The sequence below is a fragment of the Barbatula barbatula genome (assembly GCF_947034865.1).
Source record: "Barbatula barbatula genome assembly, chromosome: 20".
NCBI classification, from domain to species: Eukaryota; Metazoa; Chordata; class Actinopteri; order Cypriniformes; family Nemacheilidae; genus Barbatula; species Barbatula barbatula.
The window spans coordinates 19,739,797-19,882,264 of NC_136783.1; the positions used below are offsets into that span (position 1 = coordinate 19,739,797).

Consider the following 142,468-nt stretch of genomic DNA (forward strand, 5'->3'; position numbering starts at 1 on the left):
GTGCACATTTGACAGTCAATTTACATCTGAGAAAATCTCGCCGAGTTCTGGCTTGCCTGCCACGGCTTCCCGACTCTTTGTAACGGTTACGTGAAACGTATATTTAAATCTGAACTGATAATCAGCACTACAAACGTTCTTCAAAGAGCCAAGATGCTTTCAGGTGACTGCACGGCGGAACGTCTTATTGGAAATGGATACGATTTCTCCTTTTTCAAGGGAGATTATTTTAGAGATTAGGATTTAAGGATCAGTGAATGAGTGAGCGGATCCGCGGGGGTCAACATTTTAACCCGTTTGTTGTTTTTGTATCTGTGTTGTAAAGGCTAGTGCCAAATATTCAGGCCATCGAACTCATCTTCAACCATTTGAAGAATTGAAGGCCTTCCCAACCCCTGTAATTCTCACCATGCGATTGCAAGATATTGAAAGAAAATGAGAAACCCTACCAATCTTAAAACAGAGATGGAGATATAGAGAACCTGTGTAAGAGCACGAAGCATGGAGATCACCTCATTTACACGGTGATTGGACTTGATGAAGTGCTCCCCACTTTCAGGAGTCCCAGAGTAGTTAACTCTCTCTCTCTCGCTCAATCACCACAGACCCGGAGCTCTCAACCCGTAATAACCCGCTTTAATCGTTACTGCAGTACTATCTGATGACCTCAGATGCGAGGAAAGAGGCCGAACGCCTCTGTTTGGTCATCAACTTCTCAGCGAAGGCCATCAAGGTTGAGCCATCCACCTGAACGGCCATAAACGCAGTTGGAATAGTATGGGGTGGGAACGTTTATGAAAGAAGGTCTCATAAATTGAGAAAAGTCCTGTGAGCTTTAGCGTAATAAGGTATTTTAGTAGCGTCTGGTGGCCACTATAGAGGGGTAACTAACTGAATGTAGACTCACACATTTCTCATTGTGTGGAAGCCCAGCAGATTTCTTAAAGACATACCTCATCTAATATGAAATGTCTTCATTTACTCACTCTCCTAAATACATTTCTTTGTTCTGATGAATGCAAAGATATTTTGAAAAATGTGAGCAAATGAAAAAACTAATAGGGTTTACTTCATTTATTGTTTTTTTTCTTTTAGATTTGTGCAAACACTTAACACAAAAAAAGTAACATTTACTTTAGAGAACTGTGTGCAAAAACTTGATTTGCACACAAAAATATTGAATAATTACTTTTTTCAGTTTGTAGTAGATTTTTTTTTTCTGTTCAACACAAAATAAGATATTTTCAAGAATTTAGGAAAGCAAACTGTTCTGGGGCACCTTTGACTACCATTCAAATCTTTACTATTATTGTAGTCAATGATGTCCCAGAAATATCAGTTGCTCTCATTTGTCCAAATATCCTCCTTTGTGTTCATTGGAACAAATAAATGTTTACAGGTTTAGAACAGGGAAGGGGGGTCCATTTAAAAGTATAAAATCTCGTTTTCTTACATTTAACAGTGTAGCACATCCAAACATTGCATTGACAAGTTCAACATTGTCAGAATATATTTTTTCAATGTTTCCGTTCATTCATGTTTTTTTTAATGCTGCAATCAATGACTTTTGCCTCTATGTCTGTGTCTATGGTAAAGACATGAAATGGCAGGTTACTTTACTTATCTTTTCGTGAGTTGAAGTCAAATTATATCAGATTCCGTTCCTGTGAAATTGTACCAGACAGGTCAATTTATAATTCAATATAAGCTCTTGACGTTGTGAATTGGGTGATGGTGATGAGACCGTTTTCCAACAGTGACTTGTTAAGTACTTGCTAGATCATTTTTGTGCATTTTAAACAAAAAGTTAGAGACACCTGTAGACACCTTTACTTTTTTAATGTACATTATATGTCATTTTTGATACCATCACCTCAATCAACATCTACTTGACCTAACACAACATCTATTTCAATAATAGCCTCTATCAGTTCAATGCAGGATACAACGATGTTCGTTGGTTGTGAAAATATTTTTGAAGCTGGCTCAAAGTGAAGGTGAAAGCAAGGGGATTGTTTGCTTTAGGAAAACAGAATCCGAGAGAGATAGAGGAAGGTGAAGACCATGGTTGCCTGGTTACTGATGGATGCTAAGCCGTGGTACAACAGCCCACTTCAAGCTCATTGTGTACACAAGCGAGAGGAGAACAGTTGTGTGAAATTGGTAGCGTGATGATGCTATTCTGGGCTGTCTTCCATATCTGTGCCTCCACTTTGATGAAAATAGAATTGTAAAAAAGTGCTTGCATAACTTAAGCCATGAACTGGACAGCCCTAAATAGGACAAAATGTGCTTTTCTGCATGTGTGCTGCTTATTTGAATAGAGTGAGATTTTGAGGTTACTAGTTGTGTTAATTATTATTTGTCTAATTATGATGTATATGTCCAGAATCCCCGGCTAAGAAAAGCAATAACAGTCTATAAGATGATAAATGGAATCAGTGTGGTAAAATAGCCCAAAAATAAAGCCAGATATATTACATTTTCTACAGCAACATTTATTACGTAACATTGCATGCATAATCTCAGCAGATGCATTTTTACAAAAAAGCATTGACAATATAGTTCCCAAATATAATGTAAAAGAGACCCAAATATATAATTTATTTACCCTTTTTGTCATGTAAAACCTTTGTGACTTTCTTTTTTTCTGCAAAACTCAAAAGAAGAAATTTGGAAGAATGTTGGTAACCGAACAACGGTGGTACCCGTTCACTTCAATTGTACGGACACAAAGAACCCAGCAGTCTTTAAATGATCTTCTTTTGTGTTCTGCAGAGGAAAGTTATACATGATGGCTTTTCTTGCAAAAAACTATATATAACATATATTAACTGTTAAAATATTAGATCGCTGAATTTATATTTGAAAATATACAGAATAATACATTCATATATTAAAACAGTACACTGTAAAACTTTGCTGTAATTTTGCAGTAGGTTTGCAAGTAACTTACTGTAGATTTATTGTAAAAATTTGTTTTAAGCATAAACTTGCCTAGTTTATATATATTTGTTTCGTAAAACAAGACTTCATATATTGAGTCCCTTTTCTTGTTATGTAAATGTGTCTTAATTTAGGATGTTTTAAATTTTCTACAGAAAACAAGAGGAAAAAGGCTTCAGAGTAATGTCAGTTTTTTGCAGCGTTGCTGTGTTGATGCCTGTCTCTTCTTGCTCATTTTCAATCTCAAAAGTCAAAGTGTTTTAATTTTGATTAAAGTTATTGAAAACGGTACTAATTGGAAAATATATTATGTAGTAATTAAATCTACAGTAAGTTACTGGCAAACCTGCTACAAAAACTACAGCAACGTTTTACAATGTATGTATTAAACATTCAATAAAAATTTAAACTTTTCAATATTGCATTATATTTTCTAGTATATTTTCATATATATTTTTGTATCGTAAGGGTTCAGTGTTTCTATACACTTTCCTATATTATAAATTCAGATTTGAGTCAGGCATCACATACTTGTCCGTCAGGGAACGGTGATGACAGTATGAGAATATATAGACTCTTTATTTCAGTATGCATTGCGCAACCATGCAAATGTTGTTATCGCTGTACACATTGTAGTAATTGCTGTATGAACTGCCTCAGTGGATAAGGGAGTGCAGTGAATACTATTAATACGATTATGGATGCGGGCTGTATTTAAAAGGTCGGCCATGTAAACAAATTACCCTGATGTCTTACAGGTCCCAACTCCAAAAGCTGGGGTGGACGAATTTCGTGTTGACGACTTATTAAGGGTGCGGTATCATCGAGAACCAGAACTGGACGGTCAGGGGCGATGACGGTGCCCTCGGCCCATGAGTTCCACTGGCAGAGCCTGGCTTCTCTCTCCAGTGCCCGCGTGTATCACTCATTGGCTGACGTCGGGGGGCAGCTGTATATGGTAGGGGGTTGCGATGCATCGGGTCAACCCACCAGTGCGCTTGAACGCTACTCTCCGGAGGTAGACCGTTGGGTAAGTCTTTCTTCAATGCCCACGCCGAGAGCAGGGGCAGCGGTGGCTGTCCTGGGTAAGCAGCTCCTGGTGGTGGGTGGAATGGGAAAGGACCAGCGCCCCCTTAAGGCGGTGGAGGTGTACAACACGGATGAAGGCAAATGGAGGAAGAGGTGCTCACTCAGAGAAGCAGCCATGGGGCTTGCGGTCACTGTTAAAGGTAGAGAAAAAACAAGAATACGAGTTTTACATTTAAAATGAACATGAAGTGATGTTCGCAGCCCATTATGCTTCTTTAATTGATCAAATTTCCAAGAAAAACACGATATTATAAACAAAAGTGAAAGAAATCTGAAAAATTGGTTTATATTTTATATATATTAGTTTCATTTTTATTATTTTAAAATTTTATGTTGTTATGTATCGTTTAATTAATTGATTTATATTTTTTCATAATTAGAACTTTTAATTTATGTCTGATTTGTTTTACTATATTTCATTTTAGGATTAGAGTCAAACAGGAACATTAAGAAAGAAAATTGGGTCATACTGTATTAACAGCATGTCACTGTATTAAATAATTCAGATGTGTCAGAACGTGATATTTCATTTATTTATTTATTTTGTATTTGACATTGTAAGGGGAAAGAGAGCTTTTGTTCTGGAGTAAAGACCTTCATTTCTCTCACTTCAGACGGCCGAGCTCTTGCTGTTGGGGGAATGGGAGCCGACCTCCTGCCCAGAAGTATTCTCCAGCAGTACGACCTTCGCAAGGACGTGTGGGCGCTCCTCCCGCACATGCCCACCCCTCGCTACGACACCAGCGTCTGCCTACTGGGCTCCAAGATTTACGTGGCAGGTTTGCTGACAGCATCCTTGTGTATCTGTAATCTGTCCTTGTGGATAATAGAGCATTGTACTGTGAACAATGCATGTGTTTTTCTACCGTAGCTTTACATTTCAGGGACAAAACTGCTGAGAAATGTCCCCCCTAGTTTTTGAAGATGCCCTCTGAATTATAAAAATCTTGTCCTCTGGAAGGGGAACATTTATTCATTCATTCTAAAAAGTCATAGCCTATTTTAGCTGTAAAGATGGGGAGTTAGGAGATATGAAACATCTCAGTTAATGGAAAGCCAGACTCCTTACAAAAAATGTAATAATACTTCATATTTATACTTAAATTTCATTTTCAAATGTATACTTAAAGGATACTTTATTTAGTAAGTATACTAATATCAATATACTACTTTTGTACTTTTAAGGGTACTACTTCAATACTTAGGACTAAATTGGGCAACTTTTTAGTTTTATGTAGGTGTACTTTTAAGTAGTTTTTCATTTGTATTGCAACTATTCTACATGTGTGTATTGAACATAGAAGTATACTCAGAGTTTACTAGTTTGCACATATTTTCGTTCATAGAAGTACACTTTTGTAGTTTTATACTGCAACTATACTTGTACGTTAAATTAACTTGTATCATACTATGTTATTTATATTACATTGCTATATATAAACTTGAACATGTAAGTTTATCAGTATGAGAAAAAAGGAAACACAACCACAAGTCAAATACTGTATACTTAGACTACTTAGAATTATACTTTCACGTACGTCTTCTTTTAAAGATTGAGCAGCTAATCCAAATATAAAACATTTCTGTCAATAAATCATCATGTAGATTCATTACATTTCTGAGATGTACATAAAAAGTTGCTTGAAAGTGTACTTTCTACATTTTTTGTTTAAAAGAAGGCACACTTGAATCAACATATTCATCTGCATGACAGAAGAACAAACGTTTATTTGTTTATTTGGTTCATTGATTGATTGATTTTATCATAAAGCTTTACTCAAAGTTTCTGTATCTTCAGGTGGACGTCAGTGTAAGCGTTTGGTGAAAGCTTTTGAAGTCTTTGACATGGAAACCCGGAGCTGGTCTTCACTACCCAGCCTGCCTTGCAAAAGATCTTATTCTGGGGTGTTGTGGGACAGCGCAGGACGTCTCTGCTGGTTAGGAGGCCTCAGACAAGGAGGATTACACCAAAGTTCCAAGTTTACCAAGAACGTAAACATCTTTGACACCAACCAAGGTACAACTGATGTAAATTAGCGCGGCATTATATCACGGTCTCGTTTTTAGTTTTAAAGTTTACAGTCGACAAAAAGCGTGTTTCGACTCACATATATATTACTAATCACCGATAACTGTTCTTTTTTATTTGATTTTTTTCGGATTAACTCAAATAATGGGGGAGAAAGACACAAAGTCTGACAAAATGTAAGACCTGCTGAAATGAGTTATTGATTTCTCTCCAGGATTTCTCGCGTTTTCTTCCCTTCCATCGTTTCCGCTCAAATCTGATAATTTCTAATCACATTCAGCAGATGGGAAAATTGCACTGGCTTTTGTTCAGCCCCAAGGGCGTTAAAAAGTTTCTATCGTCCGTGGGCAGGGAGGAGGTCATCTCCAAAAAAATGAACATTGGACAGTACTGTATGAATCATTTCTCGATTTTTAATTATTCCATTACTAGGGCATGTGTAAGTCAACAGGTGCACAAGCCGGCATACAGAGCGCAGTGTGAGGGATTAAACCCCGCTATCTAATTTCCTTCTACCCGAATCTGCCACGGGCAATAAAAGGCCTTGGTACATGGCTCCCAGTCTAATAGGAGTATGGGATCAGATCTTTAGATGAGGAAGGGGGCGTTAAATGATGTTATCCAGGAAGATATTGTCACCCCTTATCCGTAGCTCATCCTGATAGATAGCGAAGCCCATCTGTTCTTCTGTCTTAAAGCAGGCTGTTGCGGGAGGGGTATATCCTGGTACAAGCGCAAGATGGATGTGCTTTTTATTCAAAGACCTACTTTGACATGATATACTTGCTAATAAATTAGAGGTAAACCCAAGCAGCATGTATTTCTAACGTCATGCCAAATGAACTGATGCTGGAAAGAAACACCACCACCTGTTTTAAGGGAATTTGAGTCACATCCGAATACAGTGTTTCCTGCGCTGCTAAATGCATAAAAATATGATTGGGTACCTTACAATAAAATGTTGACAATAAATAATTGTCTCATTTTCTGTTATGTACTGTATATCACTGTCCTTCTGAAAGCTCATATCTTAATGTTTCGTGATTTGACTTTTTGCCATAAATCATTATTATTATTCACCCTTTATGTTTGTCACTGGGTTTTGCGAATCTCTTACCAAAAAAAAGTAATAAAAGTGCCTGTCAACTTTGACAACACAGTATTAAATCATTTCAAACGTCCAGGGTTTTTTTCCATTTCCTGAAAAAACAGCTTATTCAAACATCAAAGGTTTCACAAGGACAGCAACGAAATATATAAAGAGATGTCGGCAATGGTCGCAAGATGTAAACACTTTCAGTTAAATTTTTTGTATAAATATTTTTTAAATATTACATATGTTATAAAATCTTAAAGATATTTGTTTAGCATTTTGATTTTGTTAAAAATGTTTTGTTGGTTGTATTTTGTTCAAACATTTGTGTAGTGTTAAAAACAAACGCATTGTTTGCGTCTTCCAAGGTGGTCTATATTTATGTTAGATATATATTGTAAAATGATTCACTGCTAAAATGTAAAAAAGTATTGGGTACCTTTAAATAATATGACAAAAATGAGAATGAAATTATATAATAATAATATATAAAATATATAATAATAAAATAAGCTCACATATTTTTTGTATCGCCATCTCTAACTTCGTTTTAAACACAAAATTACAAGATCAACTTTACATATTCCACAAAATTATACACAACAGATTAAAATATACATTTCTATTATTAACATACAACTCTGAAGAGTTAAGATAACCACTTCATTTTAATGTACTTGTTCCATAACTGATTTTTGTTTATTTTTACCAGCTGTAAAATAACAATTTATAAGGTTAGTACATTTTGACAACATTATTATCGAAATCAACAGAAGGGAGGAAGCATTGACAGAGCAAGTATTGAACGCCATGGGCTGAAATCAATATCCCCCCATAGCTGACAGACCCTTTATTGCTCATTCGGATCAGACATTCTGATCCTGATCCAAATGGCCACATTCACAGCTAAACATCAATAAATGATGTAGTTTAGGAAAACCTGAGATCTGTTCAACAGTGAGCTGTGAACTGATGGAGAACCTCATCAGTACCTGATCTACATTTCCAACTAACAATGATCTTTAAGTGCATCAAATGACCGTTATGACTGTCCTTTTCCTTCATATAAATATAATCAACATTTCTCTTGACTCATCGACCACCTGATGCATTTTCACATCTTTAGCAACATCCCCTAAACTGCTCCCTAAGCTACATGCAAAAGCTCATTATGTCGTGTTTTATACACAACAGTTCAGAATGTAAATACATTAGCATTTCTCAAACAACCTTGAGTATTCTACAGCTGTTCCTGCGTCTTTGCCTGTGATTGTGTTTTTTGGCAAATTAGGTTGACTGAGAAGTGTAAATAATATGCCAAATTAATGTTCTACATCTGTGAAACACAAAATCTCAGGCGCTCCAACTTACTTTTCAAAGCAATTAAAGTCTTCGGCTTCAGTAACTATTTGAAGAAATGGTCCGTGCATTTATTACGGCAAGCTATTGGCTCGGTTATTAGGCAGATATTATATCCTGCAAATGGAAAACAGCCTGTCAGCTTTAATGGACAAGTATGCCGCGTCTAATCTGCAGGAAAGTTCCCCGTTTGTTTATCCTCTCGAGACGTTTGTATACACGGCTTATCAAGGGTTGTCATTCCGAATGGTTTAAATCATATGTAAACCTATTAATTTTCTGTCAGTCCTTGTGTAAATCTGATTTATTGTGTCACACATAAAGATCAATTGTGTGATTTTATTTGATGTTAGAATCTATTTCTTATCCCAGTTTAATGTGCAGGGACAAAAAAGTAATTTATTCACGAATTCACTTTCTAAAAAGCGTAAACATGTATGATTTCTTTTCTTCAGAAGATATTTTGAAGAATGTTGGTAACCAAACAACATTGGCCCCCATTGACATCCATTGTATGGACACAAACCCACTTCTCAATATATATTTTTTTGCACTTTAAGTTTTTATTTTGGGGTAAAGTAACCCTTTAACATTCATTGTATTGTTTTCCTTGACATGTTGTTCTAGGATTGTGGTTGAAATCAGAGGACACCGTACCCTTGAAAACCAAGCGAGCAGACTTTGCAGCTGCGATTGTGCGAGGTAGAATGATTGTTGCAGGGGGTCTAGGTATGTGATCTCTACCCTAATTTATTTTTGGACTGTACACTTGCCCTCACTGTTTGTGCATCCAAACATCTGCTGTCTCCATACAGGTCACCAGCCATCAGTGCTGGACACTGTGGAAGCGTTCCACCCCGACAAGAGAAAATGGGAGAGGCTGTCGCCCATGGCAACGCCTCGTTGCTCTGCTTCCAGCATCGTGATCCGGGATCGCCTACTGGTAGTGGGAGGTGTCAATCAAGTCCCGAGCTCCGCCCATGAGATTCTATATGTAAAAGAGGAGGAGATTCTTTAATCACCAGATGTTTAAAGTTACGGTAAAAAGTTGCCTTCGAGAATCAAAAAGCGCAAATTATTACACAGAGTCCAGAGACATACTCAAGGATGCAAGCACAGACGCAAATGCATGACCAACATATCGCAAGCCTGTTGTCTTGTGTGTTTTTGCGTTAAAGTACCCAAAATACCAAAGGGGGCGCTAGAGTTACCTTCTTTTTATAATTCAGGTACATAGAGGAGTAGCTATAAATATGTTGACAATTGAACTTGCTCAGCAAGATACATGACAGCAGTTAAACGAAAAGAGAAAACCGACGAGTGTAGTTAGCAGCTTTAATGTTCACATTGTGTTAAAAACGCAAATATAATTGGAACTTCATGTGAAATCGATTTTGCGCACCTAAGAACCTTTGCATTCACGTACTTGCATGGAGTATGTTTCAGGCCTTATGTCTGTACAACAACATTTTCTCGTGACAGACTGTTTAAACGGATAAGCTACACTACCGTTACACACATAAGCACACAGTTGGAAACAACACAGATGTATTTTAGTTCCAGAAGCATATGTTTATGCCATTTTTACAAGATGCACAGCGACAATCTGCTTCATAAAGTCCAACAATCCACACAAGCCAAGAACATATGCACAAATATAGCCAGACACACTTCGGAAAGAGATTAAACGTGTTTTAAAATAAACTGATTCAGTTTGCTCTCTATAGCGGTCTCTGTTGAGATAACTTCGAGTGTTTGCAGAGTTCGTAGTGTTATTGTTTAGTATTGCAGCAGTCCTATTAATAAAGTGAAGTTTTAACTTTATATTCATTGTGCACATCTCCCGGGGTTTAGAATCGTTTGGAATGTGAACATTGGAGTTTGGTGGTTTGTATGGTGAATATTCTTGGTTATGTTTCACTAGGTTTTGTTAGTTTAATCTAAACTTGGCACTGCTGTAGCACACACATGCAATTTTTCTAAAAATGTTTACAGGGATTTTAGCTATTTATGGTAGCATATACTGTACGTTGTGTCTTTAAAACCTTACGGAATCAATACAGGACTCTTTGTGTGGTCCATGCCTGTTGTGTAGTCACGCGTTTTACAATTTACAATCGCTCAAAACATATCAGATATTGATAAACAATTTGCAAAAGGATATGGTGTAAATTCATTTGAACACTATTGCGATTGTTTTATGTCCGTGGTTTAAGAAGTCATGGATTTTCCAGACAACTGGCTTTGACTATCTAAAATGTCGCACCCAAAGAAAACTTGTCAAACACGTCAAAGGGTTCCATGAGGTCTTTAATGCTACAAATAATGCTAATAAATATTGTCAGGAAAGAGTTCAGATATGCAGTATTTTGACACACAGGCTGTCAAAGTCAATTTAAAGTTTAGAAAGTCTTTAGAAAAGTATGGATAGCTATGGCCAAGATATATATATTGACTATTGTTATATAAATTATGTTTATTGCTTCTTACTGTATGATATTATAATGTTTACACTTGTCTTTATTGGACAGCAGTTCTTATTCATTAGACGAATGTGTCTTGGGAAGCCCATAGCAATAAGCAGAGCACTGTAATACATTTTCTAAAATGAAATGTCTGTATGTTTGTGGTTTTGCCATTAAATGAGCTTTGTCTGAAATTGTCCTCTCAGTTTATTCTTATCTAGACAGTCTGTCTGAAAAAAGCAAACAACAAAAAAAGGAAAAGGATGATTTTCTCTTTTTATTTAATAATGTCAAGTAGATAACTCACTTAGCTCAGTCTCGAACAGATAGTGCTTGACGTTGAATGAGGACAGACTCTGGCATGAGGTTTATTTTGTCTGAATTGATTTCTCTCACCTCTGCAGAGGTGAAGTGTGTCTTGCGGTCCTGTCGGCCACGCACAGATCTGGCTGTAACACACTGCAGAGACGCCGTTAAAAAGTGCTGCAGTAGTTCCACACAGTTTATCTGCAAAATGAGACTGGTGCTGATGTGTTATTGTGTCCTGAATTACTTTAAGGTCTCTTGGCCTGGAAGTATAGCCTATGTGGGGGACCTTACTCTGTTTAAACCGGCACATTGTCAACAAATGCTGTAAGAAGAAATAATTATATGTGGATGAGAAAATTAATTGGCCAATAGATCATTGGTAGTGTCAGATCTGATCACTTGGATGCATCAGAAGCGTAGGCCTACGTTTTATCGGTTAAGCAAAACAGTAATGTGCTTAATTCATATTACATTTCATTGTGGTGCCTCTAGAGAACTATGAAGTGAATGTTTTGATATGTCTGATTTGTTAAACAGATTTTCTTTTTTTATCCGAGCCGTTTGTACATTTTGTAAATGAAGAACCATATTGTGATGAGCCGTGGGCTGTGACAGCGTAAAACGGGACGCATATCACGTTAAATCTGTGCTTCGTGTGACATAATAAAGAATATAGTGGTACATACAGGCAGTATTTAACCACACAGAAACTAATTGTGCGCGTGTAATTATGGGAAAGCTTGACGCTGGTTCAGAGGAAGACAGGTGTCGTGACAAATGGAGTCCCCTCTCGAAACCGGTCGCCTTTAGGACCCCGCGGCAATGAGGTGTTTACGTATAACTACGAGCGTTTACGCTTACAGGTATCGCGAAATAATCGCGTTAAAACGAGTCACCTGGCTACAAAACTTTATGTCACTGCTAGTTTTTATACCCCAGTCAATACCCCAGGTTATTGATAAAAGCAGCCTATAACCAGATATTTACGTTTTATTTCAGTTTTAAACGTGGCGCGTGTTCACGTGGCGATGACGTCAGGTGCAGATTTGCTCAAATGAGCTCCATGTTCATGGCTGTCCCATACTGCTGTCTTTATAGTTTTTTGCCACTTGGTGACGCTGTTAGTCTGTTTTAGTGTCCACACAGACATCAACAGACAACATTATAAAGTCTTTCTTTACAACCGGATGCTTCACTGTTTTCTTTTGTTGTGTTCTCTGTGTGCAGAAAGCTTTTGTCAAATTCCTTGTGTACAGTGAATCCTGATTCTTGTTTTAAATTTGATATCAAACATATTTATTAAGATTTAAATCTGCAAGTCAGCTGGAATTTTGTATTATTTAAGCAAACTTGTATTATTCCAGGCACACAACTTTTTCTTGCTGAAAAATCATTACTCTCCAATTTGTCAATCACTTCCCATTCTAGACATGAATGTTCCCTAAATGTTGAATGTTCCAGTGTAAAGTAGCTTTTTTAAGATGTTATACATGCAAACAAGCTACACGGCCCTCCTGTGCGAGATGCGTTCTAGCTCCATCCACCTGCACTGTATTCTGATCATGTGACCTCACTGAGCTGAGGACCACTAGGTGACCACCAATGCAAAGTAGCAGACCCCAGGCTGCAATCGGGGGGGGGAGAGCTGGCTTTTGCACTTTGTGCCTGGCCTCAGTGGAAACTTTTCCACATTAGTTGTGTTAAGCTATATGCGGCACTGTGGTGAATGTATTAAAGAAGGAGTTTAATGTCGTCTCAGTGTAAGAACAATGAGGTAAATTAAAGCAGGAGTCCATCTGAGGTGGAAAATGCTTACCCTCGGCACCAAACTAGCACATGCGGCTCAGAATCGGGAACGAATTACACAATTTAATGGGTGTTTCGGAAAACAATGCGACAAGCAGGTGTAAAATAATGTTCTGTTATATTTAATAATAATCTAATGGTGTGACATAACAAAATTTTCGTCCCTCATATTAAGACAAATAAAACGCTCACTGCTACACGCTGTGGTTGTGTAAAGTTAGCTAATGTGATTTGTGAGCCTGGATTAGATACGTAACGCTGGCTGTGTGCGGAGATGAAAGAACGCAGGAGATACAATTAAAGTAAACAAAATTCATCTTTATTTATTGAAGGGGTTTTTGTCATGAACATGATTAAGTGCTAAATTTGTGTATGTTAACAACCTGGAATGAGCTTTTAATCTTCGCATTAATGTGCTGATGCTGAACATTGCTCATGTCTTTGCTCTCTGTTTTGCTCATGGTGTCTAAAATGTATTTTTAACAAAGAGATATGGGATTGGGTTCTAGGCAAGCAAGAACATCCTTGCTGCCTCCTAGCAACTACCCAGAATTCCCTAGCAACCGTCTTTCGACGCAGTGGTTATTTGCCCAGACAAACAGAACTATTTTTTTCTTTTTTTAGTAAATGTCATTACTGTTTTGGCATTTAAATGGCTTTTTAGAATGTGCTGCTGAACAAAAAAAGCAAATTGTATTCATTTTAGTTGGCTGTATATTAATACTTATATAACATATATAATATATTTGTATGATTATGAAGATACAGAATATGGGTACTTGACAAATATACCATACATGTGTGTGTCCTATGCTGTGACGTGGCAAAAAAAACTGTTAATATATGATATTGATAATATGATTGGTATTTATAATATAAAGCATGAGATCTATCCTCGCTGTTAAGTTTTTTCTTAATGTTTGCTGTGACACCACAGGACACATTTGCAGTTTGTTTGTCGACTACCTATATACTGAATGTATATATCACTGAAGCACAGTGTAATGTTGGTAAGACTTTAAATAAGGTTGTTTTTCTTAAAAAAGCTGAAAAGATGAACAAAAAAAGAAAAGTTCTTCTACAGTACGTTTTAATCTTTTTCAGGATTTACATTGTATTGGTATTAACTACGTTAACAAGGATATGCAAATATTAAAACATTTCTGATTACCAGTAAACATGTAAACTAATGCATTTACAAATGTTACCAAATACAACCTTATTTAAAATATTAGCAACAACTTTAATTGCTGACCTGCTTTAGATATTTGAGGATAAGAGCTCGTAGGTTGAAGGGCATTTCTGTTTGCTCATCCTACACATTGTGGTTTTAATCGGGTAATGATCAAGGGTCCTGTTAATGCTGATCTAAAACTGAACTTGGTGACCAAAGGTGAGCATGTGCTTCCGTCCCTGAGTTGTTGAACTAAAAGGCACTGTCCCGCATTTCTTCAAACCGCGGCGAACTGCAGAAAAAAAGGTTTATTCATCAATTACAAAAGGAACATTTCAAATTACCTTAATGTCACATTACAAGAGCATTTTTTATAAATATGGTTAACCATAAACAAATGAGTTTATGGGGATGATTTAATGTGTTTCTGAGTGTGCTCTTCACACATAAACAAGGTCAGAACATTCACACAAACCTGTGCTGATTGCTGTCGTATGGCTTGTAATGATGAGATAATGAAGGGCCGTGACTCGTTTTATTGTTTGTTAAACACATTGTTATTGCTTCCACCTGAATCAAAAGCAAGGCATGTCAAAAAAGTCAATTTCTAACCATCAAAGACTACAATTTTTTGAGAGTGATCATGTTGCATAGGGTTGAATAAAATATGAAATAACTGCTGGACATATTTAGAAAGACATTATCATCCCCAATATACGCTAAATGGCGAAATGTAAAGTTGTATGTGTTTGATCTTTCTTTTTTTAATTGTATTTATGTACATGTATAGTATAATGCAAGTAAGTCACTTTGGATAAAAGCGTCTGCCAAATCCATAAATGTAATTGTGGTTGAAATGAGAATATACAGTTTGTGTTTCGTTTGTATTTTTTGTGTGAAATGCCATCCAGAATAAACAGATATGCCGTAATCTGTAAAATCAATGTTTTTTGTGCTTTTGCTTCAAACGAGGATTGTGCAGTTGTGCAATTTGTGGCATTGGACCTTGCGCCAAGTGTCATGTCAAATGCGAGGAGCATAGACTCTGTTGCAATATTTTGGCACGCGTTCAAATGTATCCATTTGTCAGACGGTTTTCCAGTATATTCCAGGTATGCATTTTCTGATTTCCCATCAGTACATGCATTTGCTGGAATCGAACCCCATGACATTGCTGTTGCTATAGCGCTGCAGTTGACTTTCGGGAACTCCTTAGATAGAAGATAGATAGAAGTGTGTTAGGTGTTCTAGGACTGTCTGTTACACACTTTGGTAGCTGACTGTCCTAATTCATTTTGAATTCCTTAGAGAAAGACACAAGGAACAGCGCATGGATCTGGCAGAAATATCCAGAGAGTTGCCAGGAGAGAGTGGTTGTCATGATGCTGACAACCATTGCTATGGAGAGATTTGTTTTGTCGGCTCATCTCTACCTCAGCCAGGATTAAAAGCACTGCAGGAAATTGTTGTTGTGATGAACCAGTTTGCAAACAGCGTGTTGTTTTATATTTTGGAAACAGCACAGGGTTTCTCATCTTCCTGGGTCAGATACTAATGCTACATAGTACAATAAGACTTGATAATATAAGTATACTTTAAATTAATTGTAATAAGTAGACTTAGTTAGAGTTCAAGTATAGCCTACTTGAAAGTGTTTTATGTAATAAGTGAACCAATATCAACGTACTAATATTATTATAGTAGCACTTGGGACTAAATTGGCCTACTTTAAAGTTAAAACGTAGTTAACTTTGATTACACAACTAGTTTAACTTGTATGTTTTTTGTGTATACTGCATCTATTCTACAGGGGGAAATAGATATTATAATAGTTTACCTGTATTTCAATACTTGAAAGTACACTTTAAAGTACTCACTCAGTAGTTTTTACACGGCAAGTACTTTTAGGTTTTCTTCAAGTGAATTTAGCATCATACTGTGCTTATAGTTAGAATTAGTTTGCTGTTGTTAGAATGCTCGATCTCGATACAAGGAGGCCAAATAAGGGTGGTTGACAAATGAATGTGTACATTTGTGTAAATAAATCTGTCTTAAGCAATTTTATATTATATATATTAAAAATATAAAATAAAATATTGTTCAGGTTATTTTCTAAATGTTTGCTATATCACACCATAGGACACATGTATGGTTGTCAACTACACATTTCTGTCAGTATACTAAAGTGTACAGAAGTTAATTAAAAGTAGACTTTTATTTTGTTTAAGGATAGGTAATGGGTGATTATGGTTCGATAATTTGGAAGTGACACAAATTCTATTCTGTATGAGAGATAGAAGAGCAGCACTGTTTGACTTAACATTTTCTAAAGTAACTTTGTCAGAAGTGCAAGTCACTGTTTTTCTTGAAGTGAGTCTTATTGTAATTAGTCCATGACCTTAAAGCAGTCCTCAGCCCAGTTCAATCACTCCTCTCCCTGTCTATCAGCTGACGTGGACTGAAACCAGACCTTGTTTTTCAGAAGGATTTACTTGTTTAGCCGCATGGCTTAGTTGTGTCTCATAAGAAAGGCATGCATGTGTAGATTTGATCAACACTATTCTGTTGATTTCATAATGCTCTTTGACAATCTGATATAGCAGCAAGAATCTCATTAAAAGACAATATTACTGCATTTGATGAAAATTTTGTGTATTATGCATTACAATTTTGAGTCACATGACCACATATACAAAATCACTTACATCAGTGATATGTAGCATGCCCGGGGCGGCCCTGGATTATTCAGCCAACATCAACCCTCCACCAACGTGGGTGGGGTGGAGAAAGTGTGTTTGATGGGGTGGGGGTGGCGAAGGTGTGTTCCGACTCGCTAATTCCTTTGCGTTGAGTACATTCGCATTTATAATACGTCCGCCAGTCAGCCCCTGGTCACGTTGATAGGAAGTCCATTCTGGACTTTGACGGAATGTCCTACTGGTAAGTCCCCCCCCTGTACGTCCGCCAGTCAGCCCCTGGCCACGGCCGTTGGTGGGTCGACCGTTCTGGACTTTGACAGAATATCCTACCGGTCAGTCCGCCCCTGAGCATACCACACATTTTGTATTTCAGCAGATAAAGCAATCTGACTCATGAACCATAAAAAGATCATGTGTGATCACACGGAAGTCCTTTTAAGCGTGTTGAAAACAAAATATGCTTTAAAATACACCTGTAAAAAACACCTTGTCAATAAAACAACAAGGCCAAGTGCAATAGCACGGGACAACAAGCACGCTTTCATAAAGTGTCTGTTTCTTATCAATCAATGGATAAGGAGACAAAAGTTTTCATTTCAAAAGTCCCATATTTGATTCCCAACAAACTCATTTATAATAAGACCCAGTCCTTAAGTTACCTATCAGCCTTTCAAAAAAAGTTTTTGGAGTTTCTTAAGAAAAATAAACTTAAGATAGACATTCTTAGACCTTGTTGGCAAGCACACCATCAGAACTTAATTCAAAGAATCTATTTCTGCTGTGTCCCAAAGCCCCCTGCAAAAACACTACTGAGCACTGGGTGCCAAGGGATCTTGTTAAGGGTCAGTTTAGATTGTGTTGATGCCTTGGGGTGTGAACATGTCGGTCCCATTGGACAACTGAGAGCAGCTTCCCATCAGCCTGATAACTCTCGAACAAAGCCATACCTTGTGACTTCTCACTACTTAAGCTTTAAAATCCAAGTGCTGGAAAAATCTCCATGGATTTTGAATCCACTAATGTTGTTTCCAGACAGCAGGCTTGCTGTTATTAAAAACTGACATTTTCTTTCAGGGGTACAAAATAAATGCTTATAATAAATATCAGGTTTTAGTTTCCATTGTAATGTGAAATTGAAACACTTAAAACCCTTGAAAAAAACATTTAAGACATTTTAAATTATACACAGTTATTCGAAACAAAAGAAATGTTGTAATACCAAATGCCGTATACTTTCCATACTGTCTATTATATATATATATTTAAATGCTAATAAAGAAATAAACACTGAAACTTGCCACTGAAAACGCACACAATATAAAGCTATTCAAATGTATTTTGTTTGCTGCATAACTCTGTTTATGTCTGGTCATTTCATCTTGAAAACCGTATTTTCCACTTTTTTTGGAATAACAAAAAACGATTTCAGAAGGACAAAATGAAACCATTTAAAACCACATAAAGCGCACGAAGTCCCTACTATCATGAAGGAGTTTAAATATCAATTACGTAGCGCGACGCTCGGGTCTCCGATTGGCTGTCAAGGAGACGTCGAGCAAGTGCATGCCAGTCCGATTGCGAAGGAACGAATCGTGATAGGATGACGCCGCCGGACTCATGAATATTAATGATCATATTGTAACATGCCGGAAAGATTCCGAAATGTTACCAGGCAACGTCAACGTGATGTAATTACATATTCATTAACCGAACCGAAGTCATAGTAGATTTGGGAAGTGCGCGCTCGGTGCGTCAGAGTTACCCGCCTAGCGACTTCCTCCTATCATATAGATGCGCAGGATTGCGCGTGTGTGTCAAATGGAACAATGTAACGGATTGGAGTTGACAGCCTCAGCCGAGGGGGTTACTGATTAAACTGGGTTCGAGTCTATAATAACCCTAGATAAGGGCACGCGAACGAGCATATCAGCATCGGGTTCAGCGCGTACATGAGCCGCGCGTGAGCCGGAGAGAATAACAGCCGAGCGAGCGGCTTTGAATATTCCCGTTTCTTCTTTTCAAGGTAGGCGCCGAAAATCATTGCTTTACCTCTGTCATATATCACAGGCATGATATTTGTATGTCTGATGTGAAAAATTGCGTCATTTGTTGGTTTAATGTGTTACTTAGTTTAATATGTGACTTCTTCGGAAGTGCTTTACGCACGTTCGTGTAATAAATCCACAAGCGCCACGTGAAGTCAATATCGGTGTCTGTTAAATGTTTAGAACTAATAAAGTTATTTTAACTTATTTTAAAATAAAGTTTATAGTCGGAACCAAAAGGATTTTCGAATCCACGATAGAACGATAGAAAAAGTTTCCAAAAACTTTATTCCTCTGATTTGAGAAAAACATAAATGTGTGCTTTAAAACACATAAGCCACTTAATTAAGGAACTTAATCAACTTTTTTATTTTTAAAAAACATCCATAATAGTCAACTCATCATATCAGATACAACGAATAATGGCTTTGAATAAACAAGGGTTCGTTTAACACGTTGTTCTCATAGCCATTTAAAGTACCTTTATCTTTTAAATAACTTTAAATGATTTGGATAAACACACTTTTTTACCCTGATGTTACAACTAGTAAGTGTTGCATTTGTTTTCAACTTTGCAACAAATGCAAAATGCGCCTAATAAAGTTTTCTGAAGGATATAGGCGAAAGGTGTTCATGCGAAGCGTTTTAATTTACGTCGTCCCATGCTGGGCTGGGTTTGATCGGACTACTAAGTAGGGATTTTGTTTCAGTGCGGAGGTAATGAGCAAATTGTTGTTGGCTGGTAAACTCTTTTCCTTTTGCCATTCTGAAAGACGTGTCTTGATGTTGGTTTTCTCAGAATAATCGCAAAGACAAACTTTTGCACGTTTAAAAGTATTACGTCATAGCATTTTCTTTATGTTTGACGTCATCCGGCAGTTGTTCAAACGTCAGAACTTTGCCAGGCATCGTAACGCGCAGAACCGGTTTTTAAACCGTGCGCAATATAATTGTCTGTTTGAAAGCCTATCTATGTGTGTCTCTATCTATGTATATGTTAAAAAAACTATTATAGGCTATATAACTATATAACATACTATATATCTATGTATATGTATAAAACTATTTATAGCTATGTATATAAACCTATTTATATTGATTTTTCCTTTGACAGGTAATAAGTGGCAACTCAACCCTATCAAACTCGTGCATTTCTGTTGCAACATTACACTGGCTCCAGAGACCTTTAAATACATTCCAAAAACCAATTTGCCACGTGGTGTAAAGTGAGACGCCTCCAGTCCCCCAACTGCCCAGAGCTGGTCGGAAAGTTTAGCCAAGTGCCTTTCACACGCAAGAGCTGGACATTTTGTCAAGACCTTCAAAGCCATTTTGTAATTGTTTTATTCCTTTTGAGAATTCGTTTGTTGAGACTCTTCGCATCAGCCCTGCCGTGAAGAACAATCCGTCTGGATCTTTTCCCCGCACAGACTAACATGTTACTTTCGGTTGTTATGACCTAAAAGAAAAACATTGCTTTGAATGGAGAACATAATTTGCATGCTACCCAAGTTCAGGCAGGATCTCACTCAAGCCTGGAAACGGGGTGTGCACCTGCCTCTTTTGCTTAACCTGTAGAGGCACGGATTCATTTAGTGCCACCTGCCTTCTTTAATGGGATAAATTATCTCCAGAGATCAGGTGAATCGCTGATCTAAACTGAACGAAAACCTCAGAGCCAATAGATTTTTTCTTAATTGACACCTCACGTGCTAAGGCCTCCGCATGGTACTCTGGTCGAAAGATCAAGACAAACTGTCCGACATGTCCACCGGGACGGAAAGGATAGAGATGAAGAAGGAAGGGGCGCCGCCAGCATACCATCACTCCAATGGGTCGGTCCATCCAGTTATCCTGCCCGACAACAATGAGGAGGTACCCCAAAACGGAGAGTACGAACTCACGGAGATGACCTCCCTACCAGACCACGATGGCCAGAATAATGAGCGGCCGGACACGGTGGTCCTCGACTGTCGGGCCAACGCCAAGGGCCAGAGAGAAGAAGACGCGCTCCTGGAGAATGCCAGCCAAAGCAATGAGAGCGATGACACCAGCACGGACCAAAGCCCGGTGCCACCGGTTCCACTAAAGGAAACATCCTTCACTATTGGACTCCAGGTTTTGGTCCCTTTCCTGCTGGCAGGGTTTGGGACAGTTGCCGCCGGCATGGTTCTGGACATGGTACAGGTGAGGAAAAACTTCCACCTGCTGTTTCAATGATAGAGTTAAAAATTTGAAACTTTACAGATAACAAGTTATAAGACTTTAAGCAAGACTCTAAGTTCTGATAAAAATCTGGGAAATATTTCAGTGTTGGGATGTATAAATAATGAATACATTTTTGTAAAATTATTAGGTCACAAATGTGGTCGCTTATTTAAACTTTGTTTTGCTTACTCTTTTTACCTTCAGTATGATGATTCACCTCTTACAACATTGAAAAATTAAATAGTTACTATAGTTAAACCAGATAACCGTGATTTTGCTATAGTAACCATAGGTTAACAATGGTATTTGTAGTAAAACTGTACAAATACAAATGCTAATAAATGACCATAATAAAATCAAGATTCATCTTCCTTATGGCAAAAACTGACATTTTCACTTAATGCACATGCATTAAAAATAGGCTTAAAATAAAAAATGTATTTTTTTCATACTGACAAGATGCAAATATGTACCCAAAACACACAATCTCGTGTCAAATTGTTTTAGTGAAAGTTGCCGTGACCCTTTCTGAGACTGTTGCGTGTTTGTGATGCCATTGGTTATTCAGATGTTTGTGCATTGAGAACATCGGTGTTTTCATGCTGTGTGCACTTTCAAGGGTTGCCCTCAACAGCCGCTGTGGTTGTCATTGATAGGATGTAATTGATTCAAACTCTACAGAATTGAGAACGAATGGCATCTCTTACCTCTCGTTGACAAAATACTGCTGAAAGACGACAGAAAGAGCCAGATCGAAAGATAGCTGATGTGTGTGGTTTTGTTGACGGTCTGTTTAGAAATGACAACTACTAGTTGCATATTTCAGAAAGGTCATTTGGATAAAGTCTGCGTGCCCCGAATACGACATTGGTAGTTTGTAAGTCAGAAAGCATTTTGGGGGAAGATTTCGGGTCTTGTTGTTCTTGCTATGATGCTCATTAACAAAATGCTTTGTTGGTCAATGACATTTTCTTCCCAGATGCATAATCCGCCTCACGGTAAGCAATGGGTCTTGTGTCCATCTTATTACTTATAAAATACATTTAGCTTGATCTTTTTAAGAATTTTTGAACTGAAATTCTGTAGTGCTGCTATACCGGTTAGAAACTCCACTGTATGGTGTACATTTCAGAATATATTCAGTGTTTTTCAGGACATTTTGGTTATGTTTGGCTCTCAGGGTCAGCCAATTCAAGGTAAATAGTTTGTCTTGGTTTAAGTACAATATACACAAATGCTGTGGACGGGCGAAAAAGCATCACCAGTTTTGTAAAAGAGTATTCTTGAAATATTGCATTGTATGATCAGCCATACGCCATTCTCCACGTTATAGACACTCCCTTTAGTCTTACCCAGTATGGAAACTTGTTTTTCAAGAGGCTTGATGATTTCGGCTCTGCTGATGTGGATTCCATTGTGTTAGAAGAGCTCTCGTCAGACCAGATCTGAATGAAAGCTAAACTATTTTTGCCTCCAGGAAGACAGGCTGAACATTACGACCAGTCGGGCAGCCACAAAAGGTCTACCACAACCCGAATGTCATCACGTTCACGCAGGAATCCGTTGAGACTGACCAGAAGAACCTGTCCTCTGTAAACTTCCATCAGGTTCCTATAGTAAAACGATGTGCATGTGTAAAGTTGGTCAACTTCAGTCATGTCGGGTTCTTTCCTCACTCAGTCGCGCGTTTTCGTTTTAAGTCACGTGTGCAGATAACACATTTGCTAAAGACTTCCTGTGGAAAGCCTGTGGTCTTTTGTGAGTAGTGAAAATAACTGACGCGTGTAAAACAAAGCAGTTTCGAATTGAGATGGCAAGCAGTAGGCAATCGTGGTGATCACCACCGCAGGTGTTAAAGCGCAACCAGGTCGGTAACACGTCTCAGAATTCCTTTGTGACCTTATATGCCGAGCCTGGGAGACCAAGGTGTTGGAACTGTGTGTTGCCAACCAACATTACACAATCCTGCAATATGAGCCCCCCCTCCGGTCGCATGCCTGCACTGCTGTGCGTCGAGTTCGCAGAACCCTGGGGGGCACACGGAGGCACTGTTCCCTGAAGACAAGATCGACTTGGGCAGGGAGAGAGAGAGAGAGAGAGAGACTAGGGGAGGTTCGGTCAAAGGAGACCGAAGACAAAGTGGCAAAGCGCCAGCGCTCAATTGATGTTCCTCCTTTTTTTAAAAGTGGCCCCTGAGCTGCCAGAAACTCAAGGGAAAAGAAACGGCCATTAAACGCGCCGGCTGAATGCTGCATGGCTCACTCTCTAACCAGTGCTTTTGCTGCCATTTGTGTTTTATGTTTACAGTTTTTCTCTATTTAAAGATATTGTTAGTCTTTTCTGTGCTTTGTCAAATCTTATAGTAAATGTTTTCGGGGTCGGACGAATATCGCTTGAGCTCAAATATACGATGTCATATTTTCAACTTTCAAATGTCTCACAGTTTTCTCTCTATCTAGAATCTAAACATTGAAAAATGACCCATTATCGCTCCATTTACCCCTTTCTCCATGTGCTGACGGGTCTTAGAATTGATTTAGCCCGTCTGCGTCAGGCCTGTGTTTGCTGTGCAGCAGTGAGAATGCATCTAAAGATAAGCACTCCTTTTTCGTATTGATCTACGCTGCCTGTTGCTGCATTGCATCTTAGGCACTGCAGCCTAATGGGAAAAAAACACAGGCTGCCAGTTACTAGAGTCATCAACTTTCACAAGACGTCTCAAAATTGTTCAAATGTATGCAGGTGTCAGTACGTTGCTTGCTTTTTCTCACGAGATAAATCTGAGAACATGGAGACTCAAAGGGATAGTTCAGCCAAAAATCAAGAAATGCTACTCGCATGGCATTTACTCATCGTCATTTCCACGTCTTTCATTTACCTGCACTGTTTGAAAACTGTATGACTTCCTTTCTTCAGAAGTATAAAAAGATATTTCCAAGAAAGCTGGTAACATTGGCCTCCGTTGTTTGGGCACAAAACCACTTAGGCATTCTCAGATCTTCTTTTGGTTCCGAAGAAAGAGTCAGATAAAGGTTTTAAAACATAAGGATAAGTAAAGGACGATCGAGATAAGATTTCAGCTTTCAGACTTCAGCTCATGAACAAAAGAAAGCGATGCCGATAGGGTCACATTGAAGATCCATCATATCAGCCTGATTAAAACATGGCTTACAGGCGACATCTAACTTAACTTTGCCTGATGTTTAGTGTAATCTGAACTATTATCTCTCTATCCGCAGCATTGGACTGTGTTCACAGAGGTTACCGAGGTCTTCATCCTGGTTCCTGCTCTTCTGGGGCTGAAAGGGAACTTGGAGATGACACTTGCGTCCAGACTGTCTACCGCGGTAAGTTTTATAGAAAAGCACAAAACCACAGCTTTCCAAGTAAATGTACGGCGGATAAAATGACTCGATGATTTCTGGTCAAACCACCCGTCTTTAAAACACTCACACGAGGTTCATAACACCAATCAGATGAATGAAAAGTTTCAACCCTGCATCTACCGCAGAGCTCAACCACTGACTGTTTTTTTTTTAGAGGCCAGCAGATTGAAAACTGTCCCTTTCTAATGGTCTTACGTGTAAAAGAGGAAAGAATTTGTTTCTCGCCGTGAATCCACATGATATTATCTGTGCACATGAAGTTTGTGACTGTGGATTGTCTGTTTTATCTTGGGTCAGTGGCTTTATGGAGAGATTATAAACCTGACCTAATCTTACAATGTAAAACCCCATGAAATGATTTATCAACTGTTCCTTTAGCACAATTTATAGAGCATTGTGTTAACAGCGCAAAGGGTTCGAACTCCAGGGCAGAGGGAACCCATACTAATAACAAAACAAAGCTTAAAGTGCACTGTGAGTCATTTACTATAGTTTCAGTGTTTCATTTACTATTTGAAATTGTTTTTTTTACTTATTCCTATATTTTAGGAATTTAAAGAAGTAATGTTTCATTATTCTGATTCACAGAAATATGCTTATATTATGCTCATTTATAAATTGAACTGTAGGGTGTGATTTTGCTGCGAATGTCAGTTTGACATCATTTGACCGCAAAAACAATTTCAGAGACAATTCTTCTGATTGTAAAATGTATTATGTATTGGTACAGTATGTGTTTAGGTAAAATGATAATTTCTTTTTGTGCACTACTTTCAATAATTCTCCCAAATCTCTAACAAAGACGGCCACTTCTGTTTCCTGTTAGTCTAATACCGTGTCTACACCGGACGTGACATGACAACCTGCTTGTTCTTAATGGGTTTGTCGTGCCGCATCGCGTCCGGTGTAGACATGGTGTCAGTGTGTGCATGTTGTTTTTCTACACACTAAAATGTATATACTTTTCCAAAACGAAAACAGTGCATAGTATAAGTTGGCGAATTGGAACGCAGCAAAGCTCAAAATCACACAGATCATCATAAAAGCATGTAAATAAAGTAAGCCACTAATTTTCATAGTCATCTAATTGCTTTGATATCAGGATAAAGCAAGAAAAAGCTAAACACTTACCAGAAGTTGCAAAAACACCTAATCCGGTAATATTATATCGAAAAGTATATTTTTATGTGAAAGACACAACACTGTTTGTTATAATGCGTGTAGGGAAGGGGCTTTTTTGCACTTGTGGGTCACGGAAGCCACGGCTCGGCACCGCAAACGCAGTGTATGTGAAAGCACATCTAGCTTTCGCACCGCATATGTACTGCAATATATGCACTGCAAACGGAGCATGTGTGAAACAGGCCTAACAGAAAAGATGCACTGTTTTTTTTCAGACCCCAAATACTGCAAAGAATACAGTAGGCAACACAACAGTAATATTTGTGTATTTAGGAAAAGATTTCAACTATTTGATAACCTTTTTTTATGCAAAAGTTCTGGATTGCAGGATATCACTTTGTTGAAAAATGTCAATATTTGTTATGAACAAGTTGATAACAAATTGAAGTTGTTATTTGTCTAAAGATCCTTTGTGGTGTTTCACAATTGCTGGAAAGTGACTCATACAGTAGACTCCATTAATATACATCTTTTGTGACTCATTGTGTTAGTTCTTTTTCCTATTTAATATACATCCCCTAAACCCCTCATCTACTCATGACAACTTGTTTGTCAAAGTTTTACCAGTAATGTGAGCTTGGCTCTTGTTTCTCCAGTACAATGCATTGCACTTAATCCGTGGCAGTATTATCTAAACCCCAAAAACCAGATAAGATGCTACGTGTCTCCCCCTTCTCCCTGTGTGTCTGCTTCAGAACGGGGGGCTTTATCGCCTTGCAAATGTGTCGTGTGCGTCATCTGTCTTGTTTCACGTAGAATGACCTGCCCTGGGCTTATCGCCGTGGCCTGGACCAACACTTATCAGCGAGCGGAAGGTTCAACAACAGAGATTGCTCCCATTCTGAGCCGGCTCCGTTTTTCCCCTCACGCTGCGTGTGTGATCGCTACGCACGGCAGGACGCGCTTCGGAAGAATTGTCATGACCGGTGGATAGGGGTCACCTTAGTGAGCAGCGGGCAGTTGGCACGGCCTCAAAAGCTCCTTCCTTTGGCCTCATGGAGCCCTTGTGCGCGCACACACATTTGATTATTTCCTGCCTTCTCCTTTATCCTGTTGGGCAGGATATTTCTAATATGGTTGTGTTCATCTGTTGTCATTGTAGTTGGAGCCAAAACAGAAATCAGATGGCTGGAAAAAGAATGAAATTGTAAACAGAAAAGACAATCATTGTTTGTATGCATACAAAAGCACCTATTGGGATTTTAAGTGAACATTTCTTGGAAAGGATAGTGGACACTTTTTCTATGAATCTTACTAGACTGGGTTTTTGTATTAGAGCAAACCTCTAACTCTAGACATTAAAGTTATATTTTTACATAGACTTACATTGAACTCTTATCTAGAAACTAACTGTCAGATGCAAAAAGTTAATGCTGAAATCTGGAACCGGTAGTATTTTGCCCAAAAGGTTATTTTAATGGATTTAAGCCCATGTAAAGATAAGTATGTACAGATTCAATTTATGCTGTTCAACGATTAATCGCATCCCCAAAAACGTTTGTGTTTACAAAATATATGTCTGTGCACTGTGCATATTTATGTTGTATTTTAAACACGTATGCATATTAAGGAAATATTTGCATAATATACATAATAATGATATATATATACTGTATATATAATATAAAAATGTATACACACAGTATATCAACATGTATTCCTTTTTATATTTTTTTTAAATATATACATATTTTGTGTTTGTGTTTACAAATGCAAAATAAATATGCACAGTACGCAGACATTTTTATTCTGGACTCGTTTAATTGTGATTATTTGTTGACTAATCCTAAATGCAATTCAATAAAACGTATTTCGAGAATGTCATTTAAATACTTTAAACTTGAACTTTTTTAGGTTTAAACAGAGATAGCAATAGAGAGGCAAAATGAATGCATTGAATTTAAGATATTTTTGTCGCTTTTATAAACATGCCTTAGCAGAATACATAACTGGTGTGCATCTCAAGACAAATCAATAGCACTTACATGTTTTAAGATAATTCTGGGCAAGTTAAGCTCAGTTTAGACAGGGCAAGACATTCATTTTGGGTTTGGGACTAGCCTTAAGCCTTGTCTGTGAAACCGGGCCAAAGGGTTTGTTGCGGGTGTTCAAAAAATATCTTTCAGATTTGAGGCTGGAATCTTGTGACTTTGTCCAGTAAGCAACCACCCCTAAACCCTCAGCAGCTCCAGAAAACACTCTATACGACTCTGACCACCTTAGCAACCATATAGCAACACCCACGAAGCATGGCATTGAGTCTTGCATGGGAAAGTAGACCTCACATTTCTTTCCAGAAAGTAAAAATCTAGTTCAGTCATGCAGAGACGTGTAATTCAGTTTTTTTAAGGAGAAGTTAAGCGGCAGAGTTCACAGGAAGCTCAGAAGTACTACAACTCTTTTGAAACATAATGAAAGACTGCAGCGAGGTGGACTGAATTTCTAAGCGGGACCGCTGGGCCCGTCAGCCTCCGTGAGATGCATTCTGCCCACGCACTCCGGCTATTCTACTTCCTGTCTCATTCAGGAAAAGCCCTGGTTCCTTTACACGGCAATCTTACAAAGATTGTGTCGTTTAAAGGCAGGTAATGTCGACCCGGCCGAGCGGGTCCAGGTCAGGCAGGGCCGCGAACATGACACAGAGCCTCTCTGTAGAGCCGGAACCACTCAACGTAAGACTGTGTGCTGAGAGAGATGAGATAAGTAGCCAGAACAAGATGAGATGCATCTGTCCAGCTCATCAAACGCTCTTTTGTCTTGTGAACTGACCACGGTTTGTTCTGCTGGAAGCTCGGCCCGCAGGCACCTCTCGAACACTACCAGCTATATACATAGATATGTTTCATTGTTTTATTCTCAGGATAAAATGACGGCGCCACGGTTGTCTTGGATCAAGCGTATGATTTTCATCTGTGAAACACAAAAGAAGATATTTTGAGAAATGTCGCAGTGGTTTTGTGTCAATGTACAATGGAAGCCAACGGTTGCCAGTGTTGTTTGTTTACATTATTTTAAATCACTTATTTTGTGTCATACATGTATTAGTTTTGTCTGTATTAGCATCATACATGACTTAGTTTTGAATCTCCAAAGCCACAGCAGTGATGTGAATTGTGTGTAAAGTGAGATAATGGTGCAATAGTTGTTAATGGATTTCCTGTGTTCTCCCCACCAGGCTAATATCGGACACATGGATTCGACAAAGGACATGTGGAAAATGATCATGGGAAACCTCGCACTTATTCAGGTTGGACACCTTCTAAAAATGTCAATCCTGTTATTGAAGCATCCCAGTCTTTTGTGGCGTTGTATCGTGTGAGCTTTGTCTTTTCCACGTTGCATGATAGAGCGAATGATTATGTAAGAATTAGACGGACGTTTTCTTGGACATTACCCCAAAACCTAGTAATGTCATGTGTACACTGATGATAAAAGAGAACAAAGTAAACGTGACATGAACAGGATGGAAGACTTTGAACTGGCTTTTGGATGATGGTTATAGAGACGGGGGTGTGTGAGGTTCATGGTGACCCTCTCTGCCCTCAGGTTCAGGCCACTGTGGTGGGCTTCCTGGCATCCATCGCCGCTGTCATTTTTGGCTGGATTCCAGAGGGCAACTTTAAGATGGGGCACGCCGTCCTGCTCTGCGCCAGCAGCGTGGCCACAGCGTTCATCGCTTCTCTTCTGCTAGGTGAGAGGGGCTCAAACGACACCATATGTGGACTTAAGTGTTTTATGAAAACACTTGTTTAAAAAATTATAATAATATATATTTTAAAAAAATAAAGCTCTTATATTTTTGGGGAAATGGCAACACATTGCAACATGATCTGCTTAACATATCATATGTATTTTTTACCTATAGGTATTTACCTATTTTGCAAGTACTCATAAAAACCGTCTCCTTGCTTGATAATAATGATTTATAAATTGAACTATGATTCATGAAAAATGTCAGTGTGATGTTATCTGAACCCATAAGGTAACCTGCAATTTAATATTTCAGACAGAGGTGGCGATAGAGAGGCGAACGCCACAACAAAACCCCAGATTTGTTTTATCAATAACTCTATCAATAACAAATAAACCTTATGTATTTGTCTTATTTAGTATTCTTAAGTCACGATACATTTACTTAAGAAGCAAAATTACTTTGAAAAAAAGTTGTCAAAAGTTTATAAGTTAAGTTTATATTTGCCCAATGGGGTTTAAAAAATTTGATTTGATTGAGATTTCAATTTATTTCAGAAAATAAGTAATTTTGCTTCTCAAGTATATGTATCTTGATTTAAGATTTTTTTTATATAACAATTTTTACAGGCATGGTTCATCAGCGAATGAGGATCCTGTTATTGTTTGCTTTTTCTTCAGTTCCGGCTTTACAAAAACCTTTACAAAAACGTATAAATAACACAGCAAAAATGATCTCAACTTAAATTTCTGTCTTGTTTTTCAGTACAAATATAAAACAAATCTTATTTAAGATGACTACAGATATAAAGTCTTGTTTTCAAAATGAAGTGAGTTTATATCTGCTTGATATAACCTCCAAACAGGAGTTAGCAAAGGCTCTTTATTGTTTGTGACCGATGCAAGATCCTGTGTTAATTCTGCCATTTCAACACTAATACGACAAATCTTTCCTCTGATGTTCCATCCAGGTCTTATCATGATCGGGGTCATCATCGCGTCTAGGAAGGTGGGCATCAATCCAGACAACGTGGCCACCCCCATTGCTGCCAGTTTGGGTGATCTGATCACGCTTACACTGTTGGCTGGCATTAGCACAGGACTCTATAAAGAAATGGGTAAGTGAAGACCCCAGATATGTGCTGCATTTCCAGTTCGGTATTTACTGTTACACAGTGTGACAGTGGGTAATGGATAAACCACCACTGTTTACTATATTGTATTATATGACTACTGTGAGTTCCGCTTAGATACAGGTTACAGCCTTAAACTCATAAAGATAACCATTAACTAACACAATGTATGTAAACATACAAACCTTCTATAACATCTTTGATCTCGCAGAACTGTTTAAGTCGTATCACTTTTTAAACACACCTTTACTTGGAAGATAGGTTTAAATGCTTCAATTGCAGCACATGAAGTCTGTATATACAGTATACTGTACACCTGTTGTCAGAGACAACTGTTTTAAAACACTGTGTTTATGTTTCTTCTTCTGTTGAGGAAGAAAGAGAACGTTCGAATCTTAGTCACTGCTGAGTCACTTATCCGAGTGCACGTTGAGGCTTTTGTGTACCACTTGCTTCCTGCGCTTCTTTGCTGAACTCACTGTGTTTTCTATCTGAAGGTGCTCGTTACTTATTGGGTGTCCATTAGGGTACGTTTTCACGATGAAAAACTGAAAAGTTTCCTTTACGGTTCACGTACACAAGACAGCGTTATCAAAACGATCTGCATTTACATTGACTTGCGAAAACGAATCAAAGTGCTGTATTATGCATGCCAGGCCAGCGGATGGTGATGTTGCGCTATTAAGAAACCCTGCGCACATACGCATACCGTTTTTAATGCTAAAAACGCCTTTAATACACTTTGTTGGCGTGTATGTGTGTTTATAGTTTTTGCTGGAGAAATAATAACAATTGTGTGACGCAGCACAAACATGCAGCATGGATGTTTTTGGGAATACTCGCGCATGCCTACAGACTGAACACATGAAACACATGCGCATGACGTCATAGATGTTTTGGAAAACGCCACCTCAGAGTATACGCTGTCGTTTTCAATAACATGCACTGTGAGACCCGTTTTCAAAAGTTTGTGTTGTCAGTCCCCAAATCGCCATGTAAACAAACGTTTCATACACTCCAAAACCGCCCCTTTAAGTCTTTTGTCACATAGTGTACTAAGCCCTTGCAGTCCCTCCCTAAGTACACACTTTGTTGACCTTCATTTCCAAAATGGCAGAAATGTCTTGACCGTTCCATTTGTCAATATATTCTTAAATGTGAGATGTTACCTGTAATGAGAACACGAATATGAGAAGCCATCGATGTTGATGTGCTTAAAATACCACACAGGACCTGTTGAGAACTGCTGTGTTTTCTTAACTAACATAACCATCTGAAGTCTCTCTTTCCTGACAGAATTCAATGACTATGCCAACCCGGTGGTTTGTGCCTTCTTCGTTGCCCTGACGCCCATTTGGGTCCTCATCGCCCGGCGAATACCTTCCACGCGGGAAGTGCTGTACTCGGGATGGGAGCCTGTCATTATTGCCATGGCGATCAGCAGGTAACCGAACACTGATTATGATAAAGATGCTCCGTTTTGTTATTTCTTCATGACAGATGGATTGCTAAACGTGACCCGTCGATCACACTGTATGTACTCCAAAACTTAGGGAACTGCCTCGCCGCCTATAGCCTACAAAGGCAGCTGTCTAATAAGTCATCACGGAATGGATAGGCAACAACTTCCCAGCATTCCACATTTAAGAGTTAGCTACATTCATATCTTTGTTGGTTTTGAAACAGTGTTGGCGGCCTCATTCTGGATAAGACCGTGTCCAACCCGAACTTCGCCGGTATGGCGGTTTTCACTCCTGTAATCAATGGTGAGTCTCTCGGCAGTGTTTTTGTATACTGCCCTCAGCAGTCCACACTAGAATGCACCAAAAAACAGGTTTGCACCATATAAACTTGTTTGTTTTGCTTCAGGTGTGGGTGGAAATCTAGTGGCGGTACAAGCCAGTCGAATCTCGACCTACTTGCACATGAACGCCCTGCCCATAGCGGAGCCTGACCCTACTCCACAAAAATGTCCGACGCCATGGAGCTCATTCTTCGGGTCAGGTAAATGAAAACAAACAGATCTCTGGTTAAATATGCTTTGAACACACCCATCAGCTCTATTATTAGCAAAGATGTCGGTTTTGTTGGGAAGCGTATTTGCCTGTATTGTGTGAGTCATGATTCTAAGACTATACTTACTCTGACACACCTGGATGTTGTGGGTGTTTTATATCAGGTGTCAATTCGCGATCCGCCAGAGTGCTTTTCCTATTGGTCGCTCCCGGTCACCTGGTCTTCCTGTACACCATCAACTCTATGCAGGGGGGACACACCACTCTCACCTACGTCTTCATCGCATTTTACCTGGCTGCAGCTCTGCTTCAGGTAAAGATGAGCATCTCTGTCTTTTGTTAGGTTAGGACTGTCATGATATCAGATTTTCACGGCACGATTACAAAAAGGGAATTCACAATATTCAAGATTTGTCATGAGATTCATTGGATGTTTTTTCACATAAATAATGCCATCAGTTAAATGATCATCTTTAATTCTATGTTCTTTCTTTGGTCAATAAATGACCGAATCTGCCTGTAGGAGGCAGAGGCCATTGTGTATTTGAATGCATCATTTTAAATAGTTGCTGGATTGTTTATGATATTATCACATGGGTAATATTAACATGATATCATTCATTGATAGTTATTTGCCACTGCTGGTATATTATATAGCGTTAGGTATTCATCTTTTTTGCATCTCGTCGTAAAATAAAGGCACATTCCCATAAGAAAGACAAATCACACTTGAGATCTACAGTATGTAATATCTCCATTGTTTCTCGTAGACATTAATGAAATTAAATAGAGAGCAAATGGAGACTTTTGCTTGAGCCTTGTGTCTCCGATATATCTACAGAGGCAAAAATCTTAAAAATGTCTCCATTTGAGTTTCAGAAGAGAATGTCACAAACCGAGCTCAGATTTGCCATAAGTCGATATTAACTAAAGATCTCGATATGAACATTTCTCAGGTCCAGTTAATTTACCTCTAAATCCACATTCATTTTACACCTATCTATACTTTTCACGTATTTCCTATTAAAGAGCAATCTGATAAAATCGTCCTCCATGTTGAATCCTCTTTCTCTCTGTCTAGGTGATAATTCTGCTCTACCTGGCAGACTGGATGGTGAACTGGATGTGGCGTCGAGGGATGGATCCAGACAACTTCTCCATTCCCTACTTGACCGCTCTGGGAGACCTGCTGGGTACAGGCTTCCTTGCCCTGTGCTTCCACATCCTGTGGCTAATTGGAGATCGGGACGCAGATGTGGGGGATTAATCCACGCTGCTTCCCTTTGACTCTGTGCGAGCGACACACGCGTCTTTATTTATAATGCCACGTAGAGAAATAATATCTATATTGTTATGGCTACAATGGCTACCATGATTATATCGATGCTTTAGAATTGAGCGGTAAATATGTCGTTTTTTTAGCCACCGGGAGAACACGGATCCTCATTATTTTTCAATGGGGATGTTCGGCCCGATTTATAGCCAGTCGCGTTGACTGCATGTAAGACAGACCTAGACTTGAAATGTGTCACGAGAGGCAAAAAAACAAACACAGAATGCTTGATCACCAAGTGCTCTAAAATTATTTAGTAATATAAAATGAAAAGTATTGAATGCGTTTTGATGAAGTCTTTGTTAACTAAAGACAAAAACACTGGACCATCACAGAGTGACCTAAATATATTTTTCATGCTCGAGGTTTGTTTTCCTTCTCTAAATCCTCCAGACGTCCCGTGGCGGTTCATGTCCACGATGGGGCGAATTGAAAAACATCGCTTTCTACGGCTTAAGACGCAAGCTTGAACGGGGACCTTTTTCGATGTACAATAGTGTACTGTATTATGAAGTAGTGATCACCCTGTATGTTTAACACATAATGCTGCTTTTGCAGGATCTAAATTTACTTCCGTTTGAGACACGTCATCAAAAGAGAACTTCATTATTTTCCCTTAAATCCTCAACTTGTGCTTAACGCGTTGAGAAGGTATCGGCTTGTTTACTCTCACCGACTGAAGGATAAAGTATCAGACTTTGTTTCCGTTGCGTAGGTACAGTACGTTTACGACATTTACACAACAGTTTCGCCCAATCAAGAGCCTTCTGGGTCAGAAAGATTGTTTTAAGCTTCACAAGTCCACATTTAAGCTTCGATATCTCTTCCGTGGGTTTGAGGGACAAGAAACGTTGATGTATTTGAGATGGCTTTTGTATACAAATGATAGTTTATAAATGCTGGGCCAGTTTAAACGGATATCCAAATGAATGAACACTGTTTTAAAGTCAATACGAAATCGACATTTCTTCCATACATCTCACTTTTAAACCTCTCTGGCAAGTCGGTTCAAGTGCTTGCTATAATAAAATCCCAGGCAGCTATTTCTACTGCTGCTTCAACTCAAATCACGAAAGAATTATTATAATGAATATGTTTTAATCCAGATAATAGACATGCTTCTTAGAATAAACAAAAAGACTCCTGTCTGCCTTCAAACACCACACTTTTCATGAATGAATGCATAATGGACAACAACAAGTCCCGTCTTACATTTTTCTCATTGAATATCCTTTGTAATTCATAAGCATGGACAATTATTCAAGTTAAATGGCTTGTGAAAGGCATATAATTTTGTCCGAAGAGTTTCACAAAGTTCAACGTTGAACGCCTTAAAGGGCTTCAATTTGATTTAAGATAAAAAGCGGAAAGGTTCGATTTACCGTAGTAAACCTGTAGTAACACGGTCACGGCACCAAAAGTTTTTCCATGAAAATTGGATAACCCTACAACGCAATGAAGGAAAACACTTTTTTTTTCAAAACAATATGCAAGAACGCTTGTTTTTAAGGGCTTTTTTACCACTGTAAATGTTTTAACCGCATTGTAATGTTTTTAACTCTGAATGTGATTCAAAGCCTCGCTCGATTCTCAAATCCCTTTTGTTGAGACCGGTTGAGAAGGAAGATGGTTTTATTGGGATGCTTCTTATGAGATAAATGCCACTCAGAAACACTTGGAATAGCTAACAGGATGGCTAGAAGCTAATCCGTACTTCGGTACTCAACCTAAACAAAAGAATCTCTAACTAGTAGTTTGCCAGACCATTAACATGTTCATTTCAACGATCGTCTAGAGAGGCAGCTGACCTCCAACAACGTGTAACGTTAGTCTTACGTTATTTAAGGGCTGTACAAAAACGTCGCACCGTTTGTTGGTTTCTCACACGTCATACGTCTTAAAAACAGAGACACTTTGACTGATGTCTACCATGGGGCCGGGCACAAAGCATCATTTATAACCACATCTTTTGCATATTCCCAATGCATGTTTTACTGTTCCTTTTTAGACATTGATTTGTCTGCTCATTAATGTCTGTTTTAGTGTTAAAAGAAGAGATTTAAGGCCACGTCTTGTGTGGTGGCAGATAGTATAGATCACTGTGCACAAGATGTACTGTAATGTCATGAGTTGCCACTAGAGGTCACATGTGCTGTACCGCATACATAGAAACTTTATGCCACATTTATGCATTCAACATCCTAAATCTTAGCGTGCAACTGAACCATGACAGCTCTCTATAGTTGTGAATATTTCTTCTGGGGACGGGAGGCTTTGTTTATTTATTTCTATAGATGTGACAAAGCTATTTGTACATAATATATTTATTCTATAAATGAGTTGTTTATTTTTCATTTTGTTCAGTGTTTCCGTTATGTTTATTTTCTTTGCATTGGACCAGTAGAGGTGTTTACTGTACATTTGTCAGTAATTGTTTTGTTTTTTCTTTGGTAAACGTTAACAATATATCAAAGCTCGGTGCCTAATATCCAGCAAAACCTCACACTCAATTTGGTTCATTGAATTGAGCATAATCTGCCTTAACAAATCACACGCAAGGCTCGACACGTAGATGTTGTAGGATCTCTGATTTGTGTGTGTGGTTTCTTCTTGTTTTGTATTTGGGCTTTTTTAATTCATTGATGTGATTTTCGTTTTGTATTGATGTTGATTGAGTAAATCATCCGTCTGCTGTGTTCCAGCAGGGCAGATATATGTCGGTGGTAGCCTATAGTTATCCAAAGCATGACCACTGAAAATCCCATAAAATCAATTTATACAATAATGAATGTTTGCTTGTGGGTTGTCTAATATGTCATACCTTTACGAAGATAGAACAAATTAATCAGTCATTTTAATTTACTACACGTACACTTACCCTGAAAGTAAAAAGATCTCAGCCCCGATCAGAACAACATCTGAGATGAGTTTGTCTGATTATGTTTTCATTTCTATATCACCATCTTCTGCCCCAGCTGCTTCAATCTGATACTGTCAAGGGGAATTAACCGAGGTACTTGTAAATTGCTGGAAATAAAAATATATGATTTTATTTCGTACCCGCAGTGTGCTTTCCTTCATTGACACTATCATCAAGGACAACAGATAGTTTATACATGAAAACAAACAAGAATCAATCCAGCCGTCCCTCCTAATGGCCTTGCATCTGCTCGATTATCAGACAGAGTCACATGTTTGTCAATCATAACAGAGAAGTGAAGTGAATTAAATCTCCACGCTCACACCTCAGCGGATTTATTTCCAGCATGACCGAGACTCAGCCGGATTGAAAGGAATAATAGGGATTGACATAAATATCAGTGTAGGCCTACGTGAGGAAATGAGGACAGAGTCTGGACGGGGACGGAGGACCTTCTTGAAAGAGCAACAGTGACCTTGGATGGAATCAGGATGGAATTATCGAACGATGACAAACTTTATTAAACGTTTGAGTTTTTCTCAAACTTTCTTTGAAGAACCAAAAACAGACACAAATGAGTGAAATGTTGATATAAAAGTATTGTGCCAGATCGTTCTGATCATTTGATGCCGGTCAAAGATTTGGTCGAGAAATATTTGACTTCATATGTAAATCTGAGCAGTTTTAGCCAGCGTCGAGATCTTTTCTAAAACTACAGACTTAGTTAGTTAGTTGGTGAGTTTATTACAAGAAAACCATTTCATACTCTAATGTAATGTATTTCAAAGATTTTACAACTTTGAGGCCATAGTTTCTAAATACTTGTGGTGGAAAGTGTTGATGATGTCTGCTCTTCTTCTCCCTTTACAATATTCACGAGCCGGAGAATTTACGTTCCTGTATCGCATAGCAATGTGGTGTCCTGAACAGAATGTGCCTTATCTGTGAGACAGAGACTGAGCGTCATTGTCCTCTAACAGATGTTTGGGTTGGACCTTCTCCAAAGCACATAACAAAGCAACCAGCGACTACAAACAGACGAGAGATTCATTCAATAAATGACTGTTGTCATGTTCAGTAGCCTTCAACGTTTTTATTATTCAATATTTTTTAGCAGCAAGGTAGTTTTGCATTGCGGGAATTGAGTCCTATGATTCATTAAGTCAAATCATGTTATTATTGTGTTTTATTATGTTAGTTAGCAGTACTTTCTGAGTTATTATGGCTTAAATAAATAAAAAAACAACTGCGGTTCGATTGATATTATTTAAAGTGCACCATAAAAAAACAAATGTTTTCATATATATATTATACAGATACAGCAATAGTTTGGAACCAACATTATTAAACTAAACAACCTGTACTGGTTTTCTGTTACTGTATTATTAAAAGGTGATCCATTTTGTCTTTGTGATAAATGTATCAATATCAGCTCTCTGTGCTCCTTTCATTTGTCCTGCTCTCATCTTATTGAGACGACACATTGTAACTGTGGATTATGGAAATGACACCATCACATGCAATGACATCATGGATGAGTGACATTCCACAAGATACTGTACACATATATCACTGACATCAGCTGAAACGTGACAAAGAAAATGTCTTGCACAAAATGTTTTATTGTTTTTATGAAATATATCAAGTTTAAGTAATATATTAAAAATATATGATCAATTGATTTTGTAAGAGGTTCATCAAAAATGTAAACATTAGTCAGAGAGATAAAGTGCTCATGCGCAGGTTTTATACCGTGTGTCATTTTTAATATGCTGTTGGAGACTTAGATTGTCTAAAAACTACAAATAATATATAGCAGGTGAACAGGTTTCCCCGGCAGACATTGTACAAAATGATCTAATGCACTTTCCATTAACAGGGTAGGAAATATAAAAAACGTAACAATTAACACGAATTAAGGTGTTTTTGGTCAAACTAAATGTTATATGAGCTATTTATTTTATGTGATGTCTGTCCTGAACAATGTAATAGCACATCTATGTTTATTTAACAGTAATTTCGAAGCAATAAATAAATGAAATAAATACAATTTATAAAATGTAGATATATCCCAGATTACAGATTCAGCCGAGATATCTAACTGATTCGGGATCAAATGTCGGTTTGTAAACCTTGTATTGACCACATTCCATGACATCATTATTTTATGTTAAATTGTAATTTTTTACTTTTAAGAACACACTTTACGTGGGCCTTTGGTGTACAGGTGGGACATCTGTACTTTTCTCAGCAGGGCATCAGAACGGAACTGGACGTCTTTCTGTGACCTGAGGTCAAAGAGGGTTGCGGACCAACACTGACCTCTTCTCCGCCATCCATGAGGTCACTGGAGAGAAGCTGTTGACACAATGTGTCCACTACCTGAAACACTGGAGTACAGTCTGCGGTGAAAACAGAAAGTCATCAACCTGATCCGGCATTTAGGATACAGGTTTAGAATGCACAGCATATTTACCGTGGCTTTTCCTGCTACACAGATCCAGCGTGTCGATCAGAATCTTTCCCAAGGCCCTTCGTGGAATTCTCTATATACAAAAAGAGTCATTTGTTACATGCAGTAAAGAGTTTTGATCACAAGGTGGCGGTGTGGACCTATCAATGCCATCTGCAGATTCTTACATTTATTACCACATCTCAGCTGTTCTATGCTTCTGTGTTAACCATTACAGCATTTGAGAGCTAGTTTATATAATATACTATGAGACTTGTACATGAAATATGGGTTTAAGACTATATCTAAGAAGTTTTTAAAGTATTATAGGCATACTGATGTTTATTTTCAATACTTGTAGCTCATTTTTAGTTTATGTAAGTTCAAGATGTTCAAGTCAGGCATTGCATTGTACGATAGTGTTCAATTTTATTTTGGTTCAGACAAAATCAAAATATTTGACATTAAACTCACTTTATGTTGTAGCCGCAGCAGTGAATAATGCATTCTCTCCGTCTCCGCCATCTGAACATCTTGTCTTAAACCATCCGGCTCTTTCTTCTGTATCTGCGGGGCGTGACAGAGATCGCCAACCGGCGTTAGAGAACCTAGGACTGATGGTACTTGTGCACAAATTACATTATATTGATGGCATGAAATGCATTCAAAGTATTAGCACCTAATGTACTATTGCTCTTTTATGACATATCGCTTATTGCTCTCCGACTCTTAGTCGCTTTGGATAAAAGCGTATGCTAAATGACTAAATGTAAATGTAACTAAAAAATGTTTATCCGTATTCGCAATTCCTAATCCAATCCATGATCTTTGAGCCGCTAGCACAATGCTCTACCAATAACAAGAATATTAGTAGTGTAGATGTTTGTTTAACTCTCACCCTCATTGATTCATTTCTGTCCTCGTCTGCACCAGGATTCCAGAGTCTTCCTCGAATTTCTCTCGATCCAGGTGATCCTCGAAGTTCTCTGCCATGGACTGAACTTTGAGAGACGAGCCAGTGACAGATAGCAGTTTTCTGACACCTGTTGAAGGACACGAGATAACGTGTTGTCACCAAGAGGGACAGAAAAAGAGATTCATTTGTTTGGATGTCACATATTTACCCTTTGGCACAGCTGTGTAATCTGTTGATCAGGCGTTTCACCTCCAGGAAGCAGCACTGACCTTCATCAACGCTCCTTTCCTCCTCTTCCTCATCAGACGCTGCCCGACCCTCAACTGACCTCAGAAGACCCTCTTCTTTACAGAGGAATACATGAACATCACCGTGAGTGTCCAGACACTGTCTAATGTTAAAATACCATCACCTCATATAAAATGATAAGACATTTATTAAATATGTAATGATTTTTATCTGCTTTATTATCCAATGTGATGCATGTGCTTCTTTTGTTTAAGGCACATTACAATTTAACATCACTAAAACAAAAACAAAAGATGTCACCTAAACATCTGAAACAAATCATTTACAATCTTACCTCCTTTACTGAAGACATGAAAATGATTCTCCTCTAGCTTCTCTGTCCTGTTCACATTTTGCTCCCTGCAGGTGCACTGGGTCCTGAGATGCACAACCCAGAGAAAACATGTAAATTCAAGCAAATTTATATACTATTTATGCATGCAAGTGACCTTCGCCCTTAAAAAAGAACCGTTTTTGGCTTAATGGTGTCATTAAGAAACTTTAACTTTTATCTTTTTGTTGCACAAAGTTGCGGTAGTTCTTTGAGGTACCAAAACGTGTTGAACCGTTTGTAGCACCTTTATTATTAAGGGCGTTGAAATCACAACTATGATAATCACATGACTCTCAGAGGATTGTCTGATGTTAATGTAAGAACATGTATGAATGTTGTCCTAGCAGACAGTGTGGATTCTGTGAGTGAGGAAGCTGGCAGGTTTCAACATGTTTGACCAGGTGAGGAATGAGCCTTACATCATCGCGCAAGCAGTCTGTGATAAATGTTAATATTACTATTAAAGATTAACCAGACATTCATCTTCTGTGAGTCTCATAAAAAACAACCATTTACTTGATAGATCGGAAGGTTAATGAGTGCTGAATTTGTATAGCAACGGCATCCGGACGTTTATGCATCCTGAAAGAGGTTTATTAGTTTTAGCACTATTAAAAATGCACTTCTTTAATGCACTTCAGGTCCAGAAAAATGCTATTGTTTCACAGTTTATTCATAATTTCTCACAGTAAATGGTTCTTTGGCAATTCGTTTATTTTAAGTTAAATCATAAATGTATCATATCAGTTTATTGGTTTTTAAATGCCTTTATTCATCCATTGCATGGATGTTTTTATATGAACTAAGATCAACTTTAGTTACAACTTGTATGCATTTAATGCAAATCAGTCGAAGCTTTGAGGCCGGACTACCTGGTGTTCTAGCCAATGGCAGACAGAGAAAATGCTAGTTTCACAGAAATGAAAGACTTTACCTTTAAAGGAATAGTTCACCGGAAAACAACATTTCTTTTCATCATTTGCTCACCCTCCAGTTGTTACAGATTTTTCATTGAACGTAAGACATTTTAGGTCACCATTGACTCCCATAGTAGGACAAAAGACAACGACGGGGGTCAATGGTGACCCAAAACGGGTAGTTACAAACTTTAGTTAAATATCTTCACTTGTGTTCGGCACAACAAAGACATTTATAAAGGTTTGTAACAACTGGAGGATGAGCAGATGATGACAAATTACTCATTTTCGGGTCCACTATTCCTTTCAAATGGCTCTTCTGTAGCTTAAACATTCAGAATACAGAAACCTTATTTTAGAGAGCATGATGCTTACTACGCTACAGAATTAGTACGATTTGCCTTTGGTTTGCATAAATCTCAAGTGTGCGTCTACAAAACATGTTTAAACTTGAGTTTAGACGGACATCCAGCGTACATCTTTCCTGGATATATCAAGACATATATTGGAATGAAATGCAATAATAAATCATGGAATGATTTGCAGTAACACACTTGAAAGCAAACGACTAATACGAGTTTGGAAAGCCTGCAGTGCTGTGTTTTAAAGGCAGGTCATTATCATCTGTCAAGGGAAGATCAAGCGTGTCTACGACATGCCCTACAATGCGGTTAATCTGTTTCATTCTTGAATCATCAACACCACTTGACACAGTGGATGAATCCAGACAAAACTAAACCCTTACATGTTATGCAAGATTTTGCACTGATTATGGGTTTTCATCTGACTGTGTCTTTGTGGTCGACAGCGTGTCTTACAACAGAAAGCAGGTCCAGACCGGCTATTTCAGGTCGACTGTGCCGACTCAATGATTTTAAATGTGTGAAATCCTTATTATTTTTGTATTATTGCCTGCCTGACATAGCCATGTACAAATTTGGAATTGTTCCCACATACACGTTGGAAAAATGAAAGCTCTGCCTGAAAGTCTCCAGCTGCTCCTCCAGACTTTGGACTTGTTCTCGAAGCCGGCCTGTTTGTTGGGCCTGGTATTGTAAGGCCCTGACACTTTCCAACCCCGCGGCCAGGGCCCCTCTCGCCTCCTCAGCCCTTTTTTTGATGCGGCCGTTTTCTCTCCTCTCACTCTCTACCATCTCCTGCATCCTGCCGAGCTCCTCATAAGCTCCCATCAGCTCCTCTTCTAACCTCTGGTTAAACCTCATAGCTTCCTCCAGCTGTCCGTCACGAGAGGCACGGATCAGCTCCAGCTCTCGCAAGAGGTCTTTAGTGGATCTTCTGCTTTCCCGTTCCGTGTGTTTGGATTGTTTTACTTTGGCTCCGACGTTACAGTGTTGTATCTCTGGAGTGCCGGCGGGAGTATGTTGGGGTGGCACTTGTTTTCGGCGGAGCGCCACTTCCAGTGCCATGCACCGTGCATCGCTGCTCTGCAGCGCCGAGCGCAGGTCCTCCACCAGCTCACGCAGACTGGCGCTTTCCAGCTCTAGCTGCTCCTGCCTTCTTATATGAGGATGAATATTCACTGCAGTACAAATAAAGTAAAACTTTAATAATCTATAGTAAAAGAAATCATATAGACATCACACTATAGAATAAAATGTTCCCTGAGGCATTGTGGTTTGGGTGGAGACATGCAGCAGTTGGTGCACCTGCTCTTCGATCACGTGACTTTGGGATGTTCTTACCTGTGGTTTTTCTGCATTCCAAGGCTGAGCTCAGTGTCTGATCGTGATTCTGCCACAGTCCTGAGTCTCTATCCGACCTCCTTCGGTTCTGATGATCTTTGGATAGATCAAAACTCACACACTTTCTCCTCCGGACTCGGGGATGCCGGAGTCTGATCTCCCTCTCGATGTGTTCCGTCTCTTCACTGACCGGGAGGCGAGTCTTCCCTTCCTGCGCTTTAACGGAGAAACATCCACAAAGCCGTGCATGAAACTCTCTGAAGTTAAGCGCCTGAGGAAGTTTGTAACAAACGTCTTCGTGCTCAGATACGCCGTTTTCCGTCTCCGGGTATTTGGAGATTCCCAAAACTAAACACAGAATCCTAAAGTCCTCGTTCGTCACGAGATTATCGACGCTATAAAAGGCCAAGTGATGAAACACTTCCTGGAGATACTGGTCCACACCGGTGGCCAAGACCACGATCTCGTTTTCCACACCGGGATCTGGGTCGAAGTGGTGCGCAAGAGCGCATTGCAGCCACTCGCTTTTACGCGCCGCGCGGACACGTAAACCTTGCATGATATATACGGTGCTTCAACTCCGTTCTTAAGACAACTTACATCTCTCTGATTTGATCGCTTAATAAGTACAATAATAAAAACATAAAAAGCAAAAGTAACGATGTACGATCGGCGATGCAAATACTATGCAACGTAATGAATTATTACAAAGAACACGACATTACGAGTAACTACACCAACAACTCCCATGACACAATGCAAAAGTGATCAAATTATAAATAGCTGTCTCATTAATAGGCTTCTATTGTATCCAAAGAATCGTTGTAGACCAATCCTCTCCGAAGCCTCTCCCTTCAGACTGCACTTTCAAAAGAGCCACTCCACACCCTTTGGGCTGACAGACGAGATGTGTGTGCGCTTTGACATCTGTCCAATCACAGCTCACTTCAGGCTAAGGATTCCTGAACCACGACCAGGAAAGAGAGCTTCTCTAGGTCTTGAAGACACCTAATAGCCTACAGGTCGTGTGGATTCTTTTAAATGGCAGTTTTTTATCTAAGTTCACGAATCACTTTGAGGAAGCTTTTAAGGGTGACTCACCGGTCACAAGAGATGGGAGTTAAACAGGTAACACCCTGCTGAGTTATATAAATGGTATTTTTCTTACCCCAAAAAATATAAGTGTTTCTACATAGGAACATTCAAACATACATCAGCTGGGAAATAAACAGTGTTTTATGGCACGTGTCTGAATAGCTGATAAAGATCAACTATCCAAGCTCCCAAATAGCATCATGTATCTGGATCAGAAATAGAGCATTCAAAATAACTTTAGACAGTCTCTAAAAATACTATTTATATAGGAGTCAGTGGATCTAGTTACCTATCTGTTTATCGGAGACACTGGAAACGTGAAAGAATTTGGCATTACTGTCAGTGACTTTTGTCTTTTTACAAGCTTCCCGTAAATTTTTACAAGACATCTGATACAAAAGTTGTCGGCAAATGTCTCTCAAAGACCACTCCGGAAATAACCGCCCTCGCCTTAATAGCCTGTCATCTTAGTTCTTGACAAATACTGTCATCCCACAGGAAACACTCTCACAATATCACCTGAACGATCCGTCATGTGGCACATCATATTTGCTTCCCAAATAGCTCTGTGACTCAGAAAAAATGTGTTTTTGTTGAAAGGTGAACTCGAGCTCGGAGCTTGCCTGTCTTTGTTTGTTTGTTTTTCTAAAAGGCGAGCCATCTGTGAATCTCTGACCTGTTTGTTGTTATGTCTAAAAGTGCTTGAACTGTGTTATGCCGTATCTCTTCGATGCTAGATGGTCATGCTATCGTGGAATCTGTCTGGTCTTGGTCTGACAAGTCGAAACTTACAGAAAAGCAGGCTTCACCTATAGATCACAAACGTTAGTTATTTTCAAGTTTTATTTTTCAAATAAAACTTAAAAATGTTCAGTTGTGGTCACAAAAATGACATTAATATTTTAGAGAGATATGGTTTCATGAATTACACCAAGTAGGTTTGATGCAGAGATAAATAAGATTCAATTTATTTCTATAAAATGTACTTTTATTTTAGAAATATAAGCGTTTGCCTGTTCAAAACCAGCAGACAGCATGTGAGAACAAATGTTGCTAAGGGGTCTGATGGGTTTTAAAGCATTGCTATTCAGTTGCTTAGGTGGTTGCTATGGTGTTTTTGGAGGTTGCTAGGTGGTTCTAGACCAGTCCAAGTCAAAAAAGTCAAACCTTTAAGTCTGAACAATATTATAGATAATAGTTAGTTTTAATTGACATTCCAGTCACTTTTATTTTAAAGTCAAAATACACATCTTCTGTGGAAAAGTATTAGAAATCGTGAATTTGAAAACGATGCGCCCCATTAAAAATCTAAGCTCAGACCTGATAGTGGTTCATGTAAAAGCTCAGTTACTTTAGAACAGCAAACATATCCGACAAGTTAAAAATGACCCAACCTCTTGGAGAAACGTTTGCATCACAACGTCTCAATGTCTTTTCTCAGGTGTCTGGAAATAAGTTGGCATGAGTGATTTTAAAAGATGTAATAAAATCTATACGCAACACAACAGGTAAGTGAAGAAAAGGCATTAATGGACTTATTCTCTCCATATAAATCCTGTCATCGTGCATCTTTTTCACACATAAAACTGGTGTCATGTATTTTGACGGATCATTCATGGTGCTAATGATTTTAAGACACTTTTTGTGTCTCTAATGCTGAGCATGAAACTCACCCAGATCAATAGAGAGTCACATTGAGCCCTTCAGAGAAACCACATCTGCTGTTTAAAAGTTTGTTTGCTTTACTTGAAAAGAGCTTTTTTTTTAAACTGAAAGGCTTTGCGAGCACCCGGTGGTGGTGTCATAATAAGGGGAGTGGTGTCAGAGGTCAGAGAGCCGTGAAGAAAAGGTATTTTGTCGTCCACTGCGGGGAGGTAATGGCTCTATTGATGGGTTTGGGATGTGTGTTAGTTGAGTCCATATGTGCTACCGTGGGTCAAAATCAGTGCAGGTTAGAGACTTGTGTATGGACGGACATGAATGAACGCACAATGACACATTATGCCTTTATTTAGATTTGGTTTTGGAGAACATAATCCAATTTAGCACAGAGATCTTGTAACTTCTTGTTTTGTTAAATCTATTGATGGACACTTGGATTGGAAACACAAATGACACACGTCGCGGCATGGACTCGAATTGGAATTTGATATAAACTCTAGAAAAAACAAGTCTGTTGGATGTTTCATTTTTCTTTTTATGACGTTTGTTTGTGTGTATTTATGTATTTTAATGTGTTTTTAAGTGTATTGTTGAAAAAGTGTTGTATTGTGGTCATATTTGGGTTCTTCATCGCAGTCTCCACCTTTTGTGATTCACTAAGAATCATTCAGACAGATTTACAAAGATTTGCAGAAAAACACCAGACACACACAAGAATATGTATTCATGAAATCATTGCTTCAAACGTGATGGCTTTATCTGAATCGCCGATTAAAACAATATTGTGATCTCATTGATATTCTTTAGAAAAATACAGTACATAAGAAGTATGATACATCTGAAAGACACAAAAAGTTCAACTGTGACATTTTTTCCAAATCCATCACTGTTGCGGAAAAATGCATAATGATCATTTATATTTTGTATATGTTGTATTGCATTTCATTACAAAATGTAACATAACACAAAATCAGTACAAGATCAAATTACTCAGAAGTGAAACGTTGAAAGGAAATATTCGCTTTGAATTCAACAATAATGAAGCAAACATTCTGTTAAAGCATTATACTTTTGTGCAATAATTTATAGTGTCCGTGTTTCTGTCACTAGTGAATCTGTCTTTTCTTTCTATTATAAATCAAGTATTGTTTCCATTCATACAGCCGAGGGCAGGTCCGTTGGATTTACAAGAGACACAGAGGGTTGTTAAAGTGGGGTGTGTGTGGTCCAGGACTCCAGAGGAGATTGAAATAATAAGTGTTCATCCATGTTGAATGGAGGGCGAGACACATAAAGGGAGACATAAAAACTTTTAGAGCCCAAGAAAGTGCAGATGGCCGCTGGGACTTTGGGTCTGCAGTCCACAGATGGAATTGGACTTTAATGAACTTTAACTGTAAGGAAACAGCCGACTCTCGGTGAGTTTTTCTATTTGAAATAATGAACAATAGAATCAGACTGACAACGAAACATAATACACATTTAAACAACCCAGCCCTGCAACCTGCTGTAAATGAATTTGCACTTTGTATTTTTTATGCCAAAATCATTGAATCTCATTTGTAAAGGAGGAGACCATTTGTGCACGTGTGAATAACGTTTACTGCTCAAGAAGTGTCAACATGAACTTTGAAAGGAGAATTTGTCTTGGGCGAGGAGATCTGTGGGTCACGGGGAAAGAATTACCCTTTAGAGCGGAAAGGTGATTTATCGTGCCGTGAAAGGCACGGTTTGTGTGCAAACTTTTCTTTAACTCATTTGTATTGAGGTGAACAGTGTAGCAGCAACTTCTGCACAAAGCTTTGCAGAAACACAGTACACACTGACAAACAATCCCGCAGAAAAGTCACTCTTTAAACAACTTTCCAGTTTCTCAAGAACAATCGAGTGTCCATGAGGAAGGAAACAGTAGACATAGAAACATGTATCGGCAAGTGTGAAAGCATGACATTTGTGTGTAAAAGAGTGCAGTGATGCAACCATCGACATGCTCAGTGAACATCTCTTAGACGTACACATCAAATGAAAAGTGGAGTCTTTTTAAGACACTTTATGAAGATTTATATGTTGGTTTTCTTGTTATAAATGATCACTTATTTGGAAATGTTTACTTAGTAACAAAACAATTGTATATCCTCAAATTGAGAATTTATTTTGTAGGGCTTACAGAGCTTTACCTTACTAGTACCCAGCATGCTTAGCGTGTGGCTGTAATGTAAATTAAGCAGAAATGTAAAGTAACTTGTTGCAAAAAAAATAACAAGACATGGGTTGATTCGGTTATGTTCTGTTTATATGTTAAGAAAAAGTTGCAAATGTATTTAGTAGATAGTGCTAATAAAATAAAATGTCTGACTTTTTTTTTTTCTAATGCCAACAATCATTCTTTTTAACACTATTCACTCACATTGACTCTACACGTACATGCTACATTGATGCAATAAAAATCTTTGCCAAATTTTGCATTGAACCAGTGACATATATTGCGCAGTAACAGATCACAAACATTTAGCATTTGCTTTAACAGCACTTGCAACATGATGTCATGTTAGAACAATATAGAATACTAAAATGAGCAGAAAGAAGCATGTTAATATTTAATGTCGATCACACGAGTGTGTTGGAAAGTGAGGGACATCTAGTGGCGAAAGTTAGACCTGCAGTAAATATCTTTTTTTCTTCAATTGTGCATTACATTTAGGCCTGACACGTCATTAAAGACACAGTCCGTCTAAAAATAAATGTACATAAAAACTGCACTGCTGGCCTAATGTAGTTTTTAACAAAAAGTACACCATAATTCGCAAATGCGCTCATATTTGCGCATCCTTGCTGTAATCCCATTGAGTTCGGGTTGCAGTATAGTCTTTAGCCACCAGAGGGCACTAAAGCGTATGGAATAAACATCACACACCAGAGGGCACTAAAGCGTATGGAATAAACATCACACACCCTCCGAGTGATTTAAAACGTCATTAAATGCATTAATTACACACTCCGTATTGCATATTAAAATAATTTCCCCATATTTAATTATCTGCAGTATTCATATGCATACGTCTAATGTCTGTTTAGTTTCCACCTCTGTCCGATAACATGTAAATAGGACCACACTACAGTCCCAATAAATATACCTTATAAACACATAAATGTTAGTATAAAGTCATCTTAATGTCAAATAAAGATGAATGGCATTTAATGTCAGTGTTAAAATGTATGTTTTACTCGTTACACTTATAAACTTAGCTCTCATCATTACAAGCCACGTCACTGAAACTAATGAATATTTAATCATGTTCCACTGGAGGTCATTACTATTCATTAACGAGCCTCCAATCACTGGAACCTTCAGCACGGCTAAACATTAATATTAAAAAGCCTCCATCGCCATTACGTCAGTCTACGTCATTAATATTCACGACTCGGCCTTCACCATTGGAAGATTCCACCAACGCCAGTATTACATAATCAATATTAAACACCAAGAATTCCCCATTGGTGGTTAACCGCAAAACGTCCGCCTACCTCATTAATATTCACCTCGTCATAGCACCCGTGACGTCGCTCTCCGGTTATCGGATGATTTTCTTGTGGGCGGGGCCTCGTGGAGGAAGAAGCGCCGCTATGACAGAACCCAGCAGTACCGGCATACGAGCGATTTCTTTCGGGTTGACACATATCACGTTTAGCGCGTAATCCGAGTTAAATCCTCAACGTCTCCAGACACGTAAATAAAATAACCTCCACGTACCCAGACACGTTCATGTCGGGCATTCACAGGCAAAAGAATTATATGATGGAGACTGAAATCCACGTGCCGGTCGGTTCGCCGACGATCAAAAAATTTCCGATATTCGTGGACGAGCACAATGTGACGGAAGGAGCGATGAAGCTGATCAAAGAGCTCCGGCCGGGCTGGGACCCGATCCTGGTCCAGACCAAGGTAGGTGTGACGGTCCTTCGCGCGAGCTAATTTACTCCCGCCGTGTTTAGGGCCTGCGGCAGAGGTGCGATATATTTATTTATTTATTTTATTCGGGAATTTGATATCGGAAAATGTCGCGTAGTTCAACGCAGCTCGCGAAGACGTTTTTGTAGTTTTAATGTCTATTAGCGGAGTTATGACGCCACGAGTGACGTTTAAAGCGAGCCTAGCTAACGTGACGTTAGCCAGATGCCGGCGATCGATGATCGCACCCGGTTTGTCGACTAACGTCAAACTCGATCAGTTAACCGTTTTAAATTATTTGACCTTTTGTGTCGTGCGTAACTACGAATGACGCGATCTTTTGACGTGACGCATCACTGGGGTAACTAGCGAAGACGTCATGCAACGTAAAGTTAAAATGAAACCCCATTGTTTGAATTTGACATCTTTCTTCAAGAGCAGAAACTAAATGGAAAACCCAGCTACGCAATTCAAAGAATAATATAAGGTTGCATATAAAGACAGAAGATTGTGTGAACTAAAGATTAATAAAAGAGATCATTAGATTTAAGCATATCTTTTTTTTACAGAAATGTTGTGAATCTAAAAATCGTCCAGGATCAATTTGCATTGTTACAAAGTAGCTGTACAAGAAACATATTGACTATAAGCAAAACATTTAAGGTTATGCGAGTCAAAACACAGAAGACGGACACACACACCGATTCAAACACACACGCACAGTGGTTATCATCACACGTTTAAGATGATGGAGAGAGAAACGCAGGTCAATTGTTAAACCGACAATAAATTCCTATATTAACTAACACTTCTAATTCTTATACATGCTGGTGAGATAGATGTAAATGAGCTTGATTTTGGATTAAAGCGTTCGGCACTTCCATCAACACAGTTGTGTTTGCACATCATAGTTCACATGTTGACGCTTCAATAACTCTTATTGCAGAAAAATGAGTTTGCTTAGTCAGGCGTGTTTTGTCATCACGTGAGTACTTGGAATTTGCATGAATACTTTTTTAACCTGTGTTTATATTTTAACCTCTTGCGCTAAATATTCTGTATATACAAAGTGCGTGTTTACAGATGTTCCTGGGACAGGTGAGGATTACTATCGATATCTGAAGACGTCTCAAAAAGAGATTAACTTATAAACACTTTTAGAAAGTAAATGTTTTTAGGTGTTGGGCCAACACATGTATAGTACACAGGCATCACTCTTGTTTTGCAGCTAGAATGAATGAATCTAATCCTGCTGTACGTCCGCGCGGGCCACGTGGCACTGTTTACAGATAGCCGGCATAGTTTTCATCAATGAGAAACATGCATTATGCTCAAGCTTATTGTCCTGTGCTGCTTTGGTTCTGTCCTTCGGATGAAGCCAAAATAAAGCTCCTCTTTTATTCATCGGAATACAGCATGAAGTTTATTCAAAGTTTTGTTGAATGTTTTATAACCTTAAGCGTCTGCAGAAAAATGTTGACCTGACACATAACAAACGTCCAAGCTGTATGATCGGATAAACTGGTTTTTGTTTTGTTTTTAGGTTGCATAGATCCATCAACGTATAGACAAAACAGTGCTCAACTGTATAATGATGAACAGCACCTGTATTTAATCCATACACTGGATGTTGACCACTGGTGCTGTTTGTACATTTGACATTTCAGGAATCTCAGAAATGCGTTGGTGGGTGGCGAGGGACGGTGCAATGCATTGTGGGATACATTGCCCTGAACACAAGCATTTTAAAACTAGCCAATTATCATGCGCTCAATCCTGATGCGAGGTTATTTTAGTTTGCTAGAATTCAAATGTCGAAAACGTTTCCGTTCATGGAAATCATTGAAAAGATTGATATAAAATTATTAGAAGAACTTGAAACATAAACTGAAATGAGTTTAATGCGCTTAAATTATACAGATAAACCAAAACCAAAAGAAGTTGGTACATACGTGGTACGATACATATAAAATGACTTAACATTTAACTAAAATGAACATGTAAAACTATGAATCTGAAAATAGAAGCTATTTTAAAACTATATAACTATGTCCTGATGTGACGTTCGAAAGATTTCAAATAGTTTATTTTAGCCACAATAATCTTGGTTATCGTGCACATGAGTTTTTGTCTGACTTATGTCAAATGATCAAGCTGAAGTGGGTTTCAAATGGCGTAGCATTCATCGTAACTTTACTTGCATGTTTGTTTTGTGTCTCCTCCAGCTATTCACCGACGGCACGACCAACAAACTGATGGGTTGTTACATGGAGGAACACCCCGATGACGTGGTGCTGGTGAGGGTCTACGGCAACAAGACCGAGCTGTTTGTAGACCGAGACAATGAGCTCAAGAGCTTTCAGGTTCTGCACGCCAACGGCTGCGCGCCCAGTCTGTACTGCTCCTTCCAGAACGGCATCTGTTACGAGTTCATGCAAGGACGCGCTCTCGATACTCAAGACGTCAGGGACCCCGTGTTACTCAGGTGGGTCATGTTCGGTACGAGGCACGAAATAGAAAGTTTCAAAAGGGCGATATTTCTAAAAATAACTTAATTGGTTGGTCCTGTACTTTTGACATGTAGGTCAGAACTGTTTTAGCGTGAAGTAGGGTGTTTATTTTGGACTGCTCATTCTGATCTTGTTTGTGTAGGCCATTTATTTTGACAGAATCTGTTACTTTTAGAGCCAGATTTACTAACATATTGCGGCAGCTCAAACACCTCTTTTGACATACTAAGAATACTGTAAAGACACGTTATGAAAATTAGCGCTGAAAACGCCACTGACCTTCCAGATTCATTTGTAGGAGTTTCCTCGGCAGACGCAAACTTTATGGGAGGAGGATTTAAACGAATCGCTCAACATGATTTTCTAAGGTTTGCGTTTGTTTTTGTAATGGTATTTTGCGGCCAAAACAAAGCATGTGCGCTAAGTTGCTCTGCTCTTGGTAGATTGCGTTGGTCATTGTGGGAAGTAGAAATTGCGCCTGTGTTTTTGGTGATAAATCACCCGCAGAAGTTTCCACACTCCCATCAAGACTTTTTTCAAACGGCACTCTTGCGCTATTTTGCCCGGTTCCGTAAATCGGGCCTATAATGTGTAATTGTGATCAGCCTATACAAGGACTCTTAATTTGAATAGTAAGGAATGCCCTATGGAAATATGCTTTTGGATAAGCCAACAAAAACTCACTTCATGTGCATTGTGCACTCATTGTCCTTGTCTTTGTGAAGGTCACGTAATCTACTTGCAGGCACACAATGGACCGTATCAAAAACTTCACCACTTACATTTGGATTTTTCCACACGTTCAGACATTGTAAAGATCTCAAATTTAAACAGGTTTCTTATATAATTCCTTCTTTGTTCTTCAACATAGCAGTTCTCATAAATGCCTTTCTTTGTTCTCATCATTAGACTGATCGCCCGAGAAATGGCCCGCATTCACGCCATCCACGCCCACAACGGCTGCATCCCCAAACCCAACCTGTGGATCAAAATGCGCAAGTACTTCTCGCTAGTCGCCACAGAGTTCACCGACCAAGCTTCTAACATCAGGTAACATACACGGAAAATAACACACGGCCCAAGCCGTGAATACAAATATTACACATCGTATTAAAGCGCACACTTTTATTCGCTAGTGTTACACTTTTGAATTTCGATTCTGCTCCGATAGCCTTGTGACATGACCTGGATCGCTTTCATCCGTCTAATCTCGAGCGCCAGGCTGTTATGTACCGCAATCATCTCTATTATGCTTCGGGATTGTTTACATTGTGATCACATACAGTACCCAACACATGTCAATTTAATAACGTCATCCTCTCCTTCTCAACGGGCCTGTTTCACCCCTAGTTTCATGTTCCTAAATCCAAGTCATAAGTGTCCAAAAATACATGTGACATCACAGGTGGATTTCCAGAGGCTTCTGGGTCCTGAGAGAGCTACTGCGGCATAAAAGAAGATTCCAGAAATAGCTCCTTAAGCCCTTTATCAGGGGCGAGTGGTCACCTCAGACGGCCTTTCTGGTTGGTCGAGCTGGTGGACTTAATTTTCTGTTGTTAATCTCCCCTTTGTTAAATTAAAAGTCTGATCAAGCATTTAGTTGAAATGAATTCTCTGTAAAGAGTTTTAGAAGCATTTATCATTGATATCATTTACAAAGTATGATGAGAATTCCAATCGTTGCTTATAGTTTGGGGATTTAAACAAACGCTTCATCGTGACAGCGAGTTTTGACAAGCACGGCTCAAAATAGAACGTAAAAATCAAGAGTTTGTTTTTAATATTGTATTTCATGTCATCAGAAGCACTTCCTATAAAAAATTAGATCGACAGAAAACCTTGGCAAGCTTGTAATGTTCCTCATTTGAATATGAGCGTCTTTGCCGCGATGAGCTTACGGCTTTACTGAACTTTATCTGTTTATCATCACCTCAGAATTCAACAGGAAGTGCCCAGTCAGGAAGTGCTGGAACAGGAAATGACATGGATGAAGGAACACCTGTCACAGCTGGGCTCTCCTGTGGTGCTCTGTCACAACGACCTGCTCTGTAAAAACATCATTCACAACGCTAAGGAAGGTGAGTTCGCGTTGTTTTTTTACATTGACTTGTTGGCCTATGCGCTTTGATAATAACATTTACATCGAAATGGGGTGTTCATTGGATAACTCCATTTTTTTGTTTTGTTTTGTTGTTTACATAAATTGCAACATTTTAATGACACAAACAAATAGTTGTGTTTGATACTTCATCACTATTATGCCTTTACCCATGTGACGAAAAGTGAAAAACAAAAAATGTTTTAAGGTTGTCAGCCATCACGCTTTTTATCAGTGCGTCCCTAATGTTTTCTTATTATTATCATTATCATCGATTACATTTTTTTCACAAGTAATGCAAAATACATATCATATCGCTGCTGTCCTTCTGAATCCATTTCGTGGCTTTATGGTCGTCACTGGGTATAAAGCATTAAAACAAAAAAGTACAGGGATTTTCCATTTCCTGAAAGACAGCCATTTTGGACATCTGAGGTTTCTGATGGACAGCCACGATATATATATTTCTGGTCGAAACATTTTCTCAATTCTCCAGCTGTTTGCAGTGCCACGACATTATTTTGTATCATCAGCACAAATCGCCGTGTCCTCTTTTGCTTTTTAGGTCACGTTCGGTTCATCGATTATGAATACTCGAGTTACAACTACCAAGCGTTTGACATTGGAAATCATTTCAACGAATTTGCAGGTGAGCACGGTCATAAAATACAGCTTTTACAAAAGAGCTAAGAGATGTGTTTTGCGTGACGTCTGTATCCGTGTGCTCTTCAGGGATGAGTGAGCCGGACTATAATCTGTATCCCGACCTGGAGATGCAGTTGGACTGGCTACACACGTACCTGCAGGCCTACAAGCTCTTTACCAAGAAAGGTGAAGACGTCAGCCAGCAGGAACTGGAGACGCTGTACGTGCAGGTCAACAAATTTGCTCTGGTGAGTGAAACACGGGAGAGAAAGTGTTGTCATAATACGCTTTGTGGTTTAGTCGAAAGACTTTGTTTGAATCAAGTTCAAAGTTGCCTGTGTTAAGTTTCTCTTCTGTCCTGCGTCAGGCCTCACATTTCTTCTGGGGTTTCTGGGCCCTGATCCAAGCCAAGTACTCCACCATTGACTTTGACTTCCTCGGGTAAGCCAACCAACCATTCATATCTGATGTGGGAGGATCTATTTATACGGACAAACTGCAATTGTTAATTGTGTATTAGATTTGAATGGTGACCCGTTCAATAAACGGCAAGATGTACGCTTTTGGAAGCCAGAGACGAAAGACAAATATGTTGTAATATGTTATGTCGACCAAACCTTTTTTGAGAGAGTTGAAACGGGGACTTTATATCTTATACATATCGTGGCCGTCCTTTTTAAAACATCGGATGTCCAAATTCGCTGTTTTTTAAGAAATAGAAACAGCACTGTAATTTTAATCTGATTATAGATGCAGTTTGTAACTCTTTTGCAGTAAAATATTCAAAAAACACTAGACCAGTGTTATATATTTTGTTAATTTGAGTACTTGCAATATGTGAAATGTTTCCAACCATTTGTAAATGGTGGGAAAATTGTCATTTTAACCAGTGACACGGGGCCGTGTCTGGCAGTCGCCTGTCAATGGCGTCATATCCGCGTTACCAAAGACACTAGATGGAAAGCCTGCAACCTTCAACGGCATGCAGGAAAGGAGACTAGACGCTGTTATATGATTGGCTGAGGTGCCTCACATGATTCGCGTAAGCCGTTACGCTTTCTCCAGACCTTGCATCTCCCTAAAAACACAGTCTCATGGACAAATGTAAAAGTGTTTAGCGTCTATCTTGTTTTGCGCAGTCGTTATGGAGCACAATTACTCTTTACTGTTTGCAGCTGGTTCTGTCAACAAAGACATTTTTGCTAGACAGAGACGCTGATCATGCATGTGTTTTACTAAACAGGTGAGCAACTGTTTAGATTCCTTTTCTGACAGATGATTATTATATCGATCAACAAAGTTAGTCTTATTGTTAGAACGTTTTTTTCTCAATTCATGTATATATTTGCTGTAGTCATCGTTTTTAGATCATCTGACTAAATAGCAGTACATTTATTATATGAATTACGTTCTTTATAATACCATAGGGGGTCGGTGCATTGTGGATCGGGCGGCAGTCGGAGGAGAGTGCCTCGACAGCCCGATCCCTGGACACGGAAGCTAGCTCTAGGGACGTGGAATGTCACCTCGCTGGCGGGGAAGGAGCCTGAGATGGTGCGGGAGGTTGAGAGGTTCCGACTAGAGATAGTCGGGATCACCTCTACGCATGGCTTGGGCTCTGGAACCACACTCCTCGAGAGAGGATGGACACTTCATCACTCTGGAGTTGCCCATGGTGAGAGGCGGCGGGCTGGTGTGGGTCTGCTTATAGCCCCCCAGCTCTCCCGCCATGTGTTGGAGTTTACCCCGGTGAACGAGAGGGTCGTTTCCCTGCGCCTACGGGTCGGGGTTAGGTCTCTCACTGTGGTTTGTGCCTACGGGCCGAACGGCAGTGCAGAGTACCCGACCTTCTTGGAGTCTCTGGGAGGGGTGCTGGAAAGTGCTCCGACTGGGGACTCCGTCGTCCTACTGGGGGACTTCAACGCCCATGTCGGCAACGACAGTGACACCTGGAGGGGCGTGATTGGGAGGAACGGCCCCCCTGATCTGAACCCGAGCGGTGTTCAGTTATTGGACTTCTGTGCTAGTCACAGTTTGTCTATAACGAACACCATGTTCAAGCATAAGGGTGTCCATCAGTGCACGTGGCACCAGGACACCCTAGGCCGCAGGTCGATGATCGACTTTGTGGTCGTTTCATCTGACCTGCGACCATATGTTTTGGACACTCGGGTTAAGAGAGGGGCGGAGCTGTCAACTGATCACCACCTGGTGGTGAGTTGGATCCGATGGCAGGAGAGGAAGCTGGACAGACTCGGCAGACCCAAACGTACCGTAAGGGTCTGCTGGGAACGCCTTGCCGAGTCTCCTGTCAGAGAGATCTTTAACTCCCACCTCCGGCAGAGCTTCAACCAGATCCCGAGGGAGGCTGGAGACATTGAGTCCGAGTGGACCATGTTCTCCGCCTCCATTGTCGAAGCGGCCACTCGGAGCTGTGGCCGTAAGGTCTCCGGTGCCTGTCGAGGCGGGAATCCCCGAACCCGGTGGTGGACACCGGAAGTAAGGGAAACCGTCAAGCTGAAGAAGGAGTCTTATCGGGCCTGGTTGGCTTGTGGGACTCCTGAGGCAGCTGACAGGTACCGGCAGGCCAAGCGGACTGCTGCCCGGGTGGTTGTGGAGGCAAAAACTCGGGCCTGGGAGGAGTTTGGTGAGGCCATGGAGAAGGACTATCGACTGGCCTCGAAGAGATTCTGGCAAACCGTCCGGCGCCTCAGGAGAGGGAAACAGTGCCCTACCAACGCTGTTTACAGTGGAGGTGGGAGGCTGTTGACCTCAACTGGGGATGTCGTCGGTCGGTGGAAGGAGTACTTCGAGGATCTCCTCAATCCCACCGTCACGTCCTCCATTGAGGAAGCAGAGGCTGAGGGCTCAGAGGTGGACTCGTCCATCACCCAAGCCGAAGTCACTGAGGTAGTCAAGAAACTCCTCAGTGGCAGGGCACCGGGGGTGGATGAGATTCGCCCTGAGTACCTCAAGTCTCTGGATGTTGTGGGGCTGTCTTGGCTGACACGCCTCTGCAGCATCGCGTGGCGGTCGGGGACAGTGCCTCTGGGATGGCAGACCGGGGTGGTGGTCCCTCTTTTTAAGAAGGGGGACCGGAGGGTGTGTTCCAACTACAGGGGGATCACACTTCTCAGCCTTCCCGGGAAAGTCTATGCCAGGGTACTGGAGAGGAGAATACGGCCGATAGTAGAACCTCGGATTCAGGAGGAACAGTGTGGTTTTCGTCCAGGCCGTGGAACGCTGGACCAGCTCTACACCCTCTACAGGGTGCTGGAGGGTGCATGGGAGTTTGCTCAACCAATCCACATGTGTTTTGTGGATTTGGAGAAAGCATTCGACTGTGTCCCTCGCGGCATCCTGTGGAGGGTGCTTCGGGAGTATGGGGTCTGTGGTCCTTTGCTAAGGGCTGTCAGGTCCCTGTACGACCGAAGCAGGAGCTTGGTTCGCATTGCCGGCAGTAAGTCGGACCTGTTCCCAGTGCATGTCGGACTCCGGCAGGGCTGCCCTTTGTCACCGGTTCTGTTCGTAATTTTTATGGACAGAATTTCTAGGCGCAGCCAAGGGCCGGAGGGTGTCAGGTTTGGGGACCACACGATCTCGTCTCTGCTATTTGCGGATGATGTCGTCGTGTTGGCCCCTTCAAACCAGGACCTTCAGCATGCACTGGGACGGTTTACAGCAGAGTGTGAAGCGGCTGGAATGAAAATCAGTACCTCCAAATCCGAGGCCATGGTCCTCAGTCGGAAAAGGGTGGCTTGCCCACTTCAGGTTGGTGGAGAGTTCCTTCCTCAAGTGGAGGAGTTTAAGTATCTCGGGGTCTTGTTCACGAGTGAGGGGAGGAGGGAACGGGAGATTGACAGACGGATCGGTGCAGCTTCTGCAGTAATGCGGTCGATGTACCGGTCCGTCGTGGTGAAGAAAGAGCTGAGCCGCAAGGCGAAGCTCTCAATTTACCGGTCAATCTACGTTCCTACTCTCACCTATGGTCATGAGCTTTGGGTCATGACCGAAAGGACAAGATCCCGGATACAGGCGGCTGAAATGAGCTTCCTCCGCAGGGTGGCTGGGCGATCCCTTAGAGATAGGGTGAGAAGCTCGGTCACCCGCGAGGAGCTCGGAGTAGAGCCGCTGCTCCTCCACATCGAGAGGGGTCAGCTGAGGTGGCTTGGACATCTGTTACGGATGCCTACTGGACGCCTTCCTCGGAAGGTGTTCCGGGCCCGTCCGACCGGGAGGAGACCCCGGGGAAGACCTAGGACACGCTGGTGGGACTATGTCTCCCGGCTGGCCTGGGAACGCCTCGGTGTCCCCCCGGAAGAGCTGGAGGAAGTGTCTAGGGTGAGGGATGTCTGGGCATCTCTGCTTAGACTGCTGCCCCCGCGACCCGGTCCCGGATAAGCGGAAGAAAATGGATGGATGGATGGGTTCTTTATAATGAAATAAAATCACGACGTCAAACGCAACATTTATAAAACGTTATTACTTTACGTCATCCGTAAACGACATGATTTCTCATATCTTGTCTGATTGATTACAATTGGTGGAGTTGCAGACGACAGTTCCCATAATTCCATGCTCCTGCACAGCGTCATCAAGCGATGCCGTTGTTGTTGTTTTGAACATATCTGTTTTGAATGTGCGTCCTGAAGCGCTGTTTTGTACTTTAAATACTTTTTATTGCTTATATATTTGCAAAACCCATTGATAAACATAAGTGGCGGTTCTTGGACGGGGATTATCTTAAACCAGGACTACACTTTATTTTATTTCGAATATTTTATTATTCCTAAAACATTACTTGCTTATCTTACAATACATCGGTGCCTTTGAGATGTCTCAATATGGCAGTGCAAGTTGTTCTTAGTTTGCACAGCTCTTACATTTATTTTAGTCTAGGACTAGTCTAATCCCTGATAATAATGATTATGACAAAAAGAAATCATACAAGGTTTCAGAATGATGTGTGTGTTTCAGTGATATATAAGATTTATTATTAACCTATTTATTGCTTCACATTATTTTTGTTAGATCAGTAATATTATTTATCCAGTTTCGTGTACAAATGATACATTGACTAGAAATTGCCTTAGGCCAGAGATAAAGCCGTACCATTCACAATCCAGCGTACAGGACACTTGACCTGACGTTGGTATCTACGTTCACACCCTTAAAAAGTTGTGAATAAATGACAGTTCGAGATGATGATATTTTATTTGAAGGTCTCTCACATACAATACATAATACATCTGTATCTGTAGCATGACTTGCACTTTTGATTAACTTTTTGAAGGGGATGGAGAAAAGTTATGTCATCCGTAGGCTGAGGATATTTTAGTAGGCATCGTGGTCGACTGTGTGAAACTGGCTTAAGTAATTTATTCGGTAAACTTCCTACATCGCCTGTTTCCAAGCAACAGGTCATGCCGCTCTCAGGCTTTTACTAACAAATAACCAGTCGTGCAAGCACTGTTACTCTGCCCGAAGAAATGTAGGCATTCAGATAAAGATTGAAGAGAAGGATGTTATTGAGATCAGCCCTCCCCCTCCTGATGCTTATCATGTTTATCATTTTTGGATTTCGTTATTTCTGCTAGGTATGCTGTGCTACGTTTCAATCAATACTTCAAGACCAAACCTGCAGTAATGGCCCTGGAGATCCCCAAATGAGAAGATAAGACTGAGAGGACAGTGATTGTCATGGAGTCTAAGGCTTTTCAGCCAGGACAGATGGGGGTACCACACGGGCAGGTTCTGGGAGGCCTCTTACATTTGGCGGAGAATTTATTTGCCACGTCTCGGTTCCACAAATTCTTCTTTTTCATTCCTAAACACGCAATGCACCTTTCCAGACTCCACTTCTAGTTACTCATCCAATATGTTTTATTTAGTTTATTTATTGTTTTTGAGCACTTGTTTGCACCGGTTCGTTCTTTGGTACTTCACGTTTCAAGGTTTAAGAGACATTTCCGAGTGATTTGCAGTGCAGGGATGACACTTTGGTTAACACAAGATACATACAGGCTGCTCTTTCTGTCCTGCCTTATAACTCTCGTGTCAAACTGATGAGATTTGCTTTTATCTTTTTCTGTAATGACGGATACTCGAAAACCCCAAAAGCTGCTATCGAGTGTGTTTTCAAAATGATATACCCCTCAGTTTAGGATTGACTGACGGCTAGACACAGTTACAGAGGTCCAAGTCCCTCACAACCTGGTGTAAACGCCCTTTAAGGCACTTTAACTAAATGCCAAGTCACCATTCACGTAAATCTGACTTTACTTCAGACATTCCCAAGAAGTCAGGAGCACAGACTCCAGGATTACGTTTCCACCTCTTTAGCTTTTATGGCTGTGAGAAGTTCTGTTGAATTTTCCACTCGTCACAGGCTGTGGAATATGACCACCTGCTCCCCACCCTCCACCTCCTAAATGTGTGTTTGCATCACCTGGCAGAGAGCGAACTGAGATTTAAAGTCATCATCATTCTGAATGTCAAAATCGCCCTCATTCGCCCATGGAATGGTTTTTAAAAACCAAGGGGAGGAAAGCGATGCGCAGTTTGATTCAGGTCACCATCTGTGAGCACCCGATGTCCTGCGGCAGAAATATTACTGTATTTCATTTGGAATTATGAATTGCCATCTCGCCGGAGGAAATCTAATGTCAGGTTAGGGATCGTTTGATGGAGTTCTCGACTGAATTCAGCAAGGAATTACATTGCTTTAGTATGCAATGTATCTCCAATAGACAGGATATGATTTCATAAAACACTTCATTTAAAATGTGATTGTACTTTTTTTTGTTTTGTACTTTATTCTATTGTCATAGAATAATTTTTTATTTTCAAGTCCTTCATTCCAGTAGAAACATGTTCACAAAAAGGTCACGAAAGACGGTTTTCAACAACGGCAAGGTCTGAACCACTTCGGTTACTTCAGACCTGTACGTTTGGAAATGTACTCGGGTAACCTGTCAAGAAAATGTTCATCTCAATTCCCTCCCTCTAAATGAAATTAACATTTTTCGTATGATTTATTTTTGCCGTTTGAAGATAAAATATGTCCAGTACACGCGTTTTGAGATGTAGCCATTTAGAGTCAGTGCATTTATACTTGAAAAGTGTTTGGCAGCTTTTTCAACCTAAGTGTCCTTTCACTGGCCGGCCTCATCTGTCCGTGATCAGTTTAGTACCAGTGTTTTCAGAAAATCTTGTCACAAAGACCGAGGCCACGTTGAATTTCTGACGCGTGTTTGGCTGTGCGTCAGGCGCAGGTTAATAATGAAACGCTTGAGCCGCGGGTGACGATTGAAACCGTGAGCCTCCTCGACAAAACCATGAATAATTTTGTAGGTGATGTTTCTCTAATGAGTCTGACGGATCAGTGCGGATGCTTTTGTGTGTTCCCTGGACTCGGATCCAAAAAATGATGTGCGGTTTTAGGGGGCGTATCTCACAAGGCTCCTTCATCTCTCGTTCATATTTTACACCCAAAACAATAAACACGTTTATGTATATACAAATATACACACTACAAATTCATCTGTGTCAAAGAAATACAACTTGAGTGCTATGATACAGTAATGAAAATATAAACTATACCTTAATGAATTAAATAAAGGTATACTGCATTTGGTTATTTGTTTTTAGGCCTAATATGACCTGAACATGTTCTTGACAGTGTTAAATTGACACATTTTTGCCTATGTGACATGGAAAAAGTGGAAGTTCAGGATTACTGTTGGTAAAAAAAACATAGTTTGCACGTTTTATACACGCATGAAGGACAACATGAGTAACATGTTGATAAAGTGCAATGGCAGGATTTCTATGTAGGTGTAGAAATGTAGATGTCCACCGAAAAAAACCTACTTTCTGTTTGTAAAATATAAATTAATTTATCGGTTGCTTTAACTGTTATCGATGTGAAGGACTGTTCTAATGTGAAAGGAAAATGTTTACACTGTTCAACAGGTTCATTATTTTGTTCTCGCACGAGAACAGTTATCCACATTAATATCTGAGCCAACGTTTCAGTTTGGCCACATTTGTTTATTCTCTTGGGAATAAAGGTTTGTGGTGGAACGATTATAATCAAAGCTAGATTTCAAAACCCACTACTGTAAATTCCATGAAAAAAACTCTTGTAAAAGTCCTTTTATTCACATCTGCTCTTTAAAGGGACGTTACAGTGCGTTGGGATTTTGTTCCAAAAACATACCAAACAAGTCAGCTTTACAGCTCGTGCTTTATTTAAGATAATTCTTTTGTGAATGTACTAATGTAAAATGTACAGATAATCTTTCGTTTCAATCTTTTTCTTTTTGTATATTTAACTAAACTGGAAGTGTGATTGGCATGTGTGTGTATTTGCTGTACTCCAGCTACTGTGGTGCAGTGATTCTTTGAAATGTTTGTAAATACTGTGAAATATTGTGTAAAAAAGTACTGTACAATGTTTTCACTTCAGCTTTGGGGAGAATAATTTAAGAATTGTTCAAACTTTTTCCATTAAAAATATCAGCGTTCGATCTGTCGTGTCTTAGATTTTTTTATATTCTTTTCTTTTTGGCAGGGGACAAACATGAATGAATCTGTTACGTGCTATAAATGTGCATTCTGAATGAATCGAAAAGGCTTGCCGTCGAAACGCATCTGTTCACACACTTTTGTTTCGTCATTGAACTTTTGCTCATCTCCTGTGGATGGTGACCTGCATTCCCCTCCGAGACACTGGAACATAATGCACGTCTGAAACTGAGGAAATCCTTAACATCCTCAGGGCCGATGTGCCCAGATATCCCTTCTGAACAAACCATCACAGAAATTCTAATGTTATAATGGAAATTGTATTGGTTTTAGTGGAACTTTGTGGTTCTCTACTGGCAATGTGCTTTTAATTAAGTTTGTAATGGGTTTTAATGGCAAACCACTGATGACTCAATGGCATTTGTATCAGCAATTTGGGTTTTTCAGTAAGAATGTGTCATTGGCGTTTGTTACATTAGTCTAAAAATGTATTAACTGCAGAATGTCCTGAGCACAAAAAAGCCTTTAGTTTAACTTTTTAAATGCAGATATGTTTACCCTTAGTTGTATATGAGTTAACCTAACTTTAAAAGAAAGTTGTCAAAGTATGACAATAGGTTTTGTACTGAGAAAACTATTGATTGAAAATCAATCTTGAATCGCATATTTGAACATAACATTTTAATTAAGCTTCAAAAAACAAACCACAAAACTTTCTTGGAAAACTCGACATACAGAAAAAAAACATGTACACTTTTAAATTATACACATTATAAACAAAATAAAGTCTTATCTATATTTTACAACAGCTGGTTTTGCAACAGTTGTCCAGACTCGATTTTTTCCCTGGTTCGATCTACAAATAAAATACAAACTGTATTTCTTTATCACGTTATATACATCATTTCAGCATTTTCTGTAACACGTCTTGTGTATCATAACAGTTCACTCACTGGCGTATTTAAAATATGTTTTTAAAACCTTTTTTTACATTTCAGCTAAATCGACCACTCTTGGCCCATATAACACGGACCCAGTCAAGAACTGGAATGATAAATCTATTCTTTAACCAAACACACACACACTAAAAAAAGAAAGCCATTTAAAATAGAAGTGATTTAGGGAAGGGAATTATTCACATCTTCCTTAACAAAATGAATAGTAGAAATTATTTGCATATGTACATCAAGTGCAAAATTCTACTGTTGAAAAATGTATCTATCTTGAGTAATGAGGGCATGAAAAAATATATTAGAAGGTAAAAAAGTGCATTTTAACTGTTAGTTGTGCACTCATCGATCAAAAGAACCAAATCTATGGGAAATATTTTAAGTGCAGTACTCCAATTGAACCAGCAGAGTGCGCCACCAACATGACAAAACTCTCTTAAAGGGACAGGTCGCTTACATCTCCCTACCAGAACATCTAGATATAATAAAAATAAACTGTACAAGGAGTTCTTTTCCAAGTCCACTGGTTTGGTTTGTTTATTCAGCCCTGGAGCTCTGGAAAGTACCTTGGCACAATCTTAACAGGAACTTTTGCAGGAAAACCCTGTTGACATCGAGAGGCGTGATAACACGCAGAAGCCGACCAAAGTTTTTATACAGCTAGGATTCAAGAGGACTCTAAATAATAATTCACCCAAAAGTTATGTGGTGTTAAAAAAAACGTAATGCACATACACAGTTCATTGTGACGCCATATTCTCTTAAAGGGATAGTTCACCCAAATGTGATCCTTCTTTAATCTTTTACTCACCCTCGTGTCATTCCAAACCTGTCTGACTTTATTCTTCACAACACAAAATAAGACAAAGAATGTTTGTAACTAAAAAACACCATTGACCACCGCTGCCAACCATTTCACAGTTTAAAACAACAAGAAGGTGAATAAATGACATCATTTCTATTTTGGGCTGAACTATCAAACTGGAAACTACCGACCATCCCGTGCAAGAATTTCCCCATTCATGCAAATACGGCTGTCGGTCAACATGACGTTGCATAAGCGACGAAGAACATCTATTGAGATCAAATGCAAGTTACAGGATCCGAGCAGACGCAATTTTTGTGAACGATTAAATTTAACGCGGTATTGCCAATCGTTTGATTGTAATATGTTATCTTTCTAAAAAAATGAGCAGTTGATACACAGACACCTGACAGATGTGAAAATTGCAATCGCAAAAGACTAAAGATTTGTGATCTAACGGGTCACAAGGTGCAGCTTGAAATCCAAAGCCTTGTTCTTTCTGACCGAGATAACATCCCCAACTTCAGTTTCTCTTCAACACGTCTGCCATCTTCAACACTAGAGGTCTCAGTAACTGAGCCGTCTGCACGGACGTCCCTCTTTCTAACATATTTCTATCTCAGTCAGTGAGGACCACCAGCTCCCCCTCACTGCGTTCCCCCACGTCGCTCTCTTCCCCTTCGCTGTAGGGCTGTCTGGGTCGCACGACCTCCCGCTGCTCGCCGCTTCGGACCTGGGTGGGCTCCAGACCGCAAGGGAGGTAATGCTCCAGGAGGGCGGGATGCAAAGGCAAGGTCGCCATGGGTACGGGCGTGGTGGGATACGGTCCGTCACCCGTGGTGTAGGGTAGCTGCTGTTCTGATTGGCTGTGAAGATAAATGTGGAACGTGAGGCTTGAGGGAAATGGATGCCAAACATCAATTGGAGAGATAAAACGGTATTACTTTGCTTCTTTACACAAAGATTTTTATTTACAGGTGGCACTTTTCGAAGTGCTTCAAGGGACAGTTCACCCCAAATGAAAATGTTGTCACCATTTACTCGCCCTCTTTCATTTAAAACCTATATGACTTTGTGAAACACCAATTTTTTTTGAGAATGTAGGTGATCGATAATGGTCGGTCGCCATTCATTTCCATTGTATGGACACAAAACCAATGCAAGTCAATGGGGCCTCGTGGTTTTCTGTTACAGACAATCTTCAAAATATCTTTCTTTAAGTTCTGCAGAGCCAAGAAAATCATACAGGTTTGAAATGACAAGAGGTGAATAAATTAAGAGCGAATTTCATTTTGGGTTGGACGGTTCCTTTGATTTATTCTTGGATTGGAGATGTTACTGATGTCTGATCACTAGGGGGCGTCAGCAAACTTCCAAAGAGGGGCACGAAAGACTTTTATAAACTCAACTGGTAGAGCATTGCAACACTAAGGTTGTGGGTTCGAACACGGGAACACACAAAATGATCAAATGTACGGCTTCATTCAAGCCATTTTTGATAAAAACATCTGTCAAAAGCAGAAAAAAAAACATTTCAGTAATATAGAAAAAGAAATACTAAATGATACTGAAATTGACAAATTTCTTACTCTGAAATAAAATGCATCTTGTATCTAGTGCAGAAACATTAGAGTTTTTCTACTCTTTTACTCCAAACTAAATGCATTTCTTATTCAGTATTATTGTCTTGTTTTGTTACTTGAGGGGCGCAAAATGACCTAAGAAGTCTTGTGAAGAAATATGTGGAGCAAGAGAAGTTTTACTTTCTGATTGAATATTATTTTAAGTTTATATTATTGTTTGTTTTATGCATGAACTTTTTTCTTAAAAAACAAGCTTTATTAAACTATGTCATTGTGTTTGTAAATGTCTCATGATTTCAGAATGTTTAGTTGAAATTTTCGTCTTGTCTCCCTTGTCTTTTTTCGGTATCGTGCACTGTAATGCAAACATTGTTTTGAAGTACTTGAAACATTTAGAATCACTCAAATCTGATTTAAAACCAGCTAGAAGTACTGCAAAAAGAAATGTGTCCGCCTACACTGGATGGTGTAGAATCACCGGTGGACACGTCGTGCGTCCAGCTCACCTCTGTGGGTGCGGCACGCGCTGCTCCTGTCGTCGGCTCTTCATCATGGCTTTGTACTCTCCCACCCGCAGTCGTCTGCCCTCGACGATACAGGTGCGCTTTGGGCGGGGTTTGTATTTGTAGTCCGGGTATCGCTCCAGGTGCTGGCGACTCAGTCGGGCCTGCTCTTCATAGTACGGCTGCTTCTCCTGATTGGACATGGACTTCCAGCGGGAACCTGAGGGGGGCGACAGAGCGGATCGAGCTATTAGAAAAATGAAGAACGTCGGGCTTCCAACCGTTCATGGCAAGATATTCTGAACAGGTTTTGCGATGCTATTTTAAGGTGTAAACTAAAAGATTTAAATTCCACTATGTCCAGGAAACAAAAGATAAAAGAGCGAAAGTACAAAGAAGTTTAAAAGACAAACGATAACTGCATGATTTGTTGGCGCGATTCTGTAAACGCGTGGGACGCTTGACATCGGAGGAATTTTGTTTGTTAAATGCATACACAAGTATGAGTGTATGGCAATAAGAAGCCCCGAGGAAAAAACTGCCAAAAGCACGAGGAAGGCTGTGTCATAAAAGGAATGTAGAAATAGGGGGAAACCTTGCTTTTTCTTCCGCACTCGTGTTCCTGAACCCACAACCTTTGCGATGGCTAATGCAATGCTGGCAATCCAGATACAGGGACGTGAAATACTAAACAGAAATGTCTCACCGAGAATCTTGCTGATACTGGAGTTGTGCATGTCGGGGTAGGCCTGCAGGATGCGTCTCCTCTCGTCTTTAGCCCATACCATGAAGGCGTTCATGGGACGCTTGATGTGACCGGAGGAGGGTGTGCGGGTGTCACCAAAACTCGCCACACCAGAATTGGCCATGTGCCCTGTTTTTGAACAAGAAAACAATCATTCTAGTTGTGCATACCAAAACACCCTGGAGGCTAAAGCAAATCCTGACGGGCGGCATGTCGATTATGACAGTTTAAGATTAGGATAAACCTTCTAAATTTGTATCTGTAATGAGTCTTTCTCTTTTGCTTAACATTTGTAATTGTAATGTGAATCAGTGAAATATAGTACCGCAGAGATGACGTATCTTTGTATGCAAACCACTGAAGCGAATTAGCATTCTAGCGCTGCCACTTCCATCGCCCCAAAGTCTATAGGTTTTTTTAATGCTTAAGGTCTGTGGTTTAACCGGTCATAATGCACTCGTGATTTTTTAAAACCGTGTTTGTGTCTTTAAAATGACGGTGGGGACGTTTGATGTCATCGTGCATATAGGTCTCGCAAATAAGGCAACTTGGACACAAATGTTTTAATCAAGTGGAGGTTTGGTGGTGGTGACGTTGATATCGAGCGACCGAATCGTAGTCCGTTTATAGCCTCACGATACCTTTTTACTTTTTACTGCCGATTGTATTTCGGCTTCTAAAGTAACAAACATTTTTAAAGATTATCTCGACGTGTAAACATCATAAACCTGGTTTAATCACAGTTCTCATTTTTTGCAATCTTCCAAAAGTCTTTGGGGGAAAATGCATAGGCTTTCGGTCGAGGGAACCAGGCTGGCGCCAACTTCCGGGTTGGCCTACAAAATACGTCATCCCTGCACCACTCCATAATATATGCTGAATGGTCTGAACTGGTTGAGAATCAGACAGAAGGGTAAAGAGACTAAAACATACCCTCGGAGTCACTACTGAGGTGGTCCTCGTTCATCCGTAGGGTCTGTCCATCATCTGTACGATCTCGAGACACCTCCTTAAGAACAGACAGACGATGAAAGTTATTGCATATCGCATATTTTTCCGTCTTATCCCGTGTGTAACATTTCTCAATGTTAAATGATTATTTGTACACATCATTTTCACTCGTTCAACATCTTGGTTATGTGCCGAGATGTTTTCTGAAAAGCTCCAACAATGCACATTTTGAGAAGCGCTATAGAAATAAAACATTTAAATAACTGCATCCACAGCCATCTTTAAGATAATGGGATCGATGCTGCCAAATCTGTGTTGGTCATCCCTTCGGAGCACTAATGGGTAGTACATCACCCTTCTGTATATTGTGTTCATGTGCTTTTTCCCATTTGGTCGCTTTTGAAATAGTTAATTTCTAACATTAATGCTACAGAAGCAGGTAAATGTTATAAAAGAATGGCAGCCACACCTAGGCAGGAAAACCAGATTTTGCCTCGGGCACAATTCTGATGGTATTTATTTTAAAGGTTTCTTGTGTAAAACAAAGATCAAGGCATATTCTTCCCCCTTCTGACAAGCTCTGCATTGTTGTTGATGTCTACCAGGATATTCACACGCGTGTGGAACAGTTCTCGCTGTCAAACAGGTTTAGGTGGAATGCCTAGAAACCTCACCGAGAACAATGAGGGGATAAATCGCTGTCATATCTCCCTGCGGTTAAACTGAACTCAGGAGCAATAAAGTGGTTGTGGAACAGGTGCCAATAAACTCGAGGGCATTCTGCAATTGTCACGTACATGAAAAAGCAAAAACACAATGGGAGGAAAACAGTTGGGACGTCTATAAGCAGCTGTCGTCGTCCGAGAGGGGAATGCACCCCTTGTTTAAGTCATATCATGAACCTCTGTAAGCCAATATCCAAAGCTGACCCTGACACCCCTCCCTCCTGGTGCTCAACATAGTGGGTGTTCTGAAAAAGGGGCGTGTCCAAGGCGTTAATGGATTCTTGCCCCCGATGCTTTTGGCCTTGAGGCGTAACCGATGGTGACAAACGGAGTGCCCCGGGTGTCTCAGAGGAACTAAGACGTCGACTCACCATCCTAGCGTTGGTTTCCCTGTTGCGGTTCCTCTCTCGGCCCGCCGGGCCTTGTCCTCCACGCAACAGCTGCTGGGCATCGTGGATGGCTTGGGTCACAACGTCCCCCTCTCCCAAGAAGCCTGCGAAGTGAGAGAGAAAGGAAACTTTAGAAAAGGTCAAGGGAGATACATTTATCCCCTCGCTGTCTTGTGAGCCACAAATAAAGCACTTGGCTTTGTCTCAAGAACATGATCTCCAGGAGTCCCTGATCTTTAGGATTAAGACGAACAGTCACATCTGAGGTGTTGACGCATTCTCCGGGGTCGAAGTCTAAAGGGGGAACAGGTTCTCTCGGCGGCTGTTAATGCCCGCCGTGTTGGCAGGACGAACACAGAGGAGAAAGTTTTCTGAAGGTGTACAACAAGGAAAGCCAAAAGTCTTTTCGGGTCTACTTTGAATCCCATTTATATCAAACTTGCTTTTTTCATGCAAAACATTTTGCAAAAGGTTATTTGTGCTGCTGTCAGTTTCTTGAATAAAGATCACTTGATATATAATGCAAAATGATAAAAGACTACATGCTCTTGTACACATTTGAAATGATTCGTTAGTCTTTATTTTTACAGGCTTACTCCCTCGATATTCCACATGTCCGAGAATCCGAGAATATTGTCGCAGTGTCCTCTGGGATATTGAGGTGTAGTAAAATATTACATTATTATTTCTTGACAGACCCCTGTGTTAACGGGTGGGGTGTGACGGCCCATGCTCGGTTTCCCAACTGATTGTTCCCAGGTGGGATCATTGCGGACACCTGTTGTTGGTTTCCCGTCTTGTCTTTTAAAAAGCAGTACTTTGCGGGCGGTACTTTGGACTTGGTTTCGTTTGGGTCCTCTTTTAACTTTGTTTACTTTATACATCCAACACTGCTTTGGTCCATGACATTCTCATGCATTGACTCAACATCCAAACCACTGATTCCTGACTATTCCATGTTGCATAGTTTTTTTTTGTGTATAGTTTTCTTCTGTAATACACTTTGTATGTTATTTGTACTTTCTTGTGTGTTCACGTTTTTGTTACGTCCTTTACGAGCCATGGGGCGTAACAGCATCCAAAAGCAGGGAATTTTCACAACGCCAATGTAGCACCAGATCCATTAAACATCGTTTCTACATCAAACTGCATTCAAGGATGAAGCAATTCATTGTGAAGAGGACAAAGCAGGAAGAAAATCAATCTTGATACCACGGTCAAACAAATCTAGACAATGTGTATTGTTTGGTGGAGCGAAGATCAATTTTGACAGTACCAGACACACAGACAACAAGTCAAAAGACAGCGTTTTAACCTCATGTTTGTTGTTTTAATTCAGTCTTTCTATTTTGAAAATGAGTATAATCTTATAATCTACATCTTGTGAAACTATGAATAAAAATGTAGTGTAAACATGCTATAAAACCATGTATTCTATGTATTTTATTTAGTTTTGTTGCTGTTATTTGCAAAAACTCAGTTATTTTCCAGTAATCAAAACTTGTGTTTTTTATTGTGTATTCAAGTAATATCTATCAAACTGCAGTTGGGTTGTTTTGATTAAGTACTAATAGCGCAAATAAATACAGCTCACTAAAACAACAATAATATAAAAACCTTGTTTATAAGCTTTAAATTATTGGTAAATAATAAATGCATGTCAATATTTCCTAAATATGTCACCTAAATCACATGACAATCATTTAGAAAAATATGGATTTTGGTCGAATTTGAGATTTTCAAACAATAAAATCCATCGTGTCGCAATCCCACTGCTCCAAGTTGTAATAAAACATCTAAAATGATCTTCATTTGTCTGCGTGTTCTGATATGTGCACATTCCTAAGTCTTTCCTAATACAAACTGGATGCGTGTCCATCGGAAACAAAGCGCTTGCACGCGTCTGTGGTTTTGGTTTCGGTTATAAAACATGCAGGATTGAGAAAATAAAGCGTGGGGATGATGTTAAAAGAGTTATTAAGAGAGATAAAGTAGAGGACCTGACTGATGCACGTTATAATAGCTAGACATTTATTAAAAGTTATTAAGAGCTTTCATGAAAAAGATCAAAGAACAGTTACAAGTATTATGAAGCGAATTGATCTAAAAATTGAGTTATGCAAATAAACTCTTCATATATTTACTGTAAAGCTGCTTTTACAAACAATACAACGTATTGAAATTCATTTGAATTGGATTGAATGAAGTGATATAGGGTCACATACTAAGGCTAAGAGCAGATCGAGGAGGACTGTGTGGTAAATCTCTGGGCCGGTATCCCGTCTGCAGGTGGGCCGTGGCCAGTTCCATCGCCTGGGGACTTGGGGTCTTGAGTTTAGCCGTGAGGTTGAGAGGTTGATTGGTGTCCTGTGGCAAAAATACATTGTGACATTTTCTAATAAAAACAATTAACGTGTAACACGCGAAAAGGACAGAAGAGCGGCGCTAGAGAGAACGTGGTACCTGGCGATAAACTGCACCACTGGACCTTTTGACGGGGGTAGATTGAGGATTGGGGAGTAAATGCATGGCATATTCCACTGAAGAAGAAAACGGGAGGATGTTAGACGTCGACTTTCAAAGTACACAAAAAATCTGAACATATATTCATAGCAAATCGATCCGAGCATGTGCGGTAACTCGGCCAATGTTTTCACCTTAAAAAAACTTTCAATAATGCCCGCTGCTTTTACTTTAATGACGTTGATCAAATCTGCAAACTGTTCAGTGTGTTGTGAGCATCTTTAATTCCCCAGTCGGATAAACACAGTGTTTAGAGTCTCACAAGTCCTTGGCCTTCCTCTCCAGCTTCGTGTACAAAGACGACCTGATTGTCAAACTCGTCCCCTTGTTCTCCGTTCCATCCGGCTTTCATCTTCCAAATAAATGGAGTTCATGTACACACGCTAAAGAGTCTTTTAATTGCATTGACGTCTGTACTGTATGGCAGCCAGTGCTCGTTCAAAGGACTCGCTCGGGGGTTTTAACATGATCGATACGTACTCCGAATCAATGGGCAGCCCTGAGCCTTTGGAAAGCATTCTTCTGTAAGTGCTTGAGGAAATCACTCCAGGCACCTTTTTCTGTAGCTCGTATAAGTGGGCCGAAGACACCAACAAAACCATCAATTCATGCCATGACTACAGAACCGACCTTCAGACGAACACGACGACACGCTGTACATTTCTAGAACAACAGGTTTTTGTTTTCTTTCGGGCTGATAAATTAACAGTTTCAGCTTGGCTTTTCTGAGGAGTAATTATTAACTACAAATATGAACCGCAATCAGATAAGCGCACACCGCAGGGCGTAAAAGCAAATAAAGTTTTCAAAAGGACCGACAAAGGATAATATTTGACGTCGATAACGTTAAGATTTTGACGGATGAGCTGATTATAGATTGCGTAATGCAAACAAACTCACCTGGTTTGCAGGGGATGGGCTGCAGTGGTAAACCCATCTGCGGCTCGGAGGTGACGGGCATCTGCTGGGTGTTGGGATGAAAGGCGGGGATCATAACATACGGCATGTTTACCTGCTGGGTAAAGGGTCAGAGGTTAAACCTTACATTCATACATTGTTGGATTTCTTCCAACAGTTTTTCGGTCATTTTCTCAAACATATTTGTACACGGTCACACGCCGTCGCTGGAGCGTCTTTGCATCTAAACAGTACATCTTGGTACCAAAAGTACATATTAGGACCTTTGTGGATGTTCACACACCTCCCTAACACAGAATCCGTTCTCAAGCTAATTTCTTTGGAATATTAGATGAAGATAAAGTATCTTTTCATTTTACTGAGAGACACACAGGAAACCTTAAACATAATTTTTACATCGTTTACTTATCCTCACGTCATTCTGTATCATTGTATGATAATGATAAGACCTCTTAAAAATGAAAGTAAATGTCAGTGTTTCACCTGAATCTGTTGCTGCAGTAAGTTGATTTTATGTTGCTGTTGTATGAGCTGCTGCTGTTGTTTGGCGATCTAAAACAAAGGATCAACGTTTAAAACTCAAACGAAATCATGTTTTGCTTTTCTACATTTCAAATCACACTTCTTGCTTCTACGTGTAGGGAAGACCCACATCTCTAAAATATGTTTTAAAGAAATGTCAGATTGCTTCTGCTTTAAACGTGCAAAGGCTCTCAACAATGAGTACAGAGCGTTTCTATTCATTATTCGATCAATGATTGGCTCTTATTAATGAAAGGCGGGACTTCCTTTGGTACGGCGACCATATGCACTTTTTCCCATTCCTAGTAATAGATCTGTGGCATCTACTTTGCTGTACCCTCCTAACCATCCTCACGCCTCGTTCCGTCTCTCACACCTGTTCCTGCTGTTGTCTGGCCAGTTCCATCTGCTGCTGCTGTTTCTCCAGGAGAAGAGCGGCCATGTTCCTCTGTTCGGAGTGAGCCCCGAGGAGCTGCTCGCGTAGACCGGACAGCTGGTTTATCATCAGCAACAACTGGAACTCCTTCTCCGCCAGGCTCTCCGAGGTTCCTGAAGACACAAAATGGATGAAGTGCTTGATCTACGGAAGATGTGATACGCTATAGATTAAATAAAAAGTGTAGCTTTATAAAGATTTCTGATATTTTTGCTTCATTCTTTGGATACAAGCATCGGTAAATGTAAAGGCCTGGTGAACTGCTAGATTTACCCTTTAGACTGATGGTGCTTTGAAGACCCTTCCCCAAGAACTTCTCCTTCCAGTCTGTATTCAGCAGCTTCTCAATTGTGGGCATTACTTAAGAAAATAAAAGAACCTTTCATTATAAAAGCATATAACTGTATTTGCAACAAAGCACATCCTCGCGTGTCTTATTGGTTTAGACTTATTGGTTATTAGAGCATTTCTATGCAAGCTTGAAGCCCGAGCAGTGATATTCATAGTTGTGAATAACATCACTATCAAAGACCAAAGCTATCCATTTTCAAATTAAGAGTATATTTTACGTCATACATTCACATATAATGCAGTATATAGGAATATAATAGGAAGTGTGAGTAGGGCTGTTGGATTCTGAATTTTCAGACTTCAGTCGATTCCAATTCCTGATTTGGGAAACGAAAGAATCGATTCCAAGAATCCCAGCTGCTGTTTTACTACACATTTGTATTTATTACTTGCAACAAATGCAATAAAATGTTCTAAGCTGTCACTTTTTATACGTATTAATTGTTTATCGTTTCTATAACAAAAACCTTAAGCAAATACGTCGATCTTGTCCTGCAATTCCAATCCATCTAATAAATAATACGATTGACTAGATGTTTTAAAAAATAAAGCGCAGGTCAAATGACTATTTATTTTATAGTTATTCCGCAGTGTACACGAAAATACTTGAGGAACATAGATAGTCGGATCCATAACCGGTAAATTGTGTTAAAAATATGTAAGAATACTGTGCATATGAATATTACTGTTAAATGCAAGTAGTGCAATGTGTGGATACATGTGATTATATCTGCATTGTGTGCAAACAAAGCTTTTGCTTTCATGGATGCAGACTATTTTATGTCATTCCACGGCTCTAGACTTCATCCATCAGTTTTTCTTTGGAATCGACTATCGGTTCTTAACGCAAGTTTGAAACAACCCGAGGTTAAGTCAATAATGACTGAATTTTCAATCTTGGGTGAACTATCCCTTTAAATGCTTCAATTGTTCAATGAAACACGCCACGGAACTAAATAAGAAAAGAAATCAGACCTTCTCAGTACGAATCGCACGCAAAGCCATCCTCTTTCAATTGCTGATGCTGGAATGGACAAATCTCTCCATTCTGAAGGACTAATGCGTGGGATTTCATCACAATCCAAAAACTTATTTAAAGTCCTCTCAAACTCAAAACCCACGGCCTTGGGATGTTTTCAAAACGCTGCAGTATGAAGATCGTGTTTATAGAGATGTTGTGCTCACCTTCGCCGACGTTAGGTTTGCAGTCACTTTTGTCGTGGGATCTCTGACCTCCTTCCTGACTGGCGGGTGTGTGCGATCGTGAACGTGAACGTTCTTTACCGGGAGATCTCACCTGAGAACACACAAACTATACGGTAAAGAAACACATTACGTATTATATGAAAAAGCAGATACATCTTTTTTCGAAATTGACAAAGCGAACATCAAAAGAGTAAATTGAAAATGACTCCGGTCACTCAAAATGAAGAGATCATTTTTTGATTTAGTATATATAGGTTATGATTGTTTTTGTTTTATTCAGTGAAGTACAGACAATATTTCTCCCAAATTTCAAAAATACAAATCTTCTATTAAACTTCTGTTTCTATTTGCATTTATTTGCAGAAAATGAAAACTGGAGAAACATGTCAAAGGAAAAGATGCTCTGTATTTTTTCTGACCTCAAATACTGACACCAGTCATATTTCTACATGTATTTAGGAAAGGTATCATTTTCCATGTGATAACCTTGACTTTTATCCCAGTCTTGTCATGCTGTCAGTCTTTCACATTGCTGTTGGATGACTTCGTCACTCGTAAGGTTTGATTTTAGACAGACACTGGACTGGAATGACCACAATACATCTAGAAAAGCTGATTTAATGAAAGTTTGGAATGGTCTCTTCATTTCTTTCCGCGGCTGAATAATAAGAATAATCATCCAACAAAAAACTACTCGATTGCCGACTAGTTTATAAACTAGTTTACTTTAATAATTTCAAAACAAACTTTAAAATTTTTGAGCACGGCTGCTTTAAAGAGAAAGCATTTTATCTTTCAATTTAATCTATATTTAATTATATGGCATGTCAGACTGGGTCAAAAACAGCCTAACCTTTTTTTGTTTACACTTCCAAATTCATAATACTTCATAAACAAACAGAGACACTGATCGTACCATAGGCGACTGGCAGTTAGGTGGTCCTGACTTTACGGGGTCTTCTCTCTCAGCGGGCGGTCGAGCCGACCAATCAGATGCCAGAGGGGACTGCTGGGATTCCCTGTTGACACCTCTGCCACCCGATTCGTCGTTTTCAAGCTTGATACCGACACCCACCATGGTCACATGGCCCTTGGCATGGGGAGGCAGAGCAGGTGGACTGGGCTCACACATTCTGTAAAAGTCAAATCATGAATCATTTTAAATACTCAGACATACTTCAGGTTTTAATGTTCGTGTTCCTCATTCTTTCAAAGAAAACGCTCTTTGGTGGTGTTTTCTCTCTTTTCTTTGGCTGACATCCATGCCCTCGATGGTGGTGTGTCACACCCACTTTTCAAAAATGCAGAATGATGAAAATCAAGTTCCGACTTTCTTTTTTTACACCGTCCCACTCTATGCAAAAACATTTTTGCATTACATAATAGGGTTTGCCAATGCATCTTCGAAATTACAGGAAGAAAGCTACCGTCTGGGAAGCCCGATCAGACCCCGGGACAAACAGCTGAGTGCTTTGCATAAGAAACAGAAGGGTTTTTGTGAGCTCCAGACACAGGCCACTCCATTCAAACTCTTTCACCAAAGCCACTTCTTCAAAATCTCCGGGGCTCCGCTGTGGGGAAAATATATTTGTGTGTGTGTGTGTGTGAGAGAGAGAGAGAGAGAGAGAGAGAGAGAGAGAGAGAGAGAGAGAGAGAGAAAGAGCGGCATGAGTCTGTCAACACACGCTCAGAAAACAGATGCAAGACTCTAGTGTGCCCATCAAGTATCAAACCGTCTCGAGGGGCACGCCAAACCCTCCTGCAATGAAGGACAAGAGAGAGAGATGCACGGATTGAAGGAACAGAACGAGAGGGCGATTCCTAAATTAGCCGATGTCCATAAGTGCCTCTCCTCTCACAACAAAAGCAAAACATGACAATGCAAAGCTACTCAACAGAAAATGTATTTCTCTCTCTCCGTACATAAACATAATGTCCATTGTTACAGAGAAAGAACAAAAGGAAGTTCAAACAATGGGTATAACACGGACAAAAGCGGTAGGCAGGAAACACAGCAGAACAACAATACAAATGGAATGTGCCGACGGTCCGTGGCACAGAAAAAAAGCGGAACGCTCACTGGGCCGATTCCAGTTCCTCCTGTACTTTTTCATCCACTTTCAAAGCACAAAAGCAGCCCGTGCATTTACATTAGTATCTAGTACACGTGAAAAAGGTCAAGCCTTCAGCGAAAATGTGTCAAGCTGGGGAACTTGGTTGCATTGTTTGGGAAAAGAAAAGAAAAATCAAAAGTGCAGGGAGACCATTCTGTTCTTTTTAAGTAGTGATTTGCCACCGTACTGCTCAAGACAATAAGTTGCTCTAGGTAACTGTTTACAAAAGCTTGAGATTTGGTTCCTGGAAGGTTTTTTTTTACATAAAGCGTTATTTTTTTTTTTAAGTTCATTAACAATATATGACCTCAGCAAGTCTCCATCACTGTCCTTAAGGAGTAAAGAACAAATGCTGGTACAATCTTCCCACGCCAACAGTTTTAGATTCACGGTCGAGACTCCCTCCTCCCCCAGTACCCCCAAGAAAGCTTCCCAAATAACACCCATTATAAATAAACACTTGCAAGAAGTCTACGCTATTAAGTTCCTATTGTGAGGAGGCTGAAGTTATTCTGGTCGTCCCAGTTGAGGAGCACTGATCCACAAACCAGGTGCAGGAAGGGAGAACTTGTCAGCTCATTCAAACTGCACTTGTACTTCTGCAGATATCCCAGCAATGCGCTCGAGGGGATTTGACTGTCCAAAAAAATGGCGTGAAGATGAAACTTCTGTACGCTTGTAGAGACTGATGTGTAAAAGAACGCAACAACAGCAATCCTGCGGGATGAGAACCGGGAAGAATTCTCTCGCTTAATAAAGCAGTTCATCCGAAAAATGAATTGAGCCATCATATTACTCTTTCTTTCCACCGCAGAACACAAATGGAGACATTTCTAGAAATGCTCTCCTATACGATGAAAGTGAATGGTGACCACAGCTGTCAAACAAGATTTTCAAGGCAAGATTATAAGCAACGAGAAGTTGCAATTTGAGTCTGTTGTTCACAGAAAGGTACATTACCGAACGGCACTAAAACATTTGAAATACATAAAAGTTGCTTAAATTGACAGGTCCTGGTCACCATCCGCTTTTATTACACATGAGAGCAACAGGAACATCTACGGAAGACAAAGAGAGACACCTTTCTTAACACGTCAACATGTTGAGTAACATGACAGAACGTTCGTCTGAAAACTAAAAATTACAGCTGGACATATTAGAACAACAAGACGCATCATATTTACTCAACGAGTACACGAAACGGGCAACTGTAAGAAAAAGCACAATGGGAAAGAAAAACAGCTCTCGAAAACATTTCACAACATCTGTTACAAACAAAGAAATTAACACAAAAGGAAAACTGACAGTATTGTTGTTAATCCCTTTTCTTCCTCAGGGCAAAATGTCAATGTGTCATCTTAGTAATTGTGATAAAACCTAACGTTGCATGATCGTATTTCATCACAAAAACAAGCCCCAAAAAACGTAGTTAAACCGATGAAAAGTCATACGAATTTACTTTCTCCGACACACTTTACTGACTTTGAAAAGAACGACTTGCCATAGATAACATCAGACCCGAGGTTCTTTTGAGCTAAAACATCTCTGAAATCGAACGCTTCCCACGGTCACGGGTGCGTGAGAAAAACTCTTACGTTTACCGCTACGAGTAGTAACGTGTCGAGTTGGACTCCCGCGCGCCTCTGATGCAAAAACGCTCCTCTTTGTGGTTCACAACTCTACCTTAGAATGGCACTGAAACGGTTCATTTCCGCATTGTGACAAGTTGAGCTCCCAAACCTCGTCAATAAAACTCAAACAAAACTTTCAGGAGTGCCAAGAACAAGCCTGTGCGCGCAAAAGACGTTATTGTTCGTCATCCAAGTAATCATTAAAGGAAAAGAAGACTCGTTCTGTGACAACGCCGGTTTGAACTTGCAGACCTTTTTTCCAGAGCGAAAAACACAAAGCACTTACCAATTAGACACGTTCTAACTTTACAAACACCTGTTGCAAACCGGCGCAACGTGAGAACGGAGAAGACCCGATGGCAGGTTTTCCTTAAGACGAGACAGGTGAGAACTTTCCAGCTAAAAGCAGAGACGTCTGTGAGCTGTGAGCTCGTAAGCATGCGATGCAAAGCCCGATCAGCTGTTCGAAACCGACAAACACCTGCCGGTAACTGTACTCTTAACAAAGATACAATACTACAGCCTTGACCTACACAGGCGGTCTACCAACCTCCAGAGCGTCTGGTCAGTGTTCATCTTCTCGAAACGGACTCTCGGAAACGGCCAGTGTTGTTCACTGGAGAAGCAGCTCATGTTGATCAGTTGGGGACGGTGGACACGAGTCTCGGTTAAACAGTCCGGTGACCTCTCGGGAATGGAGAGGAGTCTCTCTGTTCGGCAACTGGCCACGTCTGTCGGACACACCACACTGCGGTCACAAAAGCATGCTCTATAGCGAAGGCGAACAGTTTTTCATCATTTGCATGATGTTTACTTCTGTCGTAACTTTGAGGTTGAGTCCTTTACACAGATACGGTTTTGACAACATTGTAAGTGAGAGAGGAATTGTTTTTGAAATATAAAAAGAGAAAATACGGACGGAGGAAATGTAGCTTATATTTTGATGTCCCGCTGATAACATTTGCCGTTCTCCAACTAAAGAACAAACAACACAAGAAGATGATACAATACTACAACTATGAATAGCGTTGTATATAATGTAAAGTCTTTCTAAAACAATAGAAAGTAAATTGTGTGTTTGCCTTAGAGGCCTTTGGATGTTAGAATATTATTGACAAAGGGCACAAACCTGTGAGTCAACATCATATACGTAACATGATTGAATCTCTTTCACTGGTAAAAACACGTAAATGACAATTTCATAATTTAGTTCCTCATTTTTGTTGAAGGGGTGTGAGAAATATTCAGAGTTATGGAGAAAAACGGCATTCGACAAACTTGTGAGGTGATGTTTTCCACCGAGGTGAAACGCGTTCACTTCACATCAAGGCTCAGACTGACATTCTTACCCTTCGATTTCAACCAAGTTCAAATCCACATCATATGTGATAAGGCCTAAGAAATTCGTTTTGGTAACATTTAATCGTTTTAGTATTAAAGATGAATCATGATACGCTTACAAGGCAAAAAAGTTAACGCATTGTAACAGTCAAAACTATTCCTCAAAGAACAAACGGTATTAATTAACTAACAAAGAGAGAAGATGTCACACAGCTTATTATATAGGGTGTGTGATACAGCTTCTTTCAAAAGCATCAAAAGGCACAAAAAGAAACGCCTAAAACATTTAATAAATGCTATTATTATGGCCATTACGTCATTTGCGAAAGATATAATATTCCATTGTTCCATAACAAACACGTTTTTTTTATTCAGGAACAAAAATGAAACATCATCGTACTTTCTGAACATCTAAAGAATCCTACGCCAGTATTTTTTCCGTATTGTAAACTTGTGGCCCGTCTATAGGCAAAACAGCTGGCACAAGAGATAAAATCCATGCTTTAATACAACAAACAAGCAAATGTTTGATACGAAAGGTGCCAGCTCCTTTTGATGGACTTTCCTTTTCCGCGAAAGGGACAACCCCTGATGCGCCCCACATACATCCACCCGTCTGTTGTATTTTGAATGCAGGAAGGGGAAAAAAACAATGCAAATCAACAGAGTTTGTACACAGTTTAGGAAATTCAAGGATAGACATATATGAGGGCAAATATGTACCATTAATTTGACACCTGTTCATTTTGACCGAGTGTCCACCGAACCATCTTTTTTTCTGACTTCCTGGCAATGAGAAGTGCATGTCATTCACACATGGGGAGATAAAAAGGGTAAATTGATAAAAATGCTCAAATAAGCACATGAAAGTCAATTTTGCTTATCTAGTGTCCTGAATCAAGAGTCTCTTCGATAATAATTTTCCCTTTCCAAATTAAAAAGCAACGACGTGAACTCTTGTTCACTTCACATCAGTGTGGAAAGTTCAGAAACGGTCATCCCGGCAACTTCGTCCAGACGACCCGACAAAAAAAAAAGCTCAAAAGATCAGAACTTCCAGCTCACGTACTATTGAGAGCTTCTAAATGAGACGTATAAATAGGATGATGGCACGACCACGCACTACACATAAAGGAAGACTAGTGGAGAAGAAAAGCCGAGCGGGCCGCCGCAGTTTTTTCCTCCTCGCGCTTTTGAGAAGTGCAGGTTAAAAAGCAGCGCTTTCATTGTGACTCTCCGGGCATAAAACAGTCCGGTCATTGTGGCGCCAAGTGAAACGCTAGTGTGACATTTATCCGAGAGACAAGAGCGGGGGGTAATGAAAAGAAGCAGAGCACAAAAAACACTCGGAATAAATATAACAAGAGAACGAGAAGAAAAGATGTTAGTGAAGGGCCTCCTTTGTAAAAAAAAAAAAAAGACCAAACACAAAAACCTTCCACCACCCCCCTTAGGGAAAGACAGACAAAGACGAAAGACATTAAAACGTGCGGTTTTCTCAGCCTGGCACACTTTCATGTGCCATCTCAAATCATTTTGTGTGACGTAAGACCGCGCATTCGTTTTGGGCATTAGACATTGTGTTTCAAAGCTACAGATCATAACGTCAAGACTCGCGTCTAGCTGGCAGGTCCTCGAACCGGCGCGTCCTTGAATGAGCGGTGGTCTTTGAAACGAGTTAGGGGTCTTTTGAAAAGTGCCTGCGCATCTGTGAGGTTGTCATGGAGACCGGAGCAGGCCGCTTTGTGTTATGAGGAACACAACAGGTAATTCTTGGCAACCGCAGGTCTGGGTATTGAGGCAGAAGTGAAGATGAACATGGTAGCAGCAGGGACTGAGAGTAACCTCATAGCTAAATCAATTTTAATGACTAACGGTCTCCCAAACGAGATTTCGAAGAGAGAATATTTACGCTGCCCATACAACATGACAACAATCTATTTAACAATTACGTCAAAGACTAAATCTAGTCCGAAACTTCCTCCAGCGTGTTTCCACCTGGCGTTACTCTCAATAGGGCAGAAAGCCGAACTTCATCCTTCATCGTGAGGATCCAGACAGGAAGAAAAGACGAAACCTTCACCTTTCAGGACATCCTGAGACCCGACACCTCCCTCCCCTCCAGCCGGCCACCTCACCGGCCCAGAACGAAGCACATGAGCTCCTGCTGTCACAAACAGGATACACACTGGACGGACCCTGAGAACAACAGCTCACGAGGGTAGAATGATGGAGGAAGACGAGGAGGATATGATGTGATGCATGCTTGCATCCTTCATGAAATGCCCCAAACCTCAAAATGCATCTCATGAAGGAGGAGAGGAGTTCAACACGAATAAACAGAAAAGAAAACTCATTTTAAAAAAACGCTGAACGATGAAAGGTGGAAACAGGCAACTGGAAAAAGTCTCTGCAACCGAATGTCGAGCTTGCTTTTTAAAAGCCACATCAACATCCCATATCTCACTTTCTGATAAGATCTTACACATGCTCTGAAAACTTTCTACACAAACGCAGGCTAGACGACACACACAGCATTTAGCCGCACTGTTAAATAAGTCCGTGTTATAGTTTTCTGCAGTTCTTCCGGTTAAGGTATTAAATATTGTGGTCTGATATGTAAGGTAGGATTCAAAGTTACGTATATCAGATGAATCTGATCACATACATCATTTACCACCGTTTCTTTCTTAAAACTAAGTGAACACTTAGAGTTTCCACTTCTGAGAGATCACTTCAAAAACGCAACTTTATTTTTGTTTGCATTTTACCATTAAAACTACAGATCAAATGTTCAGAGCTGATGTTTGTCAACTCGCATGTAAGGTGACAGAAATCGAAGGCCCGCTTACGAAAACGCCACCCCTACGCTTTCACAGCGTCAACTCGCTTTTCTTGTGAGCCGTAAATGATCCATTTCAATGATTTGTGTGTTACTGTTAAGAATTACTCAACTGCGGATATCTGAGAAGGAATCAAACTTGTCGTTTTCTCTTTCGCTGAAAAACTCAGGTGTTGTGCATTCATGCAAATGAGTTCAAACATTAAAATCCCAAATTACAGCTAGAACTTTAAAATGACAGCAGTCTGCAAAGACACAAAATGACAATTTAAAGACATGAAAAAGCCATTTTGTTATTTTTAAGAATATAAAAAAGACTTTTGTTAACCAGTTTGGCCAAAAAAGAAATAACATATTCAGGACACAAGGAGAAATCTTCGGGCCGTTTCTTCCAGCAGGAATTAATGTATAACAACTATTCATTCATTTGTTAGGAAACAAATGATGGGGCTATGATGGACTATTAAAATACGACTGCCTTATGTTTACAAAGTTCCCAGCATGCGGTTTGTGCAGTGCATGCAAATAAATGCCGATTATTTCCTGCTCATATTCATTACGAGTGAAAGTGGCTTTACTGTAGTATAACGGCAGTTTCCAATTATTCAACCATGAGGGAACACAAGTAACAGTTCGGTTTGAATATTTGTGTTTTGCACAAGAGAAACAAACAAATTAAGATATTTGCACTTAACGGATTTTTCAGATGGAAGTAAATTAAGACACAAAGTAACTATTGTATTCTGCATTGCCTTTGTTATCGCTCTAGTGAAATAGTTTGGCAGGAAATTAACTCAAACGTATGTTTAAAAATGAAAAAAGAAATTGTATGTAAATGTAAAAGCATTTTTTAAACAATGTTCTTACAAATAATAATAAATATACGGTTACAGGTTAAAGCGATTTTAAATTGCAGAACCTAGAATCTAGAGCCATGGGAATCTAGCACTTACTTTAACACTGTTTGAAAAGCGCCTTAATATTAGATTCTCCATTTAATTTAAAATCATTCAACTTGATTCTTCCCTGAATTTAAACAATTATAAATGCAGGCCAATTATTCCACCCTGCAATTTACCCCTAAAACTTTTGTGTGAAGCCCTTTGTTGAAGCTCACACCCAAACCTTCACATTCACACCAACTCAAATTCATGTTCAAGCTTGAAGAACATGAAACTTTACCCTTTATTTTCTGCCCATCGTGTTTTAATAAGCTGTGAAGATACTGCAGGACAAAAGGTTTAACGGTTGGATGAGTGATAGCTTCTTACAAATACCAGTACATAGCCTAATATAATATAATATAATATAATATAATATAATATAATATAATATAATATAATATAATATAATATAATATAATATAATATAATATAATATAATATAATATAATATAATTAATATAATATAATAATTCATATCATATCATATCATATCATATCACATCTATAATAAATATTATATATTAAAATAAATATAATATAATATATAGAAGATAGTGAAACATTTGCTATTTGAAATAAAAAGAAAAACTTGTGAAAATAATATAAAAAAAGGATTATAATGTGAATTATTGCTGAATTATGAATTTAAATGTCAATTTAAAGTGCACAAATATACCTCAACACTTTATACAAAGTGCAGAAAGTTCCTAAACAAAAGCGAGTCTTACCTATAGTAGATGTTGATGGTTATGATAAAGCGCACAGAGTGATGCTGGTTTTGTCGGGGCGCTGTGCAGAAACTTTCTCTGTTCTAATGGAGGCCTGTCTTATTTCCGCTGTGGGTCTGTGCGCGTTTCATCTGACAGTGAAGAAAGCAAGTAGGTGGAAGAGGAACTGGAGGTTTTTGGGAACATTGTAGGCGAAGAGTGAAAGTCTAATGGCACTTTCCAATTGACACCCGTCACGTGCGGAAAGAAATTTACCATGTCGGACAAAATAACGTGATATTAGGAAATATTTATGGTAGGTTGCTATCTTCTCGATCTCAAATGTTCAATGCACATCGACAAGAAAACGCTTTCATGAAGAACATTCAAACGTGCTTTGAGTTTTTTAAATAAATACAAGAAATGATTTACAGAAGCACGCATGTGATCTTTCTTTAAGCATTAACCAAACATATACAACTTTGACTGTGTACTGTGACAAACATTAATCTAGATATCTAGACTAATCTATATCCTTATTCTATTATCTATTAAGCTCAACAGAGCACCAACACATCAGGACCTTCAGGCCCACACGCAAGCAGCAAAGCAGAAAGAATTCAGGACTTTAATCTTAAAGATGCTTTGACAGCTACAACGATCGGACACATTTATCCCTGTGAGCTTCTCTGTCTGGTCTGTTAGATTTCATTGATGTTCTGACAAGCCCTGAAAAACTCACTTTACAAGCTATTGTCACCTCTCTCTCATCACGCCGCAGTTCAATAAGACACATGAAACAACGCGGATCCAAACAGAAGAGGTCAAAGTTGAAAAGCAGAGAGAATAGACTTTTGTTCATCAACTCTATCCTACAGGAAATAATGTCAGCAGTGCGTCCGTCAATCAAATCCTAAACATTCATTCAATTTACTACCTGTAGCCTAGTATTGATACTTGATGTGCATTGGTTGATCTTATGTTGGAGCCCTGTTTGTCTGTGCAACAGGTCTGGACATTCAGCCGATGATATTCCAATAAAAGCACAATCCGAGTTGTGTCCGTGTTAAAATCTACCGACAGTGAAATAAACGTTTCTGATTTTAGATTTGTTTCGTGATTAGTGACCAGGCCAGAAAACTGCAAACTGACAGCTATTGTCTTTAAGCCGCCAGTCCGTCAGAAATCAGATCAATGAACTGGACTCAATGAATATTGACCTGCAAGTCTACAAACCGATTTATTCCGCCCTCCTTCATAAGAAAACAAATTGACAGCGACGAAGTTGACTGAAGGTTGAAATAGATCAGTATGGAAGGAAGGAAATAAGGAAAAGCGTAAACGTGACAGGAAAGGACAAATGAAAAGGTCAGAAACTCCCTGCTGACAGACAGCATTGTGAGCGCTCGGCCACTGTGAAGCCAAACACTTGCGGCCACTTTGCAACCTTCTGCTTAAAGATCCATGGACATGCAGGTGCACAACCCCGACGTTTCTTTACAGGCCACATGTACACACTCCCTGCACTGGCATGGCAAGCTTACACTGGAGTACAGATGAGCACAATGGGGTGTCTACTTCGAGCTCGCTATTAAAGTTAAAGAACACATCACAGATTGCGCAACAGTCGCATCGCCCGGAGGAGTTGCTTTCTGGTTATTCTGGAGGAGTTCACAGAATCCGTCAGACCTGTCAACTGTCTGAATAGCAGCTCTTTGCCAGTGTCCACATTTCAGAAACATGTCCACACAGAGTAAACACACAGTTGAGTGAATGCATTGAAATCAGAGTAACAATAAACTGTTTATGCAAATCTAAGATTTTAGGGGTTTTTTTTCTCCACGGGTGCTGCATAGATCACCAATCACATTTATGAGGACGAAAACGCACACTTCAAATATTCGTTTAAATCCAAATCTCAAAACATAACTTTCATAGACTACTGTAGGCTGCAATGACTTGAACTCAAGAGAACATTAAATACATCTTTAGGAAACATCAACGATCCGTTCCTTGTCATTTTCTATCCAATCGTTTCAAACGCAAGCAAGGTTACTAGACGCACGTATACTGTAGAGACTCCGGTTTTAAACCGAGACTATACCGCTTTCAAGGTGCAGTAAAGCCTCTCCCGTGTGTTTAAAAGGGCGAACTTCACTCGGTTTGTTACAATGTCACGTTATAAACAAACGCGCCCGACGCGTAAAGTTTCAAACGAAGCGCCAATCGCGCACTTACCAACTCCAAAAGATCCGCGCGCGTCCCAAACTTTACTCCTTCGGTCCTTCGGAAGCGATCGCGGTGCATGCGAAACGCGCTTTCCCTCGGGTCAATGAATAACACGCCTCTGTCTATCAATGGCACACAGCAAAACCCGAGACCTCACGCGCATCCAGCGTCTCTTCACTCCTGAATGACTTTCTGGTGTCTGTTTCCAACATTCTCGGCCGCGCAGCCCTTCATTCACCTCCCTCTTAAAGGGAAAGCTCTCCTCTTTTCTTTGGGCTCCCTTGGCAAATGGAAAAAATGCGAGTGCTGAGAGGGCCTCGTGTGTACCTGCTGTTTCAAGTTCATCTTGGTCAATTTAGTCTTTGGTTTATGTAGGCACGGATTTACAATAACATGTGCATAAAGAACGCTTTGAAAGAGTTTCCTTATGGGAACAGTTCGTGGAAATATGTGTTTGGAACTTCGGTTTGTGCATCACGCATGTGAACTCTTTTATGTTGCCTTTTGGAAAGCTTAACAGACAAAACATTGACAAATTACTTTTCAAGGGTCAGTACAGGAAGGCCGCTTTCGTTGTTGTTTCGTCTTTGAAATAGCATTTTACGAAATGTTATTCTTTCTGTTAACATCGATAACGTCTGCGATAAGCTGCACCGATGTTGATATTGGGTTTGGCAGAAACATACAGTGTGACATACAGTATCTCGCACTCAAAAGCCATCAAACCTGACGTGCAATGCTTAAACACTCGGAGCGAACCCTCAATTAAGTGCTTTCCGACTGCGGTGTCATTGTACTAAAGTTCTCTGTAACAAAGAGACTCGGTCGCAGTCGCCAAACCCTTCCCCGATTGTGACATGGGCACGGGGGCCCGTCAGCCAAACTGAATGGTCTACCTAAAGCGGGTCCTTCAAAGCCTTTCAGACCTGTGTTTTTACATCTCTTTCTGTCCTTCTTTCCCCCCACTGCACACATACGGGCAGCCGCAGTCGCGCAGGGGTGAGAGCGCAAAGCCGATGTGCCATTTCTAATCCCCTCTGTTCCTGCCTTTGTGTAGCGGCCCAGCAGGAAGTAAGAGCTGGGCAGACAACAATTAACAAAAGAGCTGTGAAGAATACAATTAGCCATCAATAGAAAACCACAGGCCTTTGTGCCTGTTTCCATGGCGATGCTTGACTACCAGGATTACAGAACCTTACCCCCCCCACACACACAACACCGCCACTTCTGTGTTTTTTCCACTTCGTTTTTCCTTAACCCTCTCCATCTATTCTTCCTTGCCCTGTCTTTTATGTCCACCTCTCTTCGCTCCCCCAGCCACTTTCTTTCTTTTCGTGTCACTCTCTTGTCACTAAGTAACTCGGGAGGCTATAGACGAACGCTCGCACCTTTGTTCTGCTCCGGGCCTTTCAGGTCTTCTACCTTTGTGTCGCCCGCTGGTTCGAGGTGAAGGTGGCGACTTTTCTTCAGCGCTCGCTCCCATTTTCTTCACGTGTCCAAAGGACGACCGAAGCTTTGTGAAGAGCTGATATAAAGCTTGATTTTGAGAAGAAGACCTCATTGTTCATCTGGACACTGTATGCTGAAGTTAATCATTTGTATTATTTTGTATATTTGGACGGTTTTATTTGAGTTGTAATGGAGCTATACGCTTACGTTACCTCTCTGTATGCATGTATATATATGACACAATGATTAATCCAATATATTTTTATTTCTGGCCTCACCTTTGTGTTTCAGAGCAGGTGCATTATGCTTCATCCTGTATATATGCTGAACGAGGTAGAGGTTTTCACTTTTTGTTTGTTAACTACAGTAATGAGTTTTAAATGAATAGGGATAGTTCACCCAGGTATGAAGATTTATTCACCCTCATGTCATTTCTAAGCTGTATGACTTTCTTACTTCTCCGGAAAACAAAAGGAAATATTTTGAAGAACACTGGTAACCAAACAACATTGTACCCCTTTGATTAACATTGTATGAACACAAAACCACTCAGACATTTCTCAAAATATCTTCTTTTTGTGGTCCAGGAAAGGTCTTGAATGACATGAGGTTAAATGATGACGGGATTTAGATTTTCGGGTGAACTATCGCTTTAAGTATAGCTTATGTGTGAAAACGTATGAAGTCATGATACGTAATTTTCTGTGTAAATCAAGTCATTCAATACATTATTTTATAAATTGTTACAGTGAACTGTGAATGTTTTATGAACAGAAATAGGTTCTGATTATGTCTGATGAATGCAATGTTTTGCCGGCTTTACATTCTGAAGAGAAATCAATACGAATGGCTTATTTGCATGGATTACGGTGCACCTCTCTTACCTCATTATAGTTGTAAACATTCCCTGTTAGATGTTCTCCCTAATATCACTGCCTATTGCCCATCAAAACACTCAATGTCTCACAGATTTCAGTAGAAATCTGGAAGAATACCCGAGGATAAAACCCAAATGACTCCATAGTATGAAGACATTACTTCAGTCTTTTGGAATACAGGCACATGTTCTTTGGTCTTCACTATAACACTGCCTGCTTGTCCAGCCTGTGATAAACACTCCGTATTCTCTTTACATACTCTACCAATTAGCAGATCATTGTGACTAATATGAATAATCAGACATTGTGGTTGCACAAATGGCACACATTATAAAAAACTTTGGGAACGGATATGCTTGTGTCTTCCTGTTTGCTTGTTCGCAGCTTTGCTGTTAACCCCCCGCCTCCCCTATTAAAGATCTCTATCAACACATGCAAATGCGTCTCATTCATAGCATTATTAATTAATGTGAGTAATTGCTTTGTTGTTCGTTTGCAAGTCATTGAATCGAAATGATCTGCGCCTTTGGATTAAATACAGATATTTTGAGAAATTAGTTTGCATTGTTTTTCAAGGAATGATAAAACTAGAGGAGTGGCACAACTGGACTTGCATGCTCCTTTTATGTCCCAAAGGATCAATGTTATCAATTTCATCAAGTAAACATTTAATAAGACATCAAATAAATGTATTTAGTTGCCTGATAAAGGATTCACTTAATAACCTTTGATGCACATATTGATCAACTAGGTCACTAATACCTGTGTAATGTGGCGTACTGTGGAATTGTGGGGAAAAAGCCACAAACCACCAAAAAAAATTATAATTTTCCTTTGCCACAGCGAACTACGCTTAGTCTCCAACCAAAGCGGCATTTTTGTCTATGCATGCAGTTCACAAAGACCAACGCGTCCTCAAAAAAAAAAGCGAAATGTTGAAGCCAGATAGTCACCCAAACCGCAGAGGAGGGAAAGGGCGTGATATAGAATTGCAAACATGACAAATATTTTGCCCAAAAAGCGTGTGCGATAAGGTCAATTTCTGAGAAGTATCGGAAGGCCGCAACCCACTCCGATTTCTTTACCGCCGTACCTGTGTGCGCTCGTGTGATTATTAGTGGAAAAGAGTGTGATGCGAAAAGCAGGTTTTCGACCTCAAACGCTCTGAGAATCGCAAGAACTGGGTCTGGACAACCTAATTGAGGTAAACGTAAGAGCAAAAGCAGCAGGTGGTTTCAGAACCAAAGGTTGGGCTTTGTTAATTTTGTTTGTTTTCAGGCCAGTTCAGAGTTGTTTGCGCGACATGGCCTCCATCGAGTATCTCTCAACTGAACAAAGTTGGTAACGGTTCGCCAATAAGGTCATAATTCTCTTTTCAAACTGTTTTAATGTCTGCTTGATTGGACCTCTCATTGTAAAATGGAAATCAGAGAATATTGGTGCACCGATTAAAAACTATGAAAATGAATAAAAAAGGAAAATGAATGACAGAAAGGACATTGCACATGTAAGAAACGCATTCCAAACTTATATGATGTTCATTTTTTGGTCAAATTCAATTACATTTCAATACAATATACATCAAGCAACAAACTGAATTGTGTGTTTCTGCTGCCATGGGTCGTAATCCAACAAACATACTGACAAAATGTACAACTTTAAAATGTGAGTCAGTGAGACTTCGATCACCCTGCACGCTTGACAGGCCCTGATCATTTAAAACTGTCGTTTGGGTGAACTTTTCCTAAAAGCAATGCATAGAAGCCAGGCCGTGAACTGTCAAACTAATGGCCAACACACATGCATGCAGTGCATGTCAAATTGGCACGGCATTCAGGTCCGGCAAGACAGTCCAGCTCTTTCCAATTCGCCGCGGTAAACCCAGGTGACAAGGCGCAAGTTTTAGCCCGACTCCCTCCCCCATTCTCCATTCAGATGGCTGTCTGGCCCAAAACCACCCACATTTCTACTTTGGTGCTCGTGCAAAAAAAACAAACAGTAGGGAGAATAAAGGGCCGGCTCACGGCAGGGGCTGAGGGGAATATTGGCAGTGCCGCGCACAAAGGCGGCCCTGAAAATAGCCCCCTAGTACAATGAAACCTGCCACTCTGTCTATGAGATAATGTCTAATTGAAAACAGTGCCGCCATTGTGCCGCTGTCACTGGCCTATTGTCCAAAGCCCCTTCGCCCCCCCGCGCACACTTTTTTTCCATTGACGCGGCGCGATTGTTCCCTGCCATTGTGGCACCCGCACCCCTCACTCTCTCTCTGTATTGTTATAATTTCATTACTCGTTTGTTTTTTGTTCCACATCTCCTTTTGCTCCCCTACAGGCCTTTTGTTCCGTACATTTAGGCACTTCATATTGAATTGCCAACACAGTGTGTGTGTGCGTGCAAACGGTTACCTCACATACAAAAACGCTACCAGTTCTGGGCTGAGAACTGGAAGGCAACTTTGTGTAAACAGTGAGCTCGACAAACATTCGAACCGTACTCTATTATTTATGACTTTTAAGTTTTGTCATATTGCTCATGCACCTGCTGTGTAATTCACGTGAGTTAAAATTATACAGTATATTCATGCACCGAGTTGCTACGGTTCTTGGCAACCACAAAAAAACTATACGCGTCTGTGGAAGAAATATTTACAGTCAAAACAATTACGAATACATTCTTTATCTTAAAACAGCTTGTCTGTCACATTTGTCGCCTGTTTAGAAAAGTAATGTTTGTTAAAGGTTGTATGCCATATCATACAAACTATGTTATCTGCATGTTGAATGGTTGCAAAATGACACAAGCAGTCTTAATGCTGTGTGCTTTGCATTCGTATAGGTGTTGAAAAGAATACACAGACGTGTTTTGCACACTATACCCATTCACCATCGCTCCCCCGATAGCCTATATCATCACTGATCATCTGATGATGCTGAAACACGAAAGCGTCCGGAGCTCCTTCATTATTCCTTTGCACAAAGCCTGGCCTGATTTCTTCACCTACGCTGAGGTTCTGGACCTCTGCCCAATGTCCATGTCAGTAAAAATGAGTCATAATGAAAAAAAGCTTTAAATGTTTCCTTGGGTGAACATGAGAAACAAAAGTGCTTATCGGACTTGCATATTATTGTATGTGTTAATAGGAGAAAAATGGAGGTATTATGTATTACGACTACACTGTTAAAACAAGATAAGAAACACATTCACAGGTCAGTGCCCGTGCGCGCTCAGAGAATGCTTTGTTGGAGCGTCACCTTTGTGTAAACTGTGCTTGCATGGTTTGTGTTTTCTGTTTTAAATAAATGCTTGTGGTGGTATTCGTAAATATAGCTCTGCAACAATATATACAACATATTATTCATGATTGAAATGCAGGATGTCCAAGATTTATTTACGGTCAAATGTATTTGTCGTTAATAAATATTACAAATTAAATAAAATATAATTTAACATCCTGAGCTATAAGATCAATTGGCTTGATATTATCAAAAAACTTACTGTCGACAACACAGTGATGCGGATCCATGGAGTTCGTGACATCACTTCCTGCTGTACTATTTTCATGTCGCATGGCCTCCTGCATGATGTGATTCCCTTCAATAATTCTTAAAGGAAATAATATTCAAATCAATGATCAAATTTGCTCTTAAAAAAATCAAAATGTTGCTCTTATGGAAAAAATAATATGTAGTTTTTGAGCTATTTAAAAAAAGCCTTAAAAAGCAATATACAACCTCTTCAAATCATTATTTATCTAAGCCTTTTCATAACTAGAACTGGTGTCATTTCTCATAAAAGGCCATATGAAATATCACTTCAGTAAACAAAACTGTACAAGCAGTGGAGCGCAATCCATTTACAATTTGTTGTGAGGATGTTTTGAAAGGTTAACAATTCATTCAAAATAGATACTGCAGATATTCTGTATAAAGTATGTTGTTGTCCTCAGTTCATAACAATGAAAACAAACAGGCCATCAGCTTCTCCAGACAGAAAGGATGACAGCCAGACAAATTGCCCGAGGTCACTTTGAATACCTATTTGATATTTAAGAATCTGTTTGGCTGCGCAGACACCACCCCTACTGTGTACAAAAACAACATCAGAACGCAAACAACTGTGAATGAAGTAGATATTCAAGGATTATAAATACAGATCCAGTTGATAGTGTGAGTGTTGAGGGATGGATACAGGCTGAACCTGACTGCTCGGAGCCGAATGAGTAGACAGGTCGGGTGGGTGAAAGAACATAGCACAACAATCGCACCCGCAGGAACAGGATGTCCCCTTGGGACCTCGCGGATGTCAATCTGACCTGGGCAGTGTTTCCGGTGGATAACCCCAGCCTGACCTGCCTGGAAAACCTATGGGTGATTTGACAAAGTTGGTCATAGCAAAGGAGGGCTGTTACAGGTCTAGAGAGAGAGAGAGAGAGAGAGAGAGAGAGAGAGAGAGAGAGAGAGAGAGAGAGAGAGAGAGAGAGAGAGAGAGAGAGAGAGAGAGAGAGAGAGAGAGAGAGAGAGAGAGAGAGAGAGAGAGAGAGAGAGAGAGAGAGAGAGAGAGAGAGAGAGAGAGAGAGAGAGAGAGAGAGAGAGAGAGAGCGAGAGAGCGAGAGAGCGAGAGAGCGAGAGAGCGAGAGAGCGAGAGAGCGAGAGAGCGAGAGAGCGAGAGAGCGAGAGAGCGAGAGAGCGAGAGAGCGAGAGAGCGAGAGAGCGAGAGAGGGGAGGGATGCCTGGAGGTGAGGATTTGGATGGGATTTTTGCGTAATATGAGGTGTGGAAGTGTGTGATCAATGGACCACAGTGGACACATCATCAACAAGAATGAACATGCCAATATAGGATACACCCTTGAAAATGAAGGTGCTAAAAAAATATTTCACAATACTTTAGAAGAACCAAGATTCTTATAAGTCAATTCTTTATAACTTTTTAATAGTCTGGACCTTTTTCTGTTATAAAGAACGTATTGTGGAAAGGAAAGATGATGTCTGTGCATCATGGAACTATAAAGTCTGACATAGAAACATTTAAGTTTTAACCTTTAAATCTTATTTTTTTACATTATGTAAAATGATGGAGCATAACTCGCCATATTTACTTCAATAAATATATATAAATGACATTTAACATACTACAGTTTACTCTATTAAATATTATACAATTATGCATTATACAAACAGTATATTACAAATTAATGAATATTAAATATAGTATGTTTTCATGTGAGCGAGTTGAGTAGTTTCGAAAGTTTCATTGGTATGTCCCTTATCAAAAAGAATGAACTCAAATCCCAATTTAAGAAATGCCATTTCAGATGTTTTTCTCTATAAGCCCCCGTGCACAGATAAAAAAAGATTTAAAAAAGCACACTAAAGAAGAGATGCGCTGATATTTGCGAAAAGAGATTGACTTTATGCAACATTACTGAGGTTAAAACCCACAGTGAACGACTAGAATCGTGTGGTCGCAGTTATGAAGTGAGCTGTGAAGTGTATGGAGTCAGCAACTGACTTCCTCCCGATGAGTTTCACGGCTGCATCTGGCACTGAGACAGTGATGGAGATACCGCATCCTCCACAGTTATCTGAATACTCACCAACCACTGCCTCCGACTTCAAAGTGTGAGCTCCTGCTTTCTGGCAAACCCATCTGAGCACTGCTGACATGATGCTGTTTTTGTATTTCCAGATTCTTATCAAACTTCCCCTTGAGGAAAACGGCCGTTATTGAAATCTGAAGCTTTGAGTCTAAATTGGGTGCATTTTTAGGGCACACGGATGGTTCATCATTTTCAGATGCAGGTGTGCATATCAACCCTTCAACAATCGTGATTTGAAGAGCTGATAGCAATAAAGCGGATTTATTGCACTTGTAACACAATTAAGTTCATTTTTTTCATTACTGCATGGTACCGATATGGACGTTTTCAGTTATCCACATAAAATGAACTTTTCAATACAATGTAATACGTTTACTACATTAATGTGCATGTTTCAAGACGTTAAAATCTTTCATAGTTTGTATAGACCGTTTATATATTGACTGCCCTCAGTTGTCACAAAAACGTGTATGGGAAATATGACCTTAGTTGAAAAGCTTCTCTAACGAATATTTCAAATATAACTTACTTACATGTGGGTTTGAAACAGGAATTGTATACATTTATTGTGTAAATATATATTTGTATAGAAAACTACAGACACATCACACCAAAACAAAGTGAACGAGTGCACTGCCCTCTTGTGGTTACACAATAAACTGAAAAAAGGTTAAATGTCGCTGTAAACAAATGCTAAATTAACAAATCTTTGTCATTTAAAGTTTAAAAACACAGCCGGTCAATACGAATGACTGGACTAAGATTTATCAAATTGTAAGAAAGATCCTTGTTTAAATCACGTTCATAAACCATTTGCACGAAGCATAAGTGAGGTGTAGATTGACGATCTTAGAACATAAAAAACAGTAGTCTGAACTTGTTGGAAATAACAATGTTTAATTTTGTAGATTCAGAAAAGAAAAAAACTGCCACATCATTTATAAACATCAGTCAATAGTCTAAATATCGACAAACGAGTAAAACAACAATCCATAAGAAAACAAATGAATATTTGATGAAAAGATTATCAATTGGTCACACTCTGCAGCAGTGTGATGTTCTCTCCTTTCAACATGACTCGTCCTGTTGGAAGGGAAGTACATGTAACTTTGAATTCTCTTAAAATCCCCATGAAATATTTCATTATCATTGCCATCAAAAAAGATCACACGTACCCAGTGGCTTTCTGTTCTTGGTCTTCATGTGGACCTCTTCTGCATCATCCAAAACCAAGTTCATGTACTCATCAAATCCCTGGAATCATTATAACGGAATTAACTTAATTTCACAAGGACTATACGCTATATATTGATACTGATAGTTCAACAAACATGCAAACTGCATTTCAATATCACCCTTTTGTGTTTAGTATGGATGTGTTTAGTATGAAGTATTGCTCCCTGAACTCTTTCTAAATGACTAAATGGATACAGTGTTATTTACTCATGTACTTGCACCTCTATACTGTGTCACTGTACTATATGCTTCCTTTTTACTTGAATAAGTAATTCAGCACACCAGGACCATGACATTTTCCTGTATACGAGACAAAGATGTGATGTGAAGACAAATCGGAGGAATTTAGATGACTCACAATGATGCATCCCTCTATTCTCATGTTGACCTGTTCGTAAAGCCACACTTGGATCCTAGAACGCTGCAGAGCACAAGTAAAAGATTAGTAGGTGTACATTTATTCAAAGCAACTATAGTAAACGTTTAAGTATCTACATGGACAGATGTCTTGCATCAAAGGATTTAACCTTTAAGTTAGCATTGAACCTAACAATATTCAAAATACAGAGAACCAATATTTTTAGCAACAGTTTACGTTTTAGTTTGTTGTTTTGTTTAACAAAGTGAGCATGGTTGTAAATACAAATGCATTTTTACAAACTGATCAAACACACATATAATTGTAGAAATAAAATATCAAATACACATAGAACAACATTACTTACGTTTTGAAGATACCTGAAAATAAGGTTCTGATTGTAGCATTAAGGAAACAAACCAAAATAAACACAAAATCCCATAATACACAGAATGCATTTATAGCACGTTTTAACATGCTAAACATTCGCTTCATGTATTCTTCACATACCACTTATACAACACCATAACTTTTAACGAAAGCATACTTTGAAAATACACGTAAAACATAAGAAAACAATTTCGATTAATTAGAAAGACCCCGACAGATAGATTTTGTTGTACACTACAATACGCTGCACTTTGTTGTAGTATGAAAGGATACAATGGGCTGCACCATAACCTTCTGAACCTTCTGTCCTTGACCTCTGTACGCCATTCTTCTCAATAATATCCTAAATGTTAGCTGAAAGTAATTATTGTAAAAAAATGCATGTAATAATTAATGGCGCGGTAACGAAAACCTCACGTTTTAGTCGCTCGTTCAATGGCGGCAGACAGCGGAAGCAGAATTTCGCATACAAATGACTCGCCGATTCGCTACAGCGCCTCTTGCGGTTGGGAGGGACTTGTGGTTGCAGTGGGGTAAATAATTTGCGTGTCAGGTGAAATAAACGGAACAAAAAAACATAAATTATCAATTGCTGTTCATTTTAATTCGTCGGTAATAAAATAACTTGTTAGTTTGTGTTTTTCCAACTTCTTAGTTACACGTTAAACAATATCTTTACATTTTGAAGTAAATAAATCGATAAAACCTGAACCAAAATGTATTATTATAGTGATACAATTAACGTTACATGATCATAAATTACCTTTTAGTTTAGTTTACATCGCTTATTTTTGTATCGTGTGAGTTTGTGTAGCGTTCGTGGCGTAGTTCGCAGTATGTGTGACGTGGCGCGCATGTTTCTACTCGGTCAGTGTGTTGAGGCGCAAAGTGGTGAGTAAGCTTCGTTGAAAGCACAAACTACCCAATAATATTTTTTCAAAATAATACAATGTCCTTATTTTTATTAAAAATATTTATTTCTAGTCGAAAAAACGTGTTTTGTTGAGATTTAGGTGATGTAATTATATATCAGACGAGTTTTATTACGTTAGCTGCTAGTCAACTAGCCTGGCTAACATTAGTTTAAATTAAATTGTTGTCAACATTGACGTTTGTCTTATGTCATTCACTTTATTATTATTTCCTTCCGCAAAGACAACAACTTAATTGTGTAACGATGTATGGAATTATTATTGTTGGTCTTTTGTTTTGGCCACATTATCTTTTGGTTTGCTCGTCTGTTTATATAACTGATGATGATGATGATGATGATGATGATGATGCTGTAATTGGTAAGATGTCAATACATTATTAGTCTTTTTCATTCGTGTTATTACTGTATATTAGTTGTGACGTAAGTTTGTTTGTATTGTTTAGTCACTTAGCATTTGTATTTCACATACAACGAACAAAAGCTTCCTTTGCTTACACAGCTGAAATACTGAGCAAATAAACCGGGAAATATCTGTGTTAGTGTTAACGTGGTGATCCATATTATATGCTTGTTTAAACTCTTACAAACATGTTACAACCTCAGAAGGCTCTGATTGTTTTATATATAGAAGTACTAGAAGTAAGTCAAATGTCTTTATACTGAATAACTGCAATACAACAGCAGCACATGTAGTCACATTAAAAGCCTTTGTCTACATAATTTAGATGCATAAATACCTGCATTTATTATAGACAGATTAGTAATGTAAATGTTCACAACAGAAAGATTGGATTACAAATGACAGGTTCACACAGTCCCAAAACGACAAAATCGAGTTGTGAAAGATTAAATGTATCACCCGCCTGTGCTATATTTTGCATGACCTTTGTGAACAAAAATGCCCAAAAAATTAAAAGTAATATGAAATGTAATCAATAAAATAGTAACTGTACTCTGATTAGGAGTAACGTAATTCACTTACAAGTACTCGATATTTGGAATGTGATTACGTAAGCAGTTACTGCCCAGCTCTGTATACACACTATTACAGCAGAATCCTCTTATTTATTTCAGCATTGCTTCAGGTTAACCTTGAACACCGGTTCTGGTTGTATGTAAATGTCCTAATTTCCTAATTTCGTATGACTTTGTTTCATGAAACTGTTCTGTGTTCAGAACTGAACAGGTACAGGATGCTGCGTCTACGTTGCAAGGCCAAGAATGGGACCCATTTAATGCAGGGGCTTACACACCAGTCCTGTGTTCAGGAGCTTAAAGACAAGATTGAAGAGCTAACAGGGATACCTTGCGACGTACAGAAAATAATGGTGGGCTATCCACCATCCAGTCTAGATCTACGTAATGGCGAAGCCCACCTCAAAGACTACCCCATCAAATCAGGTTACATTTTCTACAGCGGTTATATAGTCACATTAGATAATTGATTTCATTGATTAAATTTGCGTTCATTTGTAGATTTTATTTGAAGTTTGCTTTCTTCTTGACAGGAGATACGTTTATTGTAGAAGAGGAGAAGAACAAACCGAAACCTCAAACACAAACCACTGTGACCAAAGGGCCCAGTTTTGACCTTCACCCGGTTGTCGAACGGCGTGTTGTCCCTGCAGACAACTCCTGTTTGTTTACCAGTGTGAACTATGTTATGGAAGGCGGTGTATACGATCCCGCCTGTGCACCTGAAATGAGAGGCCTCATCGCACAAATCGTAGCCAGTGACCCTACCGCGTACTCTGAGGCAGTACTGGGTAAATCAAATGAGGATTATTGCGCCTGGATTCGTCGCGATGACACCTGGGGGGGAGCCATTGAGGTCTCTATCCTTTCAAAGTTTTACCAGTGTGAGGTCTGTGTCGTTGACACGCAGACAGTGCGTGTGGATCGCTTCGGCGAGGATGCAGGCTACACCAAACGGGTGCTGCTTATTTACGACGGTATTCATTACGATCCACTTCAAAAGGTGGTTCCCAATTCAGACGTTCCCCCTCAGACTGTGTTTTCCACCACAGATGACATCATTCTAGCTGAGGCACTGGAGTTGGCAGATGAGGCGCGGAGAAAACGTCAGTTCACGGACGTCAACCGTTTCGCACTGCGCTGCATGGTGTGCCAAACTGGACTGGTGGGGCAGAAGGAAGCAAGGGAGCACGCCAAGGAGACCGGACATACCAACTTTGGGGAGGTGTAAAACTCTCCGTTGCTTTTGAAATCACCCCTAATTTTGACACTCCACTGCCACGCCGCCTGACTTGGTACTCACTGTCTGTTCCGGCTTGGTACAGTCCTCTACCTCACATTGTCTGTCGGAGACTTCATGTGTAGAGTGCACCAGAAATTCAGTATTATTTCAACTTTGGTTTACTCTTGAGGTTGAAGTGATGCGTTATGTTTTTGGATCTGTTGCCTCACATGACAACGAAGCTTCGGTCTAAACCTAATTTAAATTGCCTCTGATTGATTATCTGTGAGTTTTATTGAACTACTTGTGATTGAACTGTTAGGATGAGTATTACCTAATATGTCTGGGTTATGTTTCTCACCAAAAATCTAAAAAAGACTGTTTTACTTATTAGCTCACGTTAAAGTGTTTCTGTTGTCTGTGTCCTGACGAGATGTGTGAAGAACTGCTTGACAATGCAGGTAAAACTCTGGCTTCTTCTGCAGGACTTGAAACTAATGAAACTTTAAATCAGTGACAGGCTCCTCACACATTGACATTAGAGATGAGCATTATTAAAATTGTAGACACTAGAGTTGTTACTATGTGGCAAGAAATGCCTTTCGTGATCTCAGATTTTAAAAACATTATTGTGTTTGTATTATTCGTGTTCTCAATGTCATATCACACAGCTTGAACAATTTTTGACACTACAAGTCTTACTTTAATGGCTTCATTGTACCTGTTACTTGAAATATTCAAAATGATCAAATGTAAGTATCACCTCTGTGCGTTTCTGAATCCTATGCGCTTTTACACATGTTCAGTGAGTGAGTTTGGTTTTAGAAGTGTGTATTTTACATTGAAGTGAACAACAATGGTGCTGACAGTAGAGTTTCACTGAATTGCTGAGTATGTAGATTTAGTTTTTTTTGAAGACCCGTTGTGTCATTTTTGCAGATGACCACGCAGGATTGTTTTATGCAAATGTTTTTATTCTCTCTTCATAGTGTTTGTAGTGACTTTTATTTGATATTTTATAAAAAGAAATGTGTCTGGTTGAACTTTTTCCATGTTTGCTTGAAATAACACAGGTGTTGGGTCAGTATTGGACGATAAGGTGAAATGTTTGTGTAGCAAACTATTACGGGAGTAGTGTGTCGATAAACTTCAAATAGAAGATTTACATTTACACTGATTATGTATTTTCATTCTGGTACTTTCCACATGATTGTGTACTGGTTTTCCGCAGGATTCATATTTTTGCCTGAGAAACGCCATTGTGATGCCAAAGGACTTGTTTTATTTTCATGATGATTTTTGCAAATGGCTGTGAACATTGTTTTAAATACATTACATTTAGGTTACACGTTTAAGGTAACTTTGAGTGAGAACTGCATGCCGATTGCTCAGCACTCATTGCAACCAAATCACTGGTTATACTAAGTTAATGAAAAATAAACTTGAACTGATTTATATTTTTGTGTGCTTCGTCAGCTGTATTATAACATTACAAAACCCCCAAACACCTGTAAAGAAATGCCTTAGTGATGCCATGATGAGGTTTTGCACAGGTTGTGGTTTTGTACATTTTCTTATAAAATTGTATTTAAACACAGGTAATTGACATGCAAGTTAGCAGCCAAAAATATTTAAGAAGAAAACATATGGCAGAGATTAAGCTAATGTTATTTTAAGAAAGGTTTATTGACATGATTAACCAGGATTTGCAGGTGATCCTCTTTGGCACTTGTCATGTGTTTGTCATTAGAGATGTGTGTAGAAATAAAAGCTGTTCAATGAAATGATTTAAATATATATGTATATTCCTATGTTGTTTACTGCTATTAGATTCTAATGTAATCGTGTGACATATCTACCATAACATGTCTCTTCTCTGATTGGCTGTTTGAGGAAACACTTGAAAATGATTGGTCAAAGATTTCCCACGAACAAAGACACTTCATAGTAAATCCCCTTCGCTAGTCTCCCCCCAGCAGTCTGAGAGAGCACCTGAACGTGTGTGGATTACTGGGATACTCGACTATACTGTTCTGCACCAGAGGTAACATTTCATCATTTCAGATTCTTTTCTAAAGCACTTGTTTGTGCAAATAAATATTTAATAATTGAAGCAAAAATTATTGAAAGTTTTTATGGTTAAATGTGATCAATCATGAAAATGGGATATTCTACATATCAACATGCTTTTGTTTTCAAAGCACAGTTAAGATCTTTTTTTGTCACTTGAGTACTCAAAGTGCGTTTGGGCAGAGAACTGCTTTGTCTGCATCTCTAATAATTGAAAAAGAACAAATGTTTATGGTTAGTAATAATAAAATGAGAAACATCACCAGTATCAGAAATAATATATTTAATGTATAAGATGATTTGTGCATATAAAAATATGAAATCTGACTGTATTTTAGAATAGAACAAATAAGAACTGTAGATGTTCATCAAAGAGAAGCGATGTTTCATAAAGAAATCTTTTGTTGAAGCAGTTATTATCTTACCCAGGTGTTGAGGAATGTGAATTCACCTCTAGTGCAATTTGAAACTGATCCATTAGAGCAGATAACACAGATCAGTCGTCATTGTCTTGTGCAATATACAGTACAGGTCATATGCATTACACTGTATGTTGTAAACTTAAGCAGATTTCCAGTTGTTAAAAAGTTGTTTTGTACAGACGTTATCGTTAGTTGAGAGATTGTCTGTGAAAAAGACCTCTGAGGCTAATACAGCAATGCTTTATAGCAGTCATTGTTATTTGTATAAGTTATTGTGTGCAAGATCACTAAATTTACATTCAAATTATAATAAACTCAAATCTGTATATGTGATTTGAAAGCTACTATTATGTCCTACCAACAATGCCATTTTCATCTTGATGTTTTGCTGTGAAATTTATCCCACTGCTGAAAGAAAAAATGTCATCATCTGCGTCACATTCAAATTACATAACATAAAAAAGTAATGTGTAGCCACAGTTTACAATGAAACAAGTTCATATAGTGAAAATTAAATCTAGAATAAGGATTGGAAAAAAACACTTCGGTAACAGAAGATGGTTTAGATAGAATAAGATTGTATTTGTTAAAAGTAGTAAAAGTCAAATAACATGAAATAACAATGACTATCTTTGTCAAGGGTATATGAAAATTCTGTCATGCCTCTAGTTGTTCCAAACCTGTATAGATGTTTTTGTTATGAGGAACACAAAAAGAGATATTTGGAAAAATGTTAGCAACTCACAGTTCTGGGGCATCATTGACTATATAGTAAAAAAAAGTTAGTCAAAGGTGCCCTAGAACTGCATCTTTCTTTATGTTCAACCGAACAAAGACATTTCTACAGATTTGGAACAACTTGAAGGTGAATGGCCAAAATGTAGTATTCTTTTAATGGGTTACGCAATTGATCATGTTCATTGTACATGAACAGATACTTTTGATTTTAAAACTGTAGTAAATGCTGAAATTGACATGAATAAATGCTGTGGAAGTTTTAGTTCATGTAACCCATAAAACAACCTTATTGTAAAATACATTTACATTTAGTCATTTAGCAGACGCTTTTATCCAAAGCGACTTACAAAGCGATATGTCATACAAGAGCAATAGTACGATAGGTGCTAATACAAAGTTACTCGTTTCAACGAGTTTCAAAGTATTAAGTAAAAGTATTACATTTCTAGCAATTCATAAGAATTTAAGAAATAAAACACAGACATTACACCTGAGAAAATCTGAATATTACTGTGCCATAAATGTGGTCATAGCTGAGCTTATCTTTTAACAACGTGATCATTTATTGTCTCTTCTATTCAAGCTAAATCTGATCCACCTTCAGAAGCTCAGTTTAATGACGTCTAACACATGATGTGTATTATATTGTGCTTTGTTTGGTATCAGATTGTCTTTGATTTATATTGTTCACTCAGGTGAGATGCCATTTCATCTACGTTGTTGAAGTGTTCATCGTATTCATTGCAATGCCGAAAAATGACACGTGGCATGATGGCAGCGTGCTGGACAGTACTGGCAGCTGTGACATTGTGGTCCGCTTCAACCCCTGCTTTGTAAGAAATACTTTTATATTATGAAAACACTGTGACAGGTTATACACATGTACGAATGTATCGGGAAAAAGTTGCTGTAATACTGAAACATGCGACTAAATGTTTCAGAGTGATGATAGTTTGGAGTTCCTCTCCGCTGAGGAGAAAGCTTGTCTCACGTTCCTAGAGGAGACCATTCAGTCCCTTGATACAGAAGATGACAGCGGCCTGTCCAATGATGAACCCGATCAGATGCCAGCACAAGGAAATGTGGCGACCAAAGCGGCCCGCCTCTCTGCATCAATAGATTTCAACAAGCCCCCCGGTCGAGGTGTGTAACTCTTAACTTAACTAAAATTTCTGACCGTTGCCAAATATTTTCCTTTAAATCGTTTTTTGTTGCAGATACGCCCAGGCGCCATTTTGAGAGTCTGATGTCGTCTGGCAGCCCGGGAAAAAATGACATTCTCAATTATATGGTCCCTACTCCATTTATTTTAGCGAACAGACCCGCGTCCCGTATTAATGCTGAAAATCAAGAAGCTCCACAGGTTCCTTCAGAGGTCGATGTAGCTCTGATACCTCCTCGACATAAAAGCAAAAGCAAGAACGACACAGATGAAGAAAACCTGAATAAACCATCGAATGCATCTCGCAGAGGGCCGCTCTCTTACGAAGGTCTCGTACAGCTGCGTAAGACCGCATCCATGCGTAAAATCAACGCGTCTGAAGCCAAACCCGAAGAACAGCAACATGTTTCTGCAAATAGGGTCAACCCTGAAACCCAAACCCTCCATCTGAAGTCTAAAGAAAATATAAGCTCCAAGCCTATTCCACCTCCCGTGGCACCCAAACCCCAAAACAAACCCCCTATGAACCCCAAAAACACGCCTCACACAAGAACATTAACTGTGGATGATTTAATGAATCCAGAGAAAGTGAGACTGGAAGCTCTTTGTAAGTTGGGTCTCCTTAAAGTTGAGTCTAATGCGAGGCAGCTCGAGACGAAAGGACAGAACATAATCTCTCAACAACCTCTTCCTCCACGTGTCATACCAAAACCTGAGAAACCTCTACACCAGCGCTCTGTGAGCGACATCACGGATCCTCCAGGTCCACAACACAACAATATGACTTCAGCGGGGAAAGCTGCCACGTTGGAACGATCCAATAGCGGGCCTTCAGGTTCTGACATCGCAGAGTTAAATACAGAGAAAGTGTCCTCATCTCGTTCCAAAAGTCAACACGTCCAGGGCTTTAGCGTGCCGGTACACAGCATTGGAAAGGATCGAAGAGAGGCGTTACAGAAACTAGGACTGCTGAAATACTAAAGTTGTATAATGTACATAAAATGTAAAGTAATACAGTGGGCTGCGTTACTCTTGAGTTCATAAATATGATGAATTATTATTATGAATTGACTCTGAATATTGACTGTGACCCAGGTGCCTTTGCCTACTAATGCAACGCTTAAAGGTGTAGATAAAAAATTCTGTTATTTCTTTTCCTTCATGTCGATCAAAACATGTATATCTGTGCCACACAAAAGAAGATATATTGAGTGGTTTTGTGTTTATACAATGGAAGTCAGCGAGCGTCAGTGTTGAAATATCTTCTTTTGTATTTCGCAGAAGTACAGGAATGATATAAGGGTAAATAAATGGAGATTCAATTCTGAACGATCCTTTTAAGATTAAGATGATGCGTTCACTTTTCCCGGTGAACTTAAGCACCTTTGGTTTTGAATTGCATGTGTAAGCACATTACGATTACCTTAAATTACCACTTGGTCGTGTTGATCAGAACCTGCTCTCAATATCTTTTATACGCCTTTGAATCAAACTCGTTTTACCATTTTCACGAAAGGATTTACGAAATGATGTTGAAGCCGGAAACCCGACTGCCTTCTCTTTCATAGATCATCTATCAGTCAAACTCCTCAGCTTACGGCGGTTCAGTGAGATCTGCCGCAGCACTTCAATAGATTGGGGATGTTATCTTGGGTTGCGAGCAATGGGCCGGTGTTCATGTTACTCGGCCTCTGTCATTAAACTTTATCTCGCAATATGTGATCTAGTTCATGACAGAACGGCTCTTTCTGTTTGTATTGACCTAGTTACAGGTCACCCTTTCATGCTCCATTCCAACTTTAACAACAGAAATAGATAGATGGTAAGATGGATGTTTAGTCAGAAACACACTGCACCATCAGATATTATATTGACTAATGTGTCTGAACCATATTCATATCTGCAGCTACAAACTGTTTCATTTGGAATGCTTGTGGTTTATAGGCAAACCAGATCATAGTCCTAAATCCACTGTGTTGTAAAAGCATATAGTGCCTGGATCAATGCCAGGACATTTACAGTTTAAAAATGCAAATAACAGTGGAAACTGAATTGCTAAATCGAATCTATTGTTCATGTATTGTGGACTTCACAACCGGGCTTGTGTTTAAGAGCCGGCTGTAAAAACGTTCAATCATATCAGGTGGTACTGTATCCGGATCCAATGTGACGGGGCTTTTCTCCGAGTGGTTTTATTTACAGCTGGGCGTATGTCAATGTGACCTTTGTAAAGCACAAGATGTATACACACTACCAGTTAAAAGTTTAGGTTCACTTGACTGAAATGTCTCCCGTGATCTTAAATAACTTATGATCAGGAACAAAAATAGGCTATAATTGTACCAACAAATGATTCAACGGCAATGCATATGTTTGTGTCCGGAGGCATTATTTCCTTTTAAAATAACTTAATATATATGACATGTCACCTTATTCTATCTAACGTTTTTAGTTTACATATACATTCTGGTACTCTGGATTTCAGTATAAATATAGCCTACTGATCATATCCATTTTAAAAAGGTTTATGTTTTTTACAAGCTTACGTTTAAAGCTTAGAAAAGATCTGAACTTCAATACCGTTTCTCAGCTTGAGACCTCAAGAAGTTTACTGTAAAGAAGCACAAAAAAGGCACCAAAACTCCAAAATACAATTTACTCGTAGAAATGTGACGTTTTGAGCTCGACTTGTCGATGTGGGGCGTGCTTTCATTTTCCTATTGAAGAATTCAAAGCAATTTAACAACTAAAATATGTATTATTATATATTAAAATAATTCATTTCAAATTTGATCACGAAGTGATCTTAAACAAATGAAAGGTAGTGTTAGTGAATTCTTTTAGACTGCAACAGACATATCATCAAAATGGCACTATATAGAAAACCACTGCTTAATTCTACATCCAAAATAACTATTTCTTACATAAAACACATAAAAAGATTTGTAATGAGAAAAGAAAATAGGAAATGTGAATTTTTTGTGCAGAAACTACATCACAAACAGTGCAGCACATTAGGTAGCATCAGTTAGTTTTGAAATAGTTTAAATTCTTATATCTATTTCATATCCTGTTTCATAAAGTGTTTACAAATCACATTATGTGCCACTGATCATAAGCACTGTCATAAATTGACCCTGCAGACATCACTAGTAATGAAACAACGCCTTTAATACATCTTCAGAAGAAGCTTATTAAAATATTAAGAGCTCTGGTCTCTTATAAAACTATATTTGAAAGCCGTGTGATGTCAGTTGCCTTCGGTTGGGATGAGCATTTTGCTCTTCTTGCGTTTTATTTTGCCATTTGCAGGCAGGACTCCCAGAGACTCCAATCGGAAGGGACGTGGAAGGGGAGATTCTGTAGATAAGGGGGATAAATTTGATCCACTGGAGCTCTGATGGCCTGGACCATTACTGATCGTGCCAGAATAAATCACTGTAAGAACACGGTGCATTAGTGATATCTCGAATCAAAATAAACATTATGTATTTGAGTTATGCAAACACTCACTTGTGTTTTTATTCAAGTCTCCGGCCAATAACTGACTGGTCCGTTTCAGCTTGAAGTAGTTGATGGCGATGTGTTCACTATCACTGCGGTCCAGCATCTCCTTATATCGATCCTCTTCCTCCACCTGCTGGAAAGAGACCAACAGTCGGATGTGTGTCAAAGCTGTGGATGTTTTTAGCATTCAATTCTTGAAAAGAAATTATAAACTGTGCCTAGAATAATAATAATTCTAAATGACGTGTTTCCACGTAAAGGAATGAAGAATAAGGAGCCAACAGCTGTCCAGCAAACATTGGAACTCTATCAATACTATTCAAACATCCCACCTCATGAAATTGGTTTCAAGGATTTTAAACCTGACTATTCATAATAAAAAATACGGCAGGTGCATCCAAATGTTTGTCTGATGTGATGGTTCATTTAAAGCTTTAATACCACAAATGGGTCGACCAGGTCTGACGCTGAATTCCTGCGTGCTGAAAGTCTGCCAAAGCCACCGGGACCCGGGGGAGGAACTGCAGTACGAAAATCAAATCAAATAAACGTGTTTACAAAATAAAAAACCTTTTTCAAAATGTCTGAACTTCCAACACTTTACCTGCAGGTAAGGTCGTTTTCTGCACGACGACCTCTGGCAGCCTCCAAACCCCTCCCTCCTCATCCCACACCGCCTCCTTCCGCAACCGGTCCAGGTTACTGTAGTTACAGTCCCTGCGCACTAGGGGTGCCATGCGCTCCAGAATTCCATGGAGGAGCTGGCCTTCCCGCTCCAGACGTCTGATGGTGGCGAGGTAGTCATCTCTCTCCATCTCAAACTCGGCCTGAAGGTCTCTGATCTCCAGCTTTGCAGCTCTGAGCTATTAACAGTGACGGAGAAGTGCGGCCATTTAGTCGAACGTCTTTAAATTCAAATTAAGTGGTGGTTAACTTTACCTATACGTTTTATTTTTATAGCAATACAAATCTAAAGCTGTCTCACCTTCTTCTGTGTGTTCTCCAGGTGTCTGTTCTTGGCATGAACTTCTTCTTGAATGGAGTCGTAGACGTTAAGCAGCACGCTGTCGCTCTCCTCGCTGCTCTGACTCAGAGCTTCTATTAGCTGCTTCTTCCTCTGATCGGCCAAAGTCTTCCTCTGTCTGAGTCTCTGCTTGAGCTCCTCGTTCCTCACCTGTTCTCCACCCACAAACTCCTGCTCCAGTTGCTTCAGCCTTAACACAACACAATCTTTGGTGACACTTAACAATATGGTTTTATTTGTTAACATCTGCTTGAGCTAACAATGAACAATAAGGATTTTTTTATTGGAACAATATTGTAGTGTGTATTTTTTCGGTATATCCGTGTATTTTGTCGAATCCATATGTGTATTGTATTTACATTTTTATTATGTATTTTTTGTTTGTACAGTGCAACATTACACATGAGAAATAAACGTTAAAAGACCGATGTGTAACGTTAAGGTGGATCTATTGACAGAAATTCATTATAATGTACATAACTATGTCTTCAGAGGTGTATAAAGACCTTACATAATGAAGCCTAATGTTTTTATACGTTATCTACTTCGGCAAAGAAGTGAAAACGTGATGATATCTTAGTCCTGTGTCAGCCACCGTATTGCTTCAAAAAGAGGGGGGAGTGAGCCGTTGGTTGCAATTCTGAACCTTACTGCTAGATGCTGCTAAATTGCACTGACTGGTCCTTTAAACTAAACCAACTTAAGAAAAACTATTGACATGGTGTAAAGACAGGGTAAAACCACCTCTTATTCAAAGGGAATTCTTTTTGACATCGTGCATTACTTGGAAATTAAAAATATGGACATGTCATTGAATTAGCCTTTACCAAATCACTAAAAAGGCATTCGGGCACCAAAAGCACAGAATTGAAACATAAATAACACAAAATAAAAAGAAATAAATATACTGTATGAAAAGGCAAAGTATTTGGACACTTAATGCATGTTTGAGTCTCTAACCTTTCTAATACATGTCTCTGGTCCAGCTGACTCGGTGTGGCCACCACGACCGTATCTAGAGACGAACTATCCTCACTTGGACCTCCTATCACACTGGCAGCAACCGTTACTGACTGACTCTCCTATGCAAACATGATCAATTAAGCTTTGTGAAATGAAGCATTTATCCAAATTTAAGAAAATGTTTAGACAAATTCGTTTCACCTCGAGATCGACATTTGCCCGCTCGTCACCATTAGCCATTACTGCAGCGATAAGCTCTTCTTTGTGATGGTCCACATCTGAGTAAGAAGAAACCACAAGATGTTTGAAAAACCTACATTTATGCACATTTATACAGCAAAGCTGTAGTAAGAATAAACTGATAAATACACCTGAAGAAAGAGTTAATGATATGTTGTTAAAACATTACCAGTGGAACATGTTCGGCCAGCTCTGAACCTCTCCAGAGAGGACAATCTAGTCTCATATGATGTTCTCAATGCAGCGATGTCCTCCTGAAGTTTGGCTTTGGACTCTTGTTCTGCATCGTACTCTGCCTGCAACCTGGAGAGCTTCTTCTCATATTCCTGTATGATCAAACAAAACATGTACAGTATATACCTGTATGGAAAAATATGTTGGTCTGCAGGAGAAAGTCAACTTTGAAACAACAGACATGAACTCGAAGCCACAAAACATCAATTCTGATTTAAAATATTTCCTCACATGTGTAATTAGTTTACTTCTTTCAGACCAACAATAAGAAAGTAAACTTTAGCCTACTTTTTTTTTCTGTTTTGAAGCTTAAAGTGGGCGGAGCCGGCCGTCGCCATCAAAGCAGCACGTTACTCCCGGGTAATCAAAATGGGCAAAGATGCAGGACGTGGTTTGCAGAAACCACCTTTCACTCGAGTGGCCACTTAAAAGGAACCACGGGTATAGAGAGATGAATGGCTTAATACGTTGTAATATCCTAACACTACTAGCATTTGTCGTTAGAAACGCATCAAATGTTTTCATTTCCTTAACAAAAAACCTAAATGTTATGCACAATTTAACCTAAGGAAGCTGCAGTTTTCTTTTTCAATGACGACACCCGGTTGCACGCACAGGCAGCCAAACTGAACACAGAAACACTAATCAGTTTTTCTGTAGATATAAGGTGCTTGTATAATAAAAAAAAATATATAAACAATGCTAAAATAATAGCTATTTGGTCTATTTTCGTACATTTCAATATTGTTAGTCTGAAACAATACGAACCTGTTAAAAACCAAAAGTAGTACGTGGCCTATGTATACATACACAGTATAAAACTGCTTATTGAGAGCATACTACAAAGTATACTAAAGAAATATGCCACAAGTATTGACCTTATCAGTATACCTACCTAAGTTCACTTTTAGTATAGTTGCAGTACAAATAGAAAAACGTAGCTGTAAACTAGTTTTTTACTAATATAACACTTGAAGTATACTTTACTTAACGATATGACAAATGTACTGTAAGTCCAAAGTAATATTGAAATAGTACACTTAGATGTATACCATTAGTACATAGATATTACTATATTTACTACAATATCGTACTATACAGAACTTAAATAAACTTGTACTTTACGCAAGTATACGTAATTAAACAAACTTTTTTTCTATTAAATATACTTATTTTTCTGTAAGGCATGACTCCTAAGTGATATCATCACACACCTCTTTGATCCTGTCTTTCTCCGCTTCGCTCTCTGACGTGTTGCTCTGAGGTCGAGACAAGACAGTTATTGAATCACCTCCTGACCTTTGACCTGCCAACAGAGCTGATGACAAACCAACAGTTTATAATGTACCCCTTCCATACACCAGTGAGCTTCTACAACATCTCTTCATACATGAACTAGATAAATAACCATTGAAAGCAGTTTCTTACAGGTGATGTCGGCAGAACCCAGCTGACCGGAGATTAACGCCCGTAATTTATTGATTTCCTCTTGGTACTCGCGCAGGAGGGCATCTTTAGGGTCCTCGTTGATGCGCGGGCGGTTCTGGATGCTCTTGGCCCGGTTGGCGTACCGCAGAGCGCTGAGGCTCTCCTCGTAATTGTTGTCGGCAGGTGAGAGACAGGCCACCATTAGGGTTCTCGTGTTTCCACCCAGCGAATCCTGAAGCAGACGTGTGAGTTTGGAATCACGGTACGGGATATGTTTTGAGCGACCGTCCACAAGAGCGGATATGACGTTGCCCAGAGCGGAGAGGGACAAGTTGATCTTGGTGGCTTCCTGAAGCCGGTCTCCGGTAGCACCAGTTTTGGACTGCCGTTCACTTCCTGCGAGATCCACGAGGTTGAGTTTACCAGCTCGCAGATGTTCCTCACCATCAGCATCTGAACTCGCATAAAGATAAGTGAGATGTTTTAATTCCTCTTTCCTTCTAATTTTTGGGTTAAAAAGTAAACAGCACACGCGAATATGTAACTTTTTGTGAGGGTTAATGTAAAGATGTTTATCATTGATCTGATCTGTGAATGTTGACAGCTGCGAACGTGTGTGTTTCAAGTTCTGACCTGTGTTACAGATCTCCAGGTGAATGGTGAATATGGAATGTGAGCGTGAGGAATCTTTGTTCATGAGCGTGTAGCCCACAGAGCGATTCCTCCAGCCCTGATTCATGATCAGCTCACATTCCCCAACGCTGTGGACCGTATGCATGGAGAGGTCCCGCACGTACACGCCGTGTTCAGGATGTTCCTTTAGCTTCATCACACACACACACACACACAGAGACATTCAGTTCATCTACCATATAATGAGCTGTGGGTGATTTTGTACTTGCTGCGATGACGTACCTCCAGCTTCTGCTTTGTTTCTTTTCCCAAAAGGTCTCTGATCTCCTCCTTGTAAATCTCAAGGTAAGAGGCGCGCACGAGGAATTTTGTGTTCTCTGCACACTACATAGAAAAGGTCAGATGAATTCAGATCTTGCGTGATTCAGTGTCTGAATATAAAACCTGTAAGTTGCTGTTCCTGTTGTTACAAATGCCCATTTTGTCATTGGATGATTTAACATAAATGAATTCATTTCAGAATAAATCGAAAAATAGCACTTTACATTAAAAGTTCAAATAAAACACTTCGATTCACTCATGTCTTTCCAAACCTTTATAACACAAAAGACAATATTTTGAAGAATGTCGGTAACCAACATTGACCCCATTGACATGTCTTGTGTTCTCATAGTCATACACACTTTCAATGACATGAGGGTGAATCTTTTATGTTTATGGTAAAACTATCACTTTATGCGTGTATACATGTGTATGCCAAAGAAAAACATTAACAACATGTGGAGATTTGCTACCTGGATTGTCTCAAAGATGTGTTCAAAAGCTCTGGGGATGATTCCCCTCTGGGATGGAGGATCCAGAACACCTTGCATGGTGAATGACTTGCCACTTCCTGTTTGTCCATATGCAAAAATTGTCCCATTGTAGCCCTCGGTTACACCCTGTTTGTAGCATAATTTTGAAATATTTAACTTACACTTTTTTGTTATTTATCTCATGTCATTTTATAATTTTATATGAACATCTTCCATTTGTCATCATCACATTTGAAAAACGCAAATATACACATTAAATAAATAAAAATAAAGAATTTGTTAAACAGTATCCACTAATAAACCGCACAGCTAAATTTGAGAAAAAATAACAATGAAGATAAATCTCTTACGCGTTTTTATATTACACATATTACTAATATAAAAAAAATAAATTGGTGACAAAACTTTTGCTGTCGCACCATAGGAAACACATTTATGATTCATCATCAGTATACCCATTTATTTAAGAATTAATGGTCATTAAAAGTTAGGAAAAATTTTCACTTAACAGTTCAGCGGTAAGTTTCTCTTATAAAAACCAACTTTACATTTGAAATAAAATGTTTCAAGATAAAGACCTTTTTATAGGCTGCTATACACAGCCCTTTGTGCTGTTTACTTGACCAAACGGCCCAACTTACAACACCTGTGCTAAATAATGTATTATAGAAAGAGCTGAAGGTTACACCCTTGTCTGATTTAAACTGTAAAGGTATTGTGTTTCAGATAAGACATGGAGCAGGTAATCAGATATCTCATGTCTATGGGTGCATACTGGAACGTGGCTCCTATCCATATACTAAAAAAACAGAATTTCTAATGGGTAAAATGGTAATAATATTGCTTTTAATGTACACTGCAGTGGTCTCTGTGAGTCTGTACTAGTAAGGTGTATTGACTTCTATTGGTGGAACGTTCTCTTGCCATCGGTAACCAATAAAACACAATTAAACTACCGAGGCAAGTCCCCAAACACAACTACGCAGTTAATCTACTGTTAAACCCCCGATGGTACATATCGATCATGGAAATCTTTAGAATTGTATTGTTTTTTACAGCAGGCATTTACCTGTCACACATTGATCAAAAAGGCACATTACCTCCACCAGAGGATATGCGATCTCGTTGTACATCTGTTCAGTGGAGTGGTTGATGTAATAAGTCCCGTCAAACGTGAATTGCTTGGGAGGCTCTTCAGTGGCTCCGGGTTTCTCAATAAAACACTGACAGCGACCGGTGTCGATAGATACGACCATTCTACAGTTCATCGACTTCTCCCTGTCATTCAGGGGTCGACACCTGACGACCACCTTCACGGACTCTGATGTCATCTTGACGGATTCCGCTGCTTATACGCGGAGGAAAGATGTTAATGTCACTTCGATGAACGGACTCATGGCCAACTGATGACACGCCGGCCAGCGGCTCTCTTGTCGTTAGAAACGATGAGAAAGACGCTTTCAAATCGTGTCATCCGGTTCAGGTTCCGTCCGAGGTCAAGCTGCAGTTGTTGTCATGAAAGAAAGCAGCATGTTTCTCCTGCAGTGGCGTTCTGCGTTGCCTAGCAACCAAAAACTTCAAACGCGCTGGCCCTCGCGTCAGCACGGTGATACAAAATATCATTTAAAACATCCGACATCATTCCTTATTAGGAAAACGTACGGCTACTTTGCATTAATGCACATTTGTTGGAATGAAAAATGAAGCACAGCATTAGCTCAAACTTTTACAGTTTGTCACATGGAATCCATTTTCAGATTATAGTCTGTAATGTTTCTTTTAAAACTCAATGGTTGAGCCACTAAATAAAAAGAGGGTTTCAAAAACGTGGAAAAAATATAATCGTAGTAAATTACACCGTGTTTTTATACAGCTCAGTTTTTGTGAGATCTTATTCCTAAACGAAAACTAGCAATCATGGAACTATAGTAGACAATGGTTTCACAGACAAGGCTTATCTTAAGCCCTAGTTAAATTAGCACTGATGAAAACATTACTGGAGGGCATGTTGACAAAACAATGGCGATGATATATTTTAAGAGATGTAGGGGCAATTTATTTTCAGTTAAGACAGCGCAAAGCTTAATCTGGGACTAGTTTTAAACCTCGTCTGTGAAACCAGGCAAATTATATCTACTTTCACGATTTTCCTAAAGTTTAAGGTGCCCAGGTGAGATATGCATACCCGTCGAACTGGTTAAGTTCACAAGACTTTTTAAATTAAAGATGACTGAAAGGACACCAGACATATATGATCATGAAGCGTTTATGCAAAAAGGCTAGACACATTTATATTGATGCAAATACAAAGTGTAGCCTACAGTACATACTAAAAAACATGAAGGTAGAAATGAAAAACTCAAAAACTGGACAGTGTAGGTTTAAGGTGTCTGAACGCATCACTCAAATTCTCTAAAACGTGTGTTAATATAAAAGCCAAAATACAAGACCAATATATACATTTCTAATACAGGTGCACTGTGCTTAACAGACGCATCATTTCCACAATACTTAAAAAATTAATCTGTACCTCTGGAAAAACGATGTGTATACATTTAAAAGCTGACATTAACATGAAAAACATTCACAATCTCAATAAGTGCTTAGTCCCTGAAAAAAAACCTTCAAAACAGCCGTGCTTCATGTGAATTTAGGTCCTGCCATGAGCAAAACGAAAGTGTCTATAGAACACAGGGGAGGAGTGGTGTCGTGACTTAAGATCATGATTCAGTCAGCTTAGGAAGGTTTAAAACATTACAATTATAAAAATAGATTTTTAAAAAAATCTGATATATTGTCCTTCTGTATTAACAGATATTTTAAAAAGACTGTGCTCATACCCAACTTTTACAGCCTTTCTTGTCATTTTGCGGTAAATGTGAACTCTTGTTTCCAATGTCCTCCCAATCGTAGCAGTGATTTACCCGAGCACTGCTCAGAGGCCATTCCAGCTCATCATCAACTTCCGTGTAGTGTGTGATCAAAGCAACAAGACTTTCAAACTTAACCTGGCATTTCTGAAAAAGATTTAAAGCGACATTTTATTTCTAAAACAAAGAGTTATGAAGTGGATTCAGAACAGCTTTTTAGAAAAAGACCCCTTTTGTAACGGATCTCTTACCTCAAGATGGAATTTCCCTTTGGAATTCCTAACAGCATATGTTACCAGGCCTGATGGAAAGCGGATTATAAGAGATCCCTGGTTGGTCTTTGTGGGATGCGGGTAAAGAAGAAAGGCACCGAGTACATCGTCTTCAAGCAGCGCTGAGCTACAATGACTGCAATTGAAAGCAAAGTAAACAGTAGTGGAGACGAGGAAACACAAAGGAACTATTGCAAGAAGAATTGATTTGAGGAAAGTGAAGTGTTTGATTAAAACCATTAAGATGACTGGTAACACTCACCTAGAGACGCCAGCCCAACACCACACCACCTGAGCCAGCGCTTCTTCACTCTCGGCCAAACTGGGAGCTCGGGCACTGCATGCTTTTGCACTTTCCTGACCCTTTTCTGTTCACAAAGAGAAACGAGTATTTAGAGTCCCCAAGGAATCAAAGTTTGTTTGCTTTGGCAATAGGGCACATACCGGGGGTTATAACCTTAGATATAAAACCGTGCAAACTTTTTCAATTGGCAAAAAATATGTGAAAATGACAGAGCCATCACCATCTTAAGAGTCATCAACCCTCAAATCTAAAGCGAGAGATTAAATATCCCCTCACAATTGCCCAGGGCGCCTTAAGAATGAATGATCATCATGACTACATGTGTGCATTACCTAATGAACTCTCTCACTCTTGAAAGTGTTCTATGAACACTTATCCCACCTTGAGCGTTCAGTTTATCCTGCTGTTGGCGCTGTTTGAGGGGAGTAAAGGTAAACGAGCGATACGCTCCAGAACGCAGTGCTTTGGTCCGGATCGCCATTTTGCGAACTAAAGTTGGGGACGAAGTAGGGCCCTCCTCTGGACTGCTCACAAGCTCTGGATTTGGTTCCGAGTTAACCTGTTCGGTGAAAACTACATGACAACTTTGTAGCACAGCATTTTATTTATTACTTCTCAAAAGCTGGAAAAAAGTTTTTTACTTTAAGAAAAGTAGTTTAATTTAAAAACATGTGTATTGTTCAATTTTAGAAACTGATTGAGGAGGAGGAGGATTGTTTTAGAAATGGATCTGTACATGTAAATAACCCATAAAAGTTATTTAACTGCCGAACGAACCTTTGCCCCAGGCAGCAGACCTTGAGTTGGGGCCCTGCGGAAAGACACCAAAGCACTGACGCTGAGAGGGAAGCCTTGATTGAGCAATGATGGCATTTGAGCAGGTTTCTTGCCCGAGTGCTCGGCCTGGGCCTCCTCTGGATGCTTCTCCAAAAAATACAGTTGGAAACAGCGGCACAGCAGCAGGTTCAGAAACTGGGCCTTGATTTTAGGGAAAAAACACATGAACGAAAAAAACAAACGGTTGATTTTATATGGTGGAGGTGCAATCAGAAATGTATAATTGCTCGACTACAAGTGATCAGATAATAAAACAAAGTGACCACTTGCAAAAGTAACATTGTTAAGCAGCAGCACACGACAAAAAAAGTTTGGAAAAAACGATTCTTTGCAATAAAATTACCCCAACTGAAACATAACGGACCCATCTAAACGTGATGCTTTGTAAATAAAGCGGCAAAGGTCATGTGGAGACTTACAGCTCGGGCATGCCTCGCTCGAAACAGATGGCAGTAACGCTGGACGTCAGAATTTCCAGGATTATGGGCGACGAAGGCAAACTGGGCATCAGAGGGACGGGCAGTGGACAGCGAGACTCGACTCATGGCATGAGCCATGAGGAGCTTCTGAGAAGACGACAAAGAAGTTTAGCCATTTTGCAAAGCGCAGAGCATGTCACGGACGACACAGTAGCGGATCCTACCGTTTCATCTTCATCATAAACTTTGACTCCTTTGGCGGAGAATCTTAATGAAACTGTTTGCCTGCTTTTGCAACCCTGCGATTGAAGATGATCAAGTATTAAATGAAATCATAGTAGGAAACACTCATGATTCGTCATGGCACACAAATGACCTTGAGGGACTTGAGCTGAGTGTGCAGCTGGTGGATTTGATCATCCAGACAAAGGTCATCCACAGGAAATGAGCCAATGTACTAAACAAACAGAGACAGCTCCGTTAAACACACAACAAACTATGAGTACATCATAACATCATCCCACACTGACAAGTTCAAACATTATACGCATTCCTTACAACTACAAGCTTAAAACACACACGCACGACTGAAAACTCATCACCTCAGCAGATCTTGTAACAATCTCAGTCTCGCCCATGTCTGCGTCTGCGTCTGCGCCTGGTGTTGTCCTTCTTTACTGTTTCAACGGAAATTGGGAACTTGTCTCCGACATTTTAAACACACAACATCAAAGAAACTCTACCAAGGCATTTTATTAGTCTCTTGAAGGTTTACACTTCAAGCCACGCTGCGCAGACCGATGGACGTATAGCATTAAGGCAACGCGAGAGCGAGCCGTAAGCACTGGTCTTGAATAACTCTCGCGTTACTTCGATGTCAAATGCCGATCGGTCTGCGCAGCGCAGCGCCGCACGAAGACGAACACACCTATGGATTTATTACGGGAGCCCGTAGGGTTCATATGTTTAGGTAGACAGCTAGTTTTTGACACGCAGCCAAAGAAAGTTTGTTTATTGATTCACATACCTTTAATTCAGCGCACAAGCGTAAAATATATCCAGTTTAGCACAGTATATTAATGCAACGGTTATAAAAGCGAACAAAACCGATAAATGAATCGACTTACATTCATCAGTCCACGCGACTCGAATGTCCGTCCAGCGTTCTCTGCGATCCTGACCCACCTTATCTTCTAAATCCCGCCTATCACACACCACATCATTCCAGGGACTTTTCTCAACATCAGACTCTCCGCCTACAGCACCCTGCGATGATCAGACTTTGTAGTTCGACGGATAATAAGCGAATCGATTCATTTGAACGATTCATTTCAATGAATCATTAAAACAAGTTTATTCATTCAGTTTCAGGCATTGCACTTATGATTAAACACCATAAAATAAATGAACAAAATAAGATGAATACAAAACATACAGACTTGCCAGGGTTTACAGAGAGGTGAGGTCATACAATTACATCTTAATTAGACACAGAGGATGAATACAGAGATGCAGATTTCATAGCATTCAAATAAGCAGAACCTCGGATAGTTTCCACATATTTTTCTAAATCAACATTGAATAAATGGAGGTTTTGTTTATGTCAAATTCTCTTGTATTTTCTTTTGAATAGTCAAACAATGCAAAGAAAGCATCTTTAAAACAAAAATAAATAATAAGATTGGATAAACACTACAGACAAATGAATGAAGTCTTCTGCGTCAGATTGACAAAACCTGCAGTTCACTTCAATGTGTGACTTATATTTCCTGAGAAAGGCTTTAGTCTGGTAACATTTGTGAAATGTTATTTATTTTATTTTATTGGCGAGATACTTATGAAGTAAAGTCCATACTTTCTCCCAATATATTATTTTCTCCACAATATTCCGATATGATATTAAATACTGTGAGGTATTGTTGTTCATTCTTTTTGTAGGAGAGCTCTGATTATCTTGTTATTCTTTTGTTGGTTTATAGAAAAGCACACACTTCCGATGACTGTGTCAGTAAAGAGAGAGAATACGTACTTGGCCATGGAAATGTGGTGCCTTGCAAAAGAAAAGACACACCTGAAGGAACGGCGTTGATAACAACAGCATATTCCTCAGCAGATAGAGGATTATTGTATTTCTTTAAGAATTCTGAATAGTTAGTCTGCCTAGCGAGATAAAAAAACTGTCCAACTTAAAGAATGCTGTTTTTGAACTAGAAAAGTGATTTATTCTTATGAAGAATACCAGAATCATTCTAACATTTTGATTGATTAAAAACGATTCGTTTTCGATATTAGTTTAGTCTTTAATGAAGTTATTTTATGATCATTCATGTATGTTTTGAAAGCGCATTTTGGCAACTTGGGAAAATGGTGATGCATTTATACAAACCAGTCAGGGCAAGCTGCCAGAAAAGTTTGTACTTAACAAAATATTTGGTATGATGAAAGCAAGTCGACCCTTGAAAAATACTGTGCATGTCAGAACATGGTAAAGAATTTGCAACATTTCATATAAAGAGGTTTAACAGTTACATTGCTACATTTTCACGTAACCTTTTCTGAATATTAAACCAAGCCACCCAAATAAAACAACGGCCAAAAAATGAAGTAGAAATATAGTCACTTTATTAAGGACTACAGAAAAGTATATCGGTTACATGCATGCAGGGAAAGGTGGTGAGCGGTACTTCTAAAAGGACATCATCCCCCAATAAACTAACAAACACAAGAGGATGATCACATTCAAAGTGCATTGAACATTTGTTTGGAAAATCTCTTCAACTTATATTCTTCTTCATCAACTATAAGGGAAAAGAATGACAGTGGATATGGATGTCAAAGTTTCTTTAATGAATTAAACTAAGTAAAATGTTGTATTGAGGCAGACTTTGTAAGTTAGAAGTTAATCATCTCTTGACTTACACGAAGCAACCAACAGCAACAAAACTTTCTTTTTAAATTACAACAGTAGCTAAAGACCTAATTTCACAAAACATGACTAAAAAGGCAAAGGAAACTTACAAAGAGAACTTCTTTGAACACTGGTGAGACTTGAACCTTAAAAAAGAGCGGCGTCTGAACAACTGAACTGTTTGCCTCCCTATAAAGACTAACAAGGACCTTCAAACAATTGATTATTCATCGGTGAACACAGGCGAATTGACAGTTCCTTCTCATAATGGTCAAAGGTTTTAACACAAACAGTAGAGTGTCGACTCCACATCATAACCTCAATTTAGAAATTGAACAGAAAACGCCTGTATTAGGAAAATAGTAACTTTGAAGAGGTCGATATCTTCAGAGGCCCATAGACAAGAACAAAGAAGATCCTAAAAAAATCAAGAGGAGAAAGTAGCCAGCACTGCAGTCTACAGAGATACAGTTGACGTTTCCAGCCATTGGCTGAGCGTGGACTCATTTCTTAGCTCGGAGTGACTTGCGGGACGGAGGTTTAGCTTCATCCTTAGTTGCCTTGGGTGCCGGCCGTTTGGCTCCTCTACTTGTCATCTTTTTGACTGCCGGTGTTTTAGGTTTGCTTGTTGGTGCGGCTTTCTTGACTGGCGTGGCTTTAGCTGGTTCAGGGGCTTTTTTGGGAGGTTTCTTGGCCGGTTGAGCGGTCTTCTTGGCTGGGGTCACTGACCTCTTTGCCGGGGCGACCGACCTCTTTGCCGGTGCGACCGACCTCTTTGCCGGTGCTACCGACCTCTTTGCCGGTGTGACTGACCTCTTTGCCGGTGCGACCGACCGCTTTGCCGGTGCAGCGGACCGTTTTGCTGGTGCAGGTTTTCTGCTGTTGACCCTGCTTTGGTTAGCTTTAGACCGTGATACTGGTTTTGCTTGGTGGGCCCTACAGAAAAATACAAGCATGTTTCGGCTTGTTAGTGAGACCTAGCGAGTGACCACAAACAGAGGTTTAAAAGGTTCCTAACGCCCAAAATGTGCAACTGTAAATGTTATTTTTTATAAATGTTATTTTTTAATGTTATAAGGTGATGCAATTGACCTCTTCGGAGGAGGAGGAGGCTCCTCGTAGTCTGATTCTTCTTCAGATTCTTCTTCTTCTTCTGAAGAGGAGTCTTCACTTTTCCTCTTGCGCTTAGCCTTCTCTTCCTCAATCTTTTTAAGTTTTTCCATCATTTCCGGAAACAGAATGGCTGGGCTGTCGAGGACCAAACACACCAGAAGTTACATGATGTTTTTTCTTCATCTTGTCCAACTTACATCTCTGTGACCGAACTAACATTGAGTACAAAATACTTATTTCTAACAGTCTACACAACGTTTTACAAATATTGTTTTGCAATGTAACAAAAACTATTTTTTCATTTACTTGACAAGGCTTGTGCTGAGCGAACAAACCTTGGGTAATACGGATAGCTAAGCTGGTACGTCCCGCTGAGTCCCTGTCCAGAAATCTGCTCCATCCAGCCCATCACCTTACACTTCTGCAAGGTCCTCTTTAAGTTGAACACTGTTAACAGAACAGATAATCTTGCTTAGATCTATAAAACATTTAACTACACTTTACAATAATACTGATACATTCGTGAGCACGAGGGTATTTCGATGGTGCCTTTAATAAGAGCGAAGACCAAACTTTGTATAGAAAAACTCTCATGCAAGTCATCAATTAGAGGTGACCTCAAAAGAAAAAACGAGTTCTCAAAGAGATAATGTGCCGAAAAGTGAAAAGAGAATTACAATACCTGCAAAATAACTATTCTTCTGTTTCTCCGCCAGGAATTTGCGCAGTGTGGCGATGCTGCAGGTCTTGGGTTCGTTCATGGCCGTGATGGCTGCCACGACGGCCTCTTCCAGCAGCCCGCCGCACATGAGCACCTTACTCCCTGCTTTTTTCAGCTATCAGGACACGAATAGAGACTTGTTGAAATCCTTGTTTAAATCACAAGTCAGCTCAAGAAGGCAACTGACCTGGAATGTTCCCGACGCTCCCTTGCCAGTGATCTGCTCCAGAAAGCCCTTTTCGACTGATCTCTGCAGACAGTTCTTCAGCACGTCAGGCCTTAAAGAGAAAAACACACAAACAATACGTAAAACAAAATAATTTTTTAGGCATAGAGCGTTCGGTCGCGCCGTCTCGACTGTGCTTTTTCGATTTCTTTTTATTTGTATACTTTCTACATACATTTTCTATATTCTCCTGTAGGTTGCAGTCTTTGGAGTATACCAGATTAACATTTCATTGCAAGTTGTAGATGTTTCCAAAATGTATGTGACAAATACAAACCGTGAATTCTATTTTATCTGTTCACATTTTGTATGTGGACAGTATGCATATTTTTTGTGAGTAAAACACCTGAATGACCCACTATATCTGCCTAAATGTGCAATATAGAGCAGAGCAAACTGATGCAGAAAATCACACATAAACGTGAACTAAAACTGACCTGTTCTCCACGTTGAGTTGTGGGAAGTGTTGCTCCAGGTATTTCTTGATCAGGATGTAGGATGCTTCTTTGGGTTCACAGAGGCGGGTCATGATCAGAGGCAAAGCTTCTCCAAGGGTCTCCTTCTGCGATGCAGACACAGCTGGCTTCTAACAACCAAACAGACAAAAAAAAGATGACACTTCAAACAATTAAGATGAAAATCATGAGTGTCAGGAAAGTATTTCTTATGTTAAACTCATGTCATTCCAAACCTGTGTGACTTTCTTTCTTCAGCAGAACACAAAAGAAAGTATCTTGGGGAACATTGGTAACCCAACAACACCGAGACAGGTTTGGAATGATGTGAGGGTGAATAGGGAGAAGTTCGCCCAAAAATGAATTATGCACCCTCTCGTCATTTCAAACCTGTATCAATGTCTTTGTTCTGCTACAAACAAAGTTAGATATTTGGAAAAATGTCAGTAACCGTACAAATCTCATTCCCAATTGACTCCCATAGTATTTATTTTCCCTACTATGGCTGTAAATGGGGGATGAGATCTGTTTGGTTACTGACATTCTTCCAGATATCTTCCTTCGTGTATAACTGATTTTAATAAATGTATACAGATTTGGATCAACCTGAGAGAGAGTAAATGATGACCGAATTTTCATTTTTGGGTGAACTATCCCTTTAAACATTGCCCAGCTAAACACGTTTAAACAGTTGTATTGGAAACCGTATAAACAAAAGATTGGTACCTTTCCAATGACAAAGCTTCCAGAGAATCCCTTGCCTTTCAACTGGGTAAAAGATGAGAAGATAAAGTACAATTAAGTGCTGTAACACCTACTGTTTGAATGAATGAGGCATTTACATAGCGCTTTATTGTGTATTTCTGTACACCCAAAGCGCTTTACAATCATATGAGAGGGGTCTTTCCTCACCCACCACCAGTTTGACAGTAAAAAATGGGAGATCACCTGTCTGACAGCACCCTTCTCCACCAATCGCTTCAGTGCCTTCTTATAGAGATTTTTTGTCTTTTTGTCCATTTCCACGGATGGATACTTCTTGATCGCGTACTTTATAATAGTGACCGAAGACGCACCACCCCGCTGCTCTTTGCAACTCTGTGGGTAAAACAAAAGAAAGCTAAATGTTTTTATCCAGAGGAGAAAAGCATTCATCTGAAACACAGCATTCCCTGACAATTTCTTACTTTCCTTGACAATGGAACAAATTTTAACGTATATACTTTCATCCTCAAAAAACGTAAGATAGTAAAAGATACTAGTATGCTTATGCAAATAAACTGAAAATCTAATAGCAGTAGTAGCAACCCATTATTTCAAATGAATAGCAGGTACAAACATTCCAAGGTCTTTCCTTAATATGGCTGAAACTAGGCATGTGCGCTACGACTAATTTAACATTTGTTTAAACGACAGTTTTGTAACCGTCTGACTTGTCTCGCACATCCCTAGCGGAAACACCTTGCTAGACGTGAAGCCAGAAAAACAGCACTAGACAGATGAAGATCTTCAATAACTCTGAACCTCAATTGCTTCTATGATGATGTCTTCAGCTCTGTGATTGGATAAATTGGTCGTGGCAACTTTGCTGGCAGAGATGGTTGCCCAGGAAGGAATCTTCTTTTTGACCTTCTTGCCTTTGTCATCTCCATCTTTCTCACTGCAACAGTAAAATGAAAGAAAACCACAAAACTAGTTTTGTATGACATATCGCTTATTGCTCCCCGAACTCTTTGTAAGTCGCTTTGGATAAAAGCGTCTGCTAAATGACTAAATGTAGTTTTATTTCAAGAAAAGAGAGAAAACCTTCTAATGTGTCTAATTAGAAATCAATTTCAGTACTGGCAGAAAAATCCACTGCTTACATTTTCTCCACAACTTCCTTGGCTTTTTTCTTCTTGTTTTTTGTTTTTTCAGCTGGTTCCTCCTCGGGTTTCTCTCCTTTATTAGGAGTCTCTCCATCAGTGTTGGCCTGCTCCTCACCATCAGCGTCGTCTTTCTTCTCCTCACCTGCCGTATCTTCCTCTTTTACAGGTTCAGCCGGAGCTGGATCTTTATTGTTTTCCTCTTCTACCGGAGCAGAACTTTCAGCCGTAACATCTGTGGAACAGGTAAAGATGCATAGATGTCATGCTCCAATAATAAAAACTATATAGAAAAAACAAGAGAGTAGCCCGTACAATGTGCACTTCCAAAAACATGCAATAGTTGCATGATCTAAATGTCACCCTCACCCTAAAATGCAAGTTATTTTATGTGAAACATAAATAAGAATATATTATAATAAAAGATTTCTGGGTGATGCATGAAGCATCCTTTTTGCATTTTTGTGCCAGTGTGCCAGGCATGGGGCAGAAATACATACCTCCCTCCTCAGGGGCATTTGATGGGGGGGCATCTGTTTTGGTCGGTACAGCCGATCTTCTGCGAATAGGCATGATTGTAGCCTGCCAATAATAAATACTTTGTTATTGTAAATACTTTGTACTAACATTTATTTTCAATAATTAACAATAACAGTGACTTGAACTCACTTACACTGTATAGGAATACATTGAAAACACGTTTAATGGTGTATTATTTTTATTATGCACTGTATTGTGGAGAATGTACATATTATTTTACTGATTGAAAACAAATATCGTGCACTCTTATGGAGTCAAGCAGACATCGTAAAATGAAAACCACGCAGACGGACACGCGCTTGGCCATTAAAGCGCCGCAAATTAACGAGTAACAACCAATAATGCCATTGTTTATATGCTCCACATATAGCATTTGGCGATATACGGTGTGCAAAATGTGCATAATTTCACACCCTCGTGTAGTATAACAATGCAAGAGAAGCGACTCGCACGAAAAAACTATATAATCGAAAATGGCCATTTTGTCCATTTTATCGTGTGCAGTAATGGCGCTGGGCTGAAAATGGCAAATGCATGAGATTGCAAACACGAAAGGATAAATACACGCGCACGGCTGCAAAACGCATGAAAACAGGCTTAAAACGGACGATGCACGCATTCAGAATAAGCTTTTTAATGCATACCTTGATGTACTGGTTTATCAGTTGAAAGAAACACTCCTTTGCTTTTCGTAATTCTCTGTTTACGTGCCCCTCCCCCACGTGCGTACACGTAGAGACGTGGGCGTGAACGGTATGAAGACAAATGAGTAGCAAAACTCGAGAGCATCTCGATTTTAATACTTGAATAAACTTGTAAAGTATTTCTACCTGTACGCTAAAATGTCACATTTGTGACTATTTCTCTGCAACTTCAAATTCAGAAGATGTATTTGTAAATTTTGTCCACGTGTGCGAATCTCAACATTCAACTTCAGTTTTTTGATTTGACAAGTTTTCACATTGGGACTATGAGGGTGCAAATACTTAAATTACCAAATTAAAATCTACGCGCTCTCAAATTTTGCCACTGATGTATCTCCATATGAACGGGTGTGTGCGCATGCGTGTGTCACTTGCCACCATCAATAATCCGTTTTTGCATTAAAAACCTGAGGAAATACGGCCCTCGGTCACCAATTCTTCGCGCTGTCACACGAAAAACGAGGCTCGTGATAGAAATGAATCCTATGAATGCACTGTCTGTAAATCGCCATGTTTAGGATTGCGGTCCTTAAACCTCATGCCTCCTGCCGCCCGGAAGATGGCGCCGTTCCTCCATGTTTTTACATTTAGTTTCACGTGCGCTCAAAATTCAAGCTCTCAACTTGAAGAGACCGTTCTTATAACATGAAAGAAGAAAGCACACCTAAATATAGTCATAAGCATAAGCACACCATGACTACCTATTAAAACAAAATGAAGAATAATGAAATTGTTAGTAAAAATTGTTTTGTCTCTAAGCCCACCGAGGTGTGTTGGAGAGATCTTGACTAACCCATTGTGTCAGTGCGTTTTAAGTTGTAAGTCATATTAAGCAGGTATTTGTTGAAATTCTTAAAATATTTAATAACATTTCTACATTATCATATGCGTCCGTTTCTAGCCTTTTTTCCCCAGAGGAAAATAACAATTCACCACGAGAGGACAGTAATGTTATATGAGCTCCATGACTTTTCTTTTTTTAACATTTTTAATTATTGTTTTGCCTTCATTTGCTTCCATCATTGAACTATGGTTCCACCACAGAAAACACATTTAAAAGCATGTTCCTCCCTGGTGCAAAATAAGAGATTAAACATACAGCATAAGACAAAAAACTGTGAAATTGCAGTGCTGAACACAGTCTGTGGGGTTTCACCGTATCAAAACGACACCCACACACTATCTGTGTTTTTAAAGACTTCCATGTGACCTCCCACGCAATCGGCCCCTGCAACCTGCTGCTGCAAAAAGAGGCTGCAAGACAGAAAGCTTTTCTATTTAAATATGTTTATTGTTTATTATTAAGGTCAAAACATACCTAAGATCCTGCATTTAAGACTCTCCAAATGTGCTTGGTTCTCAGTTAAAGGTTCACTAAAATGTCACTACGTTGTATAAACGTTTGGGCTATTTTGGAAATTGGTTAGTCAGAATATTTGTTAGATTAACTACTTGAATCATGATGCAAAATAGTAAATGTCAACAAATGTATTAACTAAACACTAGGTGTGTCCCTGCCTAGATAGTGAACCCAAAATGGTATAGACGATACACTGTATGCAAACAAGTTATTGATGTTAATGGAACGCATTAGAAATTATTTTCCATTTGTATTCATCCCAATTGAAATCATTGCTTCACGTTTTTCACCAATTGACTGGTACACATGTTTGTTTCTTTACTCATCTGAGATGTCTGTCTGCAGCAGCTCAAAATGAGTGAATGTGATACAGACTAGAGAGAAAGTCCACACGTTTTACCTAGAGTCGTCTAAATGGTAAAGACTCTCTTTGCAAACATAGAAGATGATTTGATCAACCACAGGTGAAACATGACCATTCTCTCTTCCTGAGTTTTCTTTCGTTTCAGCCTTGAGACCCATTGAAGGTAAGGCCCTGATATCCGCCATCATGGTGTTAAACTGGACTTGCCTTAAATAACTCACATGACCTTTTAATCTTTTAACCAATACCACACTATCCTGACAGTAGGAGGTACAGACATCACATCTTCAATCATCCGTCTTTAGAGTTTAAATATCCCTTTAGAGTCTCTTATTCTCTTTTCATGCAGGTGATTATGAGATGTGCTATAGAGATCATCTATTAGTGCCAAAGTCGCAGTGCAAGCACGGAAACAGCTCGGGATGGAGTCAGAATTAGTATTGATTTCAATGATGGATGATTTGAGCAGCTCAGCTTGGGTGTGAAATGACAATTTCACCCGCTGGATTGACGCATGGTGACTTTAAAAGTGCAGATCTTTATTTATTCACCTAGAATGTACTTTCTCTGTGTTTTGAAGCAGAAAGCAGCACACAAACATAGCGTTACAAGGAATCCATCATCTGTTTTCTGTGTGAAACAAGGTAATGTTTGCCGTGTTTACCATCAGGTTTTCATAACACTACATTGAGTGTATATGTAAGATAAAAGCACAATGAGGCATTAGGGTTGAATTCCGTTGAATTCCAGACTAGATTTGGGATAGGATGCAGAATTTTACATTATATGAGTAATGCCCTGCAAACATGTTAGCATACATGACATTTCCAAGTATTAAAAAATTAAAGTCGATATGCCAACTGTTAGAACTATATATTGTGTGTTGTACAAAATGAATCCCACAAAAACATAATTTCCTTTAAAACTTGCTGTATCAATTTATGTATCAAGACACGAGTAAATGTAACAATAACTGTTTATTTCAAAGACGTTCTTTGATTTATTCTAAGTGGCATTTTGGTCAATTTGGCTTTTGTCATTAAAATTCCAATTAGGGAATCACATTTTGTATCCTGATATTTACAGTACCTTTGTCTTTGGATTAAATGCACCTAAAATACGTCTTTATTTAAGTTCACCAGCCTACGTCAAATGAAAAATGACCAGAACCAAAATGCCACGACGAATTTACTTATAAAGGCTGCAGATCTGTACTGTATGCATTCTGTTAGCTGATTTACCACACGGCTGTAGATCTAGGGCACGAGCGCGTTCACGCCCAGCTCTTTTCTCTCGCTCGCTCCCAGCACCCGCGCGTGCTCGGTCGAGCCTTTCCGCTGGGCGCAGGCGCGCGCGCACCGCTCAGGATGCTGGATTGTAGGTGATGATGGCGGAAGAGGAGCTACGTTGAAATATCTCCGAGTTTCCGTGTATAAAACGCCCCTGTCAGCCGCTCGTCAGCAGATCTCCGTCTTTCGCGTCCGTCTCACTCCGAGGGACTATGGGGAATGAAGCCAGCCTTGAAGGAGAAAGCCAGCCGGGGCAACCGGGCGGCGCTGTGCCCGCGGCTGGCGCCCCGGCTTCCATTTCAGCACCGGCGGGCGGTGGACAGCTCCACAAGCCGAGCAATGGAGCGCCTGTTGGGGGAACGGGCACCGGACACGGACCGGGAACAAACAGGTAGAATGAATCATTAAAAACAGCACTTTAGATTTGATGAACATCGCGATGCAATGCGTATATAAAGCGAGCTAATACAGTAGTTTATTTTACGCGCTCTAGATCGGATATCGTGCTTTTGATGTTAGAATTACAACCACATTTGGTCCGATTGAATACATTTGATGTAAAAACCATCTGCTCTGTACGTGCATGAGGTTAGGAATCAACTAACATCATGTGTTTGACTCGTAGGGTTATTTGATCGTAGGTGCATATATCCGTTTACAAATATAGCTAGAAATACAAATCCGAGGATGCTTCGGTCGAGCGTTGTCATCCGTAGTATGTATTTTCATTCATCCTTAGACAGTACTCGTAAATTGACCATGCGCCGTGCTACACCGAGTCTTCTGTGCTTGTATCCATAACAGGGTGTTTAGGGTGTACCAGATTCCTGCTAAACGGATCATACAAACGAAATTGTGTGTTCAAGGCATGTGAATGTCTGATATTGTAGGTTATGAAAACGAGGTGTAGTCCAATAACCTCCATGTAGGATCTTATGAAACGTCAGTATACATCGGTGCGGTATTGGTGCCATTCGTAAAGCTTCCACTTGATTAAATACGTGATCTTCGAGCCACGCCTAATAGTGTTGGCATCAAAACGTGTTTGTGCTAGAGTCACACTGTAAAAACATATCACTAGAGGCTACAGGCGTGATAAAATGCTCTAAAATGAATAATTGATTGAATTTTGACTAGAATCCATGTGAGCTGTCCGTTACACGTGCAGACCAGCATCTCTGCTTCTGTCTTCTGCAATCTGTGCAAAGATGCAATGTGTAAACTTACCTCAATCGTCTGAGATTATTCAAACGTCTCCTGGTCGGATGTTTAGTCATGTTCTGTCGGTGTGCCCTGATTTTACACCGGACATCTGTAGTTTGGGTGGCGTGCACAGTTCTCTTCATGGGTTTATGAATGATGGGAGGTTATGCAGCATGTCTTGGCTAGTTTCTAATTGATATATTCATTCGCATCAAAAGCAATGTAAATCTATTTTCTGTTTTGTCAGTTTTTTGCATTTAGCCTCCCATGATCATTTCAGACATCATCATCATTTTTGTGTCATGACATACCAGCTTTAAGCCGCAGTTAATGATGGTATAATACTCCCAGTCTTTGTTTTAGAAATCTAACTTTGTAGAAACTGCATCTCAAGTGTTTTAACCCATTGTGTAGCCAACCTGAAACATCGATTTACAGTGAAACAGTGCACATCAAATGCATTTGTTACAGTAGGATGACCTCACTGTTTGTTTGTTTTTGGGCACACTGTAAATTGTAATCGGTAAAACTGTAATTTTATTTTATTTTTTATTTTATTTTATTTGTTTGTTTGTACTGTTATTGTTTTTCTTTTACAGATTTTCTGTCAAAAACCAAAGTTTTTTTTACAGATTTTTAATGTATTTGAAATACTGTCAAAAAAATTATATTACAGAAAAAGACAGCACATTTACAAGAAAAACAGGGGGGATGTGTAATTTTACAGGTATTTTACAGCTGGTTTATTTTTGAAATACGGTCTATACAATTTCAGAAAAAGACAACACATTTACAAGAAAAGTCTTTTTAATATACGTATATCCTCGTATCCTTTAATTTTACATAATATTACTATAATTCTTTATTGTATGGTATATTTCAGTTTTTCTAGTTTTTTATCACAGATGGTTTTTTTACAGTGCAGGCAAGACTAGATTCTCGATGTCAGTGTTTCACTACTTGACTATGATTGCTTTGTTCCAGTCGCACAGACGCACACATATATTCACACGGCAGAATGGTTACCGCCGCACGTACCGTCTGTCTGTGTCTGACTGGCATCATTAAAACTCCTGAAATGGGTGTGTAGTTGCAGTCGTTGTTCTGTACGAGTGTGTGTTTGTGTAAGTTCGAAAGTGAAACGAACCCGCTGAGGATATTACAGCTGGGACAAGGGAAACATTAGTTTTTCTCATGGGCTCTGAGACTCTCATACCATTTTTTGTTTCTCACCAATCTAATGTGTTTTATTGATGGTTTTATTGATTCATCGTGCATACAAGGAGTGTTTGAAACACTCGCATCTGCCTGCTTTCTGAGTGATGCCATGTCTTAGGTGCCATATCGTTCCACTTTATCATTCACTAGTAAAGTGTGTGTGATGCCTACGAATTAAACCAGACCTTGTGCTGGTCCCCTTATGGATTTCGTCGGCTTAGTAATGTTTAAAAATGTATTGCATTTTATGTATTGCCAACCATTTTATAGTTTTGCAGAGTTCATTGCAAAGCAGTTACACAAACACTCTTAGTTGTCTTATGAACCGACCGAGCTTCTAAAATCTAGTTTCTCAGCTATTGTTAGGCTAAAACAATTGAGGACTACATGTTCAAATGAATGTGGACATTTGAAACCACTCTCAATTATTTTCATAACGGCATTAAAACAGGTTTGGCCCTTTATTTGCTCCTATAGCAACTTCCATTTCTCTAGGAAACTTTCCACTAGATGTGTCCACGGGGATATGTTTCTTCGCAAATAATTGGACCTCACTTTGTGCAAAGGGGGACTGTGATGCTGGAACAGAAAAAATACTGGCAAATTTCTTCCCCTGTTGGTAACAACTGTAGTCAGTTCAGTTCATTCGAAGCGAAAGATTTTGCCATGTTGCATACAGTATATGAACACGTTTGAGAGTTGTCGTGGTGTTTAAAATTTGGGTAGCACTTTATTTTACAGTCCTGTTTCCCATGTACATATGTATACTTATTACAGCAAATAAAATAAATGAGTCCTAACCCTGAACCTACCCCTAACCTTATACCATGTAGTTAACTTTATACTACCCAGTACTTTCTAAGGTAAGTACACTATAGGTACACATACTTTAAAATAAAGTGCAACCAAAATTTGGCTATAAACTCGCGTTTGTCCATTTGAACGAAGGCCATAATGCTGTGTATGTTTTCCAGGGCAGCGTTTAGGAGTTCCTGAAGAGAAATGAAAAATAGAAATACAGAGCAGCGGCCGATACTTTATTTCCCAGCAGAACGGTGCTGTCTTTCCCACAAAATCGCTTCCGATAAAAGGGCCTGAATTGTAATGACATAGAAATCTAATAAATGGTCCCGGTTAGCCCGAGGCGATCCCTCTCCTTATGCTTCTGTTCGGCGTCTTTAAACCGCTCCGTTTATTAAGCCTCTGAAGAAAACAGATTTAATATAGTGATGCACCTCTGGCCAACACGCTGATGGCCAGTTTTAAAAGGTTAGAGCCATGTCTTACTATTTTAGACCTCTTCCATCACATGCCACTTGTGTTAGGACTCTGTCCTTCCTGTCTCGACCTTTCAAGCTCCCTGAGCAGAGTCATGACATTGCCACGTCTTTCGGGTTTCTGTTGTGTTATGTGTGGAGACATGTGGCTTTATGTGGTTACTTGATGCCACGTGTCTTCCTGTTATGTCTCTCAGCTCCACCCTCCTATCTCCTGTAATTTCAATAGGGTTTCATTCCCATCGTCTGTTTTGTAATTCACCTCGTTAGGGTTTTATTCCCATCAGCTGTCACCACTCTCCCCATGTAATCACTCCTCGTTAGTGTCTCCCTTTATATAGTCTTAGTTTCCCTCTGTTCAGTGTTGGTGCATTATCTATGTCTATTGTCTATATGCCCAACACTGATGTCTTGCGTGCACAGTGGTATCACCGTTATTGGATTATCTGTTTCCTGTTTACAGTTTGTGAACTTATTATTTATCTTTCCTAAAGATTCTTGTTTTGTTTTTATCCCCCTCGTGGGAGGTGTTTGTTTCTAGTGTTTGGTTGCTAGTGTGTTTTTGTTCTTGTTTTTCCCCATTGTGGGTGTTTGATTTAATAAAGTTTTTTGTTATACCTTCGTCTGCCTGCATCTGGGTTCTGTCCAAAGCCATTTAGTGACAACTTGATGTTTGGTTGTTCACATGTTTCTCACATGAACATTTTATTTTACCATCTCATTATAAAGAGAGCAGATCGACTCAATTCTGTTTTCATTTCAAAGAGATCCAGTGTATGAAATTTAGCGACATCTAGCGGCTCACTCCACGCCTCCCTTTTGAAGCACTACGGTGCCTGATACAGGACTAAGTTGTTGTCATGTTTTCGCTTCCTTGCCGAAGGAGATATTTGCACAACACATTCTGTAGAGCAGTTTGTCCGTTCAGGGCTACTGTAGAAACATGGCGGGTTCCATTAAAGGGGACCCACGGTGTATGTAGATAGAAATAGCTCTTCCTTAGGTAATAAAAACATAAGGCTTCATTATGTTAGGACTTTATACACATCTGAAGACATGGTTATGTATATTATATTGCATTTCTAACAATAGATCTTCCAAAAAATTCAACACAGCACCTTTAAATGAACCATTGGAAGTTGGCATTGTCCCTTTTTGACCCAACGCTGGGTTGAAAAGTATATGACATTGGTACTATGCAAGTAAAACCTCTTTTCCATCCTCATTGCACAGTGTATATTACACCACACAGGAGTATAGTACATCTCCCTGAGTACAGTGCACTTCACTGTAGTATACAACTCCACACAGAGACAGAACATTATACATAAATTGTAAAGCGTTGTATTCTCAGTAGCGTAGTACTCTTACACATAGAAGTGAATCTACATCAGATGAGACATAAATCGAGCTTGTCTCGGTCTTCGTCCGTACTTCTGGTGTGGAGACTCCCACTGGTTTTGGTCTCTCCTTCTGTGTCTCTGTGAGTCATCGGAGGTGTTAACTCTGATCTGTGCAGCGGGAAGAGAAGTGAAAGGTATCTGCTCAGCACTACACATCCGAATGAATCTGATCCGGCAGACATGGCTGTCTGAGGCCGCTGTTAGCCAGTTTATAGACTGCAGAGAGCATCACGGAAAATGTGTAGTACTGCTCATGGAAACACTGCGGCCCCCCATACATGCCATTGTGCCAAATTTAGGACTTTGTTTGGAGTAGGATTCAAATCGGACATTTTTTCAATATGCGTATAGATTTGATGAATAAAAATCTGCATTTAATCAGGGAAAATCATTCGAGGGAGCAGGTAATGTAGCCATGTGGTTGTTTAGCTATTTGAATGGACGACATACCGTATTTTAAAGTGCATTTACATTTTTTCATTTAGTAGGCGCTTTTATCCATAGCGGTTTACAAATGAGGAGGCATTTCATATTTTGTCTTTGAGCCATCAATAAGCAAAACTATGCTTACAAATGGGAATAGAAGTGAACAGCATAAAAGATGTTTTTAAATAAAATAGTTCGAAGTGTTAAAGAAGTGGAAAGCAAGGGCTTATTCAAGTGTATGCGGAACTTGAAAATAAAAGCAGAACATTATTTATGAATCTCTTTTTCTACAGCAAGATGTCCTTGGACGTTTTGTTAGATTGTAATAACTTCTGTTGCACTGCAACCTACAGTTAAGTAAATACACGTTCGTGTTCTACTTTTCTATTACATAACATTGAGCCTGATTAGATTTTCTAAGATGTCTATGTATATTTGTTTGTGCATTGCGGGAATATTCTTTCATCGTTTACTCACCCTCATGGAAACCCGGCAACTGAGACATTTCTCAAAATATCTTCTCTTGTGTTCCACAGAAGAAAGACACATATAGAGGTTTTGAATGACACGAGGGCCTATACATGATGACAGAATTAGTATTTTGGGAGCTCTCCCGTTAAGAATAAGATTTAGGGACGTTTATCATCTGAGGGTGAAATCGAAAAGATTCAGCATTTTGAATTTAACGGAAAGTGCTGATCAGCCCACTATTGTGTTTTCTTGTGTTTTTCTCACACAGGAATAATTACTTGAGCGCTTGATAATTATAAGCAGTACAAGATTCAGTTAATGAGACAATCAATCATAGCAAACACAATGACTTTCTGATAAAACACAGTTTAGGATTTATCCAATCGTGTTGTGGTCACTAACCTTCAGTTTACATTCATAAACCGATGGGTGATAGACGTGTGCCAAAAGTATGTTAGCAAACTCATAAAAATATATACGCTAACTGATTTGTTTGTGCTAAATAAAAACATCTAACGTGTGGTGTACTTACCTTGTGGATTTATGCATTTGTTCATGTTGTTTTGGCTAATAGCACACTCAGATTATACTATAGAGGATTTTATGATGTTTCTTTATCAGCTGCATAACAATGTTGAGTTATCTTGTTAGACAGCATTAATCGGCGAGCGTACGTGTGGTATCAAGACACTGGAATACAATCGCACAAAAATACTGTTACATAACCAGAAAGCATGTTGTGCAAACTGAAATGCAATTGTTAAACGATTCAATTGCAAGTTTGTGGCAGGTTATGTTAAGTGGAGGGGACATTTTCATTATGTGCAGTGTTTACTCAACACATAATAAATGTACAAAGATTTTACACCCTTTCAGTTGGAAAGAGTCATCATCGGTATGTTAAGTTCATTTTTCCAGATGAGAAAATATGCATTTGTTTATGTATTTAAGGTCATTTTATCAGCATTAAGGACTCAATTAACATACAGATGTGCTCAGAGCTAAAGACATGGATGAAAAGCTAGAACACTCCAAATCGATTTAAAGTCACCATGAAACAGAAGTCGCGATTGACTTCTTTTCCATATCGTGATGTTTATCCGAGTGAAACGGCTTCTGACGTCAGAAAAAAGTACGGCGGGGCTTTGTAAGTTGGGTCTGCAGGGGAGGGCTAAAAATGCCTGGCCATTGGACACTCAGTATGGTCCTTCCCTTTTTTCTGTTGCTGACTTCATGTGGTGAAGAGTTCCTGTTGAGAGCTTAACGTTTTTGATTTAAGATTACAAGTGCAATGTTACAATGGTTTGCACGGATAAATCAATAATAATAATCACTGCAACACTGTGTGAAAATCTTAGAATGTTCCTGTTTGATCGCTCTGGGACTTTAAGGCTTTTTGACATTTTTGGCATCTAGTTTGTTGGATGGCCAACACTAAGCAAATGTTTTGCTAATAAATTCTGTTCGCAGTTGATGATCCTAAACTTTAAACACGCTTGCGCTTCGCCACTTTCAGTCGTTCAGTAATTGGGTTGTTAGTTCAGGAAAGATGGATTTTTTTAGAAAATGATTTTGTTGTAAAGTACTATAAGCTCTGCTTTAGCCTTGAGTGTGTATAGCCCCAGGCAGATCTGTTTACTAATTCACTTTATATCGAAAAGAAGTTGCGGCTGTGAGAAAAATATAAGTTTTTAAACTCTCTATAGGCCTGTAGGATTTCGACAAAGCCGAATTCAACACATTTTAATATAAAGAATATTTCTAAAACAGTGCTCGCCGAAAAAGCTCTTTCTGTTGTAATAAAGTTTGGGATAGAGATGATGAAATGCTCTAAGCTGAAAACTATTGACTTCGTGATGAAAACTAGTCGATTTGTGTATCTCGTCTGCTGTGTGTTTTGCTTCAGAATAAATATGCTGCGGGGTTCGCGTATGCTGTGTTTACTGTGAAACTACCACCACTGTGATTCTTTTAGCACTATTGTTTGTCTTTGCATTGTGTGTCTGGGGTAAACCTGATTTTGTAAAGTGCTGCCAGGGTCAACAACATCAGTGTTGGTCCTGGAATGACATTCCTGACAGCCAATCGGGTTTAACGGATTAGGATTTGGACTGAATAAAAGGTTTGTACCCTTTCAATTAAAGGAATAGTTAACCCAACAATGAAAATTCTTCGTTTACTCACCCTCAGATTGTTCCTAACCGGTTTAAATGTCTTTGATCTGCTAAACACAAAGGAAGATATTTGGAAGAATGTCATTAAACAAACAGATCTCATCCCCCATTTACCGCCATGGAAAGGGAAAATAAATTCTTTGGGTCAATGGGGGATGAGATCTGTTTGGTTACTCAGATTCTTCCAAACATCTTCCTTTGTGTTTTTGGACAAGATTTCTGTTCTAGGACCTTTCAATACCAACTAATCTTGTTTTCGTATATATACGGTTATATCAACAATTGATTTAGTTGCTGCTACTTTTTATCTCAAGAAATTCCAGGCAGACGTATCTCAACTCCTGCGCGATACATTTCCCCCTTGAGCGTTCACTCTAGTGTTTATAATAGCAATCATTTTGCCATTAAACAACCTTTCTTCTGTCCAGTCCAAGTTCAGGAACGGGGATTTCAGATAAGTAAATACAACCGCTCAAAGGCACATATTATTCACTCTTAAATATAAAGGTGCTTGAAAGGTTCTTCACAGTGATGCCATAGAAGAACCATTTTTGGTTCTAGAAAGCAAGGATCCGAGAATCGTAAGGATCGTGATCTTGTCTGTCATCTAAAACAAGAGATGTGTTCGACAACATTCAGCTCTGCACAGACCCATTGGCGTGTGACATTGAAGCACCGCGAGAGCAGAGAGCTTTCGGATCACTTTCGCCGAGCTGCGAGGTCTCGCGCGTGCGTTACAGTTTTGCAAGTGCATTAGACAACAGGGCGGCTTGTTTGTGTGTGACTCTAGTCGATGGCAAACAGCTAATTTACATGGTTTTAGATTATTTTGCGATTGAAACTTGTTTCCCGGCTGCATTGAGTTCATATAGACGATATGTAGAGTCCTGTGATGTGGACGCGGAATCCTGCTATTAAAATCTGTCATCTACCGGTTCTACGTGTAAGTGAATGTGTCGCATAGTTTAAGGCTCATGGATTTGTTTGTGTCTCACTATATGAAGACATAAACACATGAACAGCATGCCCAGAGTTGCCCTGATAGTTTATTTCAGGTGCTTTTAACTGTTTTTATTGTCACTGAACTACTTACGCTGAAAGTCAAGTGTCTATTGCAGGAGCGTCTTCTCGACGACCTGTCAAAATAAAACATTTTACCTAAACGCTCGAATGAAAAAATGTTGTAGTGTTCTAGAGTATTTGATATAGCAAATTGTGGTATTCTTGTTGTAAATTGATCAACTGTAGTAATAGAGGTATACTTTAATATTTACAGTAAGGTTCAAACACATGAATTTCACTGCAGTTTACTATAGGCCTAGTAAATACTATATACTATATTGGCTACTAAAGTATTTTTATGTGGAAAAATATGAATGTCCTGTTGTAACCCAGTCTATTTTTGTGTTTTTTTAAAGATGACAACAGACGTCTTATACTTGTGCTCCCTGTACAACTGTTTGGCCTGTGCTACAAAACTTCAAACCCCTGTAGCACCAGTGCAATGTGCCTAATGTACAACCTAATGTAAAACCTAATGTACAAACCTGTATTTCAATTCAAATCGTGAATCGAGATTCTTTGTTATGAAGATCCTGATATGCTTTTTTGTCAAGATCGCCCAGCCCTTATCTGACGAACCTATTTGCCACAAAGAACCTTTGGTTCAGAATGGTTCAGAATGGTTCATTGGATGTTAAAGGATCTTCTTGGAATCATTTAGACAAAAAAGGTTCTTCTATGGCACCGGGAAACACCTTTATTCTTAAGAGTGTACGTCAGTGAGACGTTTTAGGCTTAAGTGATACATAACACAATCTGTGTATACTGTATGAGTGCATAGATTAGAGCGTTATCAGATATCTTCGATCAGTCAATAGTACTTGTTGTTCTGCAGAACAGTATTGGGGAACGTGCGGTAGAATTCATCAAGGCTTTCTAAAGAGTACATGTGTAATTACTGAAACAGAGGCAGTGAAGCATTAGACATGAACGCTCTGAGTCACACGGGTGGAGGACACATTCAAATCTCCAAACTGCATTTGCTGCGCAGTTCTGATGTATTGAGATCCTAAATAGTGTGTTTACATTTTATTGGTGGAAATGGGATTCTGAAGTGTTCTATACCATACTACATTTACGCATTTGGCAGACGCATTTATCCAAAGCGACTTACATTGCATTATCCTATACATTTTTGTTTCTAAGTATGTGCAATCCCCTGGGATCGAACCCACTTGGTGTTGTTAACACTATGCTCTTACCACTGAGCTACAGGAAAGATGACATTCTACAATAAAGACACTTTTGTTTTGAAAATTGTAAACGTAAAATATTTTTTTGTTACAGCTTTACATTGTTCGGTAACGCTTTAGATTACGGCCCCAATGTACCGCATAATTAAACAGGATTTACAACATAACTAATTGTAACAATACTGTACCTCTGAAATACATATCTGTAGATAAAGGGAAACCTCAAAGTTTGGGGAATAAAGCGGTGAGAGTAAGGAAAGTAAAAAAGGAATAACGAGGGAACTGCCGGCATAAACATCCAAATCAAACCGCTCTTACTTGATTATAATCTCAAAAGATCACCATTGATGTCGCTTATTTGACCATTGACAGTCTGCGTGCTTCATTCGTGCCGCAAAAACCGAACACATAATTTCCCCTTATTTCATGCTTACTATAATAATAAAATAAGAAGCCCTTTCTTAAGTAATATACAAAGTAGCTTATTTACGGGTACATTGTGATGACAAAATGTAGTGTACGTTCACGCTAAGATAGTTGTATAGCGTACTGCAGGTCATGCATACCACGTAATATTAAAATAGTTACCCCTTAGTTTTAAAATAGAGTATAAATATGAAACTCTTCTTTATTCTCCAAACTTTACGTATTGTTTGCCTGTACCTACAGATATTTACTGTAGATTAACATTATTGTTACAATTAGTTACAATGTTAATTGTATGTTCGATGACCTATCACGTGTAGCATTGATAATGTGTTCTGGATGTGTAGACAGAAGAGAATTTCCCCGCCTTTCCCTGCCATTTTTATTTGACCCTAAATAACCCTGTTTACATATGAAACATACTCTCGCATAATCATTTTAAGCTGAAATGCTTTCTCTAAATGTATTTTCCTATACTGTTTTCCGATAGAAAAGTGCTATGGAAATACAATTGAACCGAACTGCCACATCCGCTTGCGCTTGTCTTCCGTTGTTTGGACTAAAGAAAATGACAGTATAGCCCCAAACTCGCATCCATTGATCGCTGTCCATCAATCAGAAGTCAATACAGTGTGCAAATCGAAAGTATTGGAGGAACTTTGGAGCGGCATTTGGGAGTAGATTACATTTCTACC

The 142,468-nt window shown here is 39.4% G+C and overlaps 12 protein-coding genes across 21 annotated transcripts in view; 6 read left to right on the plus strand and 6 right to left on the minus strand.

Annotated features, from left to right (window-relative positions):
• Positions 1-3,799: 3,799 nt before the first annotated feature.
• klhdc8a (kelch domain containing 8A) lies at positions 3,800-11,166 on the plus strand (the record flags this gene model as incomplete). The annotated part of the gene is made up of 5 exons (XM_079483942.1): positions 3,800-4,175; positions 4,650-4,814; positions 5,834-6,052; positions 9,144-9,245; positions 9,332-11,166. 5 exons carry the CDS (start codon positions 3,800-3,802, stop codon positions 9,532-9,534), a joined length of 1,065 nt encoding a protein of 354 aa, XP_079340068.1. The 3' UTR covers positions 9,535-11,166.
• Positions 11,167-18,751: 7,585 nt separating this feature from the next.
• slc41a1 (solute carrier family 41 member 1) lies at positions 18,752-37,025 on the plus strand. The gene is made up of 11 exons (XM_079483149.1): positions 18,752-18,992; positions 20,129-21,201; positions 24,462-24,569; positions 28,966-29,037; positions 29,337-29,481; positions 30,452-30,598; positions 31,910-32,057; positions 32,300-32,379; positions 32,483-32,617; positions 32,793-32,941; positions 33,710-37,025. Exons 2-11 carry the CDS (start codon positions 20,740-20,742, stop codon positions 33,893-33,895), a joined length of 1,632 nt encoding a protein of 543 aa, XP_079339275.1. The 5' UTR covers positions 18,752-18,992; positions 20,129-20,739; the 3' UTR covers positions 33,896-37,025.
• Positions 37,026-37,963: 938 nt separating this feature from the next.
• Positions 37,964-44,361, minus strand: LOC306909443 (EF-hand and coiled-coil domain-containing protein 1). 2 transcript variants are annotated; one of them, XM_079483148.1, is made up of 8 exons: positions 43,492-44,361; positions 42,770-43,328; positions 40,833-40,915; positions 40,458-40,593; positions 40,232-40,376; positions 39,808-39,900; positions 39,358-39,427; positions 37,964-39,283 (listed from the first exon to the last, which is right to left on the minus strand). In XM_079483148.1, the coding sequence occupies exons 1-8, from the start codon at positions 44,048-44,050 to the stop codon at positions 39,129-39,131; spliced, it is 1,800 nt and encodes a 599-aa protein (XP_079339274.1). In that variant the 5' UTR covers positions 44,051-44,361; the 3' UTR covers positions 37,964-39,128. The 2 variants fall into 2 exon arrangements, with proteins under 2 accessions (XP_079339274.1, XP_079339273.1); XM_079483147.1 differs by having other exon boundaries at positions 42,746-43,328.
• Positions 44,362-49,822: 5,461 nt separating this feature from the next.
• Positions 49,823-64,780, plus strand: etnk2 (ethanolamine kinase 2). The gene is made up of 8 exons (XM_079482487.1): positions 49,823-50,191; positions 52,423-52,682; positions 53,617-53,757; positions 54,643-54,785; positions 55,371-55,454; positions 55,538-55,698; positions 55,818-55,891; positions 61,048-64,780. The coding sequence occupies exons 1-8, from the start codon at positions 50,012-50,014 to the stop codon at positions 61,118-61,120; spliced, it is 1,116 nt and encodes a 371-aa protein (XP_079338613.1). The 5' UTR covers positions 49,823-50,011; the 3' UTR covers positions 61,121-64,780.
• Positions 64,640-88,737, minus strand: sox13 (SRY-box transcription factor 13). 5 transcript variants are annotated; one of them, XM_079482484.1, is made up of 14 exons: positions 88,404-88,737; positions 77,503-77,719; positions 76,566-76,677; positions 75,303-75,389; positions 74,970-75,142; positions 74,555-74,623; positions 74,054-74,165; positions 73,094-73,170; positions 72,856-72,997; positions 70,613-70,734; positions 69,499-69,574; positions 68,527-68,694; positions 67,824-68,040; positions 64,640-66,600 (listed from the first exon to the last, which is right to left on the minus strand). In XM_079482484.1, exons 2-14 carry the CDS (start codon positions 77,716-77,718, stop codon positions 66,354-66,356), a joined length of 1,818 nt encoding a protein of 605 aa, XP_079338610.1. In that variant the 5' UTR covers position 77,719; positions 88,404-88,737; the 3' UTR covers positions 64,640-66,353. The 5 variants fall into 5 exon arrangements, with proteins under 5 accessions (XP_079338610.1, XP_079338608.1, XP_079338611.1 ...); XM_079482482.1 differs by lacking the exon at positions 88,404-88,737 and adding an exon at positions 80,882-81,075; XM_079482485.1 differs by lacking the exon at positions 88,404-88,737 and adding an exon at positions 80,202-80,386.
• Positions 88,738-97,199: 8,462 nt separating this feature from the next.
• snrpe (small nuclear ribonucleoprotein polypeptide E) lies at positions 97,200-99,172 on the minus strand. Of its 2 annotated transcripts, XM_079483281.1 has the most exons (6): positions 98,724-99,172; positions 98,580-98,634; positions 98,284-98,310; positions 97,917-97,979; positions 97,498-97,576; positions 97,200-97,405 (listed from the first exon to the last, which is right to left on the minus strand). In XM_079483281.1, exons 2-6 carry the CDS (start codon positions 98,631-98,633, stop codon positions 97,350-97,352), a joined length of 279 nt encoding a protein of 92 aa, XP_079339407.1. In that variant the 5' UTR covers position 98,634; positions 98,724-99,172; the 3' UTR covers positions 97,200-97,349. The 2 variants fall into 2 exon arrangements, with proteins under 2 accessions (XP_079339407.1, XP_079339406.1); XM_079483280.1 differs by having other exon boundaries at positions 98,580-98,753.
• yod1 (YOD1 deubiquitinase) lies at positions 98,802-103,226 on the plus strand. Of its 2 annotated transcripts, XM_079483279.1 has the most exons (4): positions 98,805-99,197; positions 100,417-100,641; positions 100,749-101,192; positions 101,268-103,052. In XM_079483279.1, the coding sequence occupies exons 1-4, from the start codon at positions 99,143-99,145 to the stop codon at positions 101,444-101,446; spliced, it is 903 nt and encodes a 300-aa protein (XP_079339405.1). In that variant the 5' UTR covers positions 98,805-99,142; the 3' UTR covers positions 101,447-103,052. The 2 variants fall into 2 exon arrangements, with proteins under 2 accessions (XP_079339404.1, XP_079339405.1); XM_079483278.1 differs by having other exon boundaries at positions 98,802-99,197; positions 100,749-103,226.
• On the plus strand, positions 103,162-107,553 carry LOC306909504 (uncharacterized protein). Its single transcript, XM_079483277.1, has 4 exons — positions 103,162-103,481; positions 105,363-105,500; positions 105,609-105,810; positions 105,885-107,553. Exons 2-4 carry the CDS (start codon positions 105,414-105,416, stop codon positions 106,808-106,810), a joined length of 1,215 nt encoding a protein of 404 aa, XP_079339403.1. The 5' UTR covers positions 103,162-103,481; positions 105,363-105,413; the 3' UTR covers positions 106,811-107,553.
• An 856-nt stretch (positions 107,554-108,409) lies between these two features.
• kif17 (kinesin family member 17) lies at positions 108,410-116,004 on the minus strand (the record flags this gene model as incomplete). The annotated part of the gene is made up of 14 exons (XM_079483276.1): positions 108,410-109,267; positions 109,343-109,469; positions 109,778-109,857; positions 109,941-110,199; positions 110,322-110,550; positions 111,321-111,442; positions 111,525-111,601; positions 111,733-111,889; positions 113,012-113,115; positions 113,226-113,678; positions 113,859-114,048; positions 114,141-114,242; positions 114,653-114,799; positions 115,774-116,004. 14 exons carry the CDS (start codon positions 116,002-116,004, stop codon positions 109,080-109,082), a joined length of 2,466 nt encoding a protein of 821 aa, XP_079339402.1. The 3' UTR covers positions 108,410-109,079.
• Positions 116,005-116,890: 886 nt separating this feature from the next.
• sh2d5 (SH2 domain containing 5) lies at positions 116,891-120,685 on the minus strand. Of its 3 annotated transcripts, none has more exons than XM_079483461.1 (10): positions 120,503-120,685; positions 119,978-120,052; positions 119,752-119,832; positions 119,600-119,674; positions 119,376-119,522; positions 118,897-119,097; positions 118,501-118,678; positions 118,078-118,183; positions 117,795-117,951; positions 116,891-117,690 (listed from the first exon to the last, which is right to left on the minus strand). In XM_079483461.1, the coding sequence occupies exons 2-10, from the start codon at positions 120,011-120,013 to the stop codon at positions 117,508-117,510; spliced, it is 1,164 nt and encodes a 387-aa protein (XP_079339587.1). In that variant the 5' UTR covers positions 120,014-120,052; positions 120,503-120,685; the 3' UTR covers positions 116,891-117,507. The 3 variants fall into 3 exon arrangements, with proteins under 3 accessions (XP_079339587.1, XP_079339589.1, XP_079339588.1); XM_079483463.1 differs by having other exon boundaries at positions 116,923-117,690; positions 119,376-119,519; positions 120,503-120,648; XM_079483462.1 differs by having other exon boundaries at positions 116,923-117,690; positions 120,403-120,534.
• A 1,291-nt stretch (positions 120,686-121,976) lies between these two features.
• On the minus strand, positions 121,977-127,916 carry hp1bp3 (heterochromatin protein 1, binding protein 3). The gene is made up of 12 exons (XM_079482659.1): positions 127,848-127,916; positions 127,164-127,245; positions 126,664-126,898; positions 126,323-126,458; positions 125,747-125,896; positions 125,525-125,566; positions 124,781-124,929; positions 124,305-124,395; positions 124,079-124,232; positions 123,732-123,843; positions 123,376-123,531; positions 121,977-123,219 (listed from the first exon to the last, which is right to left on the minus strand). The coding sequence occupies exons 2-12, from the start codon at positions 127,234-127,236 to the stop codon at positions 122,787-122,789; spliced, it is 1,731 nt and encodes a 576-aa protein (XP_079338785.1). The 5' UTR covers positions 127,237-127,245; positions 127,848-127,916; the 3' UTR covers positions 121,977-122,786.
• Positions 127,917-130,947: 3,031 nt separating this feature from the next.
• The window catches only part of bsnb (bassoon (presynaptic cytomatrix protein) b), an 84,478-nt gene continuing 72,957 nt past the window's right edge, over positions 130,948-142,468 (plus strand). Inside the window, exon 1 of the mRNA XM_079482913.1 lies at positions 130,948-131,311. Coding sequence (XP_079339039.1) covers positions 131,133-131,311 — 179 coding nt within the window. The 5' untranslated portion in view covers positions 130,948-131,132. The remainder of the gene's footprint in view (positions 131,312-142,468) is intronic.

What these genes read in the sequence shown, in the direction of transcription:
- slc41a1 (XM_079483149.1), top strand. Translation starts at nt 20,740, where the DNA reads ATGGTACTCTGGTCGAAAGATCAAGACAAACTGTCCGACATGTCCACC. An exon ending in GAAACCTCGCACTTATTCAG is followed by an intron (nt 29,038 to 29,336) that starts GTTGGACACCTT and finishes CTCTGCCCTCAG; the next exon opens with GTTCAGGCCACTGTGGTGGG. An exon ending in TTTCACTCCTGTAATCAATG is followed by an intron (nt 32,380 to 32,482) that starts GTGAGTCTCTCG and finishes GTTTTGCTTCAG; the next exon opens with GTGTGGGTGGAAATCTAGTG.
- LOC306909443 (XM_079483147.1), bottom strand. Translation starts at nt 44,050, where the DNA reads ATGCAAGGTTTACGTGTCCGCGCGGCGCGTAAAAGCGAGTGGCTGCAA. An exon ending in AGCTTTCATTTTTCCAACGT is followed by an intron (nt 40,916 to 42,745) that starts GTATGTGGGAAC and finishes TGTGCATCTCAG; the next exon opens with GACCCAGTGCACCTGCAGGG. An exon ending in TTACACAGCTGTGCCAAAGG is followed by an intron (nt 40,377 to 40,457) that starts GTAAATATGTGA and finishes GTCCTTCAACAG; the next exon opens with GTGTCAGAAAACTGCTATCT.
- etnk2 (XM_079482487.1), top strand. Translation starts at nt 50,012, where the DNA reads ATGTCGGGCATTCACAGGCAAAAGAATTATATGATGGAGACTGAAATC. An exon ending in AGGGACCCCGTGTTACTCAG is followed by an intron (nt 52,683 to 53,616) that starts GTGGGTCATGTT and finishes TCTCATCATTAG; the next exon opens with ACTGATCGCCCGAGAAATGG. An exon ending in GACCAAGCTTCTAACATCAG is followed by an intron (nt 53,758 to 54,642) that starts GTAACATACACG and finishes TCATCACCTCAG; the next exon opens with AATTCAACAGGAAGTGCCCA.
- sox13 (XM_079482482.1), bottom strand. Translation starts at nt 80,964, where the DNA reads ATGAGCTGCTTCTCCAGTGAACAACACTGGCCGTTTCCGAGAGTCCGT. An exon ending in ACTGACCAGACGCTCTGGAG is followed by an intron (nt 77,720 to 80,881) that starts GTTGGTAGACCG and finishes TGACTTTTACAG; the next exon opens with AATGTGTGAGCCCAGTCCAC. An exon ending in CTAACTGCCAGTCGCCTATG is followed by an intron (nt 76,678 to 77,502) that starts GTACGATCAGTG and finishes GTGTGTTCTCAG; the next exon opens with GTGAGATCTCCCGGTAAAGA.
- snrpe (XM_079483281.1), bottom strand. Translation starts at nt 98,633, where the DNA reads ATGGCGTACAGAGGTCAAGGACAGAAGGTTCAGAAGGTTATGGTGCAG. An exon ending in GAATAGAGGGATGCATCATT is followed by an intron (nt 97,577 to 97,916) that starts GTGAGTCATCTA and finishes TAATGATTCCAG; the next exon opens with GGATTTGATGAGTACATGAA. An exon ending in CAAGAACAGAAAGCCACTGG is followed by an intron (nt 97,406 to 97,497) that starts GTACGTGTGATC and finishes CCCTTCCAACAG; the next exon opens with GACGAGTCATGTTGAAAGGA.
- yod1 (XM_079483278.1), top strand. Translation starts at nt 99,143, where the DNA reads ATGTGTGACGTGGCGCGCATGTTTCTACTCGGTCAGTGTGTTGAGGCG. An exon ending in GTGTGTTGAGGCGCAAAGTG is followed by an intron (nt 99,198 to 100,416) that starts GTGAGTAAGCTT and finishes TTCTGTGTTCAG; the next exon opens with AACTGAACAGGTACAGGATG. An exon ending in AGACTACCCCATCAAATCAG is followed by an intron (nt 100,642 to 100,748) that starts GTTACATTTTCT and finishes TCTTCTTGACAG; the next exon opens with GAGATACGTTTATTGTAGAA.
- LOC306909504 (XM_079483277.1), top strand. Translation starts at nt 105,414, where the DNA reads ATGCCGAAAAATGACACGTGGCATGATGGCAGCGTGCTGGACAGTACT. An exon ending in TCCGCTTCAACCCCTGCTTT is followed by an intron (nt 105,501 to 105,608) that starts GTAAGAAATACT and finishes TAAATGTTTCAG; the next exon opens with AGTGATGATAGTTTGGAGTT. An exon ending in CAACAAGCCCCCCGGTCGAG is followed by an intron (nt 105,811 to 105,884) that starts GTGTGTAACTCT and finishes TTTTTGTTGCAG; the next exon opens with ATACGCCCAGGCGCCATTTT.
- sh2d5 (XM_079483461.1), bottom strand. Translation starts at nt 120,013, where the DNA reads ATGGGCGAGACTGAGATTGTTACAAGATCTGCTGAG. An exon ending in GGATAAACTGAACGCTCAAG is followed by an intron (nt 118,184 to 118,500) that starts GTGGGATAAGTG and finishes CTTTGTGAACAG; the next exon opens with AAAAGGGTCAGGAAAGTGCA. An exon ending in AAGGGAAATTCCATCTTGAG is followed by an intron (nt 117,691 to 117,794) that starts GTAAGAGATCCG and finishes AATCTTTTTCAG; the next exon opens with AAATGCCAGGTTAAGTTTGA.
- hp1bp3 (XM_079482659.1), bottom strand. Translation starts at nt 127,236, where the DNA reads ATGCCTATTCGCAGAAGATCGGCTGTACCGACCAAAACAGATGCCCCC. An exon ending in GAAGCTTTGTCATTGGAAAG is followed by an intron (nt 124,930 to 125,524) that starts GTACCAATCTTT and finishes TTTGGTTGTTAG; the next exon opens with AAGCCAGCTGTGTCTGCATC. An exon ending in GAGCGTCGGGAACATTCCAG is followed by an intron (nt 124,233 to 124,304) that starts GTCAGTTGCCTT and finishes GTGTCCTGATAG; the next exon opens with CTGAAAAAAGCAGGGAGTAA.